At 38.7% G+C, this 144,179-nt stretch overlaps 1 protein-coding gene, 1 non-coding gene and 1 pseudogene across 5 annotated transcripts; 2 read left to right on the plus strand and 1 right to left on the minus strand.

Moving 5' to 3' along the window:
- The first annotated feature begins 1,273 nt into the window (after positions 1-1,273).
- On the plus strand, positions 1,274-83,227 carry OPA1 (OPA1 mitochondrial dynamin like GTPase). Of its 4 annotated transcripts, XM_019723200.2 has the most exons (31): positions 1,292-1,495; positions 8,126-8,444; positions 9,099-9,195; positions 10,938-11,045; positions 11,554-11,607; positions 12,282-12,349; positions 21,039-21,149; positions 25,859-25,912; positions 28,731-28,835; positions 30,999-31,085; positions 31,891-32,004; positions 35,300-35,380; positions 35,508-35,582; positions 35,880-35,951; positions 36,035-36,134; positions 36,475-36,605; positions 39,218-39,290; positions 39,389-39,461; positions 40,396-40,511; positions 41,353-41,417; positions 42,219-42,295; positions 46,943-47,108; positions 48,831-48,983; positions 50,330-50,438; positions 50,940-51,019; positions 54,385-54,525; positions 56,365-56,481; positions 57,796-57,889; positions 58,389-58,499; positions 79,230-79,301; positions 81,376-81,507. In XM_019723200.2, the coding sequence occupies exons 1-30, from the start codon at positions 1,464-1,466 to the stop codon at positions 79,292-79,294; spliced, it is 3,048 nt and encodes a 1,015-aa protein (XP_019578759.2). In that variant the 5' UTR covers positions 1,292-1,463; the 3' UTR covers positions 79,295-79,301; positions 81,376-81,507. The 4 variants fall into 4 exon arrangements, with proteins under 4 accessions (XP_019578765.2, XP_019578759.2, XP_019578781.2 ...); XM_019723206.2 differs by lacking the exon at positions 11,554-11,607 and having other exon boundaries at positions 1,274-1,495; positions 81,376-83,227; XM_019723214.2 differs by lacking the exon at positions 21,039-21,149 and having other exon boundaries at positions 1,296-1,495.
- TRNAI-AAU (transfer RNA isoleucine (anticodon AAU)) lies at positions 31,479-31,552 on the plus strand. The gene has a single exon. It is a non-coding gene; the product is annotated as a tRNA-Ile (tRNA).
- A 39,451-nt stretch (positions 83,228-122,678) lies between the features above and the next one.
- Positions 122,679-124,056, minus strand: LOC109442965 (tubulin alpha-1A chain; annotated as a pseudogene).
- Between the last annotated feature and the right edge of the window lie 20,123 nt (positions 124,057-144,179).

Here is a 144,179-nt window from a genome sequence, read left to right on the forward strand (position 1 = left end):
GCTCAGAGATCTGAGACCCTCCAACATTGAGAGGTTTAGGAGAGGAGGCGGAACCCGCAAAGGAGACTGGGGAGCAGCAGCTCCCGGAGAAAAGGGAGAATATAATGTCCTGAAAGCCAAGAAAGGGAAATTGACTAAAAAGGAGAGTGCTGAGCACCTACCATCATCTGAGCTGAATGCTGAGAGGTCCAGAGACCATTGACAGTATGGAATTGTTGGAGACGTTGACATGAACCATTTCAACAAATTAGTGAGATTAGAAACCAGGTGCAAGCTGGTTAAAGGGTGAGTGAACAAAATCATTTCTGACACCTTCTAAACTGCACAAGCTTATGCCAAACCTATAGCTGTCCTAATCGATCTATGCCCCTGAAGCAGGTCCCAACTGGGACCCCAGTACTCAGAATGCCTTCCCGATGCCCTGCCCTGTTCCAGCCCCTCGTCCCAGAGAATCAGCTTGTAGATGCTTGCTAACTACAAACTCTACCGCTTAGGATTTCCCCAGGTTACTCCCCCACCATTCCCAGACAGCTGGTGCCACAAGAGATACGATGACAGAGGGGGGCATCATGAAAGGAGAACAGGCCTCCGGGACATCATGCAGCCTCTGGGAGAGGGCTCTGATCCCCACCCCACCCCCCACCCCCAGAATGTAAAGCAGTTTTTGGAGGTGTTAACAAGCTGCCTTCTCAGACCACCGGTTCTGTGATAATAAACGCTTATTCTATGACCCAATTCCTGTGTTGCTCTATTGGCTGAGGGGTGCAGGCAGCACCAGCCCCGACTCCTTCAGCCTCCAGTGACACCCATATTACACAGGACCTTCTGAGATTCGGAGTCACTTAACCTGTCCCTGACTCTTCCTCCCGCCGTCCGGAGATTTTTCTAAGGATAAGCAAGTGCCCTGTAAACAAAGACGCTGGGCGAAGACAGCGGGGCAAAGGAGCAACCGTTGGCTTTTATTGCTCTATTACAGTCCTCATTCTGTACTTTCTAGGCTCCGCCAATGCTCCCTCAATACGTAAATTTTTTTTAAATCGCTACCACGCAGGGACAAAGTATGGATTCGGATTCCACGCCCCTCACCCTTCTCTGTCCCTGCCCAGCTCTGGACCCCACCTCCTCAAGTCTTTAACCTGGGAACCTCGAATTCAGAATCCCAACCCGGAAACAGAGGGCGGAGCGGGTTGTCTGGGCTCTGAGCGCATGCGCTAGTCCCCCCCGGACCGTTTGTGCTGCGCTCCCAGAAAGGGCGGGGGGCTTGTTTGCCTGACGGACTGAGTACGGGTGCCGGGCGGGCCCTTGCGGAAGTCCATGCGCCATTGGAAGGGCCGCAGTGGCTTCCCTGTGTCCTTGTTGCCCAGGGCCTCTTCCTGGGTCATTCCTGGAGCAGGAGCCGGACTGGGGCTCACACCAGGGCTCCCGCGTGGTCTCCGCGCCTGCGTGACCTCCTCTCTGGAGGGATGTGGCGACTACGCCGGGCCGCCGTGGCCTGGTAAGTGCAGGCTCGACCTGGCCCCGTTATTTCTGGGGCCTCGGGAAAACGGGGTTGTCCTATTAGTACTGACAGAATGTGCAGATAGTCCTCAGTCCAGACGGAGGGCAGTTGGAGAGTTCTGGGATATTTCTGAGGACCCAGAGTGACAGGAGCCCTGACCGGGCTTATCTGAGGTGCCACCTCCAGTACTGGCTCTTGTCCCTTTTCCTTTGCAGCTCGAAGACTCTGGGCGCCTTTCAGTCTTGGCCTGTCTCTATTGTCCTTTTGTCCCTGCCCTTTTCACCCTTCTGACCTCACTGTATCTCTGTCTCTGGTTGCTTCTTGCTTTTGCCCTCGCCTTCCCGGATGTCTGGTTCTATCCCTGTGTCACCCATTCCGCGTCTCTCTTAACCCTTCTTTTCTGTCCGCGCCGGGCGTACATTATTCCTGCAGGTATTCTCGCTTTTCTCCGAGGGTGTAGGGGACTCTGCCTCTTTCCCTAGTCTCCTGAGTGAACGTGATTTGGAATCAGATCGGAGCAGTGACGCATACGATGTCAGAGATGATGATTAGAGATTACCCTCTTACTAGCAGCTTTTTTTTTTTTTTTTTTCTTCCCAGTGTTTAGAGAGGGAGACTTGCTTTTGGACACGTGGTGTCAAATGTGGCGCTACCTTTCTACTCACACTGTTATTGTTGCCCTGGCCTGGTTTAATCCTAAGTAGAAAATCACAGACGTCTTTTTATTTCTATGGGTTACTATATGCATTTTAATGAGATTAAATATAACTATCTTTACACATAGTAGTATTCCAATATTCTTAGATACTTTCAGAATTATTGTTGCAGGCATTTGATAAGAAGTAATATGCATTCAGCAAGGTTGAAAAAAACTTGATTTTCCTAAATTAACTCAGCCTCTAAACACCTGTCTTGATTTTTTTTCAGAACGTTTTAAATGATGTAGATAGTTTAGTGTTTATAAAAACAGAATCCATTTATTTCATGAAGCTTAACCTGAGACTAAGTTCAGAACTGGATGGTATACAATAGTTTTTGTCAATTAGAATAATTTAGTAAGTTATTTCTAATATCATAGAATTCTTAATTTCTGAGTAAATCCAACAGCTCTCCCTACTGAAGTAAGTTATTTATAACCTTTTAATTTCTACTCAGTATTTACTGGGGAAACATCTAATTTTCTTTGAATAAGACTTTCTAGAAAATAGCATACTTTGTTGGAGCAATTAAGATATGGAGCAAAAACTTTTTTAAAAAGTTTAAAAACAAACTGATTAATAACTGATATTTGTTTATTCAGTTGGAGGTTGTTGGGCTAAATTGTTTCTAAAGTTACTATGACTCCATAGAGTTGTGGCTTAAAAATGTCTTATGTTGTAGCAGCTTAGCTACCTGCAGAAATAGAGATGTGAAAGGCCAAAGACCCAAGCTCTGGAATTTATCTTTTGCTGTAGCTCCTCTGCGTGTTATGAAGGACTACTTTTAATTTCCTATTTGTTAGCACATGGAAACATAAACATTTCTTGACATACATGTCTAAATACATGCTAATACCCATGTAGGAAGACCAGTATTTATTTAGGTACAATAAATATTTGTGTAAAATTGTTGAAAAAAGAATTACATATTAAGGAATGGTATACAGGTTAAAAGAGATGGTAGATGACACAAATTAGATGATTTCAGGAGTGAAAAACCTTGTATTGGTTCATGTTTGATTTTCAGTTTGAATATAGAAGTCTGTTCAAAATTCTTTCAGGATTGTGAAGACATTGCTACATTTTTTTCCTAGCATCCTTTGTTACTAATACACACTCTCAGGGCAATCTGATTTTTGTGTGTTTGTAGGTATCTTCTTTTTCCCATTATGGAAGCTTTCAGGATCTTCGCTTATCTTAAAATTCTCGAGGCTTTGTGTAGGCTTAGGTCTTCCTCCTTTGCCACTTTCCACTGCCCACCCCCACTCATCTGGCCTGGCACTCAGTCTGCTTTTCTGTTACAAAGATTCTTTCTTCAGTTCTAGGAAGTTTTTCTTCTCTTATTTCTTTATTTTTCCTGTTTTTGGTGGCTTTTTTTTTTTTAGACACCTGTTATATGAACATTGGTCTTCTTAGATTGATCCTGTATGTCCATGGTTTTCAAAATATGATCTGTACCCATCATCTGTTAAAGAAGTATCCATATACCACAATATGTGTATATGCACACTTTAAAAAATATATATAAAATGTACCTCTGTATTAAATTTATTTATATTATAAGTCTACCCTGACATAATCGTGAAGGATGAGATACACCTCCCCCCCTGCAAAAAAACCCCACAGTATTTGGAAGCTTTGGTACTTCTTGAATCCCAGTGGATCATTTTGTGCATCCCACGGATTGCATTCCACGCATACCCCATTTTGGATACCACCTTTCACTTAACTTTTCTCTCAGGGTTTCCACTTTTTTGTCTATAGACTAAGTTCTGCATAACTTCCTTAATTCATTTTCTGGTGTTGCTATTTTTTTCGTTTTTATTGGCCGTTACAGCTTTAATTTCCATGAACTCTTTAACGTTTCTTAACTTTGTGTTGGTCTTCAGTTGCCATCTTGAATAACAATCTGCTTCTATTTCTGCAATATCTTTAGGGAGCCTCCTGAGAATATTAATTAGAATTTCATATCTCTGCTTTTTCCAAGATTTATACCATTGTTTATCTTGGTCCTCATGTTAAGAGTTCTGGTTTCCTACAAGAGCCTGGTTATCTAATCATATTGAAATAGAAAGGACTGATAGTTGATATAGGTGCCTGGGTGCATTCCCCTGAATGAGAAGGCTAATTTAGCAAAATATGTTTTAAGTGTTTAATGTATCAGTTAGCAGCCTTCATTTTTGGGCTTTTAGAAAGTGGGCAGTCTATCTGATCTCTTTATAAATGCAAATATTGTTGGAGCTTACTCTGGGCAGAATCCCCACCCCACCACCAGCCCTGCATGCACTAGGGAGTCATAGGTCTCCCCTGCCAGGTTGCGTAGCCTGGGGGCAAGTGTTGTTAACTTTCAGCTTCATGGAAATTGGGGTAGAGGGTGACCCAAACCACCTTTACCAGGTTGGTGCTTCAGTAAGTCTCAGTTTCTTCTGTTTTCATTCTCTTACTTGTATCTAAAGAGGATCCTGTTGTGAAAAATAGTGTCTCCTTTATATGCATTGATCTTTTAGGTCATCATTGTGAATTGGAAGCTCTAGAAGTGATTCTTGAGAATGGCTTTCCAAGTACTAGGATTTTGCTTTCCATCGGTTAATCTCTTCTAAAAAGCACATTTTACATGTAGTTCCTGACCTGGACCACCAAACACTGTCGCTGTCCCTGCTCCCACCCACAGCTGTTGCTGCTGCCATTGTGGGAATAGGAATTTCAGGGGTTTGGATGTTAAAGAGGAGGTACAGCGGGTCCTTGAATAACATCATCATGTTCAACCTCGTTTCATTATAACATTGTTGAGATGCTGTAGAAACTTAACTCTTGTTTATATCAATTAGCCTGTGGTAAAATTGGTTTCATTCTTTGTACATTGTTTGGCAGAAACTATCAACGACATTAGGTGAGGACTTATTGTAATGAAAAAAAAACATCTTAGGGATATGACCGCTCAGGCCTGGACTTCGTCTATTTGGATCTATATTTGGGTGAACTCCTTTCTAGAAATGGCAAATAATTTTTTGTGAGTTAAACGGCTTCTCATTCACACATTAGTGGAGGTCAGTGCAATTAATGGTGAAATTACATTTATTGAACACTTTTTCTGTGGTCATTGCTAAGTTCTTTCACTTTAAAAAAAAATTGCTGTTTAATTCTCCCAGTAACGTGTTCGTTCAGCAGATTTATTGAGTGTCTACCCTTTGTGAGGCACTGAGCTAGGCTTTAGAAATACAGTGGTAGGCAAATCAGACAGGACCCTGGCCTTATGAAGATGGCAGTTTATGATGGAGACAAATATTAATCCAATAATTACACTATTATGTAATGTAATTTTATAAGCACTGAAGGAAAAGTATGGGGAGCCAAGACCTGTTGCAGGGAGACTTGAATAAGAGTGAAGTGTCAGGGAGAGGAGGGAATGCTTGAGGTGAAACCAGTTGTGACAGGAATTAACAAGAGTAACGGAAGTTGCAGTTACACTTCCATAGGTAGCCGAGTTTGTGCAGAGTGGGGGGTAGGGTCCTGAGGTGGGAACTTCGAGCATGCCACCGTCGAGGAACCAGATGAAGTCTGGTCTGGACGTGAGAAGGAGAGAGGTAGGGCCCAGACTGCGGGAGGCTTCATAGACCAGGAGTTTGGATTTTATTCTCAGGGCAGGGGGAGATGTTTCAAAGATACGTGGGTGCATGCCGGTGATCAGATTTACATTTCAGAAGAGTGCTCTGGTTTTACTGTGGAGAACACCTTGGTACGGACGGTTGTAGCCACCCAGGTAAGAAATGGTGGAAATGGAAGATTTGAGATCTGTGTTGAAGTAGAATTAAGAGAACTTGAGGGTGAGGGAGGTATCAAGAATGTTCCCCAAGTCTGTGGATTATGGAACTGAGTAGATGCTCATGCCGTTTTCTGAGATAAGGAGTCCTGGAGGAGGGTTGGGGTTTGGGTGGGGGGAGGAGAGACATCAGGGTTTTGGACATCTTGTAGTTGAGGTACTTCTTGATATCTGAGTGGCAGTGCTGAGTAGGCAGTTGGATACCAGGATCTGGAACTTAACTGTTTGTATTAAACATGAATTTGAGAAACATGGGTATGTAGGTAGTAATTGAGGGAATGGGTGGGGATGAAATTGCCTAGGAAGGATGTGTACAGTGAGAAGTGGATTTAGATCTAAGCCTTAAGGAACTCCCGACAGTTAGAAGGTAGCTGGGGAGGAGGCCACTGAAAGGGCAGTGAGGTAAGAGTGAAAACCTAGAGCCAGCCAGGGAAGAGTGAGTTCCAACAGTGAAGAGGTGTCCGTGTTGTCACATATTGCGGAGAGATTAAAATGAGAATGGAAAAACCAAATGCCCATTGGAAAGCTTTCTGCACACTGAGTAAGCTATTTCACTGCAGTGATACAAATGGAAATCGGGTTGGTCTGGCTTTTAATGGAGTAGCTAGAGAAGGGAAGTGGGTCTTTTTTCCCCTCTCTCCTTTAAGATGAGAGATTTGACTTGTGATTCCTGAAAAGGCGGGAGAAAACGGAATTCCAAATAGAGGGATTTGCCCTTAATGGGAGGAGGAGCACTTGCTGTAATCTTACAGGGCTTGTGGGGAGCAGGGGGAGCGAGAAGCATAGGTATAGGTACAGGAAGTAAACAGCATGCTTTCTTCTGATGGCCTCCACTTCCTCCGTGAAGTAGGGGGCAGGGTCGTCTGCTGAGAGTTGGAGCAAGAAGAGGGAGATGTGAGAGGTTAGAGAGGAGAGTGGAAAATGTCTGAAATAGTCCTAGCAGAGAGGAGAAGAAGTAAGTGATAAGTGAAGTAAGATTGTCAGGCAATCTCAAGGGCCTAGCTGAGATACCTGTCCGTGCAGTAGGTGCGATTTTCTTCAGTAGTGCTTCATTCCCCCGGTATAGGCAGGGAAAAAAGCAATAGAAAGGTTCATCCAGGGTTTATATTTTGCCAGTTAAGCGAAACAAAAAGTCAGAGGGCAGGGGAGTCTAGACTATTGCAAAAGAGTTATTGAAACTATGAACTAGGGAATTTAAGGTGAGTAAGTGGATCAATAGCTAAGATGGGAACTAATAGGTAAGAAGATAGAAGTATCAGTGACTTGGCTGTCCTTCTAGGGTCGAAGATGGTTGTAGTGAAGGGGAATTATGGTCTGAGAATAAGATAATTGAATTAGTGATTGCTGACTATAACTCTGATATAGCTATTATTTAATTTTAACAGACTGAAAAACTGAGGCTTTAGTAAATTCATCATTTGCCTTTGATTACCCAAATAGTAAGCAGTGAAGCTGTGATTGGAACCAAAGTTTATCTGACTCAAAAGACCTAAGTAGATGTAGGAATAGAGTTGAAAGAAGTTTGAGCTAAATGTTATGGAACCATGAACTATTCCCAAAATTGATTAACCTCTAGAGTTTTTAGTATCAGTAAGTGGCAAGTGGTAACTTTAGTTGTCCCAAGTAGAATCTCATGGTTGTTATTTAATCTTCTTTTCCCTCCTCCCATGTCTAGTCTGTCATTCTACTATCTACCTTTCCCTTTCCTTTCTCACTGCTGCCACCTCACTTTAGTTTCTTCTCTCATATCTGGGCAACTGAAATAAGAGAACAAGCTCTGGAGTCCTACTGCCTCAGTTTGAATCCCACCTTTACTCTTTACATCACTGTGCACTTAGGCAAGTTACTTATATTAGTGTGCTCCCTTTTCCTCGTTTGAAAATGGGGATAATTCATGATAGGATTATTAGGATTCATTGAGGTAGCACATGCTGCAACAGTGCCCAGCTCATAGCAAGTTGTTAGAAAATGTGAGCTATTTTATGACGTAGTAAGGTTGGCCACCTGTGCATGCATATGAGTGTTTTCCCTTTAGTGTATTGCTCTTATGTTATTTCCTTTGTGTTGTTACCCTGTGTGATCTTACTGCCATACCCATTTTTCTTTCAGTGAGGTCTGCCATTCCTTAGTGAAACATAGCTCTGGAATAAAAGGAAGCTTACCACTACAGAAACTGCATCTGGTTTCACGAAGTATTTATCATTCACGTCATCCTACCTTAAAGCTTCAAAGAGCCCAGTTCCGGACCTCATTTCAGCAGTTCTCCTCCCTAACTAACCTTCCTTCACATAAATTGAAACTTTCCCCAATTAAGTATGGCTACCAGCCCCGCAGGAATTTTTGGCCAGCAAGAGTAGCTGCAAGACTCTTAAAACTTCGGTATCTCGTCCTGGGATCTGCTGTTGGGGGTGGCTATACAGCCAAAAAGGTGAGTTTAACTTTCCTACTTCCTTTCCAATTATTCAGCATGACTATTTTAAGTTTTATAGGATACATAAGTTTTCTTTAGTGCAGTAAAATATAATTGGATGTTTAAACATTTATTGTATGTCTCTACTATGTGCTAGGTTGCTTTAGTGGTGTGACTAGTAGTAAGAAAATGCCTTTGAAGCTTAATTATAATTATAGGAGATACATACAGCCTAGTGGAAGGACCCCTGGGAGTGAGAACACCTTGGTTTGATTTTTCAGCTTTGCCTTTTAGGAACACAGATAGGAAAGTGAAGTGGCCTGTTCATTCAGCCACTTCTTGGCTGTGACCAGAGGCAAGGTGTCCTGACTCCTGGTCTGTCTGTCTTCTGTTCCACAGTGTTGTTTAAAGCCAAAGCATGAAACTTGCTTGAAATAGGAATATGTTTTGAATTTTTACATTTTCCATAGTCATTAAAGGGACATTTAAATTTTTATATGCTTGCCTACTAATGTGTTTTTAGAAGAGTTGGGACTGCTTTGTTTCTAAAAGTTTTGAATATTTCACTCTTAGTAGATGAGTATGTTATAACTAAATAAATTAAAATAATTTTCCTTATATTTTTTACATGGCATTCAGAGCATTTGATTGGCATGTTTTCTTATCTTTTAGACTTTTGATCAATGGAAAGACATGATACCGGACCTTAGTGACTATAAATGGATTGTGCCTGACTTTGTGTGGGAGATTGATGAATACATTGACTTAGGTTTGTATCATCAGCATTAAAATAACTGCTTTTTGGTCCTATCTTCAGGAAAGAGAACTAATTGTATTGAGATAGTTTCCTAACTCATTAGTTTAATGTGTAGCAGTTTTATTTTAATGATAAAAAATAGAATATCAAAGAAAAACTATAAAGCAAAAAGTATCCACTAGTCCATCACTTTCACATAGCTGCCACTCTCCTTATGGAGCATTTTCTTTTAATTGTACCTATTCTGTGTATGTTGTTAATATTTTAGTTCCCTTTTTAAAACTGTATAATCATAGTGAACACAGACTGTGGTATCTTATCTTTCGCTTCCTAACATATGTTGGCAGTGTTTTCCAGACCGCCAAGCAGCCTTCCCAAACATCATGTTCGATGCTGTATGTCACCCAGAACAGATGCACCATGACCCACCTACTTAGCTCTTTTTGATTGGATACCGTGGTTACCTCTGTTTTTTGTAACCAGGTTCCTTAAAAGTCTGCTAGTGTCCAGAGTAATTTCTTCCTATTATCAGCCACTGTCCCCCTTTTTCTAATAATAGGTAATTGAGAAAATAGTGTATTTGATAACTATGATTGCCAGTAAGTCATGGTGATCGTTTCAAAAAATTTTTTTAGATGAAATTGTTTTCCTCGGTCTCCTTTTATAGACGAATTTCTTAGGTGAATATGGGGGTAGAATTAATCTCTACACGCACTTATTCATAGCACTTTCTTAAAACTGTACTGTGTTGACATAGGTGTTTGTAGAAAAAGCATTCTTTCAAATTATTTTTCTAGTATTTGTAAGTAGAGCTTTTTAAACTTGCTACATTTGTCAGTACCATGGCGCAGTGGCTGAGAGCCTGGATTCTGAACCAAGACTGCCTAGGCTTAAACTCTGACTCGCCTGCTTCTTTGCTGTGTTTTGGGTGCAGTTCCATAACCTCTGTGCCCCAGTTCCTCATCTGTAAAATGGGTTTGATGATGGCTGTGCTGTAGGGTTGCTCTGAAAATTAAGCAAGTGAATGCTTTTGTAGTACTTAAAATAATAGCTGACACATGTTTTTATTTTGAGACTATGTGTTTTGGTCTTCAGAGAAAAATGAGAAAAGCCTTTTCTAATTCAGAAGACTGTAAAATTGTACCAGACTTGGGCAAAATTTTTGAGTGTTTTTAAACAAAAATAAATGCTTTGACTATTTTATAAATAAAGCTAGCTAAAATAAAATAAAAGCTTGCCTTGGGCTCCTAGATAGTTATTTTCCAATTGGTAACAGGTGTGAATCTTCTTAGGGACTATGAAAGGAGGGCAAAAAGTAATGGAATTCTGTTCTAGAACTTGAACTGGGATGTGATCACTTTTTTGAGTTAGGCCAGGTGCTGTAAGAGATTTTTTTTTTTGGTTTGATTCTTTGCCTCTTTGCTGTGACTTTCTCCACAAAAGTACTTCTGATTTCAATCCAGTGTTAACATTGTTAACACAGTGCTTCTGTCTCAAGGTATTTAACTTGTAAATCAGAGGTCTCCATCTAAGCCATATGTTTGATGAGTCTTTTTTTAAATTTCATGGCTTGTAGAATATCATCAGAATAATATATTTTTTTCAGATGTATGTAGTAGTTATAGTGTAATAGGGCAAAAATGGAAAAAGATTTTAATTTAAATTTATGTATGATGATTATTTAAATTTTATTTATGTTTTAATAGTCAAATTTTTATTTTGAGAATTTTTTTTCTTTTTCTTGTCTTCTTCAGAGAAAATTAGAAAAGCCCTTCCTGATTCAGAGGACCTTGCAAAGTTGGCACCCGACTTTGACAAAATTGTTGAAAGCCTCAGCTTATTGAAGGACTTTTTCACCACAGGTAAGAAAGGACCTGTGCTTGAGCTCATTTAAAATGTCAGGAGCGACAGAGGAAAAATAATTAGATGTATTCATTTGTTTATTCCCATCTTTTAAATGAAAACTTTTAGTACAAATGAAAAATGGCATTTTGAAAAAAAAACAAAAAAAAACACAAAGTTTTGTTGTGTAATGATTTTAATTTTTGTTTAGCCCAACAGAATGAAAGTTTGCAAGAACTTAAACAAGCTAGGCTTTAGTTGGTGAGGGAAAAAATATCACTTGTTCTTGACAGGTAGATGAGACTTCCTATGTGTTTGCTTTTCATAATTGGTTTGAGCCAATTTAATGAATTTAAAACATGTTTAATTATGATAGACCATAATGAGTAGAATTTACTTAGGTTAATCCTGGTGTATTTGCCCAATCACTGCCTTATCAAGATAAACATCTAAGATCTGAGACATCTTTCTTTGCTCATTCCTGTTAAGTTTTACATTTCTATTTCCCCTTTTGCTGATTTTTCACAGGTCACAAATTGGTTAGTGAAGTCATAGGAGCTTCTGACCTGCTTCTCTTGTTAGGTGTGTAAACAGACATTTTTGCTGACCTTAACATGCCTTTTAAATGCTTCTAATATAATAAATAAAATTGCAGACCAAATTTATAATGCTGCTTATGCTGAATTTTAAAACCCCAGAATTACATTGGGCAAATTCATTCTCCTTTAGGTGGAAATAATAAAACAATTATTTTGTGGTAAAACTAAAATTCCTAAATATGTATCTGTATTATTAAATTAAAGATATTAAAAAGAAAATTTGCTTTACCAGAATATTCTCTTGAAATTGATCTGATTGTTTTTGATAATTGAAATGAAAAGTAATTTTAGTTTGTCTCATCTGTCCTGTCATAGTTGACATTTTAAATTTATTTTTTCACTAAATGTAGTCTGTAATGCAGTGGTATATGGCTGAACTATAAGTACTCTCATGTAAAATCATTCTTATCAAAAATTGTCTTATTTCTTTATTGTAATTTTCAGTGATTTAAAAAAAAATAGTTAAATATGTACTATAATTTTAAAAAGTTTTGCATAGGTTACCAATGTGTTTTTTAAAATAAGAATAGTTTTCAAAAAAAGTGATACTTGCTCTAAAAATCCATTTACCTTTTAATCTACTAAACATAATTTAGAATTTAGTTTAGATTATTGACATCACTGGAGAATTTAAAGGACTGAATATTTATCTTTAAGGTTCATCTGGAGAAACCACATTTAGAGCAACAGATCATGGACCTGAAAGTGACAAGCATTTTAGAAAGGTAAGTGTAAAGCAGAATTCTTCACATGGATAGTCTTAAAAGATTTAAAAGTTTTTACCTACATGGAAGATTAAAAAATGGTAACATCTGAGGAGCAAGTATAAAACACTTAAGTAGAGTATTGTTACTAATATTGGTACAAAATGCAAGGTACTAATATATAGCAGTTTTGGAAATATAACTGGAAAAACCCATTTCCTTCAGATATGTCTTGTGAAACGTTAGATTCAAGGATTTGTCCCCAACAAAGTATTTTGTTGTTATTAGGTTGGTGCAAAAGTAATTGTGGTTTTTGCAATTATTTCTAACCTTTTAAACTGCAATTACTTTTGCACCAACCTAATCAATGTTTATGGTAAAAGCTGATATAAATGAAACAAGCAGGCTTCTTTTTTTCCTTGGGATTTCTCATACCTTAATGCACTCATGTGTATTGTGAAGCTCCAGGAGAAGTCAAGTTGTACAGGGTTTTCAAGATTTATTTAACAACAGAACCCTTTTTCATGAAATATCTTTTAGGGACCAATGTTTCATGCATACACTTAGGGGGAAATATTTAGGAAATAAAGAGTTATTAGGGGATAAATTAATTCTGTTACATTGATAGTTAACAAAATTATGGGGTTATTTAGGGTTTGTCGGTTTCAACACATGCGTTAACAAAATCCATATGAAAGTTTTAGGAGAATTGCTTAAGTAGAATAACACACCTATACATTGCTCTACGTTTATATTCATACGTTAACCTGATATTTTCTTAGTCTACTCTTTTCATCTTTTGGAATTGGTAAGATAACTGATTTCTTGAAAATTAATGAAAATAATATCTAGATAGATATCTGGAAAAAATACTCTACGAACATTTTAAAATTAAATATGGAATATGGAGCTTTTGTACTTACGGTAATTATGGTTTTAATACATTGCAAGGAAATCATTTTAAGTTTATTTGGGAAGCAGGAAGAAAGTAATTCCTATGTGTAGGTTTATGTCTTTCTCCCTGTCCTTCAACTTTGAACTTTTTACATGATATTCCAAGTTTTAGTTATCAAAAGATTTTTTTTCCTATTGCCTTTTAACTTGATCTTTTGCAGATCAAGTATTTCAAAGTGTGTGTGTGTGTGTGTGTGTGTGTGTGTTTGCCTTTTAACTTGATTTTTTTTTTTGATACCTTTTCCATTGGCTTTATTATAACCAAGGGACACCCTTAATTATTGATGCTACTGGAGAGAAAAATTTGAATAGAAATTTGCCAATGATGCACAGCTTATTTTTGATCCAAGGCCTTGGCCCTCAACGCAGGTAGACTCACTGTATAGGGAAGAGCTAATCTAACTGGGGAGAAGAAACCTGTTACACATATGGTAATGTGTTTTCGAGTGACAAGATTTCTTGTTGCCTGGACTAGTTAGGGAAGGTCTGCATCTCTGCTTTTCTCTGATATGGCCTAGGATTGCTTTGGTGAATGAAAAACCTATTTCAGGGCCTGACTCAGATAATGACCTTAAAATACTACTAGGGTGATAAATGAATAATGAATAATGATCAGGAGCTCTACAATATAGAAGAAGTAAGAGAATGGATCTCTGGGAATGTAATTATATTTACAAATTTGATTTTATATAATAGACATGAAAGCAAATGTATTGCTTTATTTTATAATCTATCCCTTTGCTTGTTTGAGCATAAATGCCCTTGTAGACTGTTTTCTTTTAATATTTTCTTTATTTTTTGTGATTATCTTTTCCATTAAAAACCTCACTAATTATTATTTCTAACTATTTGTTGTAAATACTAAAACTAGAGTAGTAATTAAGCTGCTTTCCTTACAGGCTAAATCAAATTGTAGCAAATGCTAGTATAAAAATTCATTATACAGAAAAAATATTTCCAGCCTTGACTAATGGTTTTAATTATATTAATATGCAGCATTATGTTTTCAAGGCTTGACTATTATCTGTGATACTTGAGGATGATGAACCATTCAGAAAAGATGTAGAAAAACTGATTTTAAGAGACCGGTCTACAAATTGATGGTTTAATGTAAGCCTGGAAAGAGAGACCTTAGCTTAGCCGTAGTCTTTTTGAAATTACTCTAAAACATCACGTTTGAAATTTTGGGCAATGATCAGAGGTGGTAGAATGGCATCCAGAGCTTAGCTGATAACTTTCTTGATTGTTTCAATCTGGTATTTCAGAGCCCGAGATTTAAAATGGTAGTCAGAGTTTGAAGCAGTTGTGCCTTAGCTTAGTGGTTGTCTGGTTTGTACCTAGGTTTCTAGCTAGACTCTAGAAATGTAAAAGTAAATGTGAACCAGATTTTTTTTAAAAAAATAGTAATAAATTAAAAACATTGCAACTAGAACTAAAAAAAAGATTTGTGCTTTCTAATAGGAGAACACATCTGGAGAAGTGCTGGCAAGTAGAGGAACAGTTAGGACCTTTCAAAGTCAACTGAAGTGAAAGTGACGGGGAGTTGAGGGAACACAGATGTCAGATTATTTGACTTGAGTCAGAATGAACAACATGATGAAGTTATTACGTATGGTTCCCAGTCTGGGGTCACTAGACGTTTAGGTGTTCTGGAAAGTTGTAATGGAGATCTTCAAAAAGTCTACAAAAAGCTTATCTTTCTACATATGATGTATGGGCTAACTAAATATCAAGTTTCTTTGATTTTGCCTGGCTTTGTATCCATTCAGTTTGTGGACAGTAATTTGTTACATTGATCAGAACTTCTAATATGTATCTTTAATAAATGAAAAAATGGAAAAATACTGAAACCACTTTTTAATAAATGCTTTTGTTAAAAATTTTAAAACTTGTATCCACTGGAGAAAAATATTAGAAAGAGCCCTTGGTGTGAACTGAACAATACTTTTGAGATCTTTGGAACTACCTGAAGACATTGGGAATTGGAGTGGTGAGCATATGTTAGTAAATTAATGGACTCATCTGATTTGTAAATTAATATATTTCCGTATATCAATCATAATATATATAGGTGACAAGACTACTTAGTGTATCTCCTTTTTTAATTTCAGTATGATTGTTGTATTTTAGTGAAAATTATTTTGCCAATGAGACATTTTATTTGTGCTTTTGTTGTATCATGTTTCTGATTGGTCATAAACATATCACAGAAATAAGGAATATAGTCATTCTGAAGGTTATAAGCACATAATTTATGGAAAATATTAAAGGACCTTTTAAAGTCTAAATCACAAAAAGTGGTATTACTATTTTAAAAACCGGGGGTGCCAAAAACGTATACACATTTTAAGAGACATTAAGATTTTGGTCAGCATTGCTCAAGCAGTAGTTCTTTGTAATCAGAAGTGTCTGGACACCGATGGTAACCACTTTGAGCACCTCTTATAATTGCATGAATCAAACGTGATTTGTATTCATCTTTCGTTATTAGTATATATTAATACAGTTTTTCCCTTTCTTAAAATGTGTATATATTTTTTGGGCACCCTCTGTATAATTATTAAGCATTACTGCTCTTCCTTTCCGCATGTTAATTATTCTTATTTGTGTGACTTACGTTACACCTCTCTGCTGAAATGGCTCTCTTTCTCCTCTGCTTAATTTCCACTCATCCTCTAAGCCCAGCTCAGTTGTCACCCTCATTAAGGCTTCTATAACTATTCTAATTCCATTAATTATACTCTTAACATTTAAAATACTTTCCATATGAAACATTATTTACTTTGGCTTACATTCTTACTATTTCATGAGATATTTCTACCACAGATTCTCTGTTTTCAGAGCACCTACAATAGTGCTGAGCTCTAAGCAAAATTAGTTCATTGATTTAACCCAGTAGAAAAGAGACTAATTTAAAGTAAATAAGTCTGATTAATGCCAACAAGAATGGACCCAAAGATTTTATAGTATGTCTTTTGCTCTGATTATCTGTGAATTTCTCTTGGCCTTCACTACTTGGTAACTATTGAGAAGAACAAGAGTGTGAAGGTAGTACATACACATGGTATTCAGAATTACAATGAAGCAGTGTTGCTTAAGTACTATTTATATGTCTGGAATTCTTCATGTAACAAGTAATGTAATAACAGTGGCAAAATGAAATCCTAACAACCAGAACAGTCAAGTAACCACAGATTCAGGAAACTTAAGTTGCCTAAGCAGCTAGCTAGCAAATTATACTTGGTTAGATTCTTAGCCAGGAAGCCAAATGACTTGTGTTGGAGTGTAGTAGATGGGAAGCAGAGGGAGCAGAGAAAGGAAAGCAGGGAAGAGCTGCATGAGGAAAAGTGGAATGGCAAAACAGGCAACTCTATTTCCTTCATGGTAAGCACACTGCACTGTTATGTCATTTAAAAACCCTTAAATAGGTAGATACTGTGTATATGCATATACCACGTTATAGGAAATTTAGAACAAAGGTGATTTGGTAGAAATTGTGATTATTGATAATACTCTTGGTAATAAACAGATTTATCTCTTAAAATTATTATTTATAGAAATTGTCTAAGTAGTAAAATAGGATATGGTATTTCTGAATTGGAGCAAGTTAAATAATCCAAGTGGAAAGACATATTTTCTTCTGATAACCAATAATATTTTCAGTTTGCTATAAATATCATGAGCAGAGTTATTATGTATTACTGGGAAAGAAAAAAATAGTTATTTTTAGTTAATCAGCAGAATTATTCAAACTGAAAAGTAGTTTAGTGACTAGAAATATTCTTTAAATGGAAGGAGAAAGATGTCTTCACTTTCATAAATTTTTTCTTCTGGACCCAAGTTACTTATAAAACTAGTATAGCAGGAGTTGGCAAACTTTTCCTTAAAGGACCAGATAGTAAATATTTTAGGTTTGCAGGCCCTAAGATCTCTGGACTACTCAGCCAGCCCACCATAGTTAGCTACTCCTTCTCCCAAGGGTAATTTAAATATGCCTTCCAAGGTATTGTAATACTACCATTTGCTTCTTTTAAATGTAGATTGAACCTGAAGGGTCAAAGGTACTTTGAAAATAGTGAAACAGGATGGCATCAGGTATAGACTTCGTAGTTACACTGGCTGCATTCAGATCCTGCCTTTTCTACTTTCAGAACTATGTGACCTTGGACAAGTTCCTTAGCTTTCTGAGTTGCTGGTTTCCTCTTCTACAAAGGGAGAAACCCTACCTGATAGGACTATATAAAGCCCTTTAGCACAAGATCTGGCACATAATAAAACTACATAAATATTGGCTATCGGGATGATGATGACTGTGATCATTATTATCTTACCATTTGAATTAATGCATGAGTTAACAGCATATTAACATCATTCCACGAGTATCCTCTCCTCAGTTTCTATGGAATATGTTCTAGGGATTGGGAAAATGGGAGAGTGGATTATAGGGTTGATGTTTAGCTTATCTACAGAATAAACATTTTTTAGGAAACCCGATTTGGGTTTTATGCTAGAAATTTTGTGTAAATTGTGTGTAAAAGGTAAAAGTAGGGTGTAATTTGATTCATTCAAGCAACAGACACGTCAAACTGTTGCTAGGTGCTAACTCTTAACACACCTAATATGTCAGGCATTGTTCTAGGTGCTAGGTATCAAAATAAACAGGATATGGGCCCTGCTCTGCTATAAATTTTTAAAATACTGTTAAAAAATATATTTTAAATGTAATCACATATAAATGACTTATAATTTCAAGATTATTTAATTTTTTTTCTGCCAAACTCAATTTTTAGGTTTTCACAGCATTTTCAGTGGATATTTTGGTTTTTGGAGGTATCACTGATTTTCTTGATCTTACATTATGATTTTTTTTAAAAACCAAAAACACTACATAAAATAGGAGACAGAGCTGCAGTGGCATACTGACAATAGCTAGGAGATATTTGGAGAGTGTATTATCTGTAGTTGTTTATAATAACTATTGTTATTTACATCAATTATACTTCGTATGTAATATATGTCATTTAAAAATATGTGCTATTTCTTGAGAGAAAAATGTTTGAACTTGGAAAAATATTTATTTAAAAATACGTATTTTGTGCATTTAGGAGTGTATCTTGCACAGTAGGTACACACATTTCTTCCTTTTCTTTATTCCACGGGGCGTTAACTTAGAAGCTATAAAGCACATCACTTGGTATTTAGGCTGAGATTTGATGCCTAAAATTGGATAAGGGTAGCATCCTTTAGTCATACAGTATAGTGTAAGTAGCTTTTTCTATGTCTAATTTTTGTTTTCTCCTACTTTTTCAGGAGGTAACAGTTAATTTCAACTATCTCCACATAACAATGCTTCAGTAACAGACTTGGAAAGAAAGTGAGGTGTCACTAGAAAGAGAGTGTTTTCTTATAATGTGATAGATTAAATTAGTATTTACCATACAATTTGTATATAGATGTAAGCAATGGACGGGGGAGGGGTGTTTAAGGAATGAATAAAAAAAGAATCATGTCTGTGATAGGCCAGCACAGTTAAGAGATGTGGACTATTTTCTCACTGCTTTGGCATTTTATAAATTAGAATACTGGCTGGTATGTTAATTAAAGCACAGGTACTCCACTGTCTAAGCAAATATGGGAATTCCCTTTTTTAAAAGGGAATTGTTTTGAGAAATCTAAACACTTGGATGATTAGAAGTGACTATGGTAAGTCACTAAATGAATAAAAATAAATTGGATCTTTCTGCTTGATGAAAAACAATGATATAAAAAATGAAACAGATGACAAAAAATTATGGGAATGATAAGGGTAGTGCATTGGCATTGTCTTTCTTTGATAAACTTATTAATGGCAAAGTATTTATTTGAAAGCTATATCTTTAAAGGTAAGGTTTTTATAAATATGTTTTGTACTGTTGAATTTGGAAACAAATGTTTAAATTCAGTTATGTTACTTGCCACTTTGATGTTCCCTTGTCATGCAGAAATATCAACTAGTTTTCATCCTTTGACTTGTAGTAAGTCATTAAATTTCATTATTGTTGGTGATGATTGTAGCCTCATGTATTAAAGCTAAGAATTAAACAAAATAAAAATCCCCAAAATTATATGCTAATACTTTCCCTAAGTTTAAAATGCTTTTTTCTGTTTGTATTTACTTTTTTTTAAAAACTGTTTTTATTTATATAAGTCTTTGGGTTATATGAAGTAATCTAAGTTATTAAGCCTCTGGGTGAGTGTAATAATTAAAATTTGAATGTAATGATAACCAGTATTTTATTTTAAGAGACTTTCTAATTATACAAAATAAAATATTTTTAGCACTTATTTTAAAAAGCTCTGAACCTATGTGAAACTCCTAATTGAGATTATTTTAATGAGCATTGGTTTTCTAGCTATTTTTATTTTTATAACTTAGTAAATATTGAGCCTGTTTTCTCCCAGAATACTATTCTTGTGCAAATTAAGTAGTGACCCTATTCATTGGAACTTAACCTTGTTAGGGTTTCTCATTGAGAAAACATTAGGCTTGTGACATTGTCAATTCTTAGTTGTCTTTTCTTTCACATTTCTCAAGCTCAGTTATCTAATAGGGCAGCAATTAAAAATACTGTACAAAAATGACATGTATTTTCGTATCATGCCACACGTGAATACATTGTGATAAGAACTGCACCAGATCAACATTTCATGATTATTAAATGGAACAAATTTTAAACAGAAATGGTGATGATTTTGTGCATAGGTCCAAACTGGGTTTTGTTTCATTTTTAATTTTCATAATATTATTTCCATATCTTAATTATGTTCATAGTGCTTAACTTTTCATAGTGCTTTTGTTTTAGTAATTGATAATATTCTTGGTTATAGTCTCAGAGGCTATTTTTATTTAATGTCAAAACAGCTCAGAAAAAGTGAAAACTCAGTCAAACTACTTATTTGATGTTGTATAACGTTGAAACTACCTAAAACATTATTTTTTAAATTTGCAAAAAGAAAAAAAAAAAACCAAAACTTTAGTCAAATAAGTTTGTGTGCATAGACATGTAGAATATTTGGATTAATGTAAAACCTTAATTAACTTGATTATCAAAAACGCAAATTAATAGTTTTGAGGGACTAATATTTAATTGATGACATCAGATATCAAGGAAAAATATTTACTTAAAAATAATAAATAAGTAAATAAGCCATATGTATCCTCCATTCAATCCTATGAGAATTATGGTTGAGAATTAAAAGATTTAGGTCTATAAAGTCAATACTGTTCAAAAATTCCATTTTGGTTTTTTTCCCCATATGTATTCATATCAAGTCTGGAGCATACGTTAGTTCATATTGGCAATTCAAAAGTAAGGGTTGAAGTATTCATTTTCTTGAGTTTCCTGTTGCTAGGAAATGTAGTTGACTACAGCGTCACCTTCCTTGAGCACGCCAGTTAATCTAGGTTTTACTATATGTTGATATTATATATTGGTTCATTTTATTTAGCGAACAGTCACTGCATTTTCCTTTTCACTTTTTAAAGTATGCTGTTTATAACTCCTGAGACATCTGATTTTACTGAGGGGAAAAATGGAAATGTGGTACAGAGCTCAGTTATTTAGTGGCTCTAAAAGGGTACATCAATGTTTCCATTTTTTGTTATAAGCTGTCCATTCCTTCCTAACTTACATCTGTTCCTTTCTTGTGCCCTTTGGTTTTTAACATTGTTCTCCTCCCCAATTTTCCTCTTCTCCTCATTGTAAATTCATGGCAGGGTCTGCTTGGTGAGCTCATTCTCTTACAACAGCAAATTCAGGAGCATGAAGAGGAAGCACGCAGAGCTGCTGGCCAATATAGCACGAGCTATGCCCAACAGAAGCGCAAGGTGATGGATGCTTTAAGGGGGCTACTCATGTATTCACATTAATCAGCCATTTCTACCAACATCATGTCGCCCTAATTCATTCATGGACTCCAGTTAGGAGGAATTGTTTTTCACAAAGTAAAAATGTGAAAGATATGTAGTACAAATGTGTAGCTTTTCTGGAATGGGTAAACATACCCAGAATACATATTTTCTGAAAATTAGATTATCAGTGAGGGTCCATGGATTTGTATTTGGAGAAGAATTATGAATGGTGGTTTACTAGGCCCAGTTACTTGGTCATCCTAAGTTTGTAGCCAACTTGTCTATTTACTTGTTCTCCAAGTTTTCATGTCTACAATGAAAAGGATTACTGTGGATGACAATGTTACATTATTTAAAGAATGAAATATATTTGTTTTAACTAAAATGGATCAGCAGGGAACAGTCTTTTGGCATAGTTATTCTTATATACTTTGATCAATTCATTACACAAAGTTTGTCCACATTCCTTAATAAAGTCAATGCAAATAAATTTTTAATATGGACCACAGAAAAATAGAACTTTGGAAATTTGCTGTAATTGTGGTCATTAAACAACAGATTCTAATAAAAGCATTAATCTGTACAAATACGTGGTTATAGGTACAATCAAGAAGTCCTTAAAAAATATGCTTTTGGCTGTTAGATGTTGTCACAGTAGATGGGTCCCAAGGTTAATGCTCTAAGGGGACTTTTGAGTCAAAATGAATGAAATGAGTTTAAGGTTATACTCTGAAATCTTGAAATCAGCTAATTATGTGTCACATATTAGAAAAGTTTTGAGGTTATGTACAAATCTTACTTAGGAAAAAGATTCATTCATACATATGATTAGCTTCTATACGTCCTGGTATTGGAATCAACCAATATTATAGTTAACGATTTAGTGCAAGAACTCTGCTGACTAACCTTATCTCATTTGGTGGTGGTTAATACTTGAGAGAGAGTACTTATCACAGTTCCATTTATTTTTTTAGTGTCACTTCCTGGCTTTTCTCAATTCCATGGCTGTGGAATCAACTATTACATACTGTTTAGCTTTCAGTGAATGAATAACATAGGTAAATATAGAAAAGATTTTCCTGTGTGGTTCAATTAAAGTACATGTGTTACCAAGGAAAGACTTATTTTAAATGGTGTTTTAGCATTCTCTGTTATGTATACTGTTGAGAGTACCATTTAAATATTCTAACAAATTGGATGCTTAGACTGAGCCATCCTTTCCTTAGCTTTGTTACAGAAAGAAGGGGAAGTTGCTATTACATTCTGGTACAATATTTAGAAATATGAATGTAGCTCTAGTTAAAAGTTGTTCTTAAATGTTCATAAAGGTAAAATAATTTGAAATGAGTCCTATAGATCTGCCATTTAAGATTTTAAGATACGGTTTAAGATATTTTGAATTTGGTGATTTAAGGGATATTAGAAGAGAATACTGTTCATTTTTTACATTGCCAAATGTTAATGTTCATTTGAGACCACTCTCCTGGCCCTTTCAGGCATAGAGATATTCCTATTTCTAATATTTGTTGGATTATCCACATAACTCTTTTGTGCCTCCCATTTTCCCATTTGTAAAATAGTGACTGACAGGACTGTACCTCTGTCTGTTTTATTAAGGCATATTTAGTAGAGCACCAAACAGGACTTATTCCTGCCCACTTTGGAATTACCTTATGTGAAAGTAAATGGGACTTTAAAAACCATATGTACTCTTGTATAACGACATCATTCCCCTTACTATCCTGAAAGAGTTTCCTTACTGTATCTTCCCTGCTTTTCCCCCTGTAGTTAGTACACAGATGACTTTTTAGCCCTTCACAGTCATAATGATCAAAATCCTAATTCATGGGATTTTTATTTGATGTTTCCAGGCATTTGATGTTTACTTGAGGTACAAAACCACAGCTACTTTTTGTTGCTTTTTAATCATTTTTCTCCCTTCTTGAAAATATAAGTAGGTCTTCACTTTTTGTATCTTACTAATAGTAGCTAATAAAATTCCCTGTATCTTCTGAGCCAAGGAGTTCATGCAGTGACAAAACTGCCATTGGTACCTTTGCCTCCTGTGACTATGTTCACACACATATACATTTTTGAGTCTTTGTATATGTATTTTGGTATTTCAGAATGGCCACAATGGTTTAGTAAGAAAATTTAAAATCAGATTTGGTTTTTGTGAGGAGCTAGTAAAGGTTTTTCTCTTTCAGCTTTAGCTTGTTTCTGCGGAGGATTCCGCTCTTTCTCCATCAGTTTCACAGCCCTGGAATTGTAGAAAAGCTCTGGTTTCGAGACCATTGATACCCATTTCTGTCAGGGTGAGTTTTTAATTAATTTCATAATGCAAACTGAATATACTAAACAACAAAACAAGAACTTATTTTTGTCATAAGTAGCTGAATTTTACCAGTAAAGTGCATCAACATAAAATATACCCAAATTGCTAGTTAAGACCTAGAGTAAGTGATAGATTAAAAATAGCATGTTTTAGTGTCTTAAGAAAATGTGTACAAGGAGCTTCTCATTAATCTGTAACATTTATTTTGTAAACCGAAAGGTTTTCATCTTTTTCCTAGAAGATATTAGGTGTACTTCTTGACTCCACCACCACTTGTTTTGTAATATAACTTTAATTTTGATGTTCCATTAAATTAAGCAGATAGAAGGTAAAACTGCATGAGTAATTCCTAACAATCGTGCCAGAAGGGCAAATGAGACCTCTAAATACTCCTAAAAATCTGAATTTATAAAAATCTTAACAGTCATGATTACTAAATACTTACATTAGCATAAAGATTGTTTTTTATAATATTTTAACAAACATATCATTTTAACCTTTTGTATACCGAATTACTGAGTTAACCTTTTAAGTCCTTGGCTTATAATAAACATTCTAACTTTTGTGTAATTGTATTAGTTTCTTAGTTATTGCCCAAGACGTAGAGTAATGTTGAATTTTCTACTGTCATTTAGGATCTATTCCATGAAATCATTAAATATTCACATTCAAACTAAAACAGTTTAAACTGATACTTTTTATGCATTTCATACTAATTTAGCTGCAATTGGATGAATATTTAATGGAACAAAGTAAATCAACATACCTTTTTAAGAATTGGGAATTTAATCTGCATTACAAAATTTTTATGACCACATTTGTTGCAGTATAATGGCATGCCATATGATCAAGATGTGGAAATATTTATTTCTTCTTTGGCCTTCAAGGTTTTGTTCTTTGGGTTGTGGGCTCCTCTCCAACTTGTTTCCTCACATTTGAGGAGGCTATTAATAATTCTTGTCCATTTTACACAAATAGTCAAAACAAGCTTCTATCCACAAGTCTCTACTTGCTATACAGGAATGAGAAAATAACAATACAATTTGTTTTATATTACCTTTTTTTCTAATTACTGAATCATATTTGGAGATTTTTAGTCTTAAGCTTTTAAGGAAAAAGTAGTATGTACCTATCATTGCTAGCAAGCATTGTCATTTTTATTTAAAAGACGTGTTTGGGGAAAATTTTGAGAAACTATTTGGAAATAAAAATTAAAATCTCAACTTTTTATTGCATGGATGAGAACTATTAATGTCTACTTCAATAAAGAAATAATTTCAAATTTTTTCATAAATTTTTGTTACCATGGTATCTTGATTGCTTAAATAGCCAGTGAATGAAAATGAACAAGGATTTACATGAATTTTAACTTGATTTTTGTCTCCTATGAAATAAATTCATATTTACAAATTTTGATGATCAGAAATTAGACAACTATTTTGAAAGACTCAGGATGACAACTTCCGCACGTCACCAAAGAGTCAAAGCACAGTTATGTGGATTTGTCATAAATGACATCATTTTAATTATAATTGATCATTGTGTTTTATATTTAGAATTGTATTGTAACTACTTTAAAGCCTGCTATACAATAAAGTTCTTTGTTGTTTTTTTTTAATGTTTTATCTTAGAGCTGTTAGCATTAATAACGGTTTGAAGTAGTTGCCACAATACCTATGGATTTTGTCCTACTTCTGTTTCATGTCAAATTAATCATAGTTGCTTTACTCAACTTCACTGCTACTGATGTATCGCTTTATTATGGGTTGGCAGATCTTGCACTGGAACTGAATTTAAAAATAATCATCTGGCTCCCCTTAGAGCTCTGAAAATGCAAGTTCTTTGCATTTATTAAATACTTCCCTACTTATAGAATAGAAATGGATAATATTTGCTTAAAATATACACTGACCAATGGACTTCTCTAGTGGCTGTAAATGATCACATGTATCTGATCCTGAAACACATTTCTGCAAGGATATCAATGCTTTATTTCTCCAAACATCCAAGTGCCTAGCCTTGAGCACAAAACAACCTATGAAGAATATAGTAACCAAGTGTGTTGTCTTATTTTTCTAACAAGACATTCCTAAGAAATGACTAGAATGGCAATAGGAAAATGATTGCTTTTTAAAGGTTTTACTTAATATAAAATTTGATGAATTGTTTTTATTGATGAATACAGGTGCTTTTTCCTTAAATAATCATTTGATTTAAAATTTGTTTTGATTAAATATGCATATAAAGCCAGTAGTTTTTACTCTTAAAAATACTTTTTTTAAAAAGTTAGTGTACATTCTATATAAACCTAATTGTACTCAAATAAAATTAATTTTTTTTTAACATTTAGGTGTCAGACAAAGAGAAAATTGACCAACTTCAAGAAGAACTTCTGCATACTCAGGTAATTCTCATGAGTAAAAAGAACCAGTGACTTTTTCTTATACTCTAAACAAGTTTGGTCATGTGGAAATTTATTTTTTTAACAAAGCAAAATTTGGAATGGTTTAACAATAGAACTTTATTAACAGTAGACACAAAAAAATGCAAAAGTTAATTGAGAAGGAATAAAGAAGGAACTTGATAAGTGTGTTTAATTAATTTATGTGTATAAACCTATTTTTGAGTGAATTTTATGCTTATAATTTTAAAGAAAAACAATTATGGGAAAAAAGTGGGGGAAAGTGGCTTGTCCTCATATAAATCTGTGCTTACATTCTTGTATTTATAGGCTAATTAATTAGAGTAACAGTTAAAGAAATGAGTTGAGTCTACCACTCATGTGAGCCCTCGGGTGCTTTTTCCTTTGCTTCACTAAGGCCCAAAACCAATCAGATACTAACTTTGCTAAAGATATTTCTGGCACGACTTTGCTTATAGTTGATTATAAAATTATTATTATTTTAAAGACTTGTTCTGTGCAGTGTAATGAGTAGATAACATTCTAGTGCAAAATTGCCCATCACCCACTCCATCGTTAGTTATTCTATGAATATAACAATGACAAGCAATAATTAAGTTGTTTTTAAAGTTAAAAAGACTTCTTATTTTCTCACTTTTTTGGGAAAAAAATACAACATGGGGCAATCTAGCTGAAATTAAACAGTTAGTGTACTTTAAGCCAAAGATTTTAATATCTATGCATTGGTTCTCATACCTGACTACATGTTGTTGTGCTCTGGGCATCACCATATATGTTTTTTATGGCTTCCCAGGCAATTCCAACCTGCAGCCAGAAGTTAAGAATCATTGGTCACAAAGTGTGATCTATGGAACAGTAGCATCAGCATCCTTTGGGAATTTGTTAGAAATGCAGATTATTAGCCCCATCCCAGACCCAGTGAATCAGAAACTCTGGGAGTGGAACCCAGTGACCTTTGTTTTTAAAAGTCCTCAAGTGATTCTCATCCATCCTTGAGTTTGAGAATTACTGGTCTAGTGCTTTAGAAGACTGCCCAGTAGCACATCTCTGCAAGATGGCTGCAGATTGGCACCTGTACCAAAGAATTGTTCCATCCCCAGAATTTCTGTAGAACCCATAATTGACTCCATACTTACAAAGAAATGAGCCAGTGGGAATCCTGCCACCTTTATAATATCCATTTATATCAACCGTTCAACTTGTGCAGTTATAGTCGTGAGTCACAGGGCATTGACACAAACACTGTCTGGAGAATGTAAGGTGTAATGAAACATGGGGTTATCTATATCAGTTATACCCAATAGAAGTGTAATGCATGCCATATGTGTAATTTAAAATTTTTACTTAAAAGGAACATTTAGAAGTGATTTTAATAATATATTTTATTTAACCCAGCAGACCCTAAGTAGTATCATTTAAACATGTAATTAGTATAGAAAATATTAGTGAAGGATATATTTATTTATTTACTTACTTACTTACTGAATCATAGAAATCTAGTGAGTATTTTACAATTAACAGCACATCACAATTCAAACTACGTAGCCACATTTTAAGTGCTCAATAGCTACGTGTGGTTAGTGGCTACCATATTGGGCACAAAGATCGAATTAGATGCTGCCAGAATTTTGTTATATATATTATTACTACATATAAGTGAACAAGGTCTGTAAAAAAAAAAAGAGTTTATAGTGGAATCTAACCTATAGTTCTACCTGTCTCATACTATGTAGTTCAACTGCATGTTTTTCTGTAATTAGGCTTAAGTTGCACATTCTCTTAGGATAGAAACGTAATTTCCTGTTATTTACTATGTTCTTAGGAGGTTACAACAAGCAAAAAATTTTTCTCAGAAATATTTTCCATTATAAAAGGCATGATATCATAAGTTGGACATCAACATTTGGCTGGTTGTAGGATGGAGTAATTCTTAATAGTTTGCCAAACATTGTTAAATTTTGGAGAAGAAATAATAGTATACAAACTGAGAAGACCAATTAGAAAAGTATCACATTTATTGGAGAAAAGTGTATATAGCCAAGCATATACTTTGGCAAAATAACTTATCTAAACATATTAGTCGTCTTTAAATCTGTTTTTATATCAATATTTTAAAAAAAATTAACGTAATCACTGGCCACAGAAACTTACCAAAACTTTGAAGAGTTTGAGCCCTTGACTCAGACTATATTCAAAACTCTGTGACCTTGGATAGGCTACCAAGTGTCCCTAATCTCAGGTTCCTAATCCATATAACCTTTTCCTCTTGTGAAGGCTTAAGGAAGTTAGTGCAGGTGAAATGCTCACTAAAGGGCCTGCCACATAATGCATGCTTAGATACTGTTAACTATTAATATTTTATATAATTTCAATTAAAACATAAAATAGCATGGGGAATAGGAAGAATTCAAATTTTTGTCAACTGTCCCTATAATGAAGACTTAAAATTTTGATATAATAGGAAATATTGCATCAGAGTATACTTAAGAACTTGCTTCTTTAAATTCTTAACGTTGTTCGTATTTTTAAATAATTTAATTTCTTCTTTGTAAATAGCAAATAATTTTCCAAATAAAATGCCAGATGATAATAGAAAACTGTTACGAATTTCACTGTTTGTATGCGATAATATTCATAACTTAGTCTCGCAACATTTTCATAGGAGCTTTTTTAAATGAAATAATTCATTTTAAATAGTCAGGAGATATGACTTCAGAATTGTGGAAGCTTTTAATTTAGACATAATGTTATTTTTTAACCCATCTTTTTCTTATATAGTTATGGTATTATTTTGTTGCAGTTAAAGTACCAGAGAATCTTGGAACGGTTAGAAAAGGAAAACAAAGAATTGAGAAAAATAGTGTTGCAGAAAGATGACAAAGGCATCCATCATAGAAAGCTTAAGGTATTTTAAGTTTATCTTAATGTGTTAGTTCTCAAAACTTTGCCACTTCACATTGTACATTCATCAATACTAGTGTTTAAGGAACCGTAAAGTGTGTTGTCATCCTTTTCTTTCTCACCTGATGTCCTTCAGGAGTAGGAAGGTTCTCTTGCTATATTAGGACATTTCACAAATTGTAATCTCCAGGCATTTGTTTTATACTGTGCCCATAAAATCTTCTTACTTTTAACAGTCATTTCTTGTGAATCAATTTACGTTTCTGAAATACCCTAGTTTGTCTTTAGGCTTATTTAATTTCTACAGCTATAAACTCAGAATTGTGAGTTGATGGACATTTATATATGACTTATAATCATTGCCTTACTTGTATTTCCAGTGAATGAGTAGGCTGCTTTCTTCAGTTTTCAAAGAGTTATTTAACATTTTCTTCTGGAAGATTCCTTAAGCGTTTTAAAGAATTTTTGAAAAAGCATATGCTGGTACTTTTATCATCAACATACTGGTAACCAGCATTACCAATAAATTAAATCTTATTATTGCCCACTAAAGCAATCTATATGTGCTAAATTAAATTGAAGTAATTCTTTTAACTTACATCTCATATAAGTAAACAGAATTTGTGTGGATAGCAAAACTGCAGTAATTCAGGGCACATACATTTTGTAGCAGTGGTCCAAAGATATGTAATTACAGTTTAATCAGCATGTATTAGTAATTCTAACTCTAAATCAGGACCGCAAAGACAGATGAATAGCGTGGCTTTATTTACAACTTACACTTGGTAATTGAGAAAAGTCATGTCCAAGTGTTAATATATTTTGAGAGTTTATCTTAGAAATAGTATTTTTCTGTCATAAAATGAAATGGTAATGAAAATTTTAAAGAAGTTTTCATTTATTAGGTGGATAGGGTAGCAGTTGTTTTCCATTTATTTCTAGGTGTTAAGAGGTGAGAGAAACTATAGGCCCTTATTTTGTTCCTACTTTAGCATTAAAGCTTACCTTTAATTATTAAATGCTTAATAGCAGCCTTTTTTCCCTCTGGCTCGTTTATTTGTTCATTTACTCATCAAATACTTACTGGAACCTTGTTATTTGTCAGGCACCATCTTTGGTCCCAGTTCTACATAAAGAGAGAAACAGTACAGAAAGTTTATTCCTGGTGCTCTCACATTTTTGTCTGCCTAGCTGCTAAAGTACACTTAATCATTCCTACTGATTTAACAGTCTTTTTAGTGATTCTTTCTCTGCTCTAATCCTTTCTTTAGTCTCTCTCTCTCTCTCTCTTTTTTCTATCTCTGACACACACACACCAAACTTGGTAGAGGATGATTTCCTTGCAGTTGGGCCCCTGACCCCTTATTTGGCCTTTATGGTGTTAATGGTACTCCTTTGTTGGGCATTTAATATTAACTGTTCAATATTAAATAATAACTTCCCTCTTTTACTATTTAATTAAAAGGTTAGGAAATCCTGAATTAATGTACTTTAATAATTAGTGTATCTCTAAATAAGGTAATTTGGATAAGAAAAAATAGAATTTGATTCTATACTATTATACTATCAATATGTATTTACATAATTAGAAAAATGATATAATGATTATGGGAAAACATTTTGGATTTATCAGCTTTTTTCTCTTGAAATCTGGGTTTTTAAAATATTTTCACTGTTTAATTTTTTTTAATTAAAATTTATTGGGATGACAATTGTTAGTAAAGTTACATAGATTTCAGGTGTACAATTCTGTAATACATTATCTATATCTCACATTGTGTGTTCACCGCCCAGAGTCAGTTCTCTTTCCATCACCATGTATTAGACCCCGTTAACCCTCTTCTAAAGAAAGCCCTAGATCCCTGAACTGCTGTCTATGTCTATGAGTTTTTGTTCCTTCATTTGTTTGTCTTGTTCTTTTGTTGTTTCAGTTTATATACCACATATCAGTGAAATCGTATGGTTCTCTACTTTTTCTGTCTGACTTATTTTGCTTAGCATCATACTCTCAAGATCCATCCATGTTGTCACAGATGGTACTATTTCATCTTTTCTTAAGAATAGTATTCCATTGTGTATATATACCACAACTTCTTTATCCATTCATCTATCGAAGGACATTTTGGTTGTTTCCATGTCTTGGCTATTTTTTTTTTTAATTTTATAGAAATCTTTGATTGACATGTATTCTGAAGTTCTTGATGTTCTATCTGATTATGATGCCAGTTACAATACACAAGATCATCTGCCAAGGGTAAGTAAAAAATTAATACAGAATGAACTTGCCCATTAACAAAAAACACTTCAGGTTTTAAAATAGTTGTGTGTGTGTGTGTGTGCGCACGCACGCACGCGCATATGTATATACACACATACACAATGCATACGTTTGCATATATACACACATAGACATAACAGTAGACATATTTTTTTACCTATATAATATTATTTATTCTAGATGATGCCTTCATTGAATGTTGTTTGACTACTTTGATCCATGGTTTACTTATGTGTAATAAAGGAAGGCTGTCAGATATCTGGCAGTATATATTCATATTATCCATGATATTAAAGTACCTGAACAGTGGCTTACATTTGGCACATGAGTGAAATTTAACCTCATAGAATTAAAAACTATACATAGCGCGGCCAGTTAGCTCAGTTGGTTAGAGCATGGTGCTAATAACACCAAGGTTGCGGGTTCGATCCCCGCATGGGCCACTGTGAACTGTGCCCGCCTTAAAAAAATCACACAAAAAAAAACAGTGAAAGAGTAAACTAGCTGTGGAAAAGATTTTTGGAACATAAATGATCTTGTTTTAGGAATAGTAAGTTAGCACAATTTTGTAGTAATAATTTAGCTATCAATAATGGATCCAACTCATGTTTTGCTATTTATATTTTCAGTGTGCATGCATGTATCAACTGTCACTTTTTTCATGGGTGATATTTTTAAATCATTTAATTAGATATTTTGGGACTAAAAAAATCTCAGCAACATTCTAAATATATTTGACTTTAAGAATAATATGAATAAATGTTATTTGTTTTGTGTTAAGGTTGTTGTGGTTGGAGATCAGAGTGCTGGAAAAACTAGTGTGTTGGAAATGATTGCTCAAGCACGAATATTCCCACGAGGATCTGGGGAGATGATGACACGTTCTCCAGTTAAGGTAGGAAAACAGACCATCTGAATGAAGTTCCTTAGGAAAGTAACCGCTTCAGTGAGCTTTGTTTATTGTGTTGAAATAAAGAATTTTAACTAAAGAAAGAACTTACATATAACATTTTGAATTATTCCTATTACAGAAGTTAGTAGGAGGCACAGTCAGGAGAGCAGTGTGGCAGGAGCTAGGTGTGGGGAGAGTGATGAGAGAGGAGGGCAGAGGTGAGGTGCAGTGGGAGGCCCAACTATACTAAGCCGTTACTAGGCCTTTGGAGTTTATTCTGAGTAAGGTAAGTGAAAGGCTGAGTAAGAGAATGAGAATTTCTGGTGTGGATATCTAGTCCAAGAGTGTTCCATGCAGAGAGTAAGCGAGTGCAAAGCTCCTGAGGTAGTTAGGTGGCTGTCATGTTCAAGATCAGCGAGGCTAGAGCGAAGAGGAATAGATGATGGGGTCAATGGGATAATGGAGGCCAGGGAGAAGCAGGTCATTAAGGCCCTGTGGGTCATCGTGCAAGCTTTGGCTTTTATTTTGAATAAAATGAGGAGCCACTGCAGGGTTTTGAGCAGAGTAACAGCATTACGTTAAGGGCCCTCTCTGGCTGGTGTGTTGAAAATAGACATAGGCAAGGTGGGGAGACCAGGGAGACCAGGTGGGAAGCTGTCGGAGTATCCAAGTGATACTTGGACCAGGAAAGTAGCAGTGAAGGTGATAAGAAGTGGTTGGGTCTATTATGAAAGAATCAACAGAGTTTCTTGACATTTGATGTGGAGAGAGAGAAAGCCAGTTGTCAGAGTGACTATGAGGGTTTTGGCGTAAATAAATTAAAGCTTTTAATTGGCACGGTGAAGTCTGGATTAGAATGCATTCGCTTTGGGGAAGAAAATCAGGAGTTTTGGACTTGCTGAGGGGTGTTAACACATAAGAAGTTGCATATGCAAGTTGGAGAGCGGTATGAGCTAGAGACTTAAATTTAGGAGACATAATCAGTTATCTAAAGGTAGTAATTAAAGCCATGAAATTACTGGATAAGATCACCGAGGGAGTGAGAAGAGGTAGAGAAGACAGAATGAAGGATTGTGTCCTGGGCGCTCCCAACATTAAGAGATTGAGGGAGGAGGAAACAAGGAAGGAGCCTGTGAAGGAGCAGCCAGTGTGATAGGAGGGAAACCAAACAGTGCAGTGGGTGTGCTGGAGGTCGGGGAAAGAAAATACGCAGGAGAAGGGAGTGGTCGGCGACGTTGATGCTGCTGAGAATTGATCATTGAATTTACAGTGGAGGCAAGTGAGTGGGCTAGGTGGACGTTTCCTTCTGATTGCTTCAGTGACATAAGCTAGACGATCAGCTCTTGATTAAAGAGAGGGGCAAAGGTATTGAACACGGAGGTAAGAGGGAAGTGTGAAGTCTTTTGTAGGCGAGTGGTGACTCCAGGATTGAGTTGATGGGAAGTCGAGAGATACTAGGATTGCTGACTTGTACTGAAATCCCCATTAAGGTCTGTGGACACGAATTTAAGGGGACACTGTATGGTTGTGTTTTTTTTGGTTTTGTTTTTGTTTTTTCAGTTCAGCTGGTGGGTATAGATATAGAATAATTGGGAAAATGGAAAATTGAAATCAAGAATGAAGGCCAGAATAGTGGTAGAAAATGAGACAATGAGGCTAATGATACAATCTTCCAGGAATGAAGTCTGTATATTACTGCAAACAAGCAATCTGGTGTGATTCATACAGAGTGCACTGTTTGGGGTCTGGCTATGAATTCAACTGTGTTGTGTCAAGCTAGGTAATTTTTTATTGCTCTGGAGTATTGTTTGAATGAACCACATTTTATAGATCCATTTTATTATACTATTGATGTGTATTTGGGATGCTTCCAATTTAGGAAGAAAACAAATGAACTAACTATACCTATCGTGCGCTATAATCAACCATAGGAGCATTATGAACCTGCCTTTTACATTGTTAACCAGCACCATAATTGTAGTGGCTGTGGATGATGCTATGTTTTAGGAAGGACTGCACTTTCTTCTAGCAGGCTGGTAGATTTCCTTGAGACTGACAGGGCTGGTCTCTTTCTGGTTTGCCATTACTGCGCTACCATTTATCAGGATGTCTCCTCATTGGTGGACTCTGAACTCCCCTGAAGAGAGATTGCCAAAACCATGACTGAGCATGTTAGCCTCTTCAGTAGCTTCTTTCTGCTTTGTCTCTTAATGTGCAAATGCCTTAAAGGGAAATTGAGTGCAGAATATAGGGCTCGGAATTTGGAGATTTGTTTCTGCTCTGTATTTTTCTCTGGGACCGTGGCACCTAAAGTCATGGCTGCTTGATAACCCTGAATTCTGATTTTGTCTCCTCTACCCAGTGAAACTGCTGCAGGTTTTAAGCTTTTCTCTCAGGCCACCTTGTGCCACAAATTAGCAAATGCCCTGAGAGAAAATAGCTGCTGGAATATCCCTTTAAAATCCTTTGGGTCTTGGATTCAGTCCATATTGCTCTCCTGATGCCTTCCAACAGCTGGCTTTTGTATGTTCTCTAGCCTGTTTAGCTAATCTCAGCAGAAGGAATTGTATTTTGAAAATGAATCTGATCATTATAGAGAAGCTTGAAAAGTTACAATTTGGAGACTGTGATGTTTAGAAGTTCTTGTGAAACCACTGACTGTTAATATGTAAGTTGTTAGAGAATTTCTTGCTCAAGGGTCACTCCTTGGAGGAAGGCTGCCTTAGCTCCCTTGTAGTTAGTTGGTACCACTCCCTTCTGTGCTGCGCTGTCCTGTTAGCTCTGTGTGTATTTCTCCCAGTATATAGTGAGGTCTAAACCAAGGACCGTCAATTCTTCATGTTTTCCCACCTACAACACTTGCCACAGCTCTCCATAAATAGATGTTGAATAAATGAATTGTGCTTTCCTTAAATTTATCTTTAAAGTTAAAATGCAAGATTGTCTTTTAGTTTTGCAGTTTCAGATGGCTGGTTTTGTTCATGCTCAGTCCTCTGTATGACATTAACTGCGAAACAAGAAGGGACAGCAGCATTTTAGGTCACAAAAAATGTAAAGGAGCCAGCAGTCTTGCTGGGCAATCACAATACATGCGACCAATATGTGCACAGTACAAATGAAGAATTCTGTGGTCTCGGCGCGGCCTTGTTGACAGGTTCTGGGGATATTCCTGACGTGTAGTATGAAGGGACGGCTGTATTTATGCAATGCAGTGGCCCTGACTAGACCATGTAAGTGCTGTGGGAATGAATGTGAATTGTAAATTCATGATTATATCTCAGTTTTCTGTCACTTTCAGGTGACTCTGAGTGAAGGTCCTCACCACGTGGCCTTATTTAAAGACAGTTCTCGGGAGTTTGATCTTACCAAAGAGGAAGACGTAAGTAGAATTCATACGAAGTTTGTGTGTGTAACTTCATAACCTGTGTAAGCTTGTAAAAGACAATTTAAATGGAATATTTGTTAACTGAAGATTTCCTTAGGATTTTGTTGTTTTCCGTTCATAGCTTGCAGCATTAAGACATGAAATAGAACTCCGAATGAGGAAAAATGTGAAAGAAGGATGTACTGTTAGCCCGGAGGTAAGTGTTGCAACTCATTTCAGTAATGTTTTATGGGAATCCAATGTTTATGATTTAGAATAAATCATGATATTGGTGTTGATGTTTATGCAGCTACTCTAAGGTAACATAGATTTTTTTGTTGTTGTTAACATTCCAAATAATGTATCATTTTGTGGGTAATTTTGTAGAATATTACTTTTAGGATCGGGGAAAAGAATAACTTTTTCTGAGCACTATATCTGAGTGAATGAGATATAGAATTTTCAGAAACAAACTTCCCCCCAAATTAGTTTGTTTTGTTTTTCCCCTGAACAGACCATATCCTTAAATGTGAAAGGCCCTGGGATACAGAGGATGGTGCTTGTTGACTTACCAGGTGTGATTAATGTAAGTATATACAAAATGTGTATTTATCTTGTGCCCACTGTGGAAAACATTTATACTGACATTTAAAACCTTTTTTCTTTAAGACCGTGACATCAGGCATGGCTCCTGACACAAAGGAAACTATTTTCAGTATCAGCAAAGCTTATATGCAGAATCCTAATGCCATCATCCTCTGTATTCAAGGTAAATCTTATCAATAGACTTTAATTACATTGATATGCTTCCCTCTCTAGCAATCCAAGCTTTGCTCAAAATATGCACATTACATAAACATACAAGATAAATATGTTTCGCCCTGTCTTATTCATTTTATTACTAAGTAAAATTGAAGTTGGCAATATTTTGATAAATGTCACTGTAGGCATCATAGAAATTTTTATTGGCTAGAATTTCTTTTTGTGACTAAGAAGTATGCGTATTAAGCAAGTTTTCCTTATTATAAGATAGACACAAGGGTATAGCTTGTGAAAGTTTTAAAACCCACTTCGCAGTCATTACAGTGTCATTTTTCCCTTATTTTCAGATGGATCGGTAGATGCTGAACGCAGCATTGTTACAGACTTGGTCAGTCAAATGGATCCTCATGGAAGAAGGACCATATTTGTTTTGACCAAAGTAGACCTGGCAGAGAAAAATGTGGCAAGTCCAAGCAGGGTGAGAGCAACTTCTTTATTGTGAGAGAACAAATTCTTTATAGAAGCTCCAGCTATGACAGGGACTGGTTGTAAAAAAAATAAAAAATCCTATGGAATACTTTATCAGAGAGCAATGGTAGGATATTTTCTTGGTTCTCACTGGAAACAAAGTATTGGAAAGTTATAGTAAATTACTTAAGTGCGATTTTAAGGTATAAATAAAATTCCATAATTAGTTACTTTGTTTTAGAAATACTTAAACTGCTAATATTGCATATTCTAATTTAATTTAAATAATTTTGTATGCTGACACAGTCTTTAATCTCATTTGTGGTGTTTCTTTTGTTTTATTTGTTTTTTAGTTGATGTTCATAAGTTAGTGTAAAACTAGTGACAGTATAGATCCCTTTTGGACCTTAATGTGTGCCAACTGTTTTTTTTGCAGATAAACATTACTATTCCTAACTGATCAAAGACTATATTGCAGATGTTTATAATAGAGGAGACATTTGATTGGAAGTCAGACCTTAGCATTCTTACCCGTGCTCCCCAACCAACTGGGTGTGTCCTTGGGGAAATCTTGCTACTTTTCTGCATCCAGTCAGTGCACAATCCAGCTTATTATCTAGTTGATCTCTAGGGTCATTTTCATTTTTGAAATTCTGTGACCTCGATTTCTGTACATGTGTTTGTTCGTTGTCCCTTCTCTGCCCCTCATGTAATAGGGAAATAGATTTATTTCAAGGTAACGTTATGTATCTATTAGGGTTCAAGTCTTGACTTAAGACATGCTCTCTACTTAATTGTAAAGGCATTAGGTAGTGGTTAAGAGTGCAGAATCTGTAGCCAGGTTGCTTGGTTTCAAATCCTGGCTCTGCTGTATGCTAGCTATGTAAATTGGGTTAGTTACTTAACTTTTCTAGTGTGTTAGGCTTCCTTGTCTGTTGTAAATGAAGATATTAATGATACTGTCTTATGAGTTGTGAAGGTTTAAAGAGTTAAATATTCTTTCGAAAGTGATTGAAGTAGTATTCGTCACTATGATAACATCTACATGGTGGCTGTCATCTATTGTTATTATTATTATTATTATAATTATTCCCCATGGGAAAAATAAGTACCCATCCCTCGTGCTACTGCTTAGAATTTCTCTCCCTCCCACCTGAAACTTTCTGGGACTGTGTGCCTCTGTCAGGCATTTCCAACACAGACTACTCCTAGGGTTACTGGATGTCTACAGGGACTCAAGGACTCAAGCACATAGTCACACTTACGCCTAAGATTTATTAACAGTCGTGAGATACAAACCAAAATCAGAAAGGGACAAGGTGCAAGAGATGACATCTGGAGGGAAAAACCAGGTTCAAGTTTCTAAGAGTCCTTTCTGGTACAGTCACAAAAGACACACTTTATCCTTCCAGCAATAAGTTGCTCATTAGAGATTTAGCACCTAAGATTTTTATTGGGGCTGGTCATGTAGGCACCTCAGGTACCCAAATTCCAGATGCCCATATGAAAGCAGATGTTCACTGTAAACGACATTGCTTGCACAATAAGCTATTGTTATTTAGGGGCAGTTTTATATCAGTGTAGGGAATTGTTTACCAGTTAACTTCCCAGATTGCAGCAGAGGAGAAGCAGGCCTTTCTAAGGACAGCAGCCTTAGGCCTGCTGTGTTAACTGTTTTAACTCCGTAACCTGTGCTTTACCTTATTACATGGGTAAGGTCCGCTGTGGCAGTTTTTGTCCTGATTCTGAGAAGGGGACAAGTGAGGTAGAAGCAGATTTCTGTGCCTCCTTACCATCTCTTTTCATTCCTTTCATTTCTTTCTCCTCTTCTCGAGGATAGGAAGTTGGTATTTCTTTTGAAATGCAATTGAAGCTTACATCAGTCCATTTTTATACCAGAGATTCCGCATTAGCTTAGGGATGTGACTTGTCTTAGAGGAGAGGTTCTTAACATCACTAAGTATTCATCTGAATGCGCTTCTCGGAGTAGGAACGCATTTACATTATGTGTGAGTGATAGATCTCTGTGCAAAAGTGTATTTTTCTGGGGACAAAGTCTATAATTTTTATTATATTTAGAAAATAATTTTTTGACCCTAAAAGACTTGAGAATCAATGGATCCAAATATTTTTTTAAAAAGTAAGAAAGACAGTCCAACTTGGGTAGAATTTAAATATTGATGAAGAGTATGGGGAAATAATTATAGCAGCTACCATTTGTCGAGTCTGCTGCGTGCCTGGCACTGTGTTAAGTATCATATCATCTCTTATAATCTTCTCAACCATTTTGAAAAAGTTAAGTAGTGTACTTAAGACCACATAGGTAGTAAGTGGCAGAGTACAAATTCAAATAAAGGCCTGACTCTCAAACACTACATATCATTCCAAGTTTTCATTTTGATACTTATGTTTTAATAATACATTTTTTAATATACTAAAATTAAATGTATTTATTTTTTCCTCAAATAGCAATTGAAATACATTTTTGCACTTTTGTTCAGATTTATATATTTAGATGAACATATACTACATTATTAAATTTACTCTCTAAATAATATATTATGCTTTTAAAAATTATGTAAACCTACATCTCACATTTATTTTTCTCACTTTTAAAAATAGATTCAGCAGATAATTGAAGGAAAACTCTTCCCAATGAAAGCTCTAGGTTATTTTGCTGTTGTAACAGGAAAAGGTATGCGACGATGGATTATTATAATTGAAGGTTTTCTTGTTTTCAAATAATAAATATTTATTTTCTTAGTGAGAACTTCACCATCATTTCTTCCCTAGGAAACAGCTCTGAAAGCATTGAAGCAATAAGAGAATATGAAGAAGAATTTTTTCAGAATTCAAAACTCCTGAAGTAGGTATCTTATTTAAGTATTTAAAGATTTTATAGTGAGGGAGTAGCTTAAACTTTTCACCTGAAAGTATGTTTATAGCTGTTAGTTTAACATCGAATTTCCAGAATTTTTTCCAAATGGTGATCTTTATCTAATAAGCAAGTCCTCCAGCGACTGACAGAATTGGGAGCCATTTGTCCCATGGTACAATACACGCTGGTATAGTAAACTGCCCCTTGGGATGTGGGCAGTGAAAGACAACATGGACACCTCTGAAGTTGTTTCATTTGTAAAGTGATTTTTAAAAATCAGCACTGACAGTTTTAAATATGTGTACACGTTTCTCTTAGTGGTATTGGGGAAAGTTGGAGTGGGGCTGGGGATAGCAAAGAGGTGTCTCTGTCTAGACATTGACAAAAAATTAACAGAAAATAAGGTACTAACAGAAAAACAAGAAGGAGGAGCTAAAGGGCAACTGAATTATACCAAACTTGATCTGTAGAGAGCCTCTTGAAATGGAAAAGTATGTTTGCCTCTATATTAGTATAATAAATCAGGACAGTTCTTATAAACCCCGTCTTGAGTATTATCCAGTGGGCTAGGAACCAACAAGCATCTAGAGCTGTGCTGCCCAATCCAGTCGTCACCAGCTGCATGAGGTTATTTACATTTAAAGCAGGTAACACCAAATAAAATTAAAACTTCAGTTCCCCATTCACAATAGCCACACATTTCAAGGGCTCGATAGCCCCATGTGGCTAGTAGTAGCTGCCGTTATGGATAGCTCAGATACAGAATTTGTTTCATCATAGGAAATTTTCTTGGACAGCACTGGTATAAAATGTATAAGTGACTATTCTCATTACGTTGTCATAACATGCACATTCTCCGACTTGGTGATAGTGTGGTCCGTTTGCCATGTTAGTATACTTTAGCTCTTGTTACTTTTTATAGAACAAGCATGCTAAAGGCACACCAAGTGACTACCAGAAATTTAAGTCTTGCTGTGTCAGACTGCTTTTGGAAAATGGTACGAGAGTCAGTTGAACAACAGGCTGATAGTTTCAAAGGTAAGTTAGATTTTTAAAATAAGGCAACAAATTGAGACATTTTATTAGCTGGCATCTTAGATATCCGTCAGATTCTTTACTCTTGTCTTTGACAGTTGGTTTTTAGTTCACTTCCTATTAGATAGTATGTGGAAACTGGGGAAAAAACAGAAATTGTTATACAAGAACAGGCTTTTTCCTCTCAGAGGAAGCATTGCTGGAAGCACACTGCAGAGTTTAAACAGATTAGAAAGTTTGCAGTAGTGTTGGGGAGAAAGAGCTTAGAAAAAAGTGAACTCAGAGTTCCCCTTTTGTTGGGGAAAGAGATGTGTTGGGAAGCACAGCAGCCTGAGCCTCTGCTACATTGTACTAGTTCCTGAATCCCATACTTTCCTCCTCTGTGGCTTTGCTTTGATGAGACATACCTTCCTTCCCTTTCCCCACTTGGAAATACTACTTATTTATCCCATTTAGTCCCTCAGCAACCTTGTAAGTGTTATTATCATTCCCATTTTGCAGAAAAGGCACAAACTTACTTACCTAAGTAATGCACCAGTGTCATACAGGGGTAGGCCCAGAATTTGAGTCTTGGTGATATGAATCCAGAGTCCATGCTGTTAGCTAACTGTACTAAAGTGCTTCAGCTGTGTGTTTTGTGGATTGAAAATGGAGAAACTAGAGTCAAGGAGATTAGTTTGGAAAACTGTTGCAATAATGAGATTCTGAGATGTTGAGAGCCCAGAGTACTCAGGAGCCATAGGTGCACACTCAGAAATTCAGTTAATGCAGAAGATATACAAGATAGCCTTTAGCTACTGCAAAGTAAGAATCCTCAAGCTGGAACATCTTTCTTCTTTCTCAGCAACACGTTTTAACCTTGAAACTGAGTGGAAGAATAACTTTCCTCGCCTACGAGAACTTGACCGGGTAATATTTGTGTTCTTCATGTATTTTGTATATATTTAATTTAATATTGTGCTCTAACAAAATTAATTTTGATGAGCAAAATCTGGTAAGCTAAATTGCTTTGATTTTGAACGTGATTACTAATTTAGAGTTGCAAAAATACATTTCTAGGAACAGTTACCTTTTCTACAATAATTTAAATTATTTCTTTCATAATATTAAAAAATAATTAGGGATCACAGATGTCAAAACAAGTGTTTAAAAGTATTTTCCCAGAAGACGAAGAATCTTATTTAAAGGTCTTACAGAATTAATGTATTTATGTAATGTAAACTTTTAAATATTATATATCAACTTTTTTACTGTTTCAACATGTACTGTGGAAAAATACACTCTAGTGGGAGTGTATTATTAAAATTATTTAATAACAATTTTAAATACTGGTTTTCCTTGATTTTAAAATGCCATCAGTTGTAAAACACAGCATCAGTTTTACTAATACACTAAATTAATATGTATTGATACTTTCACATAACATTTGTATGTGAAAATTTATCTGAACAAATTTTATGTGAAAAACTACATTCAGAATTAAGTGAATAAGGTAGACATTGTGTCAGTTTCTTTGTCCTTGTCTGGATATTGGCGTTCCTGAAACAGAGACCAGAAGAGAAGAGCATTATTTGCTGGTCATGCATGCTTCAAACCTAAGCTCATCCTACTGGCCCCTTAGAGACCTTCCCTTTAGTTATCCCTGAAAATCATGACGGGCAAATTGACTGTCTTATGAAAATCTTACTGATGTGTATCTATATTGCCTAGAATGAACTATTTGAAAAAGCTAAAAATGAAATCCTCGATGAAGTTATCAGTCTGAGCCAGGTTACACCAAAACATTGGTGAGTATTTGACCTTTTCTCAAAGACTTTACTATATGAATTATAATGAAGTACTAAACTTTAGGTTGACAGAGCAGTGATTTATTGTAGCCTTGGCTCATCACGCAAAACACTTAGTGAAATAGGCAAGAACATAAAAGTAACTACTATTCTAGTCTAACCAATTAAATATTTAAGTAGAATAAATTATGTGTTTATTAAGTATGTTTTAGAAGAGATACTCTGAAAGATAGGTTTCTCCATGCTCTTTCTAAATTTTGAGTTGTCTTAGGTTTTTCTTTACCTTTAATGTTTTGTGCAAATCACATTTCAAATAGAATCATACTTGAGATTTGTTTAAATAGTGAGTAAATGTATCCTTTTGAAAATACTCATGCAACTCTTTCAAGGCAAACTCACCTCCAATGTATGTTGTATGTAAATTTGGGCACAGTCAGATTTGTTGGCATGAAGCACTGTAACCCAGGTAGGTTCTGTGTTCCTCAAGTAAGCTATGTATAAATAGCCGTGAGATTTTCACATTCATATTTTAATTCACAAATTCCTTGTGTGTATATTATCTTTCTAATGTAGTGTGTAGTATTTTGAAGAAATGTATCACTCTTGGAGCAAAACTATCCTTACTGCCATTCATTATAAGTAGTTTCCGTGCCCATGCTGTTTAATTAGTTGAAGATGATCAAAACCGAGCCTAGACAGTAGTGCCCAGTCCTTAAACCTGAATCCAGTATTACTAGTTTCCCCATCTTGGTGCCCTTTCTTCCTCAGCAGTGAACCCTTTTCTCGTTAAGTAGTCAAAATTGGCCTATTTTTAATCTCCCCTTATCAAAAAATGGAATCTGATTTTATCTATACTTATTGATTGATGAATCATACATATATACAACACAACTTTATTATTATTTGTATTTTAAGCCAGTTCTATGGTTTTCTTTAAGCCAATTAGCTTTTGAAGTTGTAGGAGATAGCGGTGTGCGTGTGTGCGTGCGTGTGTGTGTGCGTGCATGTGTGCGTGCGTGCACGTATATACACACATACATAGAATGAATATAATACTCCTTGCCTTACTAGGTTGTATGAGGATAATGTACATAAAAAGTGATTTGGAAACTATAGTAACTAATAATGCTACTTGTGGGAGAAAAGGATGGTGCCTCTGTAAGCTTCTGGCATCATCAAATGGAATGGTTAGTTTTGTTTGGACAGAGCAAGTCTAAAATCAAAGTATACCGACACTAAAGCGAGCCTTGAAGATAAATAGAACTTATTTAACACACAAGTGGCTGAAAGGAATTGTGAAGGGACAAGAAACCTGTATGGCCAGATTGCCTGTTGAGAAGGCAAGGGAGAAAACTAGGACATCTGGCTGCTAGAGATTTATTCTGGGAGCTGCTGGATCAGATGATTTTGTATATTTTCATCACCCTTTTTTTTCCAGACTCTATAGCTTAACAAACATAGATCAACATAGCAGGTCCCAGTCTTTAACTATTCATGCCAGATTGAATTCAACTGTACTCAGTACCCAAAACATTTTATTTTTGTGACATAGTTGTCTTAGGTAGTATCTTTTTGCTGCGTAATGCCTTACGTAATATTTTAGAATACGTACCTAAGATGCTATAATTAAGTCACAGGACTATTTGGTCTAGATATGGGATCTGGAAGCAGTATAGTAAGCATTTTATATCCTAACGTTATAGTTTGTTATTTAGTTATAGACATTCTATACTTTATATTTTAAGAAAGTTATTGGGGGTTTAGATTTGATATACGAGTATGCTGTATTATAATAAGCTCTCAACATTTTCACACAATGTACTTGGTCATCAGGAATCGATTACCGACATTAGTAGCAGGAGATATTGGTATATCATTAACATCAAGTGACCATCATTGTAGGTATATATTTTTACATATGTTATTTAAAGGATAGCTGGCTTTATTTATAAAAATACACTTTTTAAAAAATGGTACCATGGTATACATACAATTTTTGGTTAAAAGTATTGTTTATTTTGTTGAGGTTAAAAGAATGAAAGGAAAATGGGAACGCACAATTGAGTTTCCTAACTCAGAACTGAGTAATCAAAAAGGATTTCTGATATCATAATCTGAGATTTAAAGGGTGGAAAGGTCTTACGTAAGGACAGTGACAGGAATATTGTGGAAGTCAGTAAGTGAGAGCAAGGAAGGTGACCCAGGTAGCTGAAGGCGGTCACATCTGGCTTTAGCATACATACGTAGAAGGAGGCATGAGGTGGGAGATAAAACAGTAGATGCAAGCAAGATATAGATTATTGAGGGCCTTACAAGTCATGTTCAGAAGCTTGGAATTTATCCATGAGCACTGGAGGCCATTGAAGAGGTTTAGGTCAGATTTGTGTTTTAGAAAGATCTCTGTGGTTGAGAAAATGGAATATAGATGGAGGAAACTGAGCAGAGAGACAGTTGGCTGTTGCAATAAGCTAGACAACAGGTGATAGTGGTTTGAACTTGAATGGTGGTTGTACAGATGGAGAAAAAGAGATATTTTTGAGATATTTAAGAGGTTGCCTAGGAGATAGAATTGACCCAATTTAATGATTGGCTGTATACAGGCAATGGAGAAGAGGAGTCAAACAGTGAGTACATTTGTATCTAATAATTACATTGCTGGGAATCTATGTAAATGAAGACATATTTGACCAAGATGAAAACGTAAGAATCTTTACCACAGTTTTATTTATATGTATAAAAAAATTGAAAACTTATGTTTCCTATTTGGAATTACATAATATTTACTTTATCCATAGAATGGATTACTGTGCAGCCATTGAAAAATATAGGATATTCACATGGAAAACTGTACGATACAATTTTAAGTTTAAAAAAAGTATTTATAAAACAATATTTGTAATGACCCACTTGTATAAATATACATGCACACAAATATGTATACAGGCATTAATTTTTTTTAATGGTAACTTAAGGGTGTCTGGGATACAGATTTTTGGCCCAAAGACTGTTAGGAAGAGAACAGACCATGTCTGTTCTAAAGCAGGAGCAGCAAAAAGCCCTAGTGGGCAGAAGCTGAATCCCGGTCTTTTGTTAATTTTTCAGAAATTTTCTTGAGTTTGTGTTTAAAATTGTATGTGAACAGCAGGCCCTGACAAATTTGTTTTCTTCACTTTGCTCCTAAAATTCTCCCATTATCTGTCATTAGCACCATGACTAAATTGACTTTGTCCTTTGGTCCTCAGTGGTGTAACCTCTTCTCACATTCTTTCTTTTGTTTTCTGGTTGTAACTGAAAAAATACCTGAAAGTTAGCAAGGAAAACCAGCAGCTAAGCTCATTGGCCCAGTAGACTTAATTTTATACAAAATGTTGACGAGTATGAGTAATCTTGCATAGGAGGGAGTGTTCACTCTCCTCACCAAGAGAATGCGACTTGGCTTTTGGACAGCAGGGATGTCTGCCCCCCCGAGTTCCGTGGCTGCATCCTAGAGAGTAGAGGTTGCTCTTAAGACACACCACTTGATAAGCAGAATGTTTTTGTGTATTGTCATATTGTATTACAATACAGATTAGTTTGGGAGAAGCCCAATAAGTATTTTATTGAGATTTCAATTTTTTTCCCTTGATTAAAATAGTTTTCTTATTTAGAAATCTGTGTTCATGTAAGATGTCTTTTAAGGCAGAATTTTCAACTTTTGCATCTTTTATATTATTACCTTAATCATAAAGCGCTGAAAAGTTTTACCTAGCACTATCCCATAATGTCTCTGTGCTCTGTGCTGTGATCTGATAAATTGTTAAAATTATACCAAGAAGTTTTCAGTCTTGGACTCCGTCTTCAGTCAACACATACAAAGTATATATGAATATTAGGCAAATAAGCCAATGAAAAGATGCTTAGAATTATTAGTCATTAGGGAAATGCAAATTAAAACCATAGTGAGATACCACTATAAATCTATTAGAATGACTAAAATTAAAAGGACTAACTATACTAGGTATTGGCAGGAAGCTGAGATTCTATAACTCTCATACTCTGCTGGTGGGAATGTAAAATGGTCCAACCATTTTGGAAAACAGTTTGACAGTCTTTTAAAAAGTTAAATATATAATCACCATATGATCAACCATTCCACTTGTAGATATTTGTCCAAGAGAAACAAAAGCATAAGTCCATACCAAGACTTGTACATGAATGCTCATAGCAGCTTTATTTGTAGTGGACAAAAACTGGAAACAACCCAAATGACCATTAGCAAGTGAATAAATAAACAGATTTCATGTAATGGAGTACTACTCAGCAATAAAAGGAAGTGATATATTGGTCTACCCACCATCAGTAAATCTCAAAATAATTATGCTATGTGAAAGAAGACAGACAAAATAAGAGTAAATGCTATATGGTTGCATTTATATAAAATTCTGGAAAATATAAACTAATTTGTGGTGACAAAATAGATCCAGTGGTTACAGCTTTTGGGGATGATGGGTAAGTTCTATATCTTGATTGTGGTAATGCACAGGTGTGGACATACGTCAAAACTTTAAATATGTACAATTTCTTGTAAGTTAATGATACTTGAATAAAACTGTTTTTAAAAAACTTAATATCTAAATTTGGTGTTCTTGAAACTTTTTTTAATTTCAGGGAGGAAATCCTTCAGCAATCTTTGTGGGAAAGAGTATCAACTCATGTGATTGAAAACATCTATCTTCCAGCTGCACAGACCATGAATTCAGGGACTTTTAATACTACAGTGGATATCAAGCTTAAACAGTGGACTGATAAGCAGCTTCCTAATAAAGCAGTAGAGGTTAGGATATAATTTAATTAAATGGGTAAGAAGCATTATCGGAAGAGAGTAGGACCTGTGAATTTTAGGTTTCATTCCCATGCCAGCCACTATCTTTCTTTTTGGTCCCTATAGTCCATTTATCCTTTATTTCTTATTTTGTATTGGGATTAACCTTAATGCTGCTACCAGTTACTACCGTTAAAAAAATTTACTCATTGGTATGGTGTTGGTCTGAGGGTGTTGGTTTTTCTTCCAAATGCTAGGGACGATAACATCGCCTACCTCATAGACTGTTATAAAGAGTAAATGAGTTAATATATGTAAAATACTTAGACAATACTTGGCCCTGGTAACTGCTCAGTAAATGCCAGCTGCTGTGATGATGATGGCGACCGTCGTCCAAATTGATCTGCCATGCATATTACTCTGAAGACTGATTGTTCTAGCTAAGAGTCAGTGTGTCCTGTGCTTCTGTGTGAGGTTGCTCATAAAATTAGAATCAGTATTAAAAATAATTTTTCATACCTGCCTTAGAAACAAAATGTCAGTTTCTGGTTATTCAGGTGTACTTCACCCCTTTCCTGTCCTGCTCCACTGGACCTTCTTCACCTTTGCTCTCGATTCCCTTAAGCCTTCTTTTCCAAGAACTCTGACAGCCACTCTACCTAAGCTGCATGTGCATGTTCATGACCCCTGGTCAGTTCTCCATACATTTACTCCTAAGATAATTAGAGAGCTACTGCCACTACTCCACCAGCTCTCCTCCCTTCTGGCCCTAACAGTTTTCAGGGCCCTGTCTCCTAATAGGATATTTTCATATCCTATGGTTCAAGCAGTAGAAGTGATCATAAAACCAGTAATGGTACTGTCTCCTGCCACTGTCCCCTTCCCACATAGGTGTGGTAGAAAGATGTGGACCTGCTGAAGGTCAGGAAACACCGATTGTAACACCTCTCTGTGTGTTCTTGGACAGTCACCTTTCTTGATGCCAAATGTCTTCATCTTTAAAATGAAGAAGGCTAAATATAAAATACAACATTAACTAGCCCACTTTATCTTAAGTAGATCTAGTTCTTAATTACTTTGGACACTGCTCTTCCTTTCACTGTTCTGGTAATTAGGAGTTTGCTGTAATACAAGGCTGAATAATACTCAGCTATGTTTGAAAGTTATTGATGCATTGTTTCATATATTTGCATACATGTAAAGATGTGAAGGAAAGTAAATCATTAAGAAATTTTAAACCTTTACCATGTGGAAGAAGCAGGCAAGCTCAGGTGTTGTACAAAATGAAATAAGTAAGTGAATTAAGTGGTGGCTGCCCAGAGTGCATACCCTACCTAAATGGGGCAGCTCTTGTTCAGCTCAGCAGGTACTGCTGTGTACGAATGTGGGTACATTGTTGCCAGATATTTCAAGAGAGGCAGGAAGTGTAGATTTGTGTGTGAAGTCTCTTAATTTTTAAATACCGGTTACTAATTTTTAAAAATTTAAAACTGTGTATGTCTAGCAAAATATGTCAGGAGGTCAAATCTACCCTACCAGCTACCACTGTAAGATCTCCAGGCCAGAGTTTGTATTTGCCGACGTTTCTGTTTTCAAATGTAGTTTTGTATGTATTTTCTGATAAGCTGATTTATCACATCTATTTGATTTTAAGGCATGTGTTTATTTTTCATGTTGTACATTAAGTAAAAGTATACAGTATAAATACAACATTTTTCTTTAAAATAATTCTAGGTTGCTTGGGAGACCCTACAAGAAGAATTTTCACGCTTCATGACAGAACCAAAAGGAAAAGAGCATGATGACATATTTGATAAACTTAAAGAGGCTGTTAAGGAAGAAAGTATTAAACGCCACAAGTGGAATGATTTTGCAGAGGACAGCTTGGTATGTTGTTTGTATATTAGGGTGTTGGCCTCATCTATTGATATAGTTTCTCAAACTGATGCTCTTTTATAGGAGACTATTTTGATATGACTAGTTAAATTAGATTCTGAATTTAAAATAATGAAAGAAAGAAATGGGTTTACAATCTGTAATTGACCCTTTGACATTTCTCTGTTCTTCTGTAATTGTCCTCGCTGTTTCTTTTTTGGCTATCATTTCAGAAGAAAGTCAAATTTCTCCGTAAACAAGTTCTGTAAACTTCAACGAATTGTCATCCACTAGCCTAAACTGATAGAGGATAGCTGCTTCTCATTTTACCGTCTGTGGTAATGAAAAGAATTAGATGCGTTGGTTTTCAGTGGCTTTGAGTTATAAAATGTTAGACACCTAAATCATAATGCTGACTACCGTGTGTTGAATGCTTACAAGGTGCCAGAAACTCTGCTGTGTGTTTTGTAAGCGTTCTTTTATTTAGGTCTCAAACAGTCCTATTCTTGTTGGCAAAGCTGGGATACACACGTTTAATTAAGAAGCCTGGCTCCTGACCTCCACCACCTGATAACTCTTGTTAGGTAGAACATTCTCATCACCATAATCAAGCCTTATTAAGCACCTGCTCTGCTCAGACAGTTATGAGAGGCACTGTTGAAGGATAAGAGGAAGCAGTTTTCTGGGAAAATGCATATCTGACTGTCGGCTGGCCGTAATTGTAATTTTTTTGAAAGGAATATTTGTCCTCATATTTGAAAACCATATTTATTCTTGTTAGACGCCTTATTAAGACTTTCTGAGAGTGGTATCATTTTCATTCATTCATTCAATAATTGTAAAACTTGGAAACTAATTTTCTTAGAATAAATAACTGACATTTACTTAATGATTGTTGAGACCTTTTACAGTTCCCTCCATTACATTTTTCTTTGCTGTTACTAGTGAGATAATGGTTATTATTTTTTTTCTATTATCTTTATTGAAAATGCTGACACATAGGTCATATGGCAAAAAGGACAGGTAGAGATGATCTAAATCATTAACTCCTGAATACTAGGGTTCTAGATGTTGGATTTTATATAGTTAAATGTGTAATATCCCCCCACTCATGATCTTAGAGGTGATCAGCTCATTTAATTTGGGCTAGTAGAAAATATCCAGTTTGCTTTTTAGACGGAAAACTGACAAACAGGCAGATAATAGGACCTCCTGCATTTATGTGGAAGGGACACACTTTTATGTTGTTTTAGATATATCTGTTATTTTGTATATTTGCTAAGCTGTCAATTTAAATAAAATTAGTAAATGATAAGACACAAATCAAATTAGCTGTTTTTCTTTCTTTGTTATTTCAGAGGGTTATTCAACACAATGCTTTAGAAGACCGGTCCATATCTGATAAACAGCAGTGGGATGCAGCTATTTATTTTATGGAAGAGGCTCTTCAGGCTCGTCTCAAAGATAGTAAGTAGGGACACGAGTTATTGAGTTTTGAGCATGCCCAGTGATGAAGGAATCATTAAATTTCAGTGGACATTTGTAAAAAAAAAAAATTAATATTTCAGGGTCGTTGTCATTAATACTGTAGTTGAATATTATCTGTAGGATTTTTCAGTCAACTGCTTAGTAACTACCAAAAATATTAAATAAATTGGACACGTTTATATGTACTTATAATCTAAAAAACTGTAACTCAGACTATTTTAGTGCTTGCTATTATACTTATTAGAACTTTATAAGCAATTATACTTTTTATAGATTCTAAACATATAGTGTAATTAAATTCTTATATGTGCACTATATCAATCATATAGTTATATAATTTTTTTTTACTTCAACTAACTTTGTATTGATATATCACTTTGAAATAGTTAAGAGAGCAAGACTATTATTAGTTATAACTTATGTACTTGGTAAGTGATAAAATTCATGTTGAATTAATAAAAATTTAAAAATTTTTTTTAGCTGAAAATGCAATTGAAAATATGGTGGGTCCAGATTGGAAAAAACGGTGGTTATACTGGAAGAATCGGACCCAAGAACAGGTAAAAGCAAATCTCTGATCTTATGATGTATAATTTTGTTCATTTTTATTCAAGCATTAAAATATAACCATTGCAATCTTCTAGACCAATCTCAGTAATTTCAAATGTTTATGTCAACTTTTCTAAAATATAATGAATCTTTAGAATAAATAGTAAACTATGAATGAAATTTTTTTTTAAGTGAAGTAGCTGTGTTATTAAAAGAAAGAGGAAATGAAACACGCCCCCTTTATGGTTGATTACTTTGTTCATTTCAATTCCCTTATTTGAGGTAAAATGAAGATTAAAGTTATGAAAAGAAGAAAAAGAATGACAAGGGTTTCAGAGGACATAAAATGAGTATGATTAGAATAAAAGATACAATTTTTTAAAACATTCTGTTATATTACCTCTGGATTTTTCTGTTGTCTACTTCAAATGGTTTTATTCCTTTATAATTTTTGCTTCTGTGTTTACAAAATAAGTATAAAAGTTCAGACAAGGAGCAGAATTGTAGAATTCATTTATTTACATTTAATGAGCCCTTCAGAAGAACAAATGGTAAAGGCAAGTATAAGTAACTTTGCAAGTGATTAAGAGGGAAAATGTATAAATCATTCAAGTCCCCATGCCTCACTCTTTTTATTCTTTCCTTATTGTTATGGCTTTTTTTCCCATCTAGCATTTAGTCTTACACCACTATCTCATTCTTCATTCTTTAAATAAAAAGGATATAAATAGAATATAGAACTAGAATACATAAATAAAGGAACTAGTGAATGAGAAAAAGAGGTGGTGTCCAATCCACTTCCTTTTCTTGTTCCTGAATCCATGTGATTAGAGAAAGGAGACAAAGATATGGAAATATTGAGAGAGGAGATAAAGAGAATGAAAAGTTACCAGATCACATATTACACCGTTTTTTAATTTATTTTTTGTTTTCATTTTAAATACAGAGCAAGTTATACATATATCTGTATAACTACACACACACACACACACACTCACTATATTTAGCACCCTATCTTTTTCTAGTTTCATAAGCTATCAGATGTGTGTCCCAATTTGTCTTAAAATAGTGAAGGGACAGTCATCCTCTTTTTTCTGATACGATTTTTTTATGGAAAAAGGAGTCATTAAGATACTGAAGAGAAGCTGCAGAAGTAGACAGTGGTTGGATTATTCCTGTGTTCAGGGTTATCTCTGCTCCACAGATGGGCTGAGCGGAAGAGGTCTGTCAGAAAAGAACTAGGGGAACCATCAGAGTTTCTGACTTTGAGACAGGAAGAGGCATTGATTGGAAAAAAACGGTGTAAGACAAATAAACTCCAAAGAAATATGATGCCTGATCTTCAAGGCCTAGTGAAATTAGGCTTAAAGTCCCCAGAACAATTAATGATGACAAAACTTGTCTCAGCAATTTCATGGTAAATGGGCTTTGGCCAAGCACTGTCAGAAATGATTCCTGGTTGTAAATTTTCTCAGGAACTTGAACTCATAGGAGATCCCATCAAGAGAAGCAGAGGAATTTTTAAGATCAATGCAAGTATCTGCAGCCTAGAAGAGGAAATGGGAGCTCTTCTGAAAAGAGCCTTCTCCCAGGGTGTCAGGGCAGCATTCATAAGGCCCAGGCTGACTTTAGTAGAACAGAGGCTGTAATTTAGAGTGTGGAGGGGAGGGACATCAGAATCGCCTGGGGACATGTTTGTATATGTATGTTTGTTTTCTTTTTCAAAACAAAGGCTCCTGTCAGACTCACTGAATCGATTTCAAATCAAGTTCTCCTTCTCTAACCTTTCTAACCCTCTTACTCCCAGTTGAAAACCACTGTTCCAGACCTAGAGGTTACAGTGAGAACCAGATCCTAGAAGAGGTTGAGAATATCTCCAGGTCTTATTGCAAGTTTAGGGTAACTGTAACAATTCCTTCTGTCTTTTTTTTTTAATACTTTTTTTTTATTAGTTTCAGGTGCACAAGACAAAGCAAAACTTAGACGTTTATCATTTATATCCCTCACACTGTGTGAACCCCCCTCCCCCCATCCACTATCCCTCTGTACATTCCCCAAATTAATTTTCAAACCCCCATGACCATCTTGTGGTTACCAACTATTTTTCAAAACCTCTCACCTTCTGTCTTTTTGAGTGACCGGATTTAACAGGAAAATAAACTTAAGATTGTCCTGTGTTAAAGATGAGAAATCCATGCTCTGAAAACTTTTGTGCTTTTGTGGTGTGACTTTTTCCTTAGTTTTCTAGGAAAAATCCATCCCTCCGAAACATTCTCACCTTGTCTGAGATGAAGTAATGCAGATCTTGGTTAGAATATTTGGGAGAGAAGTGTTGTCCTAAAGACCAAGTGAGGTGGGGACAGGTGGACAGGTGGAAGTGAAAGCAGGACAGGAGAGTTTGGAGAATATCATATTTAGAGATTTCCTTCCTACCTAAGACCAAATAGCAGATGTTTAAGGAAACAGTGAAATTTCTCTCTATTAAGTAATATTTCTTCTAAAATGTCATGTTTTTGGGTATTATTAACTCATAGTTTCATTTACAAGCCAATTATTTGTGTTTAAGTGTTATTCTTGTATAAATACTCAGATTCTGTAGCTTGGTACAGTTTGAGTTAAGTGCTGTGGTAGCAATTTGTTTACAGTAAGTAGTGAGTTTGTCCTAATACCATGCAATTTCGAAAGAAGGATTGAAAAATGAAAAGATACACTTAATTTGACACTGTATAAGAATCTTATTTTCAAACTTATCACTAGTATGTATATGTTTTCCTCGTTTGGTGAAAAGATTATGAACAACTATAGAGAAGAGACTGGAAGTGAGTTTAAGAAGGATAGGTACCTCACAGAAGCAGTCTAAAAAGCACGATTTTTAATGAAGAGACAAAAAAAATAAAACTATGAATTTTGTATTTATTTTATCAGAAAAGAAACATGTCAACAGGTGCAAGTCCTTACAGTCATCTAGTCCTTAGATGTGAGGCACTTATAGAACATCATCTCTTCCCATGTATTCAGGGTACTTTTTCCTAGACTAAAATCATACGCTAAAGTCAAGAAGTAAGTACATAGTAAGGTGCCTGATACTATAACTTCGGCAGTAAAATATTTTAGCAAAAGTGAAATAAAACAAATAGAGCTAATTCTTTCTTTCCTCCTTTCTTTTTTCCCCCTTTTCATAATTCAGGTTGTTCTGCATTCATAACCAGTTGCACTGTATTTATAAGCCAAGGCACTATGTTCTTTCTTGTTTGTTGTGATTGAACTTGTATCACCTACTGTGCAATAGCAATATATTTGTAAAAATTGGGACTCTGTTTTTATAAGTATGCCAAACAAATCATGAACTAAACATCATCTTTTAAACATTTTAAAGTGTGTTCTCAATGAAACCAAGAATGAATTGGAGAAGATGTTGAAATGTAATGAGGAGCACCCAGCTTATCTTGCAAGTGATGAGATAACCACGGTCCGAAAGAACCTTGAATCCCGAGGAGTAGCAGTAGATCCAAGCTTGGTAATAAATATTCCAAAAAGCATGAACTTGCTTCCTTAACCTTTGTTTCTTGTAGTAAAATCTTACTACTTCTAACATGTTACTTAGATATTTAAGTGCTTGATGTGACTTTGATCACGTGTACTTTTGCTGACAGTAAAAACTCATTTTGATGGTGTAAAGAGTAGAAATCTTACTCATTGCTTTTTAAGTGTAATGCTTTAATTTGTACATGAGGAAAATGAAACGTAGAAAAGTGAAGTACCTGGACAAGTTCAGCAGTTAGTTCTGGCAAAAGGGGATGAACCCACCCTGCCTAGATCTCTACCACGTTACACAGTTTCAGGTTGCAAAGTGGAATTTCTGTTTAAATGTGACTTATTTTTATATGTTTTTTCAATCAAATGTACCTTAATCAGGTACAAGTGGATTTAGAAAAATGTGAAAGTTAACTTTTTATTAAATTGGATAAGACCTTTGGGTTCTATCACTTTTTCCTCGCTTATAATAAATATGAAGATAAAAATAATTACAATTTAGACTACCATTTTGCTTACCTTCATGATGCTTATTTGGGGAAAATTTGAAAAAACAAAAACAAGAAAAATCCCACAAACTCTCTTTCTGGGCCTGTGTTTCCTCATTAGGGATCAAAACCTCATTTTAATATTAGCTTAATTTAGCTTAAATGAAACCCAATGAGAAAAGTAATTCTAGTGGGGAAAACAATCATATAAGAAATTTCAGAGCCACATGTAAATTATTTTAAAGATTATCTGCTATTTATATTTCTGCGTTTGAGAAATGAGTATACTTATTCTAAATTTCACCAGAGGTCAGAACAAGAAAGGAAAACTGGTGAAACTCAAAGCAGTTAAAGCTGTTATACATCTAGCATTATTTATAAGTTGAAAATGAAATTAAGACTAGTGATTACAGGAAATTATTAGTTAAGTGTAGATTTAATTTATCCACATTGGTCATAGTTCTCATTAACAAGTTGTATTCAGTTTGATACTTTTAAACTTGATGTGACCATTAAGTGTTGACACTTTGGTTAATACAATAGGAGGGATTTGGCCAATATTTTAGGATACGAATGGCTGCATATCTTTATTATTTTCTATGAGCAAGAAAGTCTCAGGTTTTTTCCGAGAGACACTTTATTCGGAGCATTTTGTGAAGCTATAAAATAGATAGCAAAGTACTATTGTAAGAATTGTGGGTGAACTAGATGTCAGGAGATGGGAATCCTAATACAGTTCCATTCCATTAACTAGTAAATATTACCTTTAATCTCTCTGAGGCCACTTTTCTCATCTGTCAAATGGTGTTGATGATACCTGTTCTACCTACTTAATATTGTTATTGTTACGCTCAAAAAAAGACAGTGGTGTGAAAAAATTTTGAACACTATATAGTAATAATGTGGTGGAGGTTCTATTGCTGTGGTAACTGAAATTTACTAATCAGAAAGGAAATAATGTTGGGTTGATGGACATGGCCTAATACCAGCATCCAAGGCTCACAACGTCTTTTTGCCTTGGGCTCTTTACTTCTAACTAGGGAAAGTTAACCCCTACCCTGTCTACTCTACAAGATGATTATTTGCATATAATAACAATGCTTGTTAAAAACACTGCAAATTTTGAAGTACAAAACTTGTAAGTAGTAGTAAATCTAATCTTTGTGTTGAAAAACATTTTAATGGATAAAAAGGTTGGTAGAATAACAACATTGACATTGGTTTTAATTAACTTTTTTAGAAATGAGCTTTACAGTGTCTTTTCAGAATGTATTTTATCAACCCAAAGAGTACATAGTAACTCTTTTGTCTTTGTTTTCTTTTTTTCATTTAAGATTAAGGACACGTGGCACCAAGTTTATAGAAGACATTTCTTAAAAACCGCTCTAAACCATTGTAACCTTTGTCGAAGAGGCTTTTATTACTACCAAAGGCATTTTGTAGATTCTGAGGTAAGGTTTCCAAAAACAAGGAGAAATATTTTTCAGTGATACCTGTTTAGATGCTTAAAAGTAATTTTTAGCTTTAGCATTAATTTTAACTCCTTTGTTCTTGGGAAAGCGTATGTATGAATTATAAAGAATAACCTAACCCCTATCTTTCAAAGATATTTACCACTTTGGTAGTATTTGCATCTTACATGCACATCATCCCACTTCCTGTGAGATTTTGTGTACCTATAGATACTAACCCTCTTTTTAAGTTGTTTTTTTAGGAATTAATATTTTTATGTTAGAAAATAATACATTCCCATTGTGGAAAGTAAATTCAATAAATAAATGTGTGTGTGTTTGCGCGCACACACAAAAGAAAATAGTCACTTATAATCCCTGACCTAGAAGTAATTTTAATTAACATTTTTATGTATTTCTGTTCATTTCTTTCTATACACAGTTGTGTGTGTAAACTTCACTATCCATTTGCATAGTGGAAATCATACTGCAACACAATTTTTTATTGTGCTGTTTTCCTATATTGTAATTTTCTTTATATCACTAAAATCTTGTTTTAAATAATTCTTTTGAAGAACTGTAAAGTTCTTGGGACAGTTGTCAATAGTTTAATATCCCATTTTACAAAATAGCCTCTAGGTGGCAGCAGACTGATGTATTTTGAGCATTTTCTTACAAGTAGAATTTTTTTTTAATGTATCCTTCTGAAAGAACACTATTAATCTATAATCTTGAGACCCCCCTTAAATGCTTTTCTTCTGATTTTCAGCAGCTTAAATAAATGTACCTAAATAAAAAGTTGCAAGTTTTTTGCATAATTTTAGTTGTTGAGAAGACCCCTACAGCTTCTTTTTAAAAAATACCATTAATTTATTTTCATATACAGCTGAATTTCAGAAATTTCTTCAGTACACACTCAAAGAAAAGAGGTTAGCCTAAGGACATATTTAATATAACATGGTTGTTAGTTGAAACTAAATACAAATTAAGGGTTTATATGCTATAGATTTCTACTTGTATATTATAAGGTAATGAAATGCTCTACTTCCCAAGTTTATTTGCTTTGTCATTGGAATCAAAGCAAAGCTATATAGATGTGGGAGAAATAGAATCCAAATCATGCAGAATTTGATGGTTCCTATGCAGAAAAGATTCAGTAACTTATATCTACAATAGGAATATATGTGTTAGGTAAATCTGCGTATGTTTACTTAAAGTTTAAGATATAGATACTCACTCTAGTAGTTGTCTGTGCTTATGATCCAATTTATGTTTAACTCTGCACCTGGTAATCTTAGTCACCTACTATTTCAGCTGGAATGCAATGACGTCGTCCTATTCTGGCGAATACAGCGCATGCTGGCTATCACAGCAAATACTTTACGACAGCAGCTCACAAACACTGAAGGTAAGCCATAGAGGAACCACCTTCTAATTTTGGCATCTAAAATAATAGGAAGTACATCCATTTTTAATATGATGCCAAAATACTTCCTCTAAAATAGATTTATTTCGAAAACCAGAAATTATTATTTGCCTTTAAAATACTAATGAAAATAAATCATAATTGAAAAAGATGGAAGATAAAATATATCAGGAATCTCCCTTCATTACCCAAAAACTCTGTTGGAGAAGAACTCCTATATATCAGTTTTTTTTTGAGAAATCTGTACTTTTGTTAAAATGTTAGGGCTTGAGAATATGACTTTCTCTGAGAATATGTAGTAGTTTTTATGTTGTTAAAAGTACTGTGTAACAGTAGAGATTCTCCTTATAACTGAGAAATCTAAACTTAATAGCTGTAATGTGATGGGAAAAATAAGAAATTACTCTATATATATTGTTAATTTTATCATCGTGCATTCATAAGAACAGAACTCCTCAGGTTTTTTATTTACTTTTAACAGTCAGACGATTAGAGAAAAATGTGAAAGAAGTATTAGAAGATTTTGCTGAAGATGGCGAGAAGAAGGTTAAATTGCTTACTGGCAAACGCGTTCAGCTGGCTGAAGACCTCAGTAAGTAGTGGTTCTTCCTGCCTTTCACCTTACTGCCTTTTCATCTTCTCCTCATTCACTTATTTGTTCACCCATTTAACCTCAAACTTATGGAAAAGTATGTACAAATAACTCTTTTCCTTCAACTATTTGAGTGAAAGTTGCTGACTTGAAGCCCCATCACTTCCAAGTACTTTAATGTGTTTCTTAGGAACAAGGAATTTCTCCTAGCAACCATAATGCACCCATCAAAATCAGGATGTTAACACTGATACATTATTACATCTGATTTCAGACCCCATTCAAGTGTCCCCTGTTGTCCTAATGTTGTCCTTCCATGTAACAAGATGTTCCATGCTCATCTTGTATTACGCTTTCCCTGATCCAGTTTGCTTTTTTTGGAGAATGGTATTTAGAAATCAAGAGCTGGGAACTAGATTGTTAATGGAATATCGCTGTTCCCAGACCCTCTTAGTGGATAGAGCTAAGGAGTAAATGTTTTGTGTGTGTGTGTGTGTGTGCGCACATATGTAGGAACACACACATTTGCATCTTTATTCCTGATCATGTGTATGTGTCTACATTGAAAACCATAAGTTGATGCCTATACTTTCCATTTTAATCCAGTAATACAGGGCTTATTCTAGTTTTCTCCTTTTCTATGTTTGTAACTCCTTTTTCTGACAATGAGAGAAACCTGGCTTCAAATATCCTAATGTATTTACTTATTTTGATTAGTCCTCCTATATGTAACCAAACTTGTCTCTGTCCCCCATTGCACAAACATTCTTTCACCCAGCTGCGGCTCTCATTACCAACTCCAGGCCACCACCACAGTGCCTCAGCCTGTGTTCCTGACCTTTTTGCCTCATCTGTGCTCTGACAATCTGTCACGTTGCCCTTCTTCATTAAGTCCTTTGGACAGAGCTCGTGCTCTGACCCTTTGTGCCAGACAACCCCCTTTGCCCTTCTCATCCTTCCCTCCCTCTGCCTCCTACACAAGAACTCCCTCCTCTCCTGAGGCCAGACCATGCGCTTTTGTGGAGAGACCCACAAAAGCGGGCACACCTACTTGTGCCCCAACACCTGCACCGGACTGCACTCCTGCAGATACTCTCCCCACTGCTGGACCAGACCATCGCCGTCCCCATCTGATCACCCTCTCAAACCTGGTCAGGCTGTCGTACCTACACTAGGCAATATGGCTTTTCTTGCCTCACCTCTCTGCACCTCCCGACCCAGCTTGGCCTTACTAATCCCTTTGTGACTTTGGGGCATAGTTGGTTCTTTCCTGATGCTGGTAGGTTCCTAGCTTTAAGATATTTTGATTGCATATTAAGATTTACTTAGATCCTTGAGAACCCAAGGAAATCAGTGAAAGATTAGTATTATAAAATAAAAATAAAAATACCAGGGCTTGGTGCTTCTGTTTGAGCGTACCTTGTTATGAGTTCTCCTTATTTCAGCTTCGTGAAACAAGGTATTTTTCCTTTCAATATACACTTAAGTTTATTGTCCAGTCAGTTTTGTGATATTTCTGATAGCAAAAAGAAAGCAGATGCTCAGCAGGAAGAACTTCTTCAAATTTGAAAACCATTTCTAAGCTGAATATATATCACTATAAGACAGTCACTAGAGAATTTAGAGAAAGTAGGCCGTTTTCCTGTTTTATACCCTGTGCCTAAGCAACGTGCTGTCCTCTGTTGCTTCTCATCTCATTCTCTCTTCATTTCTCTCTAGTTACCTGAGCTCTTCATTTCTTTCTGTTTTTCCTTTTCTTCTGTTCTTTAAATAATCTTTTTTTTGAAACATATCCCATTTTAACTTTTACTTCCATTTTCTGTTGCTTTTGTTTTAGTCTTTTTCATGTCACTTTGTCAACATAATTCACTTTGTATTAACTTACAGAAGATCTATGTTTAACTCAGAACTGCTCTTTAGTAGCTGTGTTATCTTAGGCAAGGTAGATACCTTTGCTTCTTTGTTTGTAAAAACAACCACTCTAATACTTATTGCATAGGGTTGTTAGGAGAATTAGTTCACAAACATTTGGAAGGCCCTACTTCGTCATTTTATGCTAAATTAGTACTGTTACAGGAAGAGGTATGTCAGTGTCACAGTGTATACAAATATATTTCTTTTGTATCCCTCAGGATATAGTTATCAGACAGTGCAGTACTTCAGTGTATTTTACCAGCATATACCTTTTTTTTCTTTGTAAGTATTTCTTTTTAATTGGGGAAGGGGTACAGGACTTTATTGGGGAACAGTGTGTACTTCAAGGACTTTTTCCAAGTCAAGTTGTTGTCCTTTCGATCTTAGTTGTGGAGGGTGCAGCTCAGCTCCAGGTCCAGTTGCCGTTTCTAGTTGCAGGGGGCACAGCCCACCATCCTTTGGGGGAGTCGAACTGGCAACCTTGTGGTTGAGAGGACATGCTCCAACCAACTGAGCCATCCGGGAGCTCAGCAGCAGATCAGCTCAAGGTGCTGTGTTCAATCTTAGTTGCAGGGGGTGCTGCCCACTATCCGTTACGGACTCGAGGAATTGAACTGGCAACCTTGTGGTTTAGAGCCCACTGGCCCATGTGGGAATCAAACCGGTAGCCTTCGGAGTTAGGAGCATGGAGCTCTAACCGCCTGAGCCACCGGGCCGGCCCAGCATATACCTTTTTAAGTGATTAAAAAATGATGTGTCTTTTCTCATGTTTCATAATAGACTTATGCGCAATCCCATCACTTTGCGTTCCCAATTTGATTTTTTAAAGAACGTGTATTACTAACACAAGTTTGTGCACTGTCAGGCCCGGTCTCCTACTGGTTTTCCGGAGAAAGTACTCATATGGCTCCCTTGAAGTGATTTACTACTTTTATACATATAAAATTATGGTTGTGTTAATGTACCAAATAATGTCCTTGGAAGCAAATGTTTCACCAGTGACTCAGCTTCATCAGTCACTAAGGGAGATGAGCCATGACTTTGTCCATTAGTTAAAAAAAATCTTGAGGGCCGGCCCGGTGGCTCAGGCGGTTAGAGCTCCATGCTCCTAACTCCGAAGGCTGCCGGTTCGATTCCCACATGGTCCAGTGGGCTCTCAACCACAAGGTTGCCAGTTCAATTCCTCGAGTCCCGCAAGGGATGGTGGGCAGCACCCCCTGCAACTAAGATTGAACATGGCACCTTGAGCTGAGCTGCCGCTGAGCTCCCGGATGGCTCAGTTGGTTGGAGCGCGTCCTCTCAACCACAAGGTTGCCGGTTCGACTCCTGCAAGGGATGGTGGGTGGGCTGCGCCCCCTGCAACTAGCAACGGCAACTGGACCTGGAGCTGAGCTGTGCCCTCCACAACTAAGACTGAAAGGACAACAACTTCACTTGGAAAAAAGGCCTGGAAGTACACACTGTTCCCCAATAAAGTCCTGTTCCCCTTCCCCAATAAAATCTTTTTTAAAAAAAATAAAATCTTGAGAGTATCTCTTCTTACTGTTTCTCTTCAGTCTAACACTTGGGAATACGTCATGGATACTTTCAGCCAGAAAACTTTCAAAGTTTAACAGTTACTACTGTATTACACAGATCAAAGTGGCTAGAATTGTGTATTCAATTAGGATGTAGTGTGTTAGTTAATGGAATTTAGAAAAGGGAAGCAGTCAACAGAGTTTTACTACAATTTTAAAATAGTACAGGGTAGAGTTGTAGAGATTGGTAAAGTTTCACGCATCATATCTGTTGCTAATCTTAAATTTGCCTGATTTTAAATCACTTCACCACTTTACTTTGGAGGTTCACCAACTGATTGTCCTTTAGCATTCTCTCATATTCTGGAGACGATATCCCATGTTCACTAGTGAAACGAAACCATAAAGCTAGAGTTAGCCAGGTCAAAGAAATGAGAGAAGAGCCCAGCCCTTGTTGTCTCGGGAAGCTCATGGGAAAAGGAGTCACATAGGAACCAGAACTCTTCAGAGACATGGCGAATCCCATAGCTGGAGCAGGGAAAGGCCAGGATGAACCTGAGGCATATTAAGAAGTAGAAAGTCTGGAAGTACTTGAAGGATGATGGGGACATGTCAGCAGAATACAGAGCCAACTTGAAGAGGTTCCAGCTGGCCCAAACTAGGACAATTTGGGTCTCAAAATAATGACAATTATAAATTGTAACCCATTGAATAAAGCAAATCCATAAATTGATAATTATATAAATAAATGAATAAAATCAGTGATGGAGAATGGGATGTTTGTATAATCACAAAATATCTCCACACAACATAATTAAAAAGGGGAACACCTTACAGTGGAGAAGCACATTAATCAAGCGGTCAAAGTAACAGTCACGTCAGACCTGTGTGCAACCTTATAGGATGCAGCGAGAACCCGGCGTCACCTGTAGGAAAGGTGTGTCACTTAAGTCCACTCATAAAGATACAGCAGACAGACCCAAGTTAAGGCCCAGTCGACAAAATAACTAACCTGTAATCTTCAAATGTATCAAGATCATGAAAGACAAGAAAAGACTAAGAAACTGTTCCAGGTTGAAGGAGACTAAAGAACATGGGGGTAAAATTGCAACATGTGATTCTGAACTGGATCTTTTTGTTCTAAAGGACATTAATGGCACAATTGGTGAAACTTGAATGGGATCTGAAGGTTATGTGGTACATCACTGTTAACTTTAAAGCTTTAATTGTTAAATTGGGATTATTAGGATAATATCATTATTTGTAGATAATAGACTACTTGGGGCTTATGGGGCATAATGACAGTAAATGATTCAGGAAAAATATGTTCTTGTAGTGTTCTTACAACTTTGCTCTAAGTCCAAGATTATTTTTACACAAAAGGGTGAAAAAAAGGTTTAATTTTGTTTTCATAACTGATAATGGGTCAGGGTCATAATGAAAATAATTTGGAGAAAACAAGACTTTTGAAAACATGACCTCTAAAGATGTCGAAAGGCTGAGTTACTTCATGGACAATTTAATAAGATACGTAGCTCATCTTTTCACCTTAATTTCTTACTTGCAGTATCAGTGTCGCACTTAGTACCTGCCCAGCATTTAAATATGCTCACTATGACTTTGGTGAAATTATTTTGATTTTGTAGTGAATTTTATCTCAAAGGATTCTTATAGATATTTAAATACAGTGTTAACTTAGATAAAATCTATTTGGATTCCCAGCATAATTTTTAATAATGTTTCTGATCTATTTATTCAAACAGACTGCAATTTTAGAATGTTTTCTTTGCAGAGGGAAAAATTGGTATATTATAGCTAAAGTAAAAGTTTTTCTTTCTGTTATGATCTGTTTTATGATTTGTAAAATCTGCTTTATGACTGTCATCATATAAGACAAGTAATAGTGTTAACATCTCACAGACTTCTTAAAGAATGTGTTCTCCATTCCCCCAAAGCTGAATATTTGGGCACTGGTAACAGTTGCTGGTAGTGTTGCTAAACTGGAATTCCTTTATTGTTTGTTCTGTGAATATTATATCAATTGTTAACTGGGTTATTATGAGTTTTTGGACCTTAAATCAATTGCTTACGATCCAAAGCTTAGGTTTCTTCTTCTTTTTTTTTTTTTTTTTTAAGATTTTATTGGAGAAGGGGAACAGGACTTTATTGGGGAACAGTGTGTACTTCCAGGACTTTTTTCCAAGTCAAGTTGTTGTCCTTTCAATCTTAGTTATGGAAGGTACCGTTCAGCTTCAAATTGTTGTCCTTTCAGTCTTAGCTGTGGAGGGCCCAGCTCCAAGTCCAGTTGCCGTTGCTAGTTGCAGGGGGCACAGCCCACCGTCCCCTGCGGGAGTCGAACTGGCAACCTTGTGGTTGAAAGCCCACTGGCCCATGTGATAATCAAACCGGCAGCCTTCGGAGTTAGGAGCATGGAGCTCTAACCGCCTGAGCCACCGGGCCGGCCCCCCTTAGGTTTCTTTTTAAACTCTTGTTCACTAAACCCGAGTTATACTTTCCATTCTCTGTGTGCATAATCAAAGAGTCACTGATACCCAGGAAGTAAAGGGGCAATTGCCAATTACTTAGATCTCTCTAATATCTATAGTCTTTCTCTCCTTATTTTACAATAAATTCCCTTTCAGTTTTGTATCAGAACTTGAGACTGTTTATTAATGTATATTTGAATACTTTTCCTGTGCCAGATATAGGTTATGTGCTTTATTTACATGCACTCTCATAGGTACATTTTTTTCATTTTATAGATAAAGAAATGAAGGCTGAGAAACACATAGATAGTAAGGTAAAGTCAAGATTTGAGACCAGGTCTTTTAACTACCACACTGCTTCCATTTGAGCAAAAAACCTGAAGCCATTGGAAAATATAAATACATAAACTGGTCCTTTATATTTAGAAGCCTCCATAGTTAACAATGTCCTTTATGGAATAGGTCCGAAAGAATACGTATTCGTGATGATCACCGTCATCCTAGGTACTTCCTACACTATAAAACGCTTTATAATTTAAACTGTCAGATGATAGGAAAACTGATAGAATTAGAACATCTGGGTAAGAGAATGCTAAAGTGTAGACGGAGCCACTAAACAGATTGAAGGAAGTTAGTTTTCTTTATGACTTGTAACCATGTCTCGAAGTATACTCTGTCAAATTCCACCATAGTTAAGTAGTATCTGAGTTACCCAAAATTCAGACACAAGTTTTCAATGTGATGTGTTCCTGCTTAGAGACTTAAGTACCAGCTATAGCAGATACAGAATCTTTAATTGAGTGATTAAGGCTTTTTGTTGAGTGTTGAAATGTTTTCTAGTAAGCGTCAATGTATTTTTTCATATTTCTTATGCTTTATTTGAATGGAAGATGTGCTTCAGTCAAACCTGAATACTTGATATTTACATTTTCACGCACCAGTGAAATTGAAAACAATGGTAAACTCCTTTACTTGGGCCGCCATTGCACATGCCCATTTTAATGACATAGTTTGATGTCCTTAGTGTTAAAAACAGTGTGGCTTAAAGAGGCTGGTAAATTAGAATTTTCCAATATCCGCGGCTTTCTTCTCCTGCAGTTAATTTGCCCTGCTGCCTCCCTACGCGAGGTGGCAACATCTGGCCTTTTTACTAGAGCGGGGGGGATTAGAGAGTAGGAATCCCAGCAGCGTGCGCGGCCTCTTGCCTCTGTTGACTGTTCTTTATTGTTTGATGCCTGAGCATCTCCCAGACAGCAAGCAATTGTTTCTTGAAACTTAAAGTTTGTTTCTCTTGGGATTATACAATGCTGGTGGGGCTCGTCTTTGTGTCTCTTCACTTTCCCAGTATCCTCTTACCCTCCATCCTATGCTTTCTCTTGATAATTAGAAGAGAGCAAAGATACAAGCTTTGTAACCTAGTGTGCAGGAGATTGAGTTTGTTTGACTCTCAAAACTTAGAGACTATGGATGGAAATTTAGTTTTTGCTCTGAGCTATGTATTCAGTAACAGAAACCGTTTTTATAATTAAAACTTTGTTCTTCCTAATTAATGTACTAGTGCATTTTTGAAATAATGCTGATAAAAAGGAGCAGCAGCAGAATGATTCATTCAGTACTGCCATTTTAAAAGCTAAGATCAGAAGAGAATATGCCATAGCTGATTAAATCTAAAAGGACCCTTTCAGTAGCTCTAAAACATAATTCTAATTTATAGGATGGTTAAGAAATATCTTCATGCCACATTAAAACTTGAATATAAAGTACGCAGAACATATTTAGATGGAATCCTTAGACAGAAAGGTTTTGTTGTTCTTCATTTAGAAAAGAAAAACGTCAAGACATTCTCAAATTTAATTTCTATTGGTTACTCTATATTCCTAAACTTACCCGATACCTGCCAGATGCTTAAGGGCAATTTTGAATAAAAGTGGTGGCCATGAAGTAATGTAAGACTGAAAATAATCCTAGAAAGATTATTACACTCAGAATCCAGAACATAAAATTACAGAAAAGAGAAGTAGGGTTCTATCGTGCATATTTTGACAAGTCTCCATAGGTGATTCTTGCCATGTATACCGCCACCACCCACCCTCCTGGTCCCGAACCAGCACCTTAGAGAGTCCTGTTCATAACAGTATAGTTTGTCATTGTATTAATTGCCATAAACTTGACATACCTTCTTTTAGTAGGGCCTGATAAACCATGTGAGTGTTAATAATTTGGTAAGGTATTGTAACTATATGTATAATAGCATGTTCATTTTGTTTCTGTAGATATAACCAAAACAAATGAATTTTGAAGGGATTTAAAGGAGGAGAGGATGGCACTGAGTTGTAGAATTCTAGGTACCTAGGTCCAGACAAGATTTAAAAAAAAACATACCCACAATCACAGAATAGAGTAAGGCACCTGGAGAGAAAGCCAGAACTTTAAGGATCTCAATCCCTGTAGCATGATTTATGTCTAAATGATGTCACTGTGTTTCTTTCAACAAGAATTACAAGACCTCAATACTGCTTTTCTCATCTCTTCTAGCTTCTAGCACATTTCTAAGCGGTCATTTCCCTTTGTGTCTTTTTTCTTATATCTCTCACTGTGTCTTCTTCTATTAATAGATCATTATCACTCGGTCCTCAACTGGTGTTTTTCCTCTGTCCTACTTATTTACCTCCCTTCAGTGATTGAAAACCTTACTGAGGTACTACCAGTGTGGTTTAATGGAGCAGAAGGCAGGCTTCCCACTATAGGCAACCGTAGATCAACCAGGATAACCAATTAAGGAAAACAATGCATGTCTATTATGATTGTTCTGCCAAAGTGATCTGGTTTATAAATTCACCATACCTTGTATGTTATATTGTATGTGTTCACTGACTGTTTGATCGTGACCTTTTTAATACAGACTCCTCATTAGCTTCCTTCTCTTAACTTAAAAGAGGGAGAAGGAAGCTCCTCTGCTCCTAAAGAACCTTGCTTCCACACCACTGTCATCCCATAGAGTGCCATCATTTCTCCCGAGAGCAGCTGGCATTTGCTGCCTCTCGCCTGTGCCACCCACTCTCTTGCTGACATCTTGTGCTCTGCTCCGGCTTTCATCCTGAGCAAAATCACTTTCTGGTCACCAATGATTTCCTAATTGCCAATTTACCAAAACACTTTCATAATTTTTCATGTTTATTAGGAATTTTTAAGTCGATTGGAATATTTTCATTCTCTTTGACATTCATGTACTTTTTGGAATAGTTAGTAGAAATGAGTATATCTGGAAAATGGAAAGTTTGGAATGTTTCTCTTCTTCACTACAGAGTAAGAAATAAGGTAACTTCCTTATTTATTGTAAAATAAATAAAATATAATAAACAAAATAAGTAATTGGTAAAATTGTCCAATTAAAGCATCTGAAGAATATAGTGAAGGGTTATTTTTACCTTGAATCTGCATAGATGAAGTAGACTCTGCCTTGTATTGTGTGAGAGAGAAAGAAGGGGTGTGGGGGGGGAGAGAGAGAGAGAATAAAATAATCCTCAGGGAGAGTCTTCTGTGTTAGAGGAGTAGTTATTTACATGCAGAATTCCACATCATGAGTCTGAGTGGTGTGCTTTCCAGGCTATTGATGAGAAAATCCAGGCTCAAAATGGGGCTTTAAGAGTCAAGCACATTTTTCATGGCCTAAATCTATTTTTTAAAGGCAACATTGAAGAATATTGATTAATTGGTACAAGATTAAAAGAATATTTACTTCTCTGCAATCGTATACAAGCTACTCAATGCCTTAATAACACGTACATTGGTTTTGCTTGTTTTGAACTCAGCTTAAAAATAGGAATGAAGATAAGAAAGGTCTCTTTGGTAATTTATGAATTGAATTTTTCATTTATCATTTTAAAGGAGGTTATATTTATGTGTTGTGATATGTGTGTATTCTTATGTATAAAAAGGCCAGTGCACATAATTAAAGCTAGAAATTAGGCTGGTTTTTGTTTCCCTTGCTAATAATGCTTACCACTTCCTCAGTGACTGAGTTCAGAATGAAATAACATCTTTGAATTTGGGATTAAACTTTGATTTGGTTTGTTTTTTAATTGTTTTATGTATTCTCTCCATTTATGAGTTGGAAAAAATAGGATCTGGTCATTGAAAACTAAATCTAATCATGAACAATCCATTGGCCTGTGAAACAACATATTTAAAAAAATAAAATTAAGCAAGACATGAATAATTTGTTGTTGTTGAAGGACGGATTGCTGCACACTAAACTGGTGACTTCTGTGGAGCAGGGTTCTCAGGGTAGTTGGAGAGGGGATTGAGGGGAAAAGGAATTGTAATTTGTTTTTCTATTTTATACATTTCTAAACTTCCTTTTCCCAAATGAGCATAATTCAAAATTACCTTAGAAATTTCATATTCTGAATTATCATAGGCATAGAAATGATGAGGCCTAGTCATGATGTGATCAATCTTAAAAGTGAAAGAATATTTTCCTAAATGACCTCTTGGTGATTATGACACCAAGTGACATTTTATGGGACACAGTACTTGCTCATCGTGTGCCCTTCTTAGTGGTTAGGATTCACTTTGATTTCTTCTCATTTATAGTAACTGCCCATCATGGAGCTGAATGAATTAAAATTTTTCTTGAACTAGTAAAGGTTTCAAGCTTGTGCAACCTGTTTAAGTTAATAGATTTTCTCTGTTTTAGTGTTACCTGCATATGGAAATAGTCCATTTTAATTTCTCTTAGAACAGCTGTTTCATCCATTCTTTACTTAGTTTTAGTATTTTGAGTTAAAGAAGGAAGTGTGCTATTTTTTCACTCCAGTGAGATCTTTTTTTCTGGGCCAAGGAATTCAAGTCTTTTTAGTCTCTTCTTTTATTGCCATCACTTCGTACTGTGAGTTATATGTACAAACTGTACCTGTCTTCAAATATACTACCAGAATTTTAGGTGTTTTTGTTTTAATCCTTTTTATTATCACAGAACTAGTACATATGCATTGTGGAAAATTAGAAAATATAGATGGCAAAGTTTGTTAAACAATTGCTACTACCCAGGGATAACTACTGTAACATTGTATTCTAACAAAAGTTTTAATGTGGTCTTAGGGGCATAATTTCTGTCATTTTTGGAGCACATTTTCATGAAGATATCTGAGGTTGGCTTTCTCTTATACCCCAAATCTTCAGTTCATTGTCATTGCTTGTATTTCTGGTTTCTCATATATCAGAGTAGGCTAAATTTTTCTTCCTTCGTATAAACTTATTTCAAAAAAATAAAAAGTTCACCGAGAGGAAAATCAGCATTAGTAAAAATAACACCTATGGTACCAGTTACTTTAAATAGGTCAGGTATTTCAGTGGCTATATTATAACAAAGCTTGTACTGAAAATCAGTCGGCTTTGAAAGTTAATCCCCACCTGTATTCAGGGCACTGGCACTTCCGATTTGTGCTTGCTTGTGCCTTTATTATGTCTCTCCTTGAAAGATGTTTAAGTCTTTCCCATCTTAAAACTGTTGGATTGATTCTTCCATGCACTCTAGCTACTTTTGATCTTGATTCTTTTTTTAAACAGGAAAAACCTTTGAATGTTTGCCTGCTGCCTTCACTTTTAACCATCCACCCGATTCTTAACTTTGTAATCTTTTATTCTCCCTTCTACTGAAATTGTTTTTTCTAAAACAATCAAGAGAAAGCAGAGCTGGGTGAGCATTCAGGACTAGAAAGCGTTCTCATGTAACTGCGTCCTTTGGTGCTTTGGAATCAAATCCTGCTTGGAACTCTGTATCTGTCACTTAACATTTGTATAGAGCTTTACACTTTACAAAATGTGTTATGTTTGTCCATGTTTGGGCCTTGTCAAGGCGTCGGAGGCTTGTAAGGTATTATCTCCATTGTTTAGGTGGGGAAATTGATGTTCATTGATGGCAATGATTTAGCAAGTTACCTAAATATTTATGGCAAAGCTGGGGCCAACACACATGTTAGAGATAGTATCATTTTAAATATATGTTTTGGGATTTTGTTCATCTTTAGTCTTTTGAGTTTGTGCTTGTGGGTGACTATAGATAACCAAGTTCATATAATTTGGCTTCATTTTTTATATTATTTTCAATTGGTTAATTTTAGAACCTGCTCTCCTAGTTAAACTAATCATTAAGTATTTAGAACAGTGAATTTGTCTCCTCAAGACATATGTAATACTTTCATTCTTCAAAAAAGATAACCAGGTTTATAAATCTATGTATGCATTCTTATTGCTATTTCAATTTTTTTTTCTTTTTTATAGAAAAAAGAAATTGTGACTTAAAATTTAGAGGTGGTTTTCTAAATTAATGAGTATGTGAAATTAATTGTGAAGTTATTTTCATTTCTTTGAGCCTTATTGTGAAGGCTTATGAAGCCAGAATCAGTAATGATACCTCCTTACAGTGTAGTTATGAGAAATCACAACTGAAAACTTACGAAGTCAACCTCACGAAACATGTTCATTCTTCATGTGAGAAGTTTATTAATACTTTGTCCTAATGCAGCATCTTACTTAAGAGATATAATTGTATTTCACTTTTGCTTTTCATCTCACTTAATTCATAATTTTATTAAAGCCTGTAATTTTCTAATTCCATATTTTTTCATAAACTTTTAGTTTGGTTCATAAATCAGAATTACATTCTCTGTTCTTGTATTATTTTCTTTTACTTTTAAAATTACATTAATGAGCTGACTGTTTAAGAATCATTCTCATGATTCATTCATCTGTTACGCCTCCTTTTTAAAGCTTCAGTACTGAAGGTCTTTTGACAAACCAATATTTATAACAGTTTGACAGCGGGATGAGGAACAGCGTTTGTCTTTGTAACAGCTTGAAGAAAGACCCTTTCCAGGACCCGGTCATGCAGTTACAATCTTGACCTCTTTCTTATGCTGGGAACATACATACAGCAGCACCTCCCATGTGTTTTCTTGTCCCATTGACTGTCCATTCACTTCCCATCTGTTTTGCAGTCTTAAAGGAACAGAAGGGGCCCTCTTCTTATAAATCTGTCTTTGCAAGTGATAAATGATGTCCTGTCTCTTTAAGGGCTGCCTGGGTGGTTTTCCTTTCTTAAAATGTTTCAACTTTCCTCCTAACAAAATTCAGAGTAAAATATACTTTTAAGAATAAGAGGACATAGAAAAGGGAAAAAAATGTTGGATTATTTTAAAACCTTAATTGATTGGGGCTGATTATTTTACTGGTCATTAGGCTAAAGCTTTCCCAATTAATGACCCAAATCATATTTTTAAAATTGTATTGATAGTTAAGTTTTTCAACAGGGACAAAAGGAATGTATTCATTTTGAGATAGTGTATTTATTTAAACGTGTTTTTTTTTTTGGGGGGGGGAGAAAATAAAGCAATGTATTATTAATGAGTTAGCATATAAAATAGCTTTTAAAGATTTATTTTCACCATAATTTGAGTTGATAGATGTAACTAATATGGAGCAGTTTATGTACTGGATACAGAATAAAATAATTCATAGTAGATAATTACAATCTTATGGTAGAGTCTAACTTTCCCATTTAAAAAGATGATCATGAATCCCATAAAAATTTATGGTTTTTTTCTTCTATTGCTGAACATAAATACTTTAAGTATAGATATTTATCATTATGAGCACACACATTTTCTAAGATTTGAGCAGAAATTTCTTTTTCTCCTATACAGAAATATTCATAGAAGTTTAAATATGACAAATATTGCCACCCAAAATATTCTTAAATTACTGATAAAAAAACATTACCAGTATAAAAAGACTACTTTTAGAATATTATAGTATATTGTATGAATCAGCTGCCTAGTGGTATATCTTCTACAAATTAGCTTGTTAGTATTAATTCCCTGCCTTATCCCAAAAAGGATTTGTGGCAGCTTACAAAAACCTATCCTGTGCAAAAGGTAAAAATACTTTAATGGAAAACTTAAGTGGAAGAAAAGAGAAAATCCAGGCAAGTGAAATAATGTGAAACTTGAGATAAGATTGGTACCCCCTCAAAATACATCCTCGAGGGTTCCATATACTTTGTTCTAAGTAAGCTGCAAATTTAGCCCTGAGCTTCCTAGTGGCTGTTGCAAAATGGAAAGCAAAGTTGATTACATGATTTATGGTAGCTATCAGACAACAATACAGCAGTTACTTTGATAAGCATAGGTATTCCTGGTACACACACCTGAGAGATTTCATCAGTCCTAATAAAAGGAACACTGAGTTATATGATATAGTGAATCAAATGGCTGCATATAATCATGAAATTCATGGGACTCTTTAATGTTCTCAATGTAGGCCAGTAACATAAGTAATGCTGGGCAAAGTCAAAATGCTGCAGTCCAAATACACAGCTACTTGGTTTGGATTGGCTTGTCTAAAGATGAAATATATAGTATCTAAGAAATAGATGAATTATATACCTCCCATCCAATCTTCCATAAATATTATTCCGTCTTGCAGCTGAGCCTTTCAGTAAGCATCAGGTAGCAGAAAGCCCAAGGTTTTACACTCATTGGCATTGAAAAGCACCTGGAATGTTGCTACTCTTTATTAGTTAAGAGCAGATCCACAGGAACTAATAATTAGCTGAGCTGAAATTAGGGTTGCCATCAACTTATGAAAGTTGAATGGCCCAACCAATGTAAAGGCCTGAGTATAAAGCTCTCTGTTCATCCATTCTGAAATCTTTTGGAGCATAGACTTCAGAATATCAAGAAAGGATTGTAAGACGTTTTGATTGTATTATCCGAAAGGAGTTTACAATTAAGTGTTAAGAAGAAAAAGAAAAAAAGGAAAGCTGAATTTATCCACAAGTCACTTTGAGCTATTTATATATCCAGCAGACATAAATTATAATTTACTTCACAAAATTTCTTATGGCAGCTTTCTTTCTAAATCATATTGTTTTGGGTCTGAAAATAGCAAATTTTTTCAATAATCATCTTTAATGTTTAAATTAAGTACTGATTAAGTCAGCTCACTCAATGACTAAATGAACAGTGAATATACGTTTGAGGGCATATATTACATAGCAAGTGCTGTGCTAGGCTGATGGTTTTAGATGACAGACTTTTCGTAAGTATATAATTCACATAAGCAGTCCCACGTTGATTCCTGGGAAAAGCAGTATAAAACTAATCTTTCTAAAATAATTATGTAGCCCTGTGAGAATAATATTGTCATCTGTGATTGCATTTTTTACCAAGAGTGCTAATATGGAATTTAAAAAGATACTAAGTAACAAAAGACAATAAACAAATTTAAAAAGATACAATTAAACATGACCAGCTAGAACAGTACATTTCAGTTCTAAGTTTTAAAGTAATATGGGCTTTGGATTCTTCTGGACAAATTCCTTCATTGTACAAATAAAGAAACCATGACTGACTTATATGTAGTCATAAAGTTAAAGGCTAAGCTGGAACTAGAAACAGTTTTTCTGATCACAGTATTGCATGTACCTTTTGATACATTATGTTTTGTCTTTATAAAAATCATATAAAATAACTACCCTATTGATTATTTGGGGGTGTTAAACCAGGAATTTCTAACTTTTTTTCATCACCCTTTCATTATTGTGTATGCTGGGAAAGTCTATGCTTTAGAAGATTTGTCTACAATATATTCTTTTTAATTAGAAATACAGAATTACGGTTACATCCTAATGAGCCTAAATAAATGATTGTTATTAGAATAGATGTAATTCTAGCCCAAACAAAGATTTCCATTTGAACTGTTGAAACAATGAAAATAACCCAGAGAACTCTGTTACCACTTTCACAGACCCCCTAGAAGTCTGGGACCTCACCCAGCTTTGAAATTACCACGCCAGTCTCAAACCGCTTTCCAGAAGATAGGAAATGATGCCTCCTTCTGTAATAAGCAGTATTCTGTTTGTCTTCATTAATGAGCCTCTTTAAAAAAATAATCATACATATTTGTAGGGAAAAAACTACAAGGCCAAGAGTAAGAAGATAAGTATTAGATTTAGTTATATACCTTTGACTGTTTCTCTTTAGTTCAGTTCTCCCTTTCATTGCCTGTAAAAGGCACACATTTTTTCTTAAGCTAAATCTAAGATTTTGAGTGTAGTTTGAGAATCTTGAATCCGGTCTCTTACCTGTTTTTGTTTTCTTTCCTTATTTTTCTGTATCCTAGATGATTACTTTAAATACTGAATGTCTAAAGAGCACTTATAGTATAGTTGTCTAATAAAAAACAAGCCTGTTCAGGAACAACAATATTATAATACATAATAAGAAGTGTTCCTTTAATGTTCAGTCCTTCAGTGAAGAGCTTTTAACAGCAGAATCTCACCTGCAAGGTGTCCTCAAGCTTGGTACAAAGTGTGTGTGCAGCATGTTGTAAAACAGTTCCATTAAGGAACATTGGGATCTTTGGATGTGTGCTTTGCTTCAAGTGCACTGCATCAGTAAGTTTGCAGCTTGTTTCTTCATGCTTTCTTTAAAAACATCAAAAGTTGTAAAAGGTTTATTTCAGTGCATGTGGTAGTGTTTTGTGTGTGATTCTTTGTTCTTGTTCTAAACTGTTATTAACCACTGAAGTGAACCTTCTCCCCGGTTTGGCCTTTTGGTATTCACAGTGTATTCAAAACCTAATTACAGATTAGTCTATATTTGAGACTTTTAGAGCGAGTATCAGACGACTCAAAAAGAATTTGAGAGTAGCAGTATCATTTCATGTGGAGATAAAGAGACCCAAAACATGAATGGGTGTCAAATCATCTGAAGAAAAGAAAAAAGAGAAGGAACTTCATTCACTGAGCCTGATGGTTTATGAGTTGGGGATTATGGGAATATTCATGACTCAATCAAGAAGCACAATGAATTGATGTTTGAAGCAGTTCATCTTTTAAGTAAACATTGGGTAAATGGAAAGTAGACCTAGTATTCACTACATGGAGAATTGGCTATTTCAGTGTAACAGAAACTAGCAGTTTGTTAATCCCTTCCTGAGTTGGTTTAATTTATCAAGTAAATCACAAATTTTATAAGAATTCTCTATAAATATTTAATGCAAATATTTAATAGAAAAGCGAGTTTGCTTTATAATTAGTCGTGGTAACCTGTACACATATTTCTGTGGCAAAGTAATCTCTAATGGTGAAATAGTTAAATACAATAAAATTGGGGGATTTGAAAACACTGTAATACTAGAACATTAATTTGGAAGGATCAGAGAGTAGAAAGTTTTAGTTGCTGACATTCACCTTTGATTTTCATGGATAAGTCAATTTTGTCTGCAGCCGGATACCGTAGTTAGTATACAAGACAGTGCTGAAAATTTACATCAGAATTTAAAATGGATGCATTCAAATATGGGAAATAATGCTGCTTATATTTGTCATATAGCTTTTTTGCACACCCTGAAATTGGTTTCCTTTCTAAAGCCGTGTGTGTGTGTGTGTGTGTGTGTGTGTGTGTGTGTGTGTGTGTGTGTGTGTGGAGTCAGCATATTTTAGCCTCCTTAATAAGGTGCAATCATTAAGTTGAAGTTTATTTCTCCGCTGGTCCTGTGTTTTGAGACCTGAGTATTCTGTTTCATGTTGCTTATGTGGCTCAGGTGCCCCACCAGCTGGCCTTGATCTCCATGGTCCCTGCGGACCCTGCCTCCAGTCCCCAGGCTGGCTCCAACTCTCGTGGTCCTGACTTCTGCCCTTTTGGTCACTAGAATACCATCCAGGAAGCCTGTCAAGTGTTTGTTTTTGTTTTTGTTTTCTTGATAGCCTGCAGCCCTTATTTTCTATGCTATGTTTTTGGGAACTTCATTTGTCATTTGTCAAGCACTGAACATGTATATGACGGAGTGAGACATGGTTGTAGGCACTGAAGGTGCTGCGCTTTTCCTTGTTCTCAGGGGCTTCTGCGTGTAGATCCAGTCTGCTTGCAAGGGAATAATATTCATGAGAGGACGGTAATGTGTTGTGCGTTGTTTAGTCATCCCTGAGCACAGAAGTAGTTAGGAGGTGTCGGGTAACTATTCCACTCCTCAGTTTTTACCAAAATATGTCTTATTTCACATAAAAAGTAAAACTTACAACAAGTACACTTGAAATAGTAGCATTTGTTTTGTGACTGTTTAGAGTCTGCATATGGCAGCAGATCTAGTGTGTGTTTCTGATTCAGAGGAATGTGGACGAGGCCACTCTCCAGGCTTCATGTCCTCTTCTGTGGCAGTGACACCTGCAAATTTGTATGAGGACCACATGAAATGTGGGACTGGAAATCACTCAAAACATAGTAGATACACTAAACTTAGAATGAGGTAGAGAGTAAGCAAGGAATTCTCCTCGAAGGCAGGATATACCATCTGTGTCCACTTGTCACTCCTTTTAAGTACATTGTAGAAGGGAAGGAATGAACAAAGAAATGAATTTTTTTATGTGGAGCTGGAAGAATACGTTTATCACAATTTTTTTATTTTAAACATTTACCTCCATCCTCTCCTTTCTTCCGCTTTCTCCCCATTACTTTCTGGACCCTAACTTAACTGCTCTTTGGGTCATCCTTGAGCTCTCAGGGCGTGGTGGTACAGTGTCCTGATATTCTAATTTTAAAATATTTGTGAAAACAGCTTTTTAAGGGAAATTTGGAAATTTTTTCATTCTATGGTTTTCATATAAAAGTTAAATACTTTTATTTTCATTTAGGAAAAACATGGCTTATGTCTAATTTTGGAAGAATTTGCATTTGATTTAGACCTGCCTCAGACTGGCTCCCAGTCTCTGTCTACAGAAATAGATCTGCTCTGAACGGTCTCCTGTGAGTGATGCTACTGTACGGCCCGCTCACAGATAGTCGGTCCCCTGAGGATGGAGGTCATTGACAGGGCGAAAGGATGGGGGGGCGCTGCTGCAGCTGCCTGATTGTGCTCAGGTGGTGGAGCAAATAGAAACAGGTTTATCTCTTCATACAGTACAGCTTCCCCAAGTAGAAACAGTTCTCAGTGAATGTTCAGAGGAGCTGCTGAGGCTCTTGACACATGTGTTAGATTTCCTGTGTTGTGCTATTTAATCTGGGTGACTTTTTTAAAGACCCCCCCTCCATACATTTCCAAAATTCATGAGACAATTTACAAAACTCTTTTTTTTCTCCTGTCCTCCCCTCTTTTAAAAAATTCAACTGATGAACTGTACTATGTGGCGCTCCCTAATTATTCATCAAAGAAAATAGGCAAAGCTGTTTCTAAGCAACTAGATAAATTAATTTAAAAAATAAGAATGTGACCTCATTTTGAGAAAGAAAGTTTTCTGGTGAAAAAACGTATACAGACTAACCAAAAATACAGATTATACTTCTAAGAGATGGGTTGGTATTATTTTTTTCTAGTTTGTCTAGTTTAATTTTATATATAAGGATAGTAATGCTGCCTTTGTGAAAATTTTCTCAGTGAATAGTTTGATTAAAACAATAGGGTTTGTTTTCTCATAGATTTTGTGTTAGTCTCAAAATACTAAGAATAACTGTTAAATTACTGTTTAAAAAGAGTAGGAAGACATTATGTTCTTTGTATGCAACCATGATAGGTTTGTTGAATTTCTGTAATGCTAATAAGAAATCACAAAAAAGACAGTTCTTCCTTTCATTGGGTACTCATCACAAGTGCGTCTCACTGGTAAAATGGAATACTTATATCTTTAATTGCAAATTATTTATTTTTAAATGTACAAGATATAAATGTTGAATATTAATGTAGCTTACATGATTTTTTTTATGTAGCTATAAAGTAGAATGCTTTGCAGTTTTCCCTCTAGATCACTAGCTTTATACCAGTCACTTCAATTTAATTGTTAACTAATAAATTGTGGGAACTAATAAATTGTGTTAAAAGGACAAAAATATTTGTTACTATGCTTACCATAACCTGTATTTTTAAATAATAGGTGAATGATTAAGTTAGCAGTAAAGTAGAATAAATCACGACTTTTCCATTTTTAATACTAATAGATTGAAATGTATTGTGAATAGTTTGCATTTGTGAAGGAAACCTTTACATTTCAGAGGGAAACTACAGATTTTATTTGGAAGTCTATAAACATGAAAACCCAAAATCAGATAAAATAGTGTAAATCTATCTTTACTGGCTCTGTTGTTTTTAAACATTCCATTCTTTATTCACAGTTATGAAAGTACATTTTTGTATGTATTTTAAAGCATTATTGCCCTATTCACGTTTGTTGCAAATATTTCCTACAATTTTTTTTGTCTCTTAATTTTGGGACATTTTGACATACAAGGTTTACATTTTAATGTGGTCATATTGATTGATCTTTTCCTTTGTAACTCTTCCCATTACTTTATACCTAGAAAGTCATTTCTAGGTTGTGCTAGTCTAAGGCCAGTTTAAATACTCACCTGTATTCTCTTTTAATTTTTAAAAATGGTTTTATTATTTTATACTTTCTTCTGTTCCAGATATTGCTAACTGTGAGTCCATGGTGGGGTTCCAGAGAATCTGAGAGCTCCTTAAAAATCTATACACAATTGTATATATATTTATACATGCATTTTTCTGTTTAAGATTCCCTAACTTTTATTGGAATCTCAAGCATCTGTCATAAATCCCATCTTCTTCCCCTTTCCAAAAAAAAAAAAAAAAATGTTAAGAGCTAATACAACAATCCATTTGAACTTTATTTGGATATAAGGTGGTCTGTGATGCTAAACTAATTTTTTCCCTTGAATAAAGTAATTATTTCCTATGATTTGTGATGCCTTTGAAAAATAAATTTGTTTTTAATTTATTATCTCTTTTTATCTTTACAGAGAAAGTTAGAGAAATTCAAGAAAAACTTGATGCTTTTATTGAAGCTCTACATCAGGAGAAGTAAATTATAAGTGAGTAAAAGTCCTCTTTCTGCATTGCTACTGATTAAATGCAAAATTTATATTTTAAACTTATTTTAATAGTTTATCATTGTACTTGACTATATCCTGCTTGCTCCGTAATAATAATTTTAATGGCAGGAATCTCTGAAACTAGATTCTAAATTCTATGTATAATGTTCCTTTGAATAACTTGATTGCCTTCTGTCTGGCTGAACAAAAAATATCCTCTAGAACTCATTTTGAATAGAACAGAGGGGACCAAACTAAGATATTTCATAATATGCAGGTGGGTCATAAATTTTCTGCATGCAAAGAATTGAACTGTAGCTCTCATTATTTTATTCCTCATTGTTCATATTAGATGGATAATTATGTATATGTTAACTCGCAAAGCTTTCTGTTTGGTTTGACTAAAAATTTTATTAATTGTTCTTATTCTCTAATGTGTAAAAACATTTGGATAAACCTTTTTCCTGTTTAAAGTAACTTAGATAGGCTTAGAATTTAGTACTCTTCTGAATGTGTGGATTCTCTTGTCTAATTCTGTAGTCCGGCATTATAAGCGTATTCCCAATAAAATATTGTATATGGAAAGACTTCGTAGCATAGTCAATTGTTAATTATTGCTGAAGAATTATAATTAATAGGTCTTTTGCCTTTATTGAAGAAGTTGAGAAAGGGAAAATGCTGTGATTAAAACATTATCATGTGTCTAAAATATTTAATCACTTTATTTGTGAGCCTTTCCTTATTGGCAGCCTGCAGCTCAGAACTAGAAGGAATAGAAATGTGAAAGATTCCCTCCGTAGATGAAGTCAGTTCAGAAAAGGCCCTTGAACCAAACTACCTACTTTCCTCTACTGTAGGGGCAATATATTTGGGGAAGCAGGGTTCAGTCCAACAGCACACCAGCAATGAATAAGAGAGGAAGGAGTTAGAAAGCTCTAGAGTACTGCTTTGTTACTTCGTTTTGTTTGTCTCTTTCGTAACTTAAGACAGATGTACAGCTGTATACAAAAATAGAAACTAAATATCAAACATCTTTAACACCAGCCAAAAAGAATTCATTGTTTTTAGATATCTATGGTTGTAAATGTTTTATACAACTTCTGTGTTTTAAAACCATAAAGTGTTAGGATATCTTCCTCGTCATAATTACTGTCAATAGTTAATGTTAGATAAACGTTTCGAGAGCCTCTGGATTGGAGATTCTCCTCTTCAGCACCAGAATTCACTTGACATTTTTGTTTACAAATGTGGTTTTATTGGGTGGGGAAGTTATGAATGTCACAGAAACCCTATTAAAAATATAAGCTACATTTCTGTTTCATAAAATGAGGAAGCCCAAAGCCAGCCAGTGTTGTACATAGTAGTTAGTGTCATTTCCCTAAGCAGGTCACTGTTGCATCTCGATTTACCATTGCTGCTGGGAACAAGCCTTTTCCTCCTACCAGAGTGTCTGTCCCGAGTGCAGGCCAGGGCAGTGGGAAGAGCCAGGTGGTGATGGTTTTGTGTACAGGGAAACCATCCCAACTTTCTCTGTCCCTTACTCCTCTGTAGTCTCTAAGCCCTTTCCCATCCCTTGGGATTTATGACTGTGAACTGTTACAGATATCTGTGAATGGGACAGATGACCTGTTTTCATGTATCTTGCAAATCCATTTAAAAGAATAAATTTGGCAAAATGGTAGCCTTGCTTCATTCTGACCATTTTATAAAAGTTACCAAGCTTCTTAAGAAATAGTTTTGCATTGATAGTTTTAACATGTGGAGTTCCTCAACCTGATAGTTTTAAGTAACTAATTCTGATACTTGCTGAAAATGTTGATATCCAACACAGACATACACAGATTCCTTCTACTGATCAATTTTAATACACTATGTGATTATTTTTTCTCTAAGAAATGAATTTAAGTCTTTTTTGATTCATATATATCATGTTTGATAAAATTGTTACATTATGTAGGTGATGTTTTAAATTTAATAAAACTAGCCAAGTTAGGCAGTTAAGCTTCTATATTTTTATGAACATATAGTAATTTCTCCACAGACCTAAATTTATCAAATGTGTTTATTTTTACAGAATTTTACTCATAATATCATCACTTCTGTACACACCTGAAGAAAGAAAAATCCAAAGTCTTTTGTCCTGCCTTTTTTTCCTTCTGCTGTTCAACCTTTCTAAACATAAAATAAAGTCATGGGATAAAAATAATGTATGTGTGTTAGAGGCACTTTAACCACCAGCTGCCTTTTGAATGGAAGAACAATTGGAAAGGCACTAACATTCTATTTTATTGTATTGAAGTGACAAATTGGGATAATGTAAGTGGTATGACCATTAGGTTCAGTCCTCGAAGATAAGAAACTTGCTCTTCTGCTTGTTGTCTCACTTGTGGTGACACTAATTTAGCTAATTCATTAGCTGATGTTACTCCATGTCAGTTTCTTTTCCAGAAAAAAAGTGCTAGGTGATTTGAAATAAAACTTAACAGCAATTTTAAAAAGCTATCAACTGTATCTAAAATAATGGTAATCTGCTAAATTGCTGTCTGTATCTGTAATGTTCTCTATCCAGAAACTCTTTGACCCTGAGAATTCAGTTTATACTCATCATGTGAAAGAAAACTTATTAACAAAAGAACCCCTCAAATAGGGTAATTTCATTTACAACAATTCCCAGTACATTCATTGAGAGAGATTTCAACCCTTCATTGACAGCTTAGAGCTGCCTTAGAAGCTAAGTCACTGGTAGCTTACCTATTTGATTCAGTTGATGGTTTTGTACTCTCTGTATCCATTTGAATATCATTCATTTTGAATGTTGTATACTTAAGCTAGGCTTTCTGTTAACAGTGTTTTTTGGTTTTTTTTACCTGTTGACAGAGCTCTTGGGTTGTGACAGAGGAGAGGGAAGATTGAGAATAATCAATTGACTGATTGCATTTAGACTATTGTCAAACATTTCAACTAGGCATCAGAAAAAGGCTTTCTTTCATAAGACTGTGTTTTAAATAGCAATTATTTCAACAGTTAGAATGATGTTGCCCATACCCCTCTTAGCTGAATGTAAAGAAAAATGTAAAGTTTAATTTATTGCAGTTCAATTACAGTGATACCCTCACAGTATTTTCATGTTTTATGTAATTTTTTTTATTGGCTAAAGAACTTTAAAACAAAGAAATATGCCATTTTTGATTTTAAATATCTTTCTCATTTAACTCTACTGTTTGCTACCATTTCATTAAGCCTTTATTATTCTCACAGAAATGCTCATTGTGTGATAGTTTTTATTTTACAGTGTACTTAATTTTACAATTTTCTTGGAATTATGTTTTGGTAACAATTCCCTTGCCACTCTGCATTTTTAAATATTAATATCAATATATTCTTCATTGTGATCTCTCGAGACCTGACACTTAATATGCAAGGTTGAAGGATATCACAAAATATTTTAGAAATTGAGAATTCAGTAAATATTTGTTTTATACTGTTTGATAAGAAAAGCAGATCCAGTTTTCAGCAGCTAGTAGCAACATACACGGTTATTTGGTAAGTAAGTAATCAAGAACATTTCTCGTCTTAGAAGTCGGGATAGTGGGTGAGCAGAAAGGGGGTGGAGCAGCCCAGTGTTCCCCACACATTAGGCGATGACCTCCCTGGTTAGCTCCCTCTAACCAGTGCTGCTGGTAGGTAGTTGAACCCCTTCATGGAAGCAGGCTTCATGCAATTGTTAAGGCTTTTGTAGTTGTAAATCACAACCGCTTTACAACTATAAACCTATTTATAAATCAGAAAAGATATAGGACCATATTTATTTATTTCTGTGAGCTCCAGATAGGAAAAAATGCCCTCAGCTGTATTTCTAAAGATTTCTCCCAAGCGAAAGGCTGATGCTAAATCAGTACTTTTATCACATCCCTTTGTATAAATTTTAAGAAAGGGGGTAGGGTGTCTTTATTTCTTTGAGATCAGTATTTGTAATTTAAATATATAAATAGATGATAAAAAATAATACTATTAAGTCCCATAAAAATACAGAAATTCCCCCATCCTCCTCAGTAATATGACATCTCTCATGGATAATATATATATTTTTTCTTTTTTTTCCACTGATCTCATACTAAGCATGCCTTTTTTTCTTTAAAAGCTAGTATTTATTAAATGCAGATATTATTAAAAGAAAAAATAAAATTCAGATTCTCAGCAGTAAACCCTGTGTGTTGTGTCTGTAGTTCAAAAATTATAAATGATTCAGATTGAAACACATCATTTCAGAAATCCAGTAGAGAGAGTTAAATTCTAACTAGACTAGGACTCATTTGTTTTTCAGGTCAGGATTTGCACCAAAAGGAAAAAAAAAAGTGAACAAAGCTCTGTAGGGAACTGAACAACTGTAAATTATATCTAAAATTCACTCTGGCAGGGATCAGTTGAAACAATCAGTATATGTAGGCATTGCACAGTGGGAAGCAACTTATTGCTCCTTCGTGGTTGAACCAACGCAGCTATGCTTACAGGTGGAGCCATCAGCCTTTTTCAGTATCTTAATTATATTCTCTCCTCTTTGTATTACCCCCCTTTTCCAGGTGTTATGCCTTCCCACAAATAATTTAGCCTCTAAATGCAAATGAATGGAGTAAAAATGGGTCGGGAACATTGCAGAGAGTAGTGTTTCCCAACCTTACAATTTGGAAGTTTTACATATGGTAAGATTCAGAATGTAGGTTTAAAAGATCAATTTCTTAGTTAATAATTATATATTTATTTTAGATTTATGTATCTGTAAAAAGAAATATGGTATTTTGGTTTTCCGATAACAGGGATCAAAGTAATGCTTTTTATCTCAATTCTCTAAACTGGTATATGCTATAGTTTCAGGTCCTTCAGCAGTATGGATATGTGCTTACAAATATGCTTACTTTTTGAATAATCATGGCTATGTTTAAGTATTTAAAACAACTTTGTTTCTACTTGTGCACTGTGAGTGAACTTTGTATTATTTTTAAAAACCTTCACATTACATGATATTACAATTTATATTTTGCCTGTTTGTTGATCTAAGGTCATGTGTGTAGCTGAGTAATTAAAGATATTATATAAGAGAGCATCTTTTAAGTTTTCTCTGTTTTAAAGAGGGAGAGAGAGAGAGAGAGAGACCTCTGCATCTACGGTCCTGATTTGACTGCACAGTATAACCAAATTTATGGCCTAACAAGCCTCTGAATGTGGCTCTTCTCTGAATGCTTTAATTCCACAAGCCTCACAGTTGTAATCATGTAATCATGCTTCTTTTTCGTGTCTTGATACTTGTCAAACCATTGTGGTATTTCCTTTGGTAAAATATATTTAAAATGCTTTTTAATTGTATTTTGCAACCATGGCCATCATATTCGTTAATGATGCCAACCTGTTCAGTCATATACATGAGGCTTACTAAAAAGTCATAACTAAGTCTTAAAACTCAAAGCAACCTTACAGATCACTTAATTCTATCTACTGCCTGCTGATGAACTCCTAGTTCTCATTTTTTATTCCTCAGAGAACTTTGCTTATAAATGATGCTTATTACATATTTGTTGATCATTTGATGTGTAAAATGAGGCAGAATGTAGGTGTGCCTTCTCCAGGATTTGTATTAGTTGGCTAAAGTCTAAACTGGGAAAAGATTCCGAGTCATGATTGCGTCAGTAAGTTGTACACAGTAGCTGACATATGGTGTATTTCTGATAAGTAAATGTCAAGAGACAAGTCTTTGAATTCCTTCAGAAGGTTTATAGGGAATAACACGTTTCAATCTTATTACCATTTATTTTCATTTATCAGTCGTAACAGACCAATTCTAGTGTGAGGCCCAAAAATGTAGTTGTATTTTAAATTAAGTTTCCATCCTTTGTGCAGTTCAAGTTCAAAATCTTCTTGTATATAAAAAGTTCGAAAAATTCACTTCCTGAAAATTTAATAGAGTAATTTATCTGATTTCTTCTCATATTTCCAATTGAAGAATTAACATCTCTATCAAAGTGAAACTACCAGGTGCTTGTAAATAATACAGATGTATTGTTTAATTATATTACAAAATGTATTCTAAAATAATCAAGCATACCCAATTTGTGATAACTAAGACAGTCATATTTTCAGCACAGATTAGACTAAGTTGATATATGTAGAAAACCGAAGAGATAAGTACCACAAAATTGTCAAAGATGAACAAGCAGGACAGTATCAGGAAAGTTTAAATGTGAGTGGCATTTAGACTGAAGAAGACAATTTTATTGAGTAAGAGTAAGAAAAACATGTATGACACTGAGTTAAATCTGTATCTTGAAGTGACATTGTTGAGTTACCAGCTAGAAAATTGAGTGTGTGTGTATGATTGCTCTGAACGAGCTATTGAGTTACGTTCACATTCTGTAGAACCACTGGTAAGGTTCATTTGGGGTCAAGTCCCCATGAGGAAGCAGCTGCAACTTTTTAATGTTTTTAAATCATTTCTTCATTATTTGGGGTAAAGAATTCTTGTTTTGTTTTGTTTTTAACTGATTAACCCAGGTGTATCCTGGTTCCTAGCTAAGTATTTGAGAAAATTCAAGAAGTCATTTTTTTTAAAAAAAAAACACTGTAGGCCAATGGCCCCAGTGAAGGCCCCGTCACCATGCCGTGACACTGCCAGCACGTCCCACAGAGTCATGTCGTAATGGCTGCTAAGAATAAGGCTTACACTCCTTAATGTTCAAAGTAGAATGTCCATTCTGCTGCTCACTCTTGGAGTGACTAAATCACATAGCGAAAACATAGAAAGTAGAATTTTATCCACTTATCAGAAAATACGGTCATGGTTTATGTGATGTGGCACTGTTCAAAAGCTTGTGAGACCTTGTGAGAAAGTATGTAGGGGATAGGTTAACTTCATCTAAACTTGCTAAAATTTATTTGAGAATTAGGCCAAATCATCAGAAGAAAGCAGTACTTCCTGGACTGCTTGCCTTTCTATTATCATGCCCTTGGCTTTCACAGACAAATACTATATGTTGCACCTATTGGAAGAAAATACACAGTATTGCAGAAGTAAAACCCAATGACATGTTTCTGTTATCACTTAAGTTCATTAAAGAAAGGATTACTAGATAATTCAGTGCCAGCAAAGTTTCCTGCTCCAGACAAATGTATATGACGCTTTCTTTCTGTCAAAGAGAACTCCAAACCTTACCTGTTTCTTTGCTTCAGCTGCCAGGAATAATTTACCTTTTAACTTGAGGGATGAACCTATCTGTTTTTCTGCTCCCTTAGTTTGTTTCATTTTGGTTTTTAATTTCTCCATACATCTTAACAGATGTAGTCATGCATCATAAACAAAATATAGTGCTTACTATTTCTGTTAAGAAATCTTTTTGTCTAGAGGGCTTAAGTTGAAAGTGCTTACACTTGCAGTCAATGATGCTATACCATTGTGTGCCAAATGTATATCATTTTTGTCTACAAACAGTTTATAATATACATATTGTAAAAACCGGAAGTCACCTAATCTATGCACAGCACGCACCCAGTGACAATAGTGAACCTGGCCACCATGAGCCACATTAACCGGGGGAGGAGGTGCCTGATGTGTGTTGGGAGAAAAGGTACAGCTAGGTGCCTCAGTGTGCCACCATTCCAGGGATGTAACACACCTCACTAAGGGTCCATAATAAAGGCCCCAGCAGGACTCAAAATAGTGCACTATTACTGGCCATTAGCATTTTGAGATCCATCTGGTAACAGCCCCCCGCCCCCCCAGCTGTTTTAATGGCCAGGATCCTATCTTGCCAAAGATTGATCCCATGAAACTTTTTTGCGTTTTCTTTTAAATTTTGAAATTGAGAAAAGAACTTGAATCTAGAGCAAAGGAACCAGCACGTCTTGTGTTTTGAATCCATTATCACAGGCAGTGTGATTTCTATTTTATAGATAAGGAAATAGCTCAACAAAGTTTTACGTAACTTGCTCAAGGTCATTCTAGTAAGTAGCGAAGTCTAGATTTGAAAACAAGTCTGGTTACAAGCCTAGGCACTTTTCCAAAATATACGTTCTCTCAAAAATACTTTTACGAAAATTAATTTATTTATGAAAATAGGAGTACTTTAGGCCACTGATACACTCAGAAAATGCAAAATGGGCTAACTATAGAGATGGCCCAGGATGGTTTCTTTTAACTATATGAGGCTGTTGTTGCATCACTAGAATGGAAATATCAACAGAGATGTGTGGTTCCCTGTGGGGCCCCGGAGATCAAGGCGATACTGAGATTCAGAAGGCTCTAATTTCCTATGTACCCCAAACCTCAAGTCTTAGGAGTAAAAATGAGGACTTTTCCCATCTTACCCATGCAGGTTCTCTAAATGTTTTTGCATTAACCCAGCTATTAAGATACAGAATTATTTTTACCCCAGTGTTTTATACCTTGATTATTCTATTTTCCCTAATTTTGGCTGCTTTTTTGTTTCTCATAAATTTAATACTTGAAAGAAGAGTTAGTAGCAGAAGCTTTTACAATTTCCACTGAATTTATCTTCAGGAATATCACATATATTCTTCATTAAATTTTCTTGCACGAAGAGTTCCTAGTTTCCCAAGACAATTGGAATGGAAATAGAAACTTTCCAGCCAACATTCTCATGAGTTTATCTTTTCATGTTTCAGACCATCCTAACGTGAATGCGTAATTGAATGTCCCTGCCCTTGCTGCCTTAGCATGAGCACAAAGCCACTCCCATTTTCATACATTCAGATTTCTCTTTTTAAATGTCCGAGACATTGATGTTCTTGCTAATTATACTAATTGCTATAGTCATCGCTGAATGGACTGTGAGATTGTAGTTCCACTCACATCCAAAGTAACTGTGTTTTGTCCCCTAAGGGTGGACCAGGCGTTTGGATCTCCTCCTCTCCGGGCGCCCCCGCGGGTGGGGTTCGCCAGCTGCGTCCCCTCTGATTGGCTGGGCTTTTGATGTGCAGATACTACAAGTTGGTCACCAACTTGTGTACAATGGGCCTGTTCTGGTTCATGTGAAAATCAACATCCTTTTTTGTGTTCCCGGGTGACAGGATGCTACAATACTATTAGCATTTGCAAAGAGTGTGCTCTGGCCTAGGGTGTAACCACAGATCGTGTGCTGCTCAGTTTGTGTTTCTCTATTATGTGAGAGACACAAAGAAGCTGAAGGCAGGCAAAGGCCTGTCAAATCCTGTAATGGAGCGCTCGACCCCCAACTCCTCTCGGCCTCCTTGCACCACTTGTTCCGGGCCCCACCCCTTCCTCTGAATGGGCTCTGAGGTAGGTAAATGAATTCAGAGGCCTGGTGGGCGGAGGATTCCTTTCTGACCTCATTCCTGTACCATTTGTTTGTCGGCTTGTAGGGGGAGAGGAGGACATTCTGGAATCCTTTGTGTCAAATCATTTTCTTGCAGGTTGGGGAGTTAATGGTAACTTTGTCTGAATCCAGCCGAGCAGAAAGCCTCCACGGATGAGGCGTGGCGTGCTCAGCCTCCTTCAGCTACACGATGAGAATGTGGAAATAGGGAAATTTCTAGAGCAGATGGTTGTGCGGTGCATCTGCGTGTCCATCGTCTGGTAGTGAAATGCTTAAGTCGGTCCGCGGACAGAAGATCGAGTAATGCCTCCTTGAAAAAGTAGTTTCCTCTTTCTGAACTACCTTGGCTTTTATAGTGATGCCTCTCGTCTGGGTCTTTTCTGCAGCCGGTCCTATGTATTCTGAACTATTTGTAAAGCCTTCTACTACCTGGCTAACTATACGGTACAGCGTGATTTGTAGAGGAGTTACACAATTTTTACCCTCGGATTTACTCTGTTTATCTAGAAAGCGAATTATAGTTGTAGAACAACAATCACTCTTGTTTTACAGAAAAAGAAAAGAGGCCCAAACAGAAGAAGCAATTTGTTCATTGAGTGGTAGCGCTAGAACTCCCAAGTCCTGTGCAAGTGCTGTTTCTGTTCCATCAAGACTGAAATCAGCGTTCACAAATTCAATGCCTCCAAAACCAGGCATTTTAAAAAAAAGGTGGGGGGGAACTGAGTGTTCCCCTCTTTTTAAATTTTTGAGATGGTAAACAGTGTATGAGTCAGACAGAAACATCTACAACCAGCATGCTGCCCCCACCTACCCATCAGTCACCATTTTAAACCTCCGGTTTAAGCTGCAGCTTTCTGTTCACCTCTGGTCTCAATGAGTTTGAGAGACCATACTACTGAGGACTTTTGAAAATACCATGATTTCTGGTCATTCCTAGAGATGCATAGATTGTTAGCTCTATTCAGATGCATAGAGCTTTGGCTTCATTTATGTCAACTGTATCCCAGGAATTTAAATGTATTACTTACTCTTACAAGCGCCTAAGGGGGCATCAGCACCATTTTACCAGCAGGTCAACTCTGGCTCAGAAAGGTCGCCCGAAGTTCCAAGGCTGGTTAGTTGGCAAAGTCTTTCTGGGACCCCTTGTAGGTTTGGCTGCAGAGCCTACAAAAAAGAGATGGTATTGAATGTGCTGGCAGTGTGCTAAGAACCCCCTTCCCTGATACAGTCATGTCAGATGGCTGTTCCTTTTCATGTTGTGACCTGCTTGGCAAAAAAGTGTGTAGATTCATAAAGAGATAACTGCACCACTTCCAGGCATAATGGATAAGTCGGTGCTAAGAGAAAATCTTGCATATACTTATATAAAAGTCTTTTGTTGTAAACGTCAAACTTTTTCGAGTTCCAAAAGTCACACTAGTGAACTTCAGCAGGAGAAATGGCACTTGTCGTGCCGATTTTACACATTTTAAGTGAATTCTGAGTACTCAGAGCATATTCTGTTTTTAAGGTTTACTGAGGAAGAAGTAGCCCAGAATCTTAGTAATTATTTCTATTCGTTGCACAACTTGAATAAAATCATCTCACTGACTAGAGTGTGCTTTGTCATACAGGAGAGTCAGTTGTCTACCGTGTGTGTGTGTGTGTGTGTGTGTGTGTGTGTTTATTCTGGACTTGTAACAAAGAGTTCATCTTTGGCTCCAGGAAACAATCCTACTTGGAGAAATTCTCCCAGAAAGAAGGTTGCTTCTGAGAACGGAAAGGCAGTGACATGTGCACACGCAGAGTTCACACCTGTGTGTCGTATCTTTAGGAGGGCTAAAGCACAGCACAGGGCCATTAAGGAAAAGAGATGCACTGCTAAGCGTGCTCTACCGCCCACATGGTAAGTGACCTTTTAGAGCCACTTCCCTCTCCAACCAGATGTGTGACAAGGCAGTGAACTGAGTGGTCCCAAAGGTTTCTTCCAGCCCAGATAGCCTATGAGTTTCTGCCATTGATTAAACTTGGCATCTAAAGATGTTTTCCCGAAACCTATGGAAATGCCTCTTGGCCCAGCTAAGTCAGACAAGACGTTTTCCAGGTTACATTATCTTTTAAGTGGAGAGCATTCTAATACTGCCTCCAAGCCAGGTACAGAGCGTTTCTCTCTTGAATCCTAAATAGTGATAGCTAACATTTATTGAGCGCTTATTATGTGCCAGACAGTGTTGTAAGCACTTAACCTACATGAACGTTAATTTCCACAGTGCTGAGACATAGGTACTGCTTTTTTCCCATTTCACAGATTTTTTAAAAAGGAGCCCCTGATTTGTTGAGGTTGTCCGAGTTTGCTTCGCTTACAAGTGGTAAAGCCGGGATTTCCACCCTGGAAATCGAGTTGCTGGCCTGTGCACTTGACCACCGTACTATCCTATAAGCTATTTCTCAGCTATGAAAGGCCCCTCTTGCTCAGTCGGAAGCACGCAGAAGTTACCATTGGCAAAAGCTGTCAGAGAAGTAAGACAGGTTGTGAGTTCAGAAGACAGGCATTTGGGAGCTGTCACTTAGAGTTGCTGGTTCCCTGGGAATGTTTGCAAACAGAAGCGGCTTTCTGGCCCGTTGGCACACCTCACCGCTCCCAAGTCCTTGGGCACCTGGCAGCCCTGTCCTGGGATCCCCCTGACTGCCAGGGAGGCAGCTCACATCCAGCAGCTCCTCCTGCAAGAGGGGAAAGGGCATGAGCTTGGGTTACTCTGCCTTGGAACAGGGAAGAGCAACGAGACTGAAAACAAAGTCGGCTGTGAAAGAGACTGTTGGTCGACTGCCTGAGAGGGCACAGCATGAGCTGTGTGAATTTGACTTATGCTCCTGGCCAGGCAGAAAAGGGATGGGTTTCTTACTTGCTAAGTGCCCTGCTACCAGGCCATGTGTCTCCTACCACATGCATAGATAAGGAAATTTGGATTTTTGGCATTTTAGAGTATTCACTATGTGGCTTGCATTAGCTACTTTTACATTTTTCTCATTTGAATGGGTTTTCCTTCATTCTCATTTTATAGAGTCACTTTAACTTATTGTGTTCTGGGTCCTCTGGATATAGTTATCTGGAAATAGAGCAAGTGAACGTTTAAAATGTCCTTGAATCCCAGGATCTAGAAATGAATCTGTATGTTCTGTAAACCCGACCTATCTGTAAACTATGCACTAGTTTTCCTTTCTTCACAGCCAAGCTACTGGAAAGAGAAGTCATCCCCCAGTCATCTCTCAGCTAACTCCAAGCTGGCATTTTCTTTTACTAGTTGGGCCCCGCTCCACCACAACCCTGCTGCCACCACCACTGTCACTGGGCCAACTGCCTGTCACTAAGGCCAACAGTGACCCCTCAGGCTGCTAATTCACCCAAATACTTTTATACTTAGTTTGCTTTATCCCTGAAGGCCATTTAATTCTCTCTCTCTCTCTCTCTCTCTCTCTCTCTCTCTCTCTCTCTCTCTCTCATCTCTATCTCTCATCTCTCTGTAAACTCTCATTCCTTTGCCTTCTGTACTTCTGTGTCACCCTTTCTCCTGATCTTGCTTCTAACAACAAAATGGCTGCAGGTTGCCTGCAAACCTTCCTAAACGTTGCCCTTTCCTGGAACTCTCCCTCAGCACGCTCCTTTACCCAATCACACATTCTCCCTGGCTGGCCAACTCCCTGCTATACCTGCTGTGGCTCTCAGTTCTCTAGCTCCATCCCGTTTCTCTCTCCATGCTCCAAACGCTTATCTCCAACTATCTATTTGCGTGTCTCAGACACTTTGTACTCAACATGTCAAAATGCAACCAACCCTTTCTCCACTAAACTTGTCCCTCCTCCAGATTTCACTATGTTGGTGACAGACACTCTGATAGTTACACAAGACAGACACATAGGAGTTTCCCTGATACAAGCACCAAACCCACTCACCAATTTCTGTCGTTTTTAGCTTAATGTCTTTTGTACCCATCATACTGTCTCTGCACACATCAGCTGGTCCCCATGTCTCTCCTCCACGATCACCACAGGCCTTCATATTCACCTGTCTCCCATGCATCCTCCACACGCTTGCCAAAGTGAGGTATCAGAAATGTGATTACTTGATTAAAACTGTCTCCAGATAGCTTTTCAAAATGAAGTTCAAAGTCTTTAGCACGTAGTTCGTCATGATGTGGGATCTGCCCGTTTCTCTAATAACAATTCTAACTATCCCTTCGTCCTACATCCATATCCAGAGCCACAGACCCTTTCTAATGAGATGAATGACAATATTAATGAATGATTTGTGTGTGTGTGTGTGTGTGTGTGTGTGTGTGTGTGTGTGTTAAAAAGAAATGTGTCAGTTGAAAGGTCTGTATCCCCAAGGAAACCAGTATTTTCTAAATGGCTGATGAAGGATGGGACTGAATCAAGCATGGGGAAAGATTCTTTCCGAGTGGAAGTAGCACAATGGACTTTACATTGCAGGGTATGAGATGTTCACTGATACGGTGTCAGATTTCACATTGTAACTAACCTTCGTCAAGTATTGCTGTAGTGTCAATGAAGATTCACAATTACCTGTAAAGCCTATTAAATTCTCCTACTCTTTCTAATTACATTACTGTGTGAGGACAGATTTTCTTCATATACATCAACCAAAACAACATATATTGCAATCAGTTCAATGCAGAAGCAGATGTAAGAATCCACTTATCTTCTGTCAAGCCAGACAGTAAGGAGAGTTGCAAAAGCTATTCTTGTTGTGACATTTTTTGTTTTTCAAAAGAAATAATTTGTGTTAACATGAAATTTTTTAGAGTAATATTCTAAATATTTTTTAATTTCAATTTCTAATATATAAATATCAACTATTATATCAAATATTAAACATCAATAAACATAACCCACATAAAGAAAAGCTCTTTGGGGTACTCAATAATAATTTTTAAGAGATTAAAACTTTGAAAATGACTGCTTTGTACTATGAGGCTTAGCTATAGGATCAGACCCTTTGTTTAAAATATTTGAAGCAATGCCCTCCCCATGAGAATTACCTCTTAGTTTCTTAGCCGGAATTCAGGATATATTTTCAGTCAATGGCAAGTGCTAGAAGGCAGTCTAGCAAATGTCAGTGATAGTTGGCGTGTGAGTTGTGTGTTCAAATCTGCTGCACCACGCCACAAAAATTAGTCTCCCGAAGGTTACCAGGACATCCGTGTTATTCCATCCCTTGGACAGTCTTCAGGCCACATCTCACTTGACCCATCACTGCATTTTGCACTGTTGACCACCCCATCTTTGAAATACTTGTGTCTCTTTGCTTCCACTACAGCACACGCTCTGATTTCCTCCGACCTTTCTGGCTATTTGTTTTATGTCTCCTGTGCTGGTTCTTCCTCCTCTACTCAACCGTTAAATGTTAGAATTTCTCAGAGCTCTTTCCTGGCTCTATTCTCATCTGCATATTCTCTCCCTAGATTTCATCCGCTCCTATAGTTTCAATAATGATTTAATTGCCAGTGATTCCTAAGGCCTATTCAAAATTATCACTTTCGTTTTTCAGAAGTCCCTCAGAGCTAGAGTCATTACCATCTTCCCCGACTTGGACTCACTCCATTCAGCCCTGTCTCATGAAATGGTAATGCCACTTACCTGATTGCTCAAACCCAAAACTAGGAGTCATTCTTGCCTCTTTCCCCTCTTAAAGTCCATATCAAGTCATCGACTGAGGCCTATCAGTCAGACCCATGAGCATCTGCAAATCCATTTACACCCCTTGGTCCCCACTGTCACCGTCCTGGCCCTCAACATGATCTCTTATTGCCTCCCTCACTTTCATCTGGCTTACCTCCATCCTACAGCCCAATGATTTTTTGTAAATCACACACGATTGCTATTCTCCTGCTTAAAACCCTTCCATTGACTAGCACCATCCTTATGATAAAGTCCAAAATCACCAACTAGGCTTTTGAGGGTCCTGTGAGCTCTGCTCCTGCCTTCTTTCAGCCTCCTTTCTGCTTGTGTCCAGTCACAGGAGCTTTTCAGGTTTTTAAATCCACACTACGCTACCCTAGGCTTTTGCACATTCTCTTCTCAACCCTCAGTCCCCAAGTTGCCTGACTAGCAGCCGTTTATCCTCAGAGCTCAGCTTAATTATTACCTCCTTTGAGGGCTCTTCCCTGACCTACTCAGACTGATGTAGTTCTTGGTATGCCCCCGTGATACCCTAAACTTTGCCTTCCTAGTACATGTCACATTTCTAGTTACTAATTTTCCCTTATTTACACAGCATTTTCCCTTATTTACACAGCAGATGTTGGCAGAGGAGAGTCGCCATCTGCTTTTCCCTCAACACAGTGCCTGGCACAATAAATATTTAATGAATGAATGAACGAATGAATAAATGAATATATCTGAATGTTGGAACTGTGAAGGATTTTAGAGACTCAAACTCTGTTAGAAAATATAGCAAAAACAAATCCCTGAAGGAGAACACAGCAAAGCTAGCTTGTTGTAGCAATGATCTCAGAACAAAAGTTCCCATGATTTCTAGCATGGGTTTCTTCCCAAGATGCTATGTTGGTAGAGACCTTGGGCCCTGCAAACAGACAGAGCTGGGTTAAAATCCTGGCATTGCTACTTGCTAAGTGTGTGGTGTCAGACAAATTCTCCTCTAAGCCTTGCTTTCCTCGTCTCATTCAAAAACGTGTGTGTGTGTGTGTGTGTGTGTGTGTGTGTAGTCTACTTAATAGAATTTTTAAAGTTAAAATAAGAATACATTTGAAACACTTTCGAAGTATCTAGCACATGGTGAATGTTCAAAACTATTAGTTATTATACCATGTTGGTTTAAATTAAGATCCATCCATTGCTGTTTCTAAACCAAGGACAGAAAAATATCGATGGAATCCTGCCCTTTCCTGCAACCTCCACTCACTCACACTGACACCTAAATGGGGTTCTCCAGACGTGTTTTCTCCCCACTTTCTGTGGAGCACAGGGTCCCCCTGACCCGGAAGCCCCTGTTTCCCAGGTTTGGGCTCGGTAAAGCCACGGGGCTGCCCAGGCGCAGCTCTGCTCTGAGGACTCACCACCTGCCCACGATGTCCCGGAGCTGAGCACGGCGGGGCTTGGCCTCCAGGAGCCGTCAGGACGGCTCACAGCCCAACTCCTGCGTCTGTGTGTATTCAGGCAGGCCCCTCGAGGCTGCACTTACGGACTCAGAAGAAGAAAGCTCGGGCTACCATAAGGGTCTGTATTTCTCTTGGGAATTTGCAGAGAATTTAGTTGTGAACCATTTTACACAGCTTGGTGAAACTCATATCAGGGATGACATTTTTAACGCAGCTCACAGTGTTTTTTGGTTTGTTTGAGGAGCCATCCTTGATAGAGGGTCTCAGCCTCAGTATTAGGGATCACTGGGCTTCCCCCGAGTGACTGGTTTGCTCCAACCTCTTCTGACCATTTTTCTCCCTTTTATTTGGCTGCTGAAAAGCCCAAAACGAAATTCTCAGCTTATCCTGGCTCTCGTAGGGGAACTTACATTTACATGTCTATGATATTAAACTTTGCTCTGTCTTGAGTTCATTTTGTCTCCCCCGCCCCCCACCACGTATCTTTGATTTCTTCATCTTAGTGTTTGTGGGTATATCCAAAAGCGAACTCCAGTGCTTTCGCCAAATGAGATAACGTATAAAGACAGAAGTGCATGCAACTCCCAGTGGTGCAGTAGATTTGTACTCCGTGTGCGGAAACCAACCCTTTTTCTAAGCAGCAGGTTGCGTGTCTGCAACTTCTTTGTTGTTACTTCCTTTATTTCCTCTATAAAATAGGGACATGTATTAGCAATGGGAAGCAGCATAGCAATGCCTTATGAAAATCGGGTTCTCCACCCAACCCACACCCAGAGTGGAGAAGTCAGCCTGGATCCAGAGACTGGAGCAGGAAGGCAGCGATGAGGCCAGCCGGTGGGTAGGAGGGGGTGGCAAGCCCCTGGGCCGGCAGAGGAATCTGCTGCTCTCATGAAAGGGCCCTTCTTTCCAGGGGATTATAAGAATATTCATGACTCTTGAGACCAGCAGGTGAGGCTCAGCCCTCCCTACTCATCCTTTGGGCAAATAGTCCAGAAAGCTGAGGGTGCCTGGATGAGAAAGAAACAGTAGGAGCTGGGAGCTTTCCCTGCTTCCCTTGGCCCCCAAGCCCCTTTATTTTCAGAGGAGGACAGGGTGGGGGGCACTTGTCCTGAGGTGAAGCAAGGACTGTGTCTTTCATTTCTAAAGAGCGGGCAGCGAGGCTGAGGCAGAAGTCCCGTGACATGACTTGAGACACAAAATGGTATCTTAGCATCGAAGACCCCCTTTGACAACAAGAAGAAAAGCCCTTTTCTTCCCAGCCCGGATTAGGCGAGGAGGGAATTCTCCGGAACATGTGTGCATTGTTTTGTGGAGGGCAGCCCGGCTGGCCTGGGGCTCGCCTCTCAAAGTCAGCCCAAGGAAACTTGTCCCTGTGTAATTAAAAGGGAAGGGAAACAGCAGGGAGTCTTGTTCCGCCGCTGCCCACCAAAGTGGGGATCCAGAGGGGGGATGGTGTGGCCCAGGAAATTGGTTAAATTAATGGTTATTGGAGGGTTCGCTGAATGTATGGGCCCTGGAGGCAGAGGGAGAGAGGGCAGGGCACCGAGTCTCATCAGAGCTCTTCTGATAAAATAGGAAAAAGAAACACTCAGAGAGCAGAGATGTCTAAGCTCCTTGCCACCCGAGTGGACAGCAAGGCTGCCCTGGGGACAGGGCACCTGCAGAGAGGGGTCAGCCCCTCATGGAGAGCAGAGCCCAAGGCCCTCGTTTGTCCAGCTGACGCAGACTGGCCCCTCGCTCGCTCCTGCTGACAGTAAGGCCTGGAGCCAGGAGGTCACAGGTCATGGCCGGGCTCTGAGGCCTGGAGCTCACAATGGGGGAGAAGGGCTTCCCCTGGCAACACTGAGTTTCTGGAAAGTCGTCTCTTGTGTTGGTCGGTGGGAAAGTGTCTCCCTCGGAAATTATTGGGAGAAGTAAAACCCGGAACTGGCGGTAAACGTGTTTCGCATTTATAGGGTTTAACCCAGTTCTGAAAAAGAAAACGTCCTCATGAAGTACACCTTTGCAGTTGTCCTTTCCTGAAATCTTCAGGTCAAGAACGTGAACTTGGTGCTTCCTTTTTCCCAGCTCCCTTCTCTGCAAGTCCCGCACGTTGCATTTACAGGGGACTTCGGGCAACCTTAATTAGCAGTCTGGAAATTCCTGTCTCCTCTCCCACAGCCTCTCCCAGGGTATCTGGGGAAGATGATAATGAGAATAACGTTTTCTAAGATCCCACGTTTTCTGCCTAAGGCCACAGTGGAGGGGAAGGCAGGCCTAGGCCTGGGCATCCTGCTTTCTGTGCTAAGTGATGAATCTAGGTCAATATCGCGAAGTAGACGTGGCTCCTCTAGCTCAGCAAATATTGGACCAAAGACGTGAGTGCGGCGATGCTGTTGACAATTACGAGATGGTGGCATTGTCGCCTTTGTCACCATGAAGTGCAGCTCAGTGGAGCCTGGCCTAACACGCTGTGTACACAGAGGAGGCCGTGTGCTTGGAGGCCTGTGTGTTTGCTCTGCCAATACGCTCGGGCGGCCAGCCCTCCAAGCTCCCCCCTCCCAGGGGCACAGCTGGGGGTGTTAGACACACACTGCCCTCATGTGCGTACCCCGAGGGGCTGCTGGACGCAGTGTCTAAGCCGCGTGCTTCCTTTCTTCTCTCTTTGTGGTTCATTTTTTTAAAAAACGTATTTTTATTGCCGTGTCATGTCCACATACCGTCTGTGCAGCTTGATGAATTTTCACCAGCTGTCTTACCAGCATCCCACAAGCCCACCTGGACTCACTCCCCGGGATCACCTCCTGCCAGGGTGACTTCTAGCTGGACTTCTGACATAGATGAAAGCCTCATGATATTGAGACTTTCTGCTGGCATGTGCAGCCAATGTGCTGTGTTTGTCCAGCAGGGCATGGTGCCAGTGCAGCCGGCACTTCCTGTGCTCAGAGCTGCCCTAACCTGGGCAAGCCCCTGCCCTGCTCTGGCATCGGGCGGACTCTGTTAAAGGACGGAGCTGGTCTCATGTCTCATAGGGCCCTGCCAGGGCCAGAGCTCAGTCTCTGGCTCCACTACACTGTCTTGAGCACCAGGAGGCGGATGGGCCGACCCCAGGACCTTCTTGAGCTGGTGTTGATGCACAGGCTTGGGTGTATGTGCTAAGAAGGTGACGGCCGCTCTTCCCACCATGCTTCACTGTGCTTCCTCCTTACATGCCACCATCCAGACACATCAGAAGACAGGTCAGTTCAGGATTCTCTCCACACCACCAGGATACACCTCATTTGTTCCAGTCCTGAGCTTGGTCCATTCTATCTGAAAACCATCCCAGGCAGATTGAGAGAGGGAGGCTCTAAATACACTCTGCTCTGTTTAATCCCACTCTTTTTTGCATTTCTAAAGTCCCTTCTCTGTGTGGGGGGGTGCGAGTAGGGGGAGGGGGCAATGGGAGGGAATGTAAAATGGCTGACAGAAAGCATGCCAGAGATGGGATTCTAACATCTCACTAACAGGTTGGGAAACTGAGGCCCAAAGGGGGAGAGGAGTTGCTTGAGGTGATGTGGAGAGTGTCTGGGGGCAGGCTCCCTCCAGTTTGTCACACACCCAGTCCTAGAAGGCTTGTGGGGACAGAGTCCCAGAGAGCAGTTTCCAGGCTCTCGGCCTCACGTGGAAAGGTGCTGGCTCGGGTAGTAGATGGCCATCAGCTGTGACTAGTTGGCCATCAGCTGTAACCTGTTAGCCATTAGCTACTGATATAACTGCCGTGGCTACATTGGTTGGTTGGTTGGTTGGTTGGTTGGTTGGCTGGCAGGCAGAGAAGTGGGTGGAGGATTGCGGATCGCGTCGCTCCTGCTTCCTCTGTCGCCAACCCAGCTGCCAGAGAATATAGTGGTGTGACTCCCCCATCTATGGCTCCGTGGGTGTTCCTTTTTGGCCTCACCATATCCTGCGTTCTTGTGCAGGGAGCGGGAGCTGAGACCCTGCATGACACATGGCGCAGCGAGCAGGGTATGATGGTTGCTCCTTTTCAGCCTCCACGTCTCCTGCATTCACCTGCCGGGAGCAGGAGCTGAGTCCCTGCATCACACACACACACACACACACACACACACACACACACACACACACCAGCAAAAACAATTGTTTCCATCCATGAGAATTCATTTCACCTACTTCTCCTCTGCATTTTCCATCAAACTTTGGACCCTGCCCCCACCCCAGCTTTTACAGAATCTGCTCGTTCCTGGGTCTTAATGACACTGTGCTCTACTACTGTGCCCTCATTTTACAAATGAAGACCTGGCCTGCATTTTGAAGTGCGTTGCCCAGTATTACATCTTTGGCCAAGGAGCTGGCCTAGAGAAGCCAAGTTCTGGAGACACTTCATGTACCCCCTGCTGCCCAGCCAGGTCAGGCTCAGTGCCTCTGGGTTTCCTACACACCTGAATCCAGAGCCTGGATTCCAGCACTGGATCCGCACATGAGAGGGATCCACAACTGCCACAATGTCAGGAGACGTCACTGACTAGAGGCAGAGGGGCTTGGCAGAGACCCCATAGCCCACGGGCCTCCACGTGGGGACCCAGATGCCTTACGGCCCCCACAATCTTGGAAACTGTATAGCTTCCCTTGTCCCAAGGCCTCCATTTCACTACCCTCGAAGATGCTGCCAGCAACACCACAGACCTTGTCACTGGACGCCCAGAGGCTGGTGGCTGGGGACAGGAGCAGAGGTGGGGTAGGGTAGCGGAGGGGCGCAGTGTCTGCGCACATGTGCATGAATTTTGGAAGCCCTGCAGACAAGGCATACGTGGCAGGAGGAGTTCGCTCCAGGCACAGGGTTCAATGTCATTCTTTTCTGACTCCTGGTCTGGTCCTGGGCTGGGCCCTGTTCGCAGAGACAGAGGGGGACAAAACATGCACCCTCGGCTCAAGAGGCTCACACAGTGTAGTAGGATCGAACATAAGGAAGAGTAACAATCCTGGATCACAGGAAAAAAGTAATCAGAGAAGAAGCCCTCTGAAAGGGGCATAGAATTCTGTGGGAAGATGGGGCAAAGAGAGCCCATGCAGCCTAGGTGGTCTTTGTGGAGGAGGTGACATGTGAGCTGCATTGAAGGACATCCTTCAAAACGTGAACTGTCATATCTCACCTCACCTTTGGAGTAATAAGCCCTTATTTGTGGTAATGGTTAAGAAAATGTACAGTGACAATGCACCTAGCATGGTGTGTGGCACTTAACAAGTGGTCGCTAAGTGTCATGCAGGGAGCTAAGTAGCAGAAGCTGGCCTGGTGTGAAGAGCCAAGATGTGTCTTTATTAAGGAAAAGGAAGAAGGCTGGGGGGTGAGATTGAAGAGTTGACTTTGGGTTAAATGGTGATGCGCTAAGGAAGTGGCATTTTTATCTTGAAAGTGATGGGGAGTCATGGAGGGATTTTGAGCAAGAAAGAGACCAGAATTGCTTTTTCAAAAGATCATTTTGACTATAGAATGGAGAAGAGAGTGGATTCGGAGATGAGGAGCTGGGGGTTAGACTAAAACTGGAGGCTGGGTGACCATTTATGGGTCTTTTACCACAGTCCAGGTGTGAAATGACAAGGTCTCAGGCCAACTGTGGCAGTAGGAAGAAGCTGAGGGGACCCACATGGGGGTTGACATTTCTCTGTGGCTGGGCATACTCTCCCTCAGTGTTGGTTTGGGGTTGGGTTTGGGGTGGGGAGTTGGTGTGTTCTTCATTTGAGTGGTTCCCAGAGAAAGCCATCAGGAAGGAAGCCCTGGGGGTGAGCAAGGGCAGCAGACGGGCCAGGAGCTAAGCAGTGGCTGCTCCTGGCTGCATTCTGCTTCTGGCCTTGGCCTCGCTCTTTAGACAAAGTCCTTCTCAGCTGCACCTTGCAAGGTTGAGATAGACTCAAGCTCCGGAAGCCTGGTTTTAGGAGATTTGAATGCCTTTCACTGAGCACCCATGACTTGCCATCATGGGGCATCCTTGAATATTTCTCACAATCACCCTCTGAAGTAGGTTTTATTGTGCCCATTTTCAGATGAGAAAACTAAAGCTCAGAGAGGTCAAGTCAACTCGATGTCCTAAATAGATTCTGAACAAATAATTTACCTTTCATGGTCATTTTGACTTTGGGGAAGAGCCAGAAGTCTCCAGATTCAGTGAATAAGGTGGATGAGGACACACCGTAATGTTTTTATTTGATAGAAATTGCCATATACTAGAAGCAGTGTGTGACATGGAGCCTTTTTGTTGTTATCAAAAACTACAGTGACTGCTGCTGCCGAGTGCCATGCAATGGAAAGGCAGGGATCTTCAATACGGGAAGCAGCACATCGAACCTTAGTAACAGTGTGTGACAAATTTCAGCTTGTTTGGTGCAGTCAGTCGGATGTGAGCTACGGTTGAGAAAAGGTGTGTTTTAAACTATGCCATAAATCATCCTCCATCATGACAATGCTCCATGTCATACATTGCTTCTGGTACAGCAGTTTCTGTCAAATAAAAACATTACGGTGTGTCCTCACCCACCTTATTCACCGGATCTGGGACCGTGTGATTTTTGGCTCCTCCCCAAAGTCAAAATGATTCAGGAAATCAAGGCAGCCATGACAATGCAGCTAAAGACACTCATGAAAGAGGACTTCCAGAACTGCTTCAGAAAGAGGCAAGAATGATGGGATAAGTGTGTTTGAAGCGAGAGGGAGTATTTTAAGGGGGATTAATGGTAACATGTCTTTTACTGTACTAAGTTGTTTTTAATATTCATCATATTTTTTTATCACATCTCGTACATGGTGGAAATTGAACAGGAGTTCAGGTCTCTTGATTCCCTGCTCAGTGCTCTTTCCAGAACACAACACTGCCAGTGTTCATCAAGATGGAAAAGCAGAATTCTACAAAATCTTATAAAAAGAGATGTAGGGTTTTTAAAAACAGCATTTATTGCTTTTTAAAAAATAATTACAAATATTATATATAAATTTAATCTATTTACATTGAAAGTAATTGTTGATAGATATGTAATTAATTGCCATTTTATTATTCATATTTTTTATCTTTCCTCCTCCTCCTCCTCTTTCTTTTTCTTCTTCCTCCTCCTCCTCCTCCTCCTCCTCCTTCTCATCCTTCTTGAAGTTCCTTTAACATTTCTTGTAATACTGGTTCGGTAGTGATGAGTTCCTTTAGCTTTTTCTTGCTTGGGAAGCTCTTTATCTGTCCTTCAATTTTAAATAATAGCCTTGGTGTGTAGAGCAGTCTTTGTTGTATGTACTTGCTTTTCATCACTTTGAATATTTTGTGCCAATCCCCTCTGGCCTGCGAAGTTTCTATTGAGAAAGCAGCTGACAGTCTTATGGGAGCTCCCTTGTAGGTAATTACCTGCTTTTTTCTTGCTGCTTTTAGAATTCTCTCTTTGTCTTTAACCTTTGACATTTTAATTATGATGTGTTTTGGTGTGGGCCTTATTTGGGACTCTCTGCATTTCCTGGACTCATATGTCTATTTCCTTCACCAGGTTAGAGAAGTTTTCCATCATTATTTCTTCAAATAGGTTTTCAATTCCTTGCTCTCTCTTCTCCTTCTGGCACCCCTATAATGCGAATGTGGGCATACTTGATGTTGTTCCAGAGGCCCCTTAAACTATCCTCACTCTTTTGGATTCTTTTATTCTTGTTGCTCTTTTGATTGGGTGTTTTCTGCTACCTTATCTTCCAAATCACTGATTCGATTCTCTGTTTCATCTAATCTACTTTTGATTCCCTCTGATGTATTCTTTATTTTACTTATTGTATTCTTCATATCTGACTTGTTCTTTTTTATGTTTTCTATCTCCATTTTTATTTTTCCTATCTCTTTGTTGAATTTCTCACTGAGATAATTGAACATCCTTATAACCAGCGTTTTGAACTCTGCATCTGGCAGAATGCTTGTTTCCATTTTATTTAGTTCTTTTTCAGGAGCTTTGTTCTGTTCTTTTATTTGGGACATATTTCTTTGTCTCCCCATTTTGGCTGCCTCCCTGTGTTAGTTTCTATTTATTAGGTAGAGCTGCTATGTCTCCCAGACTTAGTAGAGTGGCTTTATATAGTAAGTATCCTGGGGAGCCCAGTGGTGCAGTCTGCCTTATCACCTCACCTGGGTGCTCCAAGTATGTCCCTAATGAGCCCTTCTGTTGTAGTTGAGTCTTTGTGGCTGTTTGCATGTTAATGGGAGGGACTGACCCTCAGGCTAATTGTGAGGACTGGCCATGACTACAGTGGAGGAACAGGGATTGACCCTTTGGAGCACAATTTGCTTTAGCAGAGCTCTGGTTCCTGCCCTGTCTGCCCTTTTGGTGTGTCTTTTGTGGAGGTGGTTGGGTGGTGCTCTGGTGTGGTCTAAAGCTGGCTGCCAGGTGTGTTGGTTCTGGTGCTTTTGGGGAGGGGCTTTGTTGCAGACCCAGGTCCGCCACTGCCTGTGACCTGCCCTGGGCCACATGGTATGAGCTACAAAGTGATCTGCAGGTGGTCTTCGAGGTGCCTGGTTTGGGGAGTGCATGATTTAGGGGGAGGCCAAGTTGTGAACCAAGGCCATCTGTCTCTAGTGCCAGGCTTGGGATTGCTCAGCAAGTAGTATCGGGCATACCAAGGCAAAACATTGCTTGTTTGGGGTTTGTGAACCTTTGAGAGGTTTTAGGAAAGTCCTCAACATGAGCCAAGACAGGCCATTTGTATGGGAAAAATCACTGGAAGTGGCTTGGGTGGGCCCACAAATTGGGTGGGGCAGGGTCTCAGGGAATCACCGGGGCATGGCAAATGGTGTTAGCCAGGTTGATGGCGACTCAAATATGGTGGCTTCCTGCATCTGCATTCTGGGTGAGGGGAGGGCTCAACAAAAGAACAATGGGTCCCACCAGCACTTCTGTCTGGGAAAATGCTCACCCTTCTGCCCTCGCTCAGAAGCCAGACAATTCAGTACCTCCCTATATGTACCTGGTGCCCAGCAATGGAGCTCAGAGTGAAAGAGTCTGTCAGCAAGTAAGTCCATGCATGAGCCCTTTAGAAAGAACGCCTGGGAGTCCAACCACTGTTTGTCTCACTCAGCTACAATCTCTGCTGGTTTTCATAGCCAGAACTTGTGGGCACCTCTCTTTCTGGCACTGGAAACCTGGGCTGTGGAGCCTGGTGAGAGGCCGGGACCCCTTGCTCCTCAGGGGACATCTGCAGCTGATATCCCTCCCAATTTTTAACCACCACATGTGAGTTTGGGACCAGCCTGGTCAACATCTCTACCCCTTCTACCAGTGTTGATGTGGCTTCTTCTGTATATCCTTAGTTATAGGACTTTTGTTCAACTAGAATTCAGGTGATTATCAATGATGATTGTTCTGTAGTTTAGTTGTAATTTTGATATGATCAGGAAAGGAGGCAAGTACAGCATTTGTTTTCAATCTTAAGAATTCAAACAACCCAATTAAAAATATGGGCAATAGATTTAAATAGACATTTCACCAAAGAAGATACAGTGCGGCAAATAACCACAGGAAAAGACAAGGTATCACTATACAGCTATTAGAATGGCTAAAATTAAAGACTGACCCTACCACATGTCAACAATGATCTTGAGCAACTGGAATCTTCATATACTGTTAGTGAAAATGCAAAATGGTACAACCACTTTGGAAAACAGTTTGTAGTTTCTTAAAAAGTTAAATGTATAGCCTACCATGGGATCTAGCTTTTCCATTCCTTGGTGTCTACCCAAAAGAAATGAAAGCATGTGTCTATACAAAGATTTGTACACAGATGTTCATAGCAACTTTATTTCTAACAGCTAGAAACTGGACATAACCCAATTGTCCACCAATGGAGAAGTGGATAAACAAACACTGGTATATCTATACAATGGAATATTACTCAGCAAACAAAAGGAACAGAATAGTGATATATGCAATAACATGGATAAATCTTAAAATAATTATGCTGAGTGAAAAAAACATATCTTTTTTTTGAAAGAGTACATACTGTATGATTCTAGGAATCATGCATTCTAGAAATTACAAACTAATATATAGTGATAGCAAATCTGTTGTTGATTGGGGACAGGACGAAGTTACTACAAACGGCACAAGAGAACTTTTGGACTGATGAATGTGCTCACTGTCTTGGTTTTGGTGATAAATTTGAATATGCTGAAACTTATCCAATGTACACTTCATACATGTTCAATATGTAAAGAAAAAATAATATAGGCTTCTCTGTTACACAGACACGGATGCAAATCCCACATTTAAATCTTAACTCACCAGTTACAGAGGATGGGACCTTAGGCAAGTCACTTAACCTCTGAATCTCAGCAGTCATATGTAAAATGTGGATGATAGTAATTCTACCTTCTTTATAAGACTGTTAAGAACATAGAATAAAATTATAACACAATGCCTGGGACATTAATAAATGTCTTAATAAATATTAATTAACATTAAAGTGCTTCCCACAGCACCTGGCTCCATAAAGTTTCACCATGTCTCCACCCTTACCTTCCTCAGCTTCTGAGTGAGACAGTTCAGCTGGGACTAGATCTCCCCTCTTGTCCCCAAGTGGATGTGGCTGGTGCCACCAAGCAAGTCCTGGAATCAGCCTTCCCTCAAGGTTGTGGCTTAGCCTAAGAGGAGCCTGGCACAGTGGGGTCCCAAACCCTTCCTTTCTCCAAGGCCCTTATGGAAATTTCCATGTCCACAAGTTCTGGACAGCCCTGTAGTTTGTGGGCCTCATTGCTCCCTCCAGGGTGAAGCAAGCACTTTGGAGGAGGGTGGCCCTATTGTCCAGGGGATTCTTTAGCCACAAAGGCCCTGCTGAAGTCTCCACATCCCTGGAACAAAACTGAGACTAGAACTTTCATGAAAGAACAAGGCCTGCTCTGTGTGGCTGCAGCCACTGAAACTTAAGCAGTGGTGGCTTAGACCACAACCCCACCACTAACTTATTCTGGCAACAAAGACGTCCCCCTTTCAGTTAACCTTTCACTTTCTCTGAGTTCCTTGACAAAGGGCTGCAGAGTGTGGGGCTGGGTTGCAGAGTGTAGAATGGGAGGTGTGGTCAGGATGGGGGTGGTGGCGGGGATTAGTGAGCAGGTTTCAGATGCGGTGGAAATAAAGAGAGTTTGTTCAGCTTCTCATGGAAGGTTTGCTGTTTGCCTGGTGGCAGGTGACGGTGCCAGTTTTAAGTATCAGATTGGACCCACAAATGAGCCCTAATGAGCTGAGCTCTAAAGGCCAAACCTCTTCAAAAGGATATCTGTTAGAATTGACTACAGTCTGGGATTTGGGGAATTCTGGATGGGAGGTGGCTCACGTACCCCTATGTTTACCAAACATATTGCCAGGACCAATTTTAACCTCACAGCCATGAGGTTTATATTATTTCCAGATGAGGCAATGAAGGCTCAGATTGTATTTGAGCTTTGGAGTCAGAAAATCTTATTTCATTCATTCATTCATTCATTCATTCACTCATTCAACAAATACTCAAAATTGCACAGTCTGGGCAGAGTGTGGGGTTATAGTAGAGAACAAAATGCAATTCCACCTTCAAGTTGTTTACAGCACAGTGATTTGGATCCATTGTGTCTTGTTGTGTGGCCTTGGGCAAGTTACTGAACTTTTTTGAGCCCCAGTTTTTACCGCTGATAAATGTGATTCTACCCCTTTTAAAGGATTACCGTAAAGATGAAGTGGCATTAAATGAGATGATGTATGTCACAGCCCACGTGCCTAGCACAGAGCTCCCCAAATCTGGCCGCGATGGCTGTCAATGCTGAGCAGGTTGGGATCCAGGCTGCTTTTGTGCCCTCACAGGATTTGAATCAGATGGGAAGAGCCAAGGCAAAGCCTGGAGTGAGGCAGCTGGAAACGTCCCAAAGCCACATCGATCCTAGGATAGGGGAAGACCCAGGGGACCCTGTTGTCCAAAATGAAGCTCTCACACACAAGGAGCCTTAGGTTTCACTAAGGGCTTCTTCTGAAGGTACTGTATAAATCTGAGTCACTCATTGATTCCACACATGTATTTGTTAGCACCTTCCATGGGCCAGATGCTGGGTGTACGACATTTCGAGGAATGTACTGTCCAGTGTGGGAGGTGAACAAGCCACATGCAGCTACATGTATGAATGGGGGGTGCCTTGAGAATCCTGGTGCCCCAGCCTTGGTGTCCTGGGGCTGCTCCCTCTCCCTCTCTCCTCCCCTCACCAGTCACCTGCAGTTGGCCCCTTCACAGGGGGGTCTAAACCTGCCCTCTCCTCGCGGTTGCCACCGCCCAGTCCACCTTCTGCCTGGCTGCTATGCCACCTGCTCACAGGTCGTCTCCAGTGTCTGCCTTCCTTACCCTGCCACAATGACCACACTCAAACAGAGCTCACAACACCGCACTTCTTTGCTCGAAAATCTTTAGTCTCCACTAAAACACATGTGAGGCCCCTACAAATACAGCCCTAACCTTCGTGTCCAAACTTGTGTGTCCTCTTAGCTCCAACAACGCTGGGTGCCATTTCCACTCAGACCTACACAGCTCCCTTCCCCTAAGGTCCTCCTGCCCCACTGTTAGCACCAGGAAGACTATTATAGCAAGATAATTTTTTAAACCAGTTTTTTATTCTGATAATTCTCAAATCAGTTTTTAACTAGTGACAGTAATTGCTTAAGGAGTAACACTTCCCAGCACCGAGGACCTTGCTTTGCAGTCATTCATACCTATACTGTTACAAAGTGCTCTTCACAGATGTTTACTCTTCTTCACAAACAGGGAAGAAGGGAGGATGGATGTTATTATTATCATTATTCCCATTTACAGGTAAGGAAATAGTATCAAAGAGCTAAAGTGACACAGCCCAGTTAAAGTAAAAATTCAAGATCTGTGACCTTGTCCCATGTCCCCTCCCCTTCCCATTAAGACCAAATGCATTCTTTTGCACAGGGGAGATTCATGTGATTAATATGTGTTTGTTGAATAACATGGCAGAAGAATCTTCCAGTCAGCACAGCTGATACCCTGGTGGATCCAGGGGTGGCAACCAGTGGGTTTACCCAGCCTGGTGACTAAGCCTCACGTTCCGTCATGTGCAGTTCTGCTCACACACGCTGGATACCTACTATGCATCAAGCCAGTGGTAGTAGGGGGACATCAGTGGTATCTGGGACCCATCCCTGCCTTCAGGGAGCAAGCAGTCCTGGTAGGAAAAAAATGGTACCAGCAGAGACAGACAAGAGCTGTGGGGATGCAGAAGGTGCTCTCAGAAGTGTCAGGGCCAGAGCCCAGAGCTCTGTGGGGGCAGGGGTGTTTGAGAGAGCTTGAGGGAGGGAACCACTGATTCATGCAAGGCCAGCCAGCGGGAGCAAAGGAAAGGTAGCATGCTCTGGGATGGGGGCAAGACAGATGGAAGTGGAGGGGAGACGCGGGGGCACTTCTCATCCCAGAGAGCCCCTGGCTCTCCTATCAGAATTTCCTTTCTTTCCTAACTCGGGCTGAGACCTATTAGATACTGTAGTTTCAGATTTGAAATAGACAGCTTTTCTTAAGTTCCATGCTCTTAGTTTTATTATCAGATAAATTGAAAGTTTAGGGTAATTTTTAAACAGAAAATACTAGATGATTTTGAATATTCATGATCCCTGATGGATCCTTAATAGAAAAGAGAAACCAAACAAACCATTTCCTTGCACCGGCTGTAAACCAGTCTAACACTTCAGATGAACTCCCTTTGCAGCCACGTAAAAGGCAAGTGACGCCAGTGGCCATCTTTTTCCTCTGTCCTATATGGATGGGCAGTTTTTCCTCACTGGTGCCTGGGCTGCTACATGCCTGGCGTGGGTTCCCCTGTCTCTGGGAACACCCCCCACTTTTTTGAGAGGAGTCAGTCTGGCTAGGTGCACCAGAAATAGCAGTGGGGAGGGGTGGCCTGCAGGCATTTGGAAAGGGAAAGTCACTCTGAACACCAGAGTGACTGTCCTTATGGGGCAGTCAGGGCCCCCACAAAGCCGTGGAAGGAACTATTGAGATTTAATTGTGCAAAACCACGTGGCGGTTGGGAAGGACACCGGAGGGACTCTAGTGGGCTTCTTTTTCCTTTCCTGCCTTTCTTTTCTCTTTCTTACTTTTTTCCTCCCAATTGATGGAATCAAAAGAAACGATGAGTCTGTCTGTCTCAGCTTGGGGACATTCTTAGGGTTCTCTGTGTGGTGTTCGAAAAAAAGACAAAACCCCTAAACAAAACACAGTTTTGTATTAACACAAAAGTCCAACTCCACGCTTGAAATCTCCCTTTCCATTCCCAGGGATGGGTTTCCCAAATGAACCCCAGCTCATCTGTGCAGACAATAGGGTCCCCAGGGAGCTGCACGTGATCAGACCCGTGAGTGAGGAGCCAGGAGAGTCAGTGGGAGGGGACACTCTCCTGGTCTCTGTGACCTGCCCCCAGCCCTGTGCATCGGGCATGAGTTTTCTAATCTCAGCCTGCGTCTCCTGTGTTCAGGCGTGATCCCAAAGGCTCAAAGCATTGAGGCACAGGGCATGTCCACGTACCAATCCTGATGTCACTGTGTGCTGTCTTGTCTGTACCCCCCAGGAGACGGGCACCCTGGCACCCAGCACAGAGCTTGTGTGAGGACACAGAACACATGTTGTTGAACAAATATTTATGGTTGTGTGTGTCTGCTTCTATATGCATCTTCTTAAGTATTCCTCAGCTGCTTGAATCTGGCAAACAGGGAGAAACCTGGCACTGGTGCCTAAATGGGAACTGGAGAAATCTATGAGGGTGCTTCAGGCAAAGCTTTGGCTGAATTAAAGAAAGATGTAGGAACTGTTACCTAAATTATGATATTAACCAGGTAACTAAGTAAAGCAGAATTTGGGGGCTATAAGTAAATGCCCTAGGCTATCACAGAAAAACGGAAATTTTCTTGGTTTTTTTTTTTTTGAAGATTTTTATTAAAAATATAGTTAGCATACAATATTATATTGGTTTCAGGTGTATACAATAGTTATTCAACATTTATATACCTAAAGAAGTGATCACCGTGATTAGTTCAGCAACCATCTGACAATGTACCATGCTGTCATAATATTATTGACTATATTCCCTGTGCTGTACATTACATCCCCATGACTTACTTGTTTTATACCTGGAAATTTGGGCCACTTATTGCCCTTCAGCTTTCCCCCTTTTTTACTTTTTAAGTTACAGTTGACATTCAATATTATTTTATATTAATTTCAGGTGTACAGCATATGGTTAGACATTTATGTAATTTAAGAAGTGATCCCCCTGACTAGGCTAGTACCCACCTGGCACTATACATAGTTATGACCATATTGTTGACTATATTCCCTATGCTTTAATTTACATCCCCATGATTATTTTGTAACAACCAATTTGTACTTCTTAATCCCTTCCCCCTTTTCACCTACCACCCTCCCATCTGGCAACCATCAAAATGTTCTCTAGATCTATGAGTCTGTTTCTGTTTTGTTTGTTTATTTTGTTCTTCAGATTCCACATATAAGCAAAATCACATTGCATCTGTCTTTCTCTGTCTGACATACTCCCCTCAGCACAATACCCTCCAGGTCCGCCCATGCTGCTGCAGATGGCAAGAACCCATTTCCTCCCCTGGCCGAGCAATATTCCACTGTATATATGTACTGCCTCCTCTTTATTAATTCTTCTATCGAGGGACATTCAGGCTGCCTCCACATCTTGGCCATTGTAAACAATGCTGCAATGAGTATATGGGTACACACATCCACTCAAAGTAGCGTTTTGAGTTTCTTTGGCTAAATACCAAAAAGTAGGATTACTGGTTCTTTGTCTCTTGTTACAGTCTTTGTTTTAAAGTCTATGTTATGTTCTCTGGTATACCGTGTTTCCTCAAAAAATAAGACCTAGCCAGACAATCAGCTCTAATGCGTCCTTTGGAGTGAAAATTAATATAAGACCAGGTCTTATTTTAATATAAGACTGAGTCTTATATAATAATAGAATATAATAAAATATAATATAATACCAGGTCATATTAATTTTTGCTCCAAAAGACGCATTAGAGCTGATTGTCTGGCTAGGTCTTATTTTCAGGGAAACACAGTAAGTATTGCTACCCCAGCTTTTTGTTTCCTTGTTTCCATTTTCATGAAATAACTTTCTCCATCCCTTTACTTTCAGTCTCTGTGTGTCTTTCAATCTGAAGTGTGTCTCTTGTAGGCAGCATATGTAAGGGTTTTGTTTTCTTATTCATTCAGCCACCCTATGTTTTTGATTTGAGCATTTAATCCACTTACATTGAAAGTAATTGTTGCTAGATATGTCGTTATCCCCATTTTAGTATTCTTTTTTTTTTTTTTTTCATCTTAAATTTGTCCCTCTAACATTTCTTGTAATACTGGTGGTGATGAACTCCTTTAGCTTTTCCTTGTCTGGAAAGCACGTTATCTGTCCTTCAATTTTAAGTGGTATCCTTGCTGAGTACCGATTGTAAGTCCTCACTTTTCATCACGTTGAATATTTTATGCCAATTCCTTCTGGCCTGCAAAGTTTCTGTTGAGAAATCATCTGACAATCTTATGGGAGCTCCCTTATAAGTTACTAGTTCCCTTTCTCTTGCTGCTTTTAGGATTCTCTCTTTGTCTTTAACCTTTGCCATTTTAATTATAATGTGTCTTGGTGTGGGCCTGTTTGGGTTCATCTTGTTTGGGATTCTCTATGCTTTCCTGGACTTGTATGTCTATTTGCTTGGCCAGATTAGGAAAGTTTTCAGTCATTATTTCTTCAAAAAGATTCTCAATCCCTTGCTTCCTCTTTTCTTCTGGTACCCCTATGATGCAAATGTTGTTACATTTGATGTTGTCCAAAGGTCTCTTAAACTACCCTCATTTTTTTTCATATTCTTTTTTCTTTTTCTGTTCCAACTGCATGTTTTCTGCTACCTTGTCTTTCAAATTGCTGATTTGATTCCCTGCTTCATCCAGTCTGCTGGTGATTCCTTTTAGGGCATTCTTTATTTCATTTATTGTATTCTTCACTTCTGACTGGTTATTTTTCATGGTTTCTATGTCCTTTTTAATGCTTGCTATCTCTTTGTTGATGTTCTCACAAAATTCCTCAAGCATCCTTATAACCATTGTTTTGAACTCTGTATCTGGTAGGTTTCTTGCCTCCATTTTGTTTAATTATTTTTCTGGAGTTTTCTCCTGTTCTTTCATTTGGGACACATTTCTTTATTTCTTCATTTTGGCTGACTCTCTGTATGTGTTTCTATATATTAGATAGGGCTGCTATGTCTCTCAGTCTTGGCCAGGTGGCCATAAGTAGTAGGTGCCCTGTGGGTTCCAGTGGCACAATCTCCCTGGCCACCTGAGCCAGGAATGTCTCTTGTGTGGGTTGTGTGTGCCCTCCTGTTATAGTTGAGCCTTGATTGCTGTTGGCATGTCAGTGGGTGGTATTGACTCAGGCTGACTTGTTGTGGGGTTTTGCCATGTACACAGCTTATGGACTGCTGTGCAGGGTGCTTGCTCCATGGAGCAAGATTCATCCCTGCAGGCTCTGGTGCCTGTTGAGACCATCCTTTGATTGTGCTACTTGTGGGGCTAATTGGGTGGTTCTCTGCTGGTCTGAAGCTGATCTCCAAATATGTTCATTCTGGGGCCTCTTGGGAGGGGCTCTGGTGCAAGCCCAGGTCACCCACTGCCTGTGACCAGCCAGGGACTACCTGGTAGAAGCTACAAAGTGATCCATGGTTGGTCTCTGCCTATGCTATACCTGGAGGTGAATGGGAGAGGCCGAACTGTGAACCGAGGATGGCTGCCACCAGTAACAGGTCTGAGGTAGCTCTGCAAAAAGCCAGGACATTCCAAGGCCTGCTGCCACCTGCTGGCTCCCATAAGGTTCAGCTGCTGATAAAGCCTCCAGAGGTACACAAGTAAGACGAGACAGGGTCTCAGTGGTCAGCAGGATGGAACAGGGGAGCTCACCAGGCCAATCAGATTCAGATTTGCCCTGTAGTGTCAGGCTCAACACAGGAAAGATGGCACCCACCTGCCAGCTGCACAGGAGAAGGGCTCCACACAGGTTAAATGGGGACTATCCCTCTAGTCCTCGCCCCAAAGTTACACAACTCAGTCTCTTTCCATATGTCTCTGACACCCCAGAGTCACTGTCCCTTCACTGGAGACTAGGGTGAGTGCCTGCGCTGGCCTTTTAAGAGGATGTTTGGGTTTCCTGCAACCTTTCACCCCACCTGGAGGGTCAGAATCCCCACTATTTTTCATAGCCATATGTTGTGGGGGCTCTTCTTCCCTGCACTAGTACTCTGGGCTGGGGAGCCTGGTGTGAGGGGCTGGGGTCCCTTGCTCCTCTATGGGGAACCTCTGTGGCTGAGATATCTCTCCCAATTTTCATCTGCCACACGGAGGTTTGGGGCTGGCCGATTTCATGTCTTCGCCCCTCCTACCAGTCTCGATGTGGCTTCTTTATATCCTTAGTTATAAAACTTCTGTTCATTTAGACTAAAGATTGTTCTCCAGGTTAATTGTTCTATAATTTAGTTGTAATTTTGATGTGTTCATGGGACGAGGCAAGCATGGCATTCATCTACTTGGCCATCTTGGATCTAATATTTTCTTGTTTTTGATCCTGGGGAACCCTTGGTAAGAGAGACCTCTCTGTGGGATACCATCTTGTGGATGTTCAGTTGGAACTACTACATCTGGAGACACAGGCCTTTTGGAAGTCGAGGCATGGGGTTTATAGAATTATAGGAGAGCAGAGCCAAAAAGACTGGAAAATTCCTTCAGCCCCTCGTCCTTCAGATTAAAAAACGAAGCCCCAGAAAGAAATCCTACTTAAAAGGAAAACGGATTAGAAACCTCTCCCCCTTTGCCTTCTCAGCCCAGAAGGTGTTTACCTTGGGAAACTCCGGTCTCCCACATCAAACCCTTAGGTTTCCCATTCTCCAGCTTGCCCAGGGCTGAGGCCACTTGAGAAATGCTTCAGAGGAGACGCCAGTCCCATTCAGAGTCTCCTCAGCCACAATGTATCATGGCACCCTCAGATCTTGGGGCAGGCTGAAGTCCCACCCCACATGGCCTCCAGCCCGCTTTGGGCAGTGGGTACCCACATAAATGCAGGATGGAGACTGCAGAGTAGAGTCCCAACCAACAGGGAGGGGACGCCAAGACCAGCCTGGCCTCGCTCTCTCAGAAGCCAAGGGCCCAGGTCAGGGGAGCAAAGTGTAAGCACAGGAACTATCTACGGGCTGGTGTTCTCTTTTCTCCCTTCTCCTCCCTTTTCCTTTCTCCTTTCTCCCTCCTCTTCGCTTCTCTTCCCTCTTCTTCTCTCCTCTCCTCTCCTCTCCTCTCCTCTCCTCTCCTCTCCTCTCCTCTCCTCTCCTCTCCTCTCCTCTCCTCTCTCTCTCATTCTCTCTTTCTGTGTTTCTTTTAAATGATGCTGCTGGGTGAGGCTGCTATGGGGGTGCTGGTCCATGACTTTGCCTCCTTCATCTGGCTACATCCCTGCCCTTCTTTAAAGTACAGCTCAAAGCTCTAAAGCTCCTGTGTGGCCTTATGTAAGCATGTGGGCCCAGGGCAATCCTGACCAGCCCTTTATCCTCCCTTTCAATCCGCACTATGCAGCCTCATTAGCAGGCCTCTGTGAAGCTGTGAGCAGAGTGACCAGTTCAGAGCCATCAGGTAGACCTTTTCTTTCCTCTCAATCAGAGGCCCAGAATCAGCTTGGATAATCTGGGGCTTTCACAGGATGAACAAGTCTCATGTTTGTATTTGCTGCTGTCGCTCCCCTGGGCTTCCAATCTTTTTCTGTTCTGTCATGCTTTTCTTTTACCTTCCTCCTAAAATAAGACTTCTTTTCCCCATGGTATTGAAATATGGTAGACATTTGAAGGGGACAGCAGAACTGGCTCAGGAACAAGACAGAAGGAAATGAGGAAGCTGCTAAGGGGCCAGTGGGACCAGAAAGAACATTCAATGAGCAGTTAGGAGACCAGAGTGTAAGCTTGCCTCTGTACCAGGAAGTCATGCGACTCTAGTCACGTTCCTTCCCTGTCCTTGCCTCAGTGTCCTTATCTGTAAACCGGGAATCAAATATACCTACTACATGGGTTTATTGTAACATTGAATAAAATACTGAATATGATGGAGCTTTGCATAGTCACATGGCCCAGGTCTGCAGATTTCCATTGACCCACAGAAACTTCTCTGGCAGAAGCAATGCTAGCAGACAAGGTGAGCATTCTCTCTATGCTAATGAAATAGTTACATAATACTCTTCCAAGCCTCCCCAGGTGTGGTGGCAGAGAGGAAATCTGATTCCCCCAGTGGCTAGGTATCGAGCAGGTGCTGGGGGTGGGTCTGGGCCATGGTCCGAGGATAAGAGGAGGCACTCAGGGAGACTCTTGGAGTGTCCTGAAAGAGAAGATGAGTTGGGATTGCCCTAATTTCCCTGCATTTATGTTTTGCATAAGAGATGCTTGGCCAACTCTTGATAGTTTAAGGAATTTTTAAATTCATGTATAAGAGAATTCCCATCTATTCTGTATTCTGAGTTTCATTTTAAAAAAATGATCTAAACCGCTTCTTAAGGCTAATGAGTTTCCTTTGGTCAAGCTCTGAGACTGAGCTTATCTGGGCCTGTATTAGCAGACAGCTGGGTGATACAATCAGCAGGAACTTCCCCATTTAAACCCTCCTCCGTTACCTGCCGGCCTGCCCTGCTGCCGGACACCACCACTGACAGGCAATTGCTCTGGTTCCTTCTGGAAACCAATTACCCAGAGAGAAGGGTATCTGTTATCAGTCACTGAGCTATCTATGGGCTGAGCAGGGAAAATCCTATTTTTTTATACATGCATTGTTCTGCAGCTTGATCTCTTTCATTGAATATATCTTAGATAGGTTTCTTTCCAGTATATATAGGCCTCCCACATGCACTTTTTACTTGCTGCATAGAGAAGGAAGGACCACCCAATAATCAGAGTTATCTGGCAACAGTAGAGCAGCCTTGGAAGGTAATGAGTTTCCTGTCACTAGAGTGGTCAAGTGGATAATAACCACACAATTATTCATAGTGAGGATTCCTGCATTGGGTGAGCAGGTTATAGTAACAAGAATAAGTAATTGACACTCACTGAACAATTACTATGTTCAAAATACAGTGGTACCTCGGTTTTCGAACGTCTCCATTGACGAACATTTCGGTTTACGAACGCCGTAAATTTTATGGATCTATGGTATCATTAGATAGTAAAATTCATGCTAAATTTGCAGTTTTACGGGTTGGTTTTAAAGGTCTGGAACAGATTAATCCATTTTGTATTGCTTTCTATGGGGAAACTACCTTGGTTTTCGAACATTTCAGAACTTGAACTGTTCCGGAACGGATTATGTTCGAAAACCAAGGTACCACTGTACTTTACATGGGTCTCTCACGCAGTACTTACTCAAAGAACTCTATTAAGCAGTAACCTTATTATTTTCATTAGAATAGATGAGAAAATGGAGGCACAGGGAAGTTAAGAAACATGCCCAAGGTCACAGAGCTGTTATGTGGCAGAGCCTGGACTCATATTTGGGGAGGATGCATCCAGAGGCCAGGGTCTCAACCTTAATACTGTGACACCTACTTTTTCAGGAGATCTTTAGGCAAGCACCCTTCCATCCCTGGGGTTCAGTGCCTCCCTCCTTTTCCAAGGGCTGGTGCCATTGGTGTCCCTGTGAAATTGTACCTAGTTGGCTGGTTCCCTCTCTTGCTCAGCCAGGCAGTAAGGTCAACAAAACATGTATCTGAGAGGAATGATAGTCTTCTCTTGGAGGAAGGAGATGGTGGAAATGTCCCTTCTAGGGTATGGCTGACTTGGGAAGGGCAGGGGGGTCATCAAAGGTGTGTCCTCCAGCTGACATCCAGGGCCCAAATCCAGGGGCAATAGAGGCCCCGTGGGGCTTCTGCAATCTTCTAGGGGCGACACCCGCTGCCCCTGGGTATTTTGACCTGGTGCTCTCTCTGGTTTGCGTGCACGTGACTTGCCTCAGGCTAGGAAGGAGATGAAACCATTTGGAGCCGGGCACATTTTGACTTCACAGCTAACTGACTGGGAGCTAGCAAGTGCCAGAACTCCTGGCCTGCTTAGAACGGGCTCCTCTGTGGCCAGAATGCCTTCCGTAAGCTCCGCAAGAACGATTCCTGCTGATCAGATTTCCTCACGAGGATTCCTAGATCCCTTCTAAAGAAAGCGTAGAAAAAGTAGAAGACAAATTCCCAGGCACAAACTTTTCAGGCTAATAATAGTCCTGCAATCTACCATTTATTGAGCACCTACTATGAACCAAGCCCTTGACAAAATGCAATTTCTACTGTTGCTTCTTGTGGTGCCTCTACTCATACCAGGTGACACGGAAGGAGCACAGGTGTCAGGCACTGGGCTACACAGAAAACAGAGTACAGTGGTTAGAAACAAGCCAATCCTGGCTTTTCCACTCACGGTGTGACCTGGGGCGAGTCCCTCAACCTTTCTGTATTGCACTTTTTTCACCTATGAAATGGATATAAGAATAGTAGTTTGTTCAGAGACTGAGATAAGATATAGACAGCACTTAGCATAGTATCTAGCACTTAATAAACATTATCTTTCATTATTATTAGTATCTCACTTGTTATTAGCAATAATTTCTTAGGTCCATATTGTTATTATCTCCATTTTATACATGAAAAAAGTAGGGCACAGAGAGGTCCAGTAAATTGCCCCAAATTACATAACTAATAAATGACAAAACCAGAATTTAAACACAGGTTTTTCTGGCTACAAAACACTCTACCTGTCAACTGAACCGCTTCCAGGAACTCCTAAAGTTTTAATGTACACTTTTAAGAATGTTCCTTAAACTGTTTCTAGTCACTGATGTGATGGGGAATGTCAGAGAGTCCCACTTATACCAATAGGTGGATCATCTGGAGAAATTGCTTATATTGATCAAAGGCCAAGGTCCTTCCACAAGGAATTCAGTAATAAGCCTTCCAAAGAGACAGCTGTGGCAGATGTGAATTGAAATGTATCGTAGTTTGCTGGGGACACTCCTGGGCTGGGTTAGGAGACACACATTACCTTCCTGGTCAGCCACTAATTTGCTATGTGACTCAATATGTTATTGGCTTTTTCTGGGGACAATTTCCTTACTTTCATAGTGAGGGTTGAGTCTCCATGCCCTTAAAGAGATCTTCAGATTCAGTTAACTTGTATGTAGCAGTGTATACTCTCATATGCAATTACTGGCCTATGCTTTAAAACACGACGCTTTGTTACAGAACCAACCTGTCCATTTCGCTGATGGGTTTGAATAAAGTAGTGCCTGTCTTAAATGAAAAAAATAAATAAATAAAATTAAAAAGCTATTAGAATTAGTGAGTTCGGCAAGTCTACCAGATACAAGATCAACATACAAAAATCAATTCTATTGCTCTGTGAAAGTAATGGACAATCTGAAAATTCAGTCACTGTAGCCGTAATTCAATCCCCCTGCAGCCACGTGTGACTAGTGGTCACTCCACAGGGCAACACAGATACAGAAATTCCCATCACTCAGAAAATTCTATTGGCCAGCACTGCCCTGGCGCAAAACAAGGGCTCGGTGGCCTCCCCTGAAAAATAGAGGTAGTTTCCATTTCACAGGTTGTTGTTACTATTAAATAAAATGCAACATAGTAAGTGATCTATAAATGGTATTGTTATGATGAATAAACAAGAAGTCGGCAGTGTTGGGTTTTGGGAAGAGCCCTGGCCTGGCAATCCTCAGGGTTCCCACTAACTTGCTGTGTGGGAAACCTGATAACTTATTTCCCCTACCTTGGGCCTCAGTGCCCTTGTTTGAAAAATGCAAGAGTTGGACCAGGTGCTTGATTCTAGTTCTGACATATGAAGAGTCTATTAATCAATGGATCTCTCAATGATAAATGATCAAAGAAATGTTCTCACTCTATCTCTACCACAGAAGGGCCAAATCATGCTAAAATGTAGACAGAAAATGAACCAGAGGAAATCAATTTTTTCTCATTTTTATGAAAGGTCCTAGAATTCTTGGTGAAATTTCATAATTACAAATAAAAATGATTCACTCTTTCAACATATTGAGAAAGGAAAAAAGAAAGGGCAGGAGGTGGGTGGCGGAGAGGGGCTGGAGAAAAGTATATAAATTTACAGGTTGACGCAACCTGTTCCAGCTGGCAGCTGGTGGGGCTGGGGACACTTGACCTCAATATATCTTCTGCACAATGTGGGAGGGAAGGGCTCCCTGCCATCCTTTGTCATCAAGCAGGCCAAGCCTGGCTAATGGGAACTGTCACCTGGGCTTTTCCAGGTCAGAAACGAAGAACAGCAATTAACTCCTCTCAGAGGCCTGTGGCCCTGAGCAGGCCCTGCCAGGCCAGGTAGCTAAATCATTAAAGACACAGTTCTTTTCAGTGATAAATTGTGCAGGCGCATGAAACCCGCTGCTGGCCATTAATCTGGGCTAATCAGGTTGAAAGCTGGGTTGTTTTATTTAGTAATTAACGGGTTATGTGAAAAACATGATCCATGGCCTGGGGCGTGTCTATAGAGTAGTGTCCGGGAGGAGAGAATGGAGACCGGCAGGGGACTCTCTGGAGAGCCACTCAGCCTTATGCAATTACAGCCATTGGCAAACTCTGAAAAATGACCCTGGGCTTGTATTGACACCCAGGAAAGAAACCTTCCTGCCAACAGCACAGGCGGATTCTTGAAGACCAATAATTGCTCTCTCCCTCCTGCCCCTCACAACAGCCTGCTCAGCCAAACCCAAAGTTTCAGAGATGTGCATTGATTTTGCAGGCACACGTTGCTCCCTGTGGCTGTGGAGAGCCTGTGTTTGAAAGTGGGCTGGATGGAGGGTGGTACTGTATGCAGAAATGGGGGTCCCGAAAGGGAGAGGCTGAGGGTGAGGGTGGGAGACACAAATGGTTCCGGCCGAACACACTGGCACGTGGTGCTCAGAGCCAGCCAAGAAGGAAGGGCCACTTGGCACTTTGTTGAATGGATTCTGCAGCTCAGGTCTGGCCTGGAGCTGCGAGCCTAGAGAGGGGCACAGCATCATCCAGGAACAGGTGTGTTGAGAGCAAAGAACAGAAGGTCTGGCTCAGGCCCCCAGTGTGGCCCAGCTGGACATCAGCACCCACTGACTCCCCAATTCCCCTGCCCTTTCTTGCTTCCTTTCTCAACTTCTCTGCTGCTGCTTCACTTACTTGATTCTCTCCCCCGTTCTTGCTCCACATCAAGTTACCAGAAGCCAAATCCTGCTTCTTTCACCTTCTAAATTGTTCTCACATCTTGTTTTCCTTCTCCGTGGCCAGGTCTCCCCATCAGGGCACCATCATCTCTCAGCAGAATTTGTTGCAATAGTTCCTGGACAGGTCTGCCCATGTCATTCTTACCTCCTCCGATTTAGTCTCTCCCGTGGAGCCAGGGTGATTTTTGCATAAGTTAGCCTAAAATACTTGGGTTGTTCCTAAACAATTTAAAGATAAAATCAAAATCCTTAACCAGGTTGCTGAGGTCTGGAATGATATCAGGGCCCTGATGACCTGTCCAGCCTTCTCTTCAGCTACCTCCTCTCCCCCAACCCTCTGAGACCCAGCCACACTACAGTTCACACTCTTCTTCAAATGGACCCCGTTCACAAATCGACAAATCTGTTTCTTCCTCTTGGAAGGCCCCCAAACCGCCACCACATTAGCACCTGCTCAAATTTTGGGTTGCAGCTGAAATGTCCCCTCTTCTAGAAAAATCTGCCTGGCTCCTCCAGCTGGATTAGAAGCCTTCCTGTGAGGGACCACAGTCCTGTGCTTCCAGAGCATCTACCATTGGTGGTCATTATCTGTTGTGTCTGTCTGTCTCCCTCCAAGCTCTGTAGAGGTAACGACCACATCCACAGTGTCATTCACTTTTGCATTTCCAGCTCCTAAAATGGTTCCTGGTATATACTGTGTTTACCCTAAAATCAGACCTAACCGGAACATAAGGCCTAGCCATGATTTTTCAGGATGACGTCCCCTGAACATAAGTCCTAATGCATATTTTGGAGCAAAAATTAATATAAGATCCAGTCTTATTTTCAGGGAAACACGGTAGTAGGTGCTCAATAAAACTTGTTGAATGAACGACTGAGTTAAAAAAGGATCTGGTCCAACTCTTGCATTTTTCAAACAAGGGCACTGAGGCCCAAGGTAGGGGAAATAAGTTATCAGGGTTCCCACACAGCAAGTTAGTGGGAACCCTGAGGATTGCCAGGCCAGGGCTCTGCCCAAAACCCAACACTGCCGACTTCTTGTTTATTCATCATAACAATACCACCATTTATAGATCACTTTCTATGTTGCATTTTATTTAATAGTAACAACAACCTGTGAAATGGAAACTACCTCTATTTTTCAGGGGAGGCCACCGAGCCCTTGTTTTGCGCCAGGGCAGTGCTGGCCAATAGAATTTTCTGAGTGATGGGAATTTCTGTATCTGTGTTGCCCTGTGGAGTGACCACTAGTCACACGTGGCTGCAGGGGGATTGAATTACGGCTACAGTGACTGAATTTTCAGATTGTCCATTACTTTCACAGAGCAATAGAATTGATTTTTGTATGTTGATCTTGTATCTTGTAGACTTGCCAAACTCACTAATTCTAATAGCTTTTTAATTTTATTTATTTATTTTTCATTTAAGACAGGCACTACTTTATTCAAACCCATCAGAGAAATGGACAGGTTGGTTCTGTAACAAATCGTCGTGTTTTAAAGCATAAGCCAGTAATTGTATATGAGAGTATACACTGCTACATACAAGTTAACTGATGAGACCACAGCTTTTCAATGTTTAAAACAGAGTAAGTTTCCCTGTAAAAGCAGCACCTTTGTGACTCATTAACTTTAGTATTCTCCTCCTTCTTCCTCACCCTCTCCTTCAACAGAATCCACACCAACCTCCTCATAATCCTTCTCAAGGGCAGCCATATCCTCATGGGCCTCAGAAAACTCTCCTTCCTCCAGGCCCTCACCCACGTACCAGTGAACAAAGGCACGCCTGGCATCCAACAGGTCAGATGTGTGGTCCAGGCGGGCCCAGGCCTCAGCACCAGGTGTGGCATAGCTCAGTGTGCACACAGCTCGCTGTACTTTGGCCAGGTCTCCACCAGGTACCACAGTGGGAGGCTGGTAATTAATGCCAACTTTGAAGCCAGTGGGGTACCAGTCCATGAACTGGATGCTGCGCTTGGTCTTGATGATGGCAAGGGCAGCATTGACATCTTTGGGAACCACGTCACCTCAGTATAACAGACAGCAAGCCATGTATTTACCATGGCCAGGGTCCCATTTCACCATCTGCTTGGCTGGCTCAGAGCATACATTGGTGATCTCTGCTACAGAAAGCTGCTCATGGTAGGCTCTGTCAGCAGAGATGACAGGGGCATATGTGGCCAGAAGGAAGTAGATGCAGGGATAGGGCACCAGGTTGGTCTGGAATTCGGTCAGGTCAACATTCAAGGCTCCATCAAATTTGAGGGGAGCAGTGATGGAGGACACAATTGGACCTATCAACCTGTTCAGATGAGTATAGGTTGGGTGCTCAGTATCGAGATTTCTACAGCAGATGTCACAGATGGCCTTGCTGTCAACCATGAAGGCACAATCGAGTGCTCCAGGGTGGTGTGGGTGGTGAGGATGTAGTTGTAAGGCTCAACTACAGCTGTGGAAACCTGGGGGGCTGGGTAAATGGAGAACTCTAGCTTGGATTTCTTGCCATAATTGCCAGAGAGATGTTCTGTCATTGGGGAGGTGATCTCAGAACCGGTTCCCCCACCAAAGCTGTGGAAAACCAGGAAGCCCTAAAGACCTGTGCGCTGGTGGGCCAGTTTCCGAATTCAGTCCAAGACAGGGTCAGTGATCTCCTTGCCAATGGTGTAATGCCCCCGGGCATAGGTATTGGCAGCATCTTCCTTGCCTGTGATCAGCTACTTGGGGTGGAATAAATGGCAGTAGGTGCCAGTGTGAACTTTATCAATGACCATGGATTCCAGGTCTACAAACACTGCCCTGGGCACATGCTTGCCAGTGCCTCTCACTGAAGAAGGTGTTGAAGGAGTCATGTCCTCCCCCAATGGTCTTCTCACTTGGCATCCGCCCATCGGGCTGGATGCCATGTTCCAGGCAGTAGAGCTCCCAGCAGGCATTGCTGGTTTGTACACCAGCCTGGCCAACATGGATGGAGATGCACTCATGCATGGTTGCTGCTTTGCAGCTGCCGGGCGGATGGCTGAGAGGAAGAGGTTGTTGCTTCTTACAGCGTGACTCTTAGTCGGTTGACTATTAGGCAGTTGATGTAAGAGAACTTCTAATAACTTTTTTAAGAGGTTTTTTTGTTGTTGTTTAAATTTTATTGGGGAACATTGGGGAACAGTGTGTTTCTCCAGGGCCCATCAGCTCCAAGTTGTCCTTCAATCTAGTTGTGGAGGGCGCAGCTCAGCTCCGAGTCCAGTCGCCGTTTTCAATCTTTAGTTGCAGGGGGCAAAGCCCACCATCCCATGCATGAATTGAACTGGCAAAATTGTTGTTGAAAGCTCGCGCTCTAACCACCTGAGCCATCTGGCCACCCCTGCAGAAGCTCAGCGTCAGCTCATTGTCTTCAAGCTAGTTGTGGAGGGCACAGCTCACTGGCCCATGTGGGAATCAAACCAGCAGCCCTGTTGTTCAGAGCTCACGCTCTAAACAACTGAGCCATTCGGCCGCCCCTTCGGAGCAGTTTTACGTTTACAGAAAACTTGGGCAGAAAGAACAGAGAGCTCCCATACATCCCCTTCCCAACCTCTATCACAATGCACTCTGTTCCCCCAATAGTATCTTACATTAGGCTGCTATGTTTGTTGTAATTGATGAACCAATATTGATACATTATGATTAGCTAAAGTCATTAGTTTAGTGTTCACTCTTTGTGTTGTCAGTACTATGGGTTTTGAAAAATGCATACTTCATGTATCCATCATTAAAGTATTGTACAGACAGTTTCACTGCCCTGAAAATCTCCTATGTTCCACCTGTTCATTCCTTCCTCTTTCCCCCAAACCCCAAGCAACCCCTTATCTTTTTACCGTCTTCATAATTTTGTCTTTCCCAGAATGTCATATAATTGGAATTATACAATATACAGCCGTTTCAGACTGGCTTTTTTCACTTAGCAATACACATTGAAGATTCCATCATGTCTTTTCATAGCTTGACAGCTAATAGCATTCCACTGTTTACAACAATTTAAGTATATGACAGTTTGTTTATACCATTGAAGGACATCTTGGTTGCTTCCAAGTTTTGACAATTATGATAAAGTTGCTACAAACACTAGTGTGCAGGTTTTTGTGGGAGCATAAATTTTTAATTTATTTGGCTAAATAAGGAGTGCGATTGCTGGATTGCATGGTAAGGTTATGTTTAGCTTTATAAGAAACTGTCAAACTGTCTTCTGAAGTGGCTGTGCCATTTTGCACACCCACTAGCAATGTATGAGGATTTCTGTTCCTCCGTATCCTCACCAGTATTTGATGTCAATGTTTTCAATTTTCACCATTCTACTAGATGTGTAGTCATGTCTCACTGTTGTTTTAATTAGCATTTCCCTAATGACATATAGTGTTGAGTATCTTTTCATTTGCTTATTTTGCTGTCTGTATATCTTCTTTGGTGAGGTGTCTGTTCAGCTCTTTTGCCCATTTTTTAATCAGCTTGCTTGTTTTCTTATTGTTGAGTTTTCAGAATTCTCTGCAGATTTTAACAGCTCTTTATTAGATATATCTTCTGCAAATATTTTTCTCATCTATAGCTTTTATCCCCATTTCTTTTGACAGTGTCTTTTGTAGAGCAAAAGTTTTTCATTTAAATAAGGTCCAGTTTATCAATTATTTGTTCCATGGATCATGCTTTTGGTGTCATCGCCAAACACAAGGTCATCTAGACTTTACACTATGTAATTTTTTGAGTTTTATTGTTTTTGCCTTTTACATTTAGACCTTTGATCCATTTTGAGTTAATTTTTATGAAGGATATAAAGTCTAGGTCTATGTTCATTATTTTGCATGTGGATATCCAGTGGTTCCAGTACCATTTGTTGAAAAGATTGTCTTTTCTCCATTGTGTTGTCTTTGTTCCTTTGTCAAAAATCATTTGACTATATTTATGGGAGGTTATTTCTGGGTTTCTGTTATGTTTCATTTTGTCTGTTCTTTCATCAATACCACACTGTTTTGATTACTGTCACTTTATAGTAAGTCTCGAAGTTGGGCAACGTCAGTCCTCTGAGTTTGTTCTCCTTCAATATTGTGCAGGCTATTCTGGGTCTTTTGCCTCTTCTAATAAACTCTAGTATCAATTTATTAATAGTCACAAAGTAACTTCCTGGGATTTTACTTGGGATTTCATTGAATCTATAGATCAGGCTGGAAAGAACTGATATCTTGACAATATTGAGTGCTCCTATCCATGAACACAAAATACTTCCATTTATTTAGTTTTACTTTGATTTCTTCTATCAAGGTTTTATAGTTTTCTTCATATATATATATGTGTATATATATATCGTACATATTTTATTAGTATTTCAATTTTTTAGGTGCTAATGTGAATGTTATTATGTTCTTAATTTCAAATCCCAATTGTTTACTGCTGGAATATAAGAAAGCTATTGACTTTTGTATATTAACCTTTGCATCCTGCAACTTTGCTATAATTGCTTTTTAATTCCAGGAGACGTTTTTGGTCTGTGTTCCCTGTCCCCCACGCCCCCGCCTTTGGTTGCTTTTCTTGGATTTTCTATATAGACAGTCATATTATCTGCAAACAAAAACAGTTTTATTTCTCTCTTCTCAATCTGTATGTTTGTATTTCCAAACAAACATTTGTTTTAAAATAATTTCCATGTGCTATTTTTTTTGCCTTTTTTTCTTTTTTCCTCCTTTTTGAAAAGGTCTAAAATTTTACTATGTATAAATGGCAAAAAAATATCTTTAACTTCTAACATTTGTTTTTCAAATCCTACCACTGCATTTAAATGGTTAAAGTAACATATTTATATATAAATTGTTAATAATTAGGAACTAATAAAGGAATCCTGTTCTAAATGGAAAGTTATTCTTTCTTGAAGCTCAGTTTCAGGCAGGATTGTTTTCTTCCTTGGAAGTACGTCCTTTTTAGAGGTTTCTTTAGTAACTATCTGTTTATGATAAAATTTCTGTTTTAATTTGAAAATACATTTTATTATTTTTATTGAATAATATTTTAGTTACATTTACAGTTTTTGGTTGACAATTGTTTTCTTTTAGCACTTTGTTTTTCTATTGACTCCAAAAATATGTATCCTGCATATTTTTTAGATCCATCTTCCAATTCAGAAATCTTTTTCTTCAGCTGTGCCTAATTTCATGTTTAATGAACATCTAGTTTTTTTTCTCATACATTTAGTTTTTAACTACAACAGTTATATTTTCTCATGTTCAGAATTCTATTTGGTTGTTTTATACAAACGCCTATAAACTTTTGAGAGGATTTTCTTTCTTGTTCATGTTTTTTATCTTCTGTTTTATTTCCTAAAGCATTTTCTTTAATTTCCTTAAAACATACTCAGGTTTTATTCTGTGTCACATAATTTATATATATGAGGTCCCTGGGAGTTCATTATGCTGTTTGTTACTTATGCTGACTCTTGTTTATAGTGGCTGGTTTTCTTATGTGTTTTAAAATTTGGGATTGTGAGCTTGTGTTCAACTAGGTTTTTTCCATGGGAACCAGTGAAGTCTGAGTTATAAGTGCATCTTTACAGAAGGACATGCATTTGCTTCTTCCAGGTGACTCTGGGATGCTGTAACCCCAGACCATTTTAAAGTTAATTCTTCTGCTTGGGTTTTCCAGTCAACATAGATAATGTAAATTTAATCCCTCATGCAGATAAATTCATTTTCATCTTTCTGTTTTGCAGTGGTCAGATTATTTCTAACTTAGCCTTTTACTGAGACTATAGCCCTTGAAGCTTCCCACTTTTTGTGGGGGAACTCCAGTTCCAATTTCCCAGTTTACTCAGGCTGACTGTCTACTCTTCTGTGCCCTGCAGGGCCATTGCAACTCAGGTTTGTTTCAGAGATTGACAAATGCTCTCAGAAGAGCCACAACTTCAGCACCAACTCCCTCGTCAGTTTTGGCTCCTGGTGATTTTTCTTACTTTCAGGTTAGCTAAGCTCTAAATCTGAAAGTATGCATGTTATATTTTTTTCCAGAAAATCTATATGTTTTATTTCAGGAGGAATTTTAAGCTCTCTAACTATTTACCAGAAATGCTATAGCACAAGTTTCTTTTTAAAAGTAGTCACTTTTCACTTTATTGTTAAATATCACCTTTCCTTTGAAAAGATGGATTGTGTGTATGTATGTTCAAAATATCTACTAGGTGGTTTACTACTAACATACTACCTATCACAGAAAAATTTGAAATTATTTGTCTTTTTGTAAGAAAAATAAATGTCTCATTATTAAGTGCTTTGCCATGAGATAATCTGTGGAGTTTTTATGGTTACTCACTGCCTGCTATTTAAAATAATTACTAAATCTACCTAACTGGGCATATATGAATTGCATCACCTTGTAATAAACCTAGAAGGATAGAACAAATGAGGACTTTTCTGTCTATTTGTCTAAGTTATGGATATCTCACTGGCGTATCTTGGATGAAAACATAATTAATATTAATAAAACTTCAATTCTATATTTTTATAATCAAATAAAAATATATCGAAGAAGTTCTACTATTTTCTTTCCCTCATCCCAGTGGCTAATCTCACCCTCTTTCTTGATACAGGTAACAGTTCCCACGCTGGAAATATTTTTGGTTGTCACAATTGTGTGACGGTATTTTTGGCCAGTGAGTAGAGGCCAGGAATTCTGCAAAATACCCTAGAATGCACAGGATAGCCCCCACCACAAAGAATTATTTAACAAAGCTGTTAAAAGTGCTCAGGTTGGGAAATACTGGATTAAAGACAAATTCCTCGGAGAGGCAATTGTGGTGTTTTAGTTTCATCCGTACTGCTAGTCTCTATAGTTCTCCCAATTCAAGTACAAAGTGCTATGTATGCTTCTCTCCCCAAATAATCCATATCCTGCTCATTTCTTCCCTTCCAGTTCTTAGCACAGTTCATAGGTTTGGTGTGTGAATTGTTTTTCAGCTGTAGTTTTTATGATTTAATCTCTCTACCTAGAATTAGCTGGTTCACTGTGTTCAAGAGAAAGGCATTTTTCCCTAATCCTTTGTTCAGGCAATTATTCAGATAACTACATTATTTTAAACCAGAGGGCCTTGTAGGTATTTACTTTTCCTGTGAAAGCAAACCCAGGATAAGCATTTCTCATATAGTGCAATATCTCATATAGTCACAGGGTTCTGGTTCTAAGAGTAAAGACAGAGGTGGGATGGAGGGGAGAGGACAAGAATGGAATAAATGCAGTAAGGTATGTGTGTTGTGGGAAGATTTTAAAAGCCCCAGATGGTATATCTGAACCTCATTTAAGCTTGGATGAGCTTGTAAGCAAAGTCCAGGGCAGATGGGCAAGGCAGACGGCCAAAGAGAGTAAGAAGTGGAATATAGGCTCCAAACCACCCATTCATTAAAGAGGGCTTTAATAAATGTTTGCTAGAAATAACAGGGGAGCTTTTCACCTGATGCTGTTCAATCATGACACAAACCTGACCAATCAGAGAGAGAGGTCAGTGGATCGGGTAAAATAAACCATTGCTATGCGGCGTGCCCAGGACTCCACTGGCCTGGGACGAAGCAACACATTCCTCCCCTGTTCTCCCCTCATGACCCCGGCCTGAGCCCACCCTGCCCACAGATGCTGTCTGGGCTCTCAGTGGTTTTCCGCTTCAGAGACTGTCCAGATTGGAAAGCCCTTAGACCTCATTTATTCCATCTTTGCCCGGCATTTTATAGGTGAAGAAACCAAGGGAACAGCAGCCCCTGGGTCCCATTCCAAGGCAGGCTCTTACTTTTGAGGACAGTTCTTCTTTGTTGGAGGGGCCTGAGAGCAGACACTGTCCTTGACCTCACAGGCCTTGAAGGGGACGTGAGGTGGGTCAGAAGGGTGCCCAGGGCTCACCTGGGCATGGGGAGCAATTCAGCCTGAAAGAATTGCTGAATTCTGGAAGAATATTCAGCCAAAAGTAGAACCCAATTCTCAGCTTCAGGGAACAGATGCAGAGAGGCTTTTAAGCCTGGATCAATGCCTTTTCCCACAAGGAGTGGGAAAAATAAAATCCATGTTGAACCCTCTCACACTGCTAATGAAAAAAAGACAGGGCCGTTGGGGTGGGGGCAGCCAGGGAAGGGGTAGGAGGCATTTATCCATTGAACTTTTTCTGCTTATGCAATAGATCTTCATTATCTACACCGTCCTGTGGTTTTCCAGTTCCCCAGGGAGATGCTCAATAACAAACTGCTTAATCAGCAGTGACTGGAGCCCTTAAAGGGCTGATGGAAGGGGAAGGCAGGGCCTCCTGTCTCCTAGTTCAGTGTGTTTTCTTTCTCACTGCTGACTTGGAGATCCTGTCCAGACTCAGAGAGAGAAAAGGCAGCTGGCTCCCCACACACGGGCCTCCAGCGTTTGCTCAGTGGAAGCTTACTCCAGGGCAATGTTGCCAGTCACGTTCCCTGGTGAAAGGAACCATAGCCTCCATTTTGTGTGCCCTTGAGCATGGATTTCCGCCTTGGGCACTGGTTTAGGCTCCCTCCAAAAGTCACATTTGCTTTTATTTTATTTACCAAACACTACCCAGCACTCAGTCTGTGCCAGATAATATCCTAGGTGCTTTACAAATATTAACCTATTTACAGAAAAGTGTTACAGCATTAGGAACTGTTTCTAAGCTCTCTTTAAAGATAGGGGAACTGAGGCACAGAGCGGTAAAGTCTGTCAGCCACAGGAAACATGGAAGCTTCCACGTACTTCTAATATCTGGTCTATGTGCAGGCATGGCCTCATTTTCCTTCTGCTCTGTGGCAGTCAGAGTCCTACACTCTTTCTCGGGGGTCCCCCCTTGCTGCTCTGCCCTCTTTGTCTCTCTCGGCCCTGTAGGGGACATCTACATGTTCCTCTCATATATACTCTCACTTATACACTTCCAGCTAACTCATCGTACAAGGGTTTCCTCAAAGATCAAAGATCAGGAAGAGGCATTTCTCTCCTAAGAAAATGACCTGAAAAAAAATGTCAAGGATTTTAAGCACAGAGATCTTATTTCAATGTAGTTTGTAAGATTGATAAATTGAGAACAATTTTAGCGTTCAGTGACAGAGGATCAGTTAACAAAATATGAAGGACTATTATGCAACAGCTAAAAATTCCTATTTTAAGAAGCTTTTAATGAGGGAATATACTTAGGATTAATATTAAGATGGAACACGGGATCCATATTATAGTACAAGGGTTTAACTATCATCAGCGATAGTGGGTAAGAATATTTTTAGCAATGCCTTTGTTTTGTTATTTTATTGTTGCTTCAGGGCTTATATTATACATCTTTAACTTATCACAATGTACCTTCAAGTTATACTGTACCACTTCATGTATAAGAACCATACTTATACTTCTATTTTTCTTCTCCCTGCATTTGTGCTGTTCTTAAACATTATACTCCTACATATATAATAAACCTCACAATGCACTGTTACTATTTTTGCTTTAAAGAGTCAATTATTTTTAAAGAGATTCAAAAAATTAGGGAAAAGTCTTTATTTTTACCCATATAGTTAGTATTTTGGGGTCTCCTCGTTACTTTGTGCGGATCCTCATTTCCATCTGGTATCATTTTCCTTCTGCTTAATATACTTCCTTTAAGATTACCTGCGGTGCTTTAAGCTGAAGACGTTTTTTATTCTATCTTAATTTTTGAAATATATTTTTGCTAGGTAAAAAATTCAAAGTTAAGTTTTTTTTTATTTCCGTTATTTTAAAGTTACTGATCCATGGTCTTCTAGCTTGTACTGATTCTGACAAAAAACCTGTTGTCCTCTTTGTTCCTCTGTATGCAATGAAGTCTCTTTTGTCTGGCTACTTTTAAATGTTTCTTTTTTTTTTCACTGGTTTTAACTAATTTAATTATAATGCTCCTTTGTATAGTGTTCTTTATGTTTCTTTTGCCTGTGGTTTTTTGGGCTTCTTGGAACTGTAGGCTTGTAGTTTTCAACACTTTTGGAAATGTTTCAGCAAATATGTTTTCAAATGTTTGTTTTTCTGTTACTCTCCAATTCCCCAGACCTCTAACTTGTGTATTTCCCTGCTTGACGTTGTCCCAAACTTCACTGATACTTTGTTCTCTTCCTCCCTCTGTGTTTTCTCTATGTTTTATTTTAGATAGTTTTTACTGCTATGACTTCAATTTCACTAACTTTATCTTGCATGATGTCTAAAGTACCATTAGTCCCATCCACTGTATTTTTCATCTCAGATATTGTAGGTTTTCATCTCTAGAAGTTCAATTTGGATCTTTTAAAATATCTTCTGTGTCTCTGCTTAACATGTTCAGTTTTCCTCTAGTTTCTTGGAAATATGGAATTCAGTAATAGTAACTATTTAATATCTCTGTCTACTAATACAATGTCATTTCTGGGTCATTTTTTATTGATGGATCTTTCTCTTCATTATGTCTTATATTTTTCTGCATCTTTGCATGCCTGGTAATTTTTCACTGAATGCCAGACATCGTGAATTTTACCTTGTTGAATACTGGATATTTTTATATTCTTATAAATAGTCTTTCATTTCTGGTCAAGATGAGTAGCAGAGACCAGATTTACCCTCACAGCTGACTTTTCTTTGTACTCTAATTGATAGGTTCACAATCATGAGGTCTTCCATTCTTGCTTTTGGGAACAGGCAATATTCCCAACCCTATGTGAGCTCTGGGTTCTGTTCACACTAATTCTTTTGAAAGGTTCTTTCTCAGTTTGGGTAGTTTTCTCACATGCATATACCGATCAGTACTCAGTTAAAGATTCATAGGAGACTCTCTGAGAATCTCCAGTGTTCTTTCTTTGTGTAACTTTCCAGTTTTCTGCCTTATTACCTCTAGCTATTTTGACTGTATTGGATTCCCATCTCCATCGCCTCAACTCAGGGAGACCACTGAGCTCTACCTGGGTTTTTCCTTCCCTGTGCCTTGGCTTAGAAACTCTCTCCAGGTAGTAAGCTGTGACAATTACAATGTTCATTCACCTCATTTGTTTCCTGCCTCTCAGGGATTACTGTTCTTCATTGCCTAATGTCCAAAGCCTTCGTGCTGCTGTTTCATATACTTTGTCTGTTTTGGGTTTTTCTTGTTGCTGCTACTATTTTAGCTGTAAGAGTAAATCTGGTCCTTTTTAGTTATCTTGACCAGAAATAAAAATTCTGACTGGAATCAGAAGTCTAACAATTTTGATATGATGTGTTTTTAATTATCATTTAGATCAAAATGCTGTCTCATTTCTCTTGTGATTTCTTCTATGATGCCTGTCTTATTTAGACAAATATGTTGCTTAATTCTCAACATTTGGGAAATTACCAGATATGTTTTTGTTATTGATTTCTAGTTTATTTTGGGAAATTACCAGATATCTTTTTGTTATTGATTTCTAGTTTATTTTCATTGTAATCAGAGAATATGTTCTGCATGGCTTCATACCTTTTAAATTTATTGAAATGCTTTATGGCCCAGAATATTATGTATTTTAATGAATGTTAAATGTGCATGTGAAAAGGTGTTTTCTACTGGTGTTGGATATAGTGTTCGATAAATATCAATTAGGTCAATTTGGTGGTAATGTTCACATTTTCTTATATTCTTACTGATTTTCTGTCTACATGTTCTAGTAATTACAGAGAGAGGGGTGTTGATTTTATTTTTTTCAGTTTTGTTAATTTTTGCTTCGTGTTTGAATGTCTGTCATCATGTGCATACACAGTTAGGATTGTTATACCTTCTTGATGAATTGACTTATAATTATAAAGTATCCATCATTATCCTTGTCTTAATGTCTGGATTACCTGATATCAAAAGAGTCACTCTAACTTCTTTATGATTCATGTTTTTCATAGTATGTCTTTTTTTTCTTTTACTTTTAACCTACCGGTATCTTTATATTGAAAGCAAGTGTCTTTTAGACAGCACATTGATGAATGTTGCCTTTAAAAAACACAAATCCACTCCAATAATCTCTGCCTGTGAATTGGTGCCTTGAGACCCCTTATATTTAATATAATTATTGACATGGTTGGATTTAAGTCTACCATCTTGCTATTTGTTTTCTATTTGTCCACATTTTTCTTTATTCTTTTTTTCCTCTTTTCTTCTTTTGTATTGAATATTTTTAGTATTACATTTTATTTTCACTATTGGCTATATCTATTCTATATTTTAGTGATTTCTCTAAATTATATAGTACATATATTTAATTTATCACAGTCTACTTTAAAGTTATGTTTTACTACCTTACGACCTACCTTACATAACATAAGAACTTTACAGCAATGCACCTCCAATTCCCCCTTCCCATTCTTTGTGCTATTGTTGATATACATTTTCCTTTATTATACATTATAAACATTACATTATTGTGTAAACGGTCAACAATCTTTTAAATAATTAAACAAAACAAGAAAAATAAAGTATTTTATATTTACCTACACATTTACTCTTTATGACAATTTCATTTCTTGGTTTAGATCTGAATTTCTGTTATCTTTATCCTCCTGAATGAAGTATTTCCTTTAATATCTTTTACAGCAGTTTTCTCTGTGACAAATTCACTCAGCTTTTGTTTGGCGAAAATATCTTTATTTGCCTTTAGTTTCAATATTTTTCGCCAGAAGTAGACTTCAGAGTTAACAACGCTCATTTATTTATTGTTTTTCCCTTCTGCACTTTAAACATCTCTTTCATTGTCTTCTGGCCTTCTTTGTTACCAAAGAGTTCAACTGTCATTCGTATAATTGTTTCTTCTCTTTGTAGTATGTTTCTGTCCTCTAGCTACTTTTAAGATTTTTTCCTCTGCTTTGTTTATTTTCAGTTTAACCGTGATGTGCTTGAATATGGTTCCTCATGTATTTAACCAATGTGTTTACTGCGCATTGTGGATCTGTATTTTAATGTTTTTCACTTACTTTTGGAAATGATCCAACCATGCATTTTTTTTCTTTTCTTTTCTTTTCTTTTTTTTTTAGTATTTTCTATATCTTTGCTGAAGTTTTTCTGTGTTCATCCACATTTTTTTCTGAGATTGGTGAGCATCCTTATGATGAGGTCAAGGTTGTCCCTCACCCCCAGGACAGCCCTGGCAAATGACTATGGACTATGGGGAATTGCCTTCCATCCCTAATTTAATGGACAGCTTGACTGTTTGCTTGGGAACCTACCACCATGTAGTGGAACTGGCGGATGTTTGCTTTTGTGTCTCGAGTGGCCGCCATCAAGAATATGTGAGAGGCCCTGGCTGAATCCAGAAAGTCTGGCTGTGCCCAGAGAGAGAGTGGCAGTGCCCTGAGAGCCCTGGCTGAGTCCAGGAAGTCTGGCTGTACCCAGAGAGAGTGGCAGTGCCCTGAGAGCCCTGGCTGAGTCCAGGAAGTCTGGCTGTGCCCAGAAGGACTCGTGGTACCCTGAGAAACCCTGGCTGTGTCAAGAGAGCCTGGCTGTGTCCAGGATATTGCATTCACCTCCAGGCTTCTCACACAGGGCCCCTCGTGGAAGACGCTTGTCGCATAGATTGTGAGGCGAGACCCTGTAGGGGTGGAGTGTGGGGACAGAGCCAGGAGTGCAGTTTCCAGGCTCTCGGCCTCACGTGGAAAGGTGCCCACTCGGATAGTAAATGGCCATCAACTGTGATTGGTTGGCCATCAGCTGTGGCTAGTTGGCCGTTCAGCTGTAACCAGTGAGCCATTGGCCACTAATGTAACTGCCGTGGCTACGCTAGCAGTGGATGGTGACTGTGCAAGCAAGAAGATGGTGGTTGAGCTAGCAAGCGTGAATTGCAGTTAGCAGGGTGGATTGCAGCTAGCAAGTGGGGTTGGTTGGTTGTCAGAGACAAATGGACGGCAGGTTGTGGATAGTGTGGCTCCTGCTTCCTGTGTCTCCAACCCAGCTGCCAGCGAGACTATAGTGGTATGACTCCCCTACCTATGGCTCCGTGGGTGTTCCTTTTTGGCCTAGCCATATCCTGCATTCTTGTGTGGGGAGTGGGAGCAGAGACCCCGCATGACACCCGGCATGACAGATGATCACAACTTTGAACTCTTTATCTGGTAGATGGTGTATCTCCATTTTGTTTAGTTATTTTTCTGGGGTTTTGTCTTGTTCTTTCATTTGGAATATATTCCTTTGTCTCCTCATTTTGCCTAAGTCTCCGTATGTGTTTCTATGTATTATGTAGATCAGCTAAATCTCATGATGTTCAAAGAGTGGCCGTATATACATGTCCTGTGGGGCCCAGTGGCGCAATCCTCCATGGTCACCAGAGCCAGATGCTCCAGGGCTGTCCCCTGTGTGGGCTGCATGCGTTCTCCTGTTGTGGTTGTGCCATGACTGTTATGGGTACCCTGTTGGGCAAGGCTGGCCCCTGGCCTGGATGCAAAGCTGAGCCGAGACTGCTGCAGGTGTGCTGGTTTGTGGTGCAAACCTCCGGTGCAGCCTCCTGTTGCCAGCATGTTGGTGTGTGGCGGCTGGCCCCCTGAGCAGGGGTTCCAGTGCAGACTGGCCAGGTTAGACAGGTGAGCTGAGGGGTCATCAGGGTGAGGAGAGTATTAGGTTAATGGAGAGTGTCAGAACTGGCGTAATCAGCAGAGGGCCCACTAGATGGAAGTGGAGTAAAATAAAGCAAACCAAGATAAAATGGCATCCACCAGTGCCTCCATCCACGGAGAAAGTTCCACCACGTCCCTGGCCCTCTGGCACATGCCCAAATATTAGTTCAAATATCTGCTTCATGTATAACCCAGGCACTTTTCAAACGGCTACCTCTGTGCTGGAACTCCGAGCAAATGGGGTTTTGTGCACGTCCTTTAAGAGAAAAGACTTGGTTTCTCATAGCCACTCAGCTCTCCTGGCTGTAAACCTCACTGGTCCTCAAAACCAGATGTTATGGGAGCTACTTTCCCTGGTGTGTGCCCCCCAGGCTGGGGAGCCCGATGTGTGTCTTGGACCTCTTGCTCCTCAGGGGGAACCTCGGTGGCTGGGATACCCCTCCTACTAGTCTCTGCCTCTCCTACCCATCTTGATGTGGCTTTTACTTTTTACCCTCAGCTGTAGTGAATCTCTTCCGCTTGTCCTCAGAGCGTCCTCAAACGTAGTTGCTCTGTATATAGTTGTAGTTCCAGTATGTTTGTAGGAGGGTGAGAGCCTGGGTTCGTCCTACTCTGCCATCTCGACCTCACCTGTCTTATCATTTCTTCAAATATTTTTTTCTGCCTCATCTCTTTATTCTCTCTTTCTGGGACTCTAATTACATATATGATAATGTGCTTGGTCTTTCCCTGCAGGTCACAAAGGCTCTATTTATTCTTTTTGATCTCTTCTATCTCTTTCAAATTGGAGAATTTCTATTGGTCTATCTTTAGTGTCATTAGCCCTTAGTCATGTTGCCCCAACCTGCTGTTAAGCCCATCCAGTAGAATTTTTAAATTTGTATGTTATCCTTTTCAGTTTTAGAATTTCCATTTGGTTCTTTTTAATGATTTCCATTTCTCTTCTGAGATTGCCCATGTATTTCTTTAAGTCACCATCAAATGTATTAATACTAGCCGCTTAAATTTAAAGTCTTGTCTGTTAATTCTAACCTCTCTATCACCTCAAGGTCTGCTTCTGTTAATACTTTTTCCCCTTAATTTTGGTTGGGTCATTTTCCTGCTTCTTTACTTGTCTGGTAATTTTTTTTTATTGTTTTTATTGGGGAACATTGGGGAACAGTGTGTTTCTCCAGGGCCCATCAGCTCCAAGTCGTCCTTCAATCTAGTTGTGGAAGACGCAGCTCAGCTCCAAGTCCAGTCACTGTTTTCAATCTTAGTTGCAGGGGGCGCAGCCCACCATCCCATGTGGGAATCGAACTGGCAACCTTATTGTTGAGAGCTCGCGCTCTAACCAACTGAGCCATCTGGCCACCCCCCGTCTGGTAATTTTTTATTATATGTTCCTCAATATGGATAATAGGATGCAGAGAGTCCTGATTATGGCACCTTCCTTTGAACGGCATTGGATTTTGTTCTCAATGGCAATTAAATGTTTGGAAGAACTTTTAGGTTCTGTCAGGGTTGTTGCTTTTTCTTTGTGAGAGTGGGTCTGTTTTTGTTTTGAGCTTAGTTTTAGAGTAAGCCCTAATTCTAGGTGATGGCTCTTACTCGTAAGGCACAGCCTTTCTGGGGTCTTAACTGAAGCCTCAAAATGTCTCCACTCTGGTTGGGCCAGAAGTCCAATGCCTCAATACCGGTGTTCTGGTGTTCCTGTTCAGTTCTCAGTCCTGCAGCAAGTGACTTTTGCGAGGCTTTGAGGATTCTTGGCCTGTGTATGTGCAGCTGAGTTCTCAGCCACAGACCCAGAGTCAATCCCTGTGCAGACTTCAGGGGCCTGGCTTTCTGTGAAGTTCTTTCTTCTGTGATATCCCGCCTCTGATATCTAGCCTCTTCTGTGGCCTGGAGTTCTAATCTCTGCCTCCTCAGAGAGAGCAATACTCAGATTGGGTTCTAATTCTACTATAGCAGGAAAGTTCCCCTGGGCAGAAAACTGGGATGACCACGGGGCTCTTTTCATATAGTTCACTTCTGTCTAAAATCAGTCTTCTACTGCCTGTTGTTCAGTGTCTGAAACAGTTGTCTCATGTCTTGTCCCTGTTTGTAGTTGTTTAAAGGGCTCGTTTCTAAATACTTGCAGTTTTTAATTTTTTAGACACAAAGACCTCTTGGCTATAGATGACCGTGATGGGCTACTTTTTACTTGAAAACAAGATTGTTCCTAGAGAACCAGTCAGAAGATGCTGCGACTGAGAACTGGGCAGGATAGTATTTGCCCTTTCCATTGGGGCAGCTATGGTAAAAGAAGGCCTTCGTCATACATTGGCTTTGTGCCCAAATTGTACACCCACAATGGCCCTCCTTGACAGAAGTATGTACCAGGAAAGGACTTCTTGTTCTCTTTGGTAGGGCTCAATTTGCATGGATTTTAATAACTCCCAGGGCACTGAAGATTCCACATGTGGCCAAGAGAACATCTTGTCTTCTCTTAGCTATGGTGGCAGAAGAAACTAAGAACAAAGGCAGGGCATTCTTTGATTGGAGGAACCCTGAACACAGAATGCTAAGGACTATTTGTCGAAATGTCTCATCTTGTGGTTGGAGAAACTTGGTCTAGGGACCAAGATGGAGCACAATGAACCCAAGGCCACCTAATGAGTCATTTAATTAATCACAAGGACTAATTTCCAGGACATCTACCTCAAGTTCAGGCTGTTACTGTGTATTACCCTCCCTTTCACCTTCTCTACCTACTTCTGTCACCATGCTAGGCTGTATCTGGAGTCTTTTATACTCCCAAGTAGGAGTGTGGTACTTTCCACCTGGTATGACTGGAGAAAGTAGAAGAATCTTTTCCTTTTTGGCAACACACTCCTAGGAAAGTTTGGCATTTCCAGGGTAATGAGAGCTTGCTCAAAAGTCCAATGGCCATTAGAATCAATAAAAGCTACACTGGGGATCAGTTTAGGATGGAGAGAGAATAAGCCCAGGAGTTTAAAGGCAAGCACACACACTGTCTCTGACCTGTTGTGTGAGCTAGAAATAGCCCTTCCTTTCCCTGTCTCTTAGCTGCACCATTTGTAAAATATGGGGCTGCAATAGATGATTTCTACCATTGCATCTTCCGTATATCTTATTCCAAACAGCAGCACACTTGAGGGAAATGTATACTGCCATTGTATAGACTCGTTCCCCCTCCACTGCCCCACCTTGCCACCCAAACTTCTCTTATCAAGGCCACCAAGTGTCTCCATGTGGCTAAATCCCATGGTCAATGCTCACCACCATTTTTCTTGACAATCAGCAGCATCGCACCTAATGAATTATTCCCTCCTCTGGAGATTATTCTTTTGCTTTGCTTCCTAGACACCATACTGTCCTGATTTCTTCCTGTCTGACTGCTCACCCCTTCTCAGTCTCCTGCTCATTCCTCCTCACAGACCCCATTCTCCAGGTCTCCATGTTTGGATCTTTTCTCTCTATATATACTAATTCCCTTGGTGAACTCATTATTTTTATAGCTTTAAATAATATTCTCTCAATGTCATATTAGTTTCCTTTTGCTAATTACACTAAACTTAGTGACTTAAAATAACCCAGATCTATTCTCGTGTAATTCTGGAGGTCAGAAGTCTGAAATGAGTTTTACGGGACTAAACCAAGTGTCAGCTGAGCTGGTTCCTCCTGGAGGCTCCTGGGAGAATCTGTTCCTTGCCTCTTCCAACTTCCAGAAGCTGCCAACATTCCTTGCCTTGTGGCCATATCACTTTAATCTCTGTTTCCATCATCACATCATCTCCTCTGACTCATTTGTTCTGTGTTCTTCTTATAAGAACCACTGAGACCACACCTAGACCATCCCGAGATCCTTACTTAATCACATTGTTAAAGTCCCTTTTCCCATATAAAATAACATTCATGGGTTCTGGAGAGTAGGATGTAGACATATTTGGGGACCACTTTTCCACACCAGTCTAGATCTTTCTGTAACTCCACACTTGGATACCCAATTGCCTACTCTGCAAGTCGGCTGGAATATCTAATAGGAATATTAACACCAACTTGATGATAAATGAGCAGTTCCTCTTATAGTTTTCTTAATTAATGCCGACTCCTTCCTCCTAGTGGCCTTGTTCAAAAAGTTTGCAGTCTCCCTTAATTCCTCTCTTTTTTCCCTCACGTACCATATTCAATTGTAGCAGAAAATTATATTGTCTTTCTCTTTAAAATGTATCAGAATCCTCCCACTTTATACCATCTTCAGTGCTATCAGATGGTCTTAACTCCCCATTATTGTTCACCCAGATTATTGTAACACCCTTTAACTAGTCTCCCAGCTTTCTGCACTGTCCTGCTGCAGTCTATTCTCCACATAGAAGCCTGAGTGATCCTGCTAAAACTTAAGCTGGATCATGCCACTCTCCTTCTTAAAACTCTCCAAAGGCTTCCTATTTTACTAATAATACCCACTAGGATCAATATGACTTGTGTCATTATCCTGAAGGTCTCATCTCTTGCTACTGTCTCCTTCACTTACTCTGCCCCAGCTACACTGAACTGGATGTTCTTTGAAAATGCCAGGCATATTCCAGCCTTAGGGCCTTTGCACATACTGTTCCCTCTGTCTCAGAGGCTTTTCTCCCAGATGTCTAGATGTCACACTCTGATATCTTTCAGGTATTTTCTCAAACGCTGCTTTCTCAGTAAAGACTTCCCTGACCTGCACACATGAAAGTCCAGCCCATTTCTTCCCCCCACGCCCAGCTCTCTCTCTCTCCTTTTTCTGTTTTATTTTTCTCCATTGCTTGTTTCTCTTCCAGTTGTTGCTATCTATCAGTCTATCTATTTTACATACTTCTTTTATTTGTTGCTTTTCCCCTCCCTATTGTTAGTTCTTTTCCTCTAAGCTATAAATTCCATGAGGATATGCATGTTTGTCTGCTTTGTTTCCTTCCAAAGCCAAGAACAGTGCTTGGCATATAGTAGGACTCAGTATATATTTGTTGAATGAATCAAAGGAGATTTTTCCCATGTAGACAAACAAAAGGTCAGTGAATGCGGCATTTACTGCACCTGTTCTTTTAGTACTTTAATCATTCAATGTTTGTTGAGGGTCTGCTCTGAGACTAGCCCTCAAGGAATTCAGTCATTGGGGGGAGAGACACATGCTGTAATATTGTGATTTATAACAAGAAGTATGTGTTTGGTTTTTCATTTCAGCTCCTGGCACAGAGCGCCTACATCCTTGGGATGTCTTATGATGAGAGGTACATAGGTGTTTTTTTGTTATGTTATTGAGGTGACTTTTGCACCTACAGATGCAAGCTGGTTGCCAGTGGAGCCAACATGTCATTAGAGGGTTGGAACTTTCAGTCCCACTATTTGATTTCCGGGGAGGGGAGAGGAGCTGGAGATTGAGTTTAATCACCAACAGCTAATGATTTAATCAATCATGTCTACAAGTATGTAATGAAGCCTCCATAAAAACACATAAGAACAGGGTTCGGAGAGCTTCCTGGTTGGTGAACCAAGACATTTCCACGTGTCACCATGGTGGGCCCCAAACTCCATGGAACAGAAGCTCCTTTGTTTGGGACCTTGCACTATGAATCTCTTCATCTGGCTGTTGATTTGTATCTTTTAATATCCTTTGTAAGAAACTGGTAATCTAGTGAGTAAACTGGTTTCTTGAGTTCTTTGAGCCACTCTAGCAAATTAATCAAACCCAAGGAGGGGGGCGTGGGAACCTCTGATTTATAGTCAGTCAGAAGCACAGGTAACATCCTGGACTTGCAATTAGCATCTGAAGTAGGGGACAGTCTTGTGAGACTGAGCCCTTTACCTATGAAATTTGATGTTATCTCCAGGTAGAGAGTGTCGGAAGTCAGTTGAATTGTATGGCACACAACTAGTGTTGGAGAATTACTTGGTGGGATGGGGAAAAACCCAAACATTGGAATTTGTGTCAGAATTGGACAAGCAAACAACTCGCTTTAATACAAAGCAGACTTAGAAGTGCTATAACAAAGTTCAAAGTGTAATGGGGGACACAGAGGAGAAGAGAGACATTCTATCTTGCTAATTTAGTGAATGTGAGTGATTGGAAATGGCTTTGTGGAGAGGGCAGTGTTTGAGGTGTGCCTTGATGAATTTCTAGTTGTACCATAAGCCTCAAGCTCCATGGCTCAAGGCAGCGTCAGTGTTCCCTCGAAGCGCAGCATGGACCCTGTTTCCACGGCTGTGACCCTGACACCCACCAGCTTGAGGGCAGAAAGCCTAAACTCGGCCCATTCCAGAGAACTCCAGGGAGAGGATTGAAAAGATCGCATCTGCTAAGCAGAAAGCAAAGCTGTCACTATGGTCAATGCAGAAGGAGTGTCTTCATGATGTTATCTCTGGAGTCTGAGAAGAGAATCTGGGCAGGAGATCAGAGCCTTGCCGGAGAGGGGCATGGGCAGCCAGGAGCCAGGCCAGCCAGGCCCACGGGCTCCAGTGTGAGGGCTGAAGGGTGTCATTCAAGAGCAAGGATAGAGTAACAGGCCATCTAGTTCTGAATGGCTCCCCTATCTCCATCTCATGGTGGCCTTGAAATCCAATTTGTCCACAAAAGCACAGAGGTTTTGTGGAAAAAAACAATGACTTGTTGCCCTGGCTATCTCAAATCTGACCTTTTGTTCCCATTGCAAACTTCAGAGTAGAGTCATCTTGGTTCCTTGTGTCTTATTTCCTTCCTCATTCACGCTAATGTCTTCAGAGGCGAAGGCAGAAACAAGTAAAGTGAAGACTTGGTTTTATAACTGCTGTAGTTTGTAACTGCCCCATCCCCTCTTGCTGATTTCTCGGGCTAATTGGGCTTTCTCATAGGTGTAAAGAAATGGACCACATACGGTACCATACTATTGATATGCCCCTTGACTGGGGCGATGGTGGTGGTCAATGAGCATTTTCTGTGTGTCTGGCACAGCTCTGGCCTACATAGGTCTACAAAAGAAGAAAAAGTGGTGGCAATCCAGGCTGAAGATGGTGGCGACCTATGGCTGTCCAGGCCACAGCTAAGGTGGCCTATGTTGAGTGGTACCCCTGGCAGAGGGCTCAGGGGCATGTGGAAGGCCCCTACTTCACAGCGTTACCTGCAGTGGAAGTGAGCGTTCTGAATGAATGTCTTCATGACATTGTTCCACAGAGAACACCAGAGACCCAAGGTCATGGCCTACCCTACCTGTTCATCAGGTCCAGCCATTTCCCTGGGGAGATGGTGACCATGCTCCATTCTGTAGCCCTCATGTGAATCTGTTTCCAACCAGCTCTGAAGAGGAGTAAAGAGCAGCTGGACCACTACCCAACCCAGGACCGCCACACGGACGTGGACCAGGATTGTGCGCGGAGACAGCACAGGGTACAGGACCTTCAGCTTAGCTTCTTTACTTGTATCAAGTGATGCCCAGCATACTGACCTTCCCTCCCTGTGTTTCTGGCAGGACATGGCTTAAATAAATAACTCACTTTGAGAAAGAAAAAAAAGTGGTAAAACCCATGCCTCTTCCCCAAAGAGTTCCCCTCTGTGA

This window comes from Rhinolophus sinicus, linkage group LG01 (genome assembly GCF_036562045.2).
Source record: "Rhinolophus sinicus isolate RSC01 linkage group LG01, ASM3656204v1, whole genome shotgun sequence".
Classification (NCBI taxonomy): domain Eukaryota; kingdom Metazoa; phylum Chordata; class Mammalia; order Chiroptera; family Rhinolophidae; genus Rhinolophus; species Rhinolophus sinicus.

Bases quoted from the DNA above. Each gene is read 5' to 3' on its own strand.
- OPA1 (XM_019723200.2), top strand. From the start codon at position 1,464: ATGTGGCGACTACGCCGGGCCGCCGTGGCCTG. The intron at 1,496-8,125 runs GTAAGTGCAGGC...TTTTTCTTTCAG, and splicing joins CGCCGGGCCGCCGTGGCCTG to TGAGGTCTGCCATTCCTTAG. The intron at 25,913-28,730 runs GTAATTCTCATG...ATTTTGTTGCAG, and splicing joins AAGAACTTCTGCATACTCAG to TTAAAGTACCAGAGAATCTT.